We start from the raw sequence: 144179 nt of genomic DNA on the forward strand, positions 1-144179 counted from the left end.
CAACTAACTGTGATGTGCTGCATAAGCAGATCCTGCGCCTCATGTGGCACCCATCATGTTGCTCATGAATTGAATTAATGACATTCGCAAATATATGCAATCCATGCCGTCTGAACCAGTTCAAGAAATGATGAAGCTTCGGAAAAAACAACAACATCAATCTAGAGCCTTACATTTCCTCCCTTTTTGATATGTGCATGCGCTAATATAAAATAATGTTTACGGAGGACGTCTGCGTTTTTTTTCCCTGTCCGTTATGGTCTATACGCGTATATGTATCTGTACACCGGTTATTGGTTTAGAAAGCCCGATCCCGAGCCGTACAGATACCAGCCTCATTTTCATTCTTTTCTTCTGAAACACGCTCCAGCCATTGTTGTCAGAAAGAAACCCACCAAAGGCTGAAAGAAAACTCCACCATTATTCTAAGGTTGTTGCAAATATAATCAACGAATCTCTCATATAAAATTGAGAATGGAAATGGGGAATATATGCATATATAGCCCAGACCTGAGACGAGTTTGTGTATCTAAACTAATCAGACAGTAGTTTTCGGCTATGCTAATTTAACTGTTTTATCCATGAAAAATTATTTGTATATGCCGCATTCAATTTCAACCCATTTTTTGAGCTGATAAAACTCAATCAGGTTGTAAGAACTTGATGCAGATGTATCACAAATTACCAATTGTTTATTTTCTAGTGAAATTTTTCTGTTGGGTGAGTGCTACTTCAGTACATGTATCCTCGTGTATTGTATTTTCGACCTACTAACATATTTCTCCGAATTTCCCTTTTATATGTTTGAACATAGACATGCCTAATATTTTGAGAGTCACTAGTATACTTGTGCATAAAATAATTGTATCTGAAATATATTTCGATCTTAAATTATTTTTTTATTTGAGTTCATTAGATCGATGGCACGTTTGTTGACAAAAACTAGCGTCTTGTGTTTTCGACCTATCTAAAAAACTGGTCCAAAGTCGGAAATGACATGTCGTACAAATCCGGAATTGGTTAAAATTTGATGCCAATGTCTATATCAAATTATTTAAATTGTTAGGAGGCGATCAAACTTAGGACTTAATGAATTAAATGGTTACATATACAACTTTAAGATAAAAAATATTATTTTGATATCTTTATTTGACTAGTTGTACACATTTCACATGAGGCACTTTGGAAGCAAGTTTGATCTTGTATACAGTCATTTTTTTGTTCAATACTTTAGTGAAGGCATTGCAGAGTGAGTATTGTCTGTAATTTCCACTGACAGACTGTTGTTTCTGTAAATTAGAATTAATCTATATTTTATTTTTTTAGTGAAAAGCTGTAAGGATCATGCAGATTTCCGTATTAAACAGTCAGGGGTACTACTTAAACAAGTGATTTCAGAATCACTTCCTCGAGTGATTTTGGCTGTGAAATATTAAAAATTTTCACACAGACTTTTTAAAATCACTGAAACAAGTAATTTTAGAAGTTAAAATGTAATCACTTTAATAAGTGTTTATAACATGTTCTTGATATTTTTCCCACAAGCTTGATTTTTTTATTGGTAAAAAGACAACAATTCCATTGAAAAAACAACTATGTACATGCAGAAATTGTCTTTTGCTTGATAAGCCTGACACTTTTACAGTTTTTTTAAGATATGCAAAAACTGGAATAATTTGTAGATCAGGTCATAACCTTGAAGTAGATCATTCTAACTCTAAAGAAAACCAATCAGGTTACCTAATATTGTTGATCTTTGTCTGATAGTAAGAGGAGTTAATGAATTTTTGATTACAGAAAAATTCACAAGGGTACTTTTAAAAGCTTTAGCGCACTAACTTACTGCCCAAGCGCACTGGTGAAATTAATATACAAAGAAAAAGGGATAATTGATTTATGTAGGAAAATTTTAGAAAAGATAGTGAAAATATGGAAAATCAATGAAATTAGCATTTGAAGATCAAAGAAAACACTAAAATCACTTAAATAGGTGATAACTGAATTTATCAAATCACTGAAATAAGTGATGATGAAATCACTTGTTTAAGTAGCACCCCTGACTGTTAAAAATAACTTTTAGTATTACAACTAACCACCTGACAGTCATGTGACTTAATGACCTGGATGCAAACTTCACGTGCAAAAGGTCCCCTGCCATATTTCTAGAATATTTGTTTATTTTTTTTTATAGATTCTTTTTGAAGGTTAAAATAGTATTAGTAAAAGGGTACATAAATGTGATATCAATTAATAAAACGTAAATACTTAATTACATTAACTTTACTTGGAACATCTTAACCACCACGTGGTATTATTTGATATTATTACTAATTATAGCAGCCAAATATGACGTCACACGGACATGCGCAGCATACGGGAAGTGAATGTAGAATTAGGTTGAAAACGTAAGACGGTCGAAAACACAATACGAGACGATATAATTTCCAAATAATTATGACGTCTTGAAAGGCTATTTTAATTTTTTTTAGTGTGATGCCTTCCTACCTGGTACTAACACTGAAGCCATTTTTTTCATCTAACTTTGAGAGAGAATTTTCGGCAGTACTTTGACTAGAAATTTTGCACATACAATGTATACAAAATCTTACCTTTTCAAAAGGCTTTTGTGTGCTTGTTGGTGTAAAATATTATCCTTGTATTATGAGTTAGTGCTATTTAGAATGCATTGTGACATCACAATTTCCATTGAAAAAGCATGCATAGTACAAATTCATATGATGTACGAAAACATGATCTGTCGATAACAGAAATAATCAAATATCCAAAAGTAACGATAAAATTAGTTACAACTTCATTTGAGATGTGCAATCATTTCAGATTCTTCACTTTTGGAGAGTATAAAATACCCAAACTCCATAATTGTTGGCGGACTGGAATTTCTGGATAATATAAATTGAAAGTTCTGGAAATTTGGGTCCATCAAATTTTTCGGAGTTTGGTATTTTATACTCGACACAAAAACGAAGTAGATCATTGCACATCTCAAATGAATGGATGTGTATATATGCCAGTCCTATTCACCTTTGAAGCAGAAACCTTCAAATTTTGATCTTGATTATTAGCTATCAAATTTGACTGCTATTTTTTTTTTTAGTTTTTATATGCAGAAAGCCGCCATGTCATCTCAACAAATGCTAGATTATGATACCTTGGGAATTAAGTGACTTTCTAACTGTTTTTACTTTTGTTGCAGATGTCATCAGAAGATTATGATGGTTGTGTAGTGAGATTACGTGGTCTTCCATGGTCTGCTACAGCTGAAGAAGTCCTCAAATTTTTAGGTATGCACAATTTTAGTGACTTAATTTTTTTTTTCAATTTTGATTTGCGAGCACCATTTTTCTTAAACATAAGTGTTAAGTAGCCTTATTCTCAAAACGAGATGGTGTGTAACGTAATTATTCTAATTTTCTTCACATTTGACCAATAACTGATTTTAAAATTTCAGGCCATAATCTTGCCGGCGAAATGACGATTTAAGTCGCCAAAGAATTTTGAAAATCGCTAAATCTCGCCGGCCGACTGACTTCATAGCGAAGTCAAATCGCTATCAAAATCGGTAAAAGGGAGACAACTTGTGATTCACAAGTCTCACAGGTAAAAAAAATGGCGGCTGACAAGGAAAATCGAGATTTTCGAAACGACCCAGGACTAATACTGTCAACGATCAAATTAAATAAATACAACGGCGACTTTGAACATCCTCGGATATAACTTTTAAAACTGTTCAAACGGAAAACTGACCGTCTGTTTAAGTTATCATTTTACGATAATTTTCATCTGAGGATGTTGCGTAATCACTCAGCTGATTTGTTTTATTTTTACAACTTACACGAGTCGATCAATTTTACTATTCGGTAGGTAAAAGGTTGGAATTAACGGTAGATTTATTATATTGATTGAATAAAAATTGAAATATAAAAGGTAGAAAGACTGCTGATGGATAATGTGATGGCAAACGTACGACATTCGACCAGGTTGTGATCAGCAGTGGATTGTTTCTCACGACCATTTCTTTGATATGGATGATATTTTTAAAAAATGATAGAAATTAGCTCTTTGTCGAATAATTAATATGAGATTGAAAAATATTTTCATTTATAGACTTACAATCTTTAACGATAATCTCAATTTACAACTAACATAATGCCCTGGACATTCAATTATGTTTTACAAAATAATGACAAGTGGTGATATAAGTGAAATTCAACAGGAAAACTGGGAGTTATATTTTTTCTGGACTTTTAAAAATAAATTGAGGCAGATGCACATGAATTTAATGCATCATAATCATGATAATATTACAAGGCTACTCCCTCATGTCCCAATCAACAAATTTTATTTAGAACACAATGGTATCAATAAATAAATAACAACTATATATTGTCTAAACCTTTTTATTAAGAACTTTCTATATATGCATTGTGTACAATAACATATGAAAAAACTGCAAGTATATCTTTTATTGAATATAAAACAATTTCCCTAGTGATAAGCATGAAAACATGATGCAACCGAAACGGTAATGGAATCTCACTTCTCCAAGAAATTGACCACTTCTCCCTTCTCTCTCTTGGAAGGAGAAGTCACTTCTCCTTCTTCAAAATCCTAGATTAGGCCCTGAATTTGTCTTAATTTTTCCTCATTAATGAAATGCGAATATCAGAATGAAAAAGGTATGCTATTTTTGTCACTTTTAGGTAGAAACTATTTAATGTACAAAGTGAGTAGGCAGTTTGTATACATATATATCAAGAAATGTATTGATGGATAATTATAGACTTGTGTTTATTTATATTATCTCCTTGTTTTGAGAGATTTGACTAAGTAAATTCCAACAAAATTACTTTTTGTCCTACATTTGCATTTGTGTTAGTTTCACTTCCTTGGTTTAAATTAAAAAACATGATTAATAGTTCCCACTAGTATTGTTCTTGCCTCTAGTTCACCTACATGTAAGTGTTACATTGCAGACAGTTTTGTGAATGATTTGTCGTGTTTATATAATTGCAGATGATATAGCTGTTGTTGGTGGAGAGAATGGTGTCCATTTCACTTACTCCAGAGAAGGCAGACCAAGTGGGGAATGTTTTATAGAACTAGTTGACGAGTCCAATTTACAGAAGGCTTTACAGAAAAATAATGAACACATGGGAAATAGATATATTGAAGGTACTTTCCATCACTGGGCGATATGAAAAAGAAAAAAGAGGGACAAACACATTTGATCAGGGTTAAATATTACTACTTCTATTAAATTGTAATAAATAAAAAACAAGGGATAATTTGTTTAATAGTGATTTATACCAGGAAGAGAGACCTGTGGATTCCTGTTAAAACAACCTAAGGTTTTACCCTTAAAAGCACAAGGATAATTATTGTTATATTTGTCATTCTAGTATTTAGGTCAAAGAAAAGTGAAATGGAATGGGTAATAAAAAGAGCAGGACCAGGACAAATGCAGGGAACACAGGATGCTGTGGTTAGATTACGTGGTTTACCGTTTGGTTGTTCAAAAGAAGAAATAGCACAGTTCTTTACAGGTCTGTATAATCAGAGAAAGTTGAATGACACCTTTCAAAAAGTAGATCAATATACAGATACATATATAAAGTAATACTCCAGTTTTGTCATCAAATTGAATGATACAGTTTATTCATTTGTCAATAACAAAGTTCTACCTTTGTGGAGTAAAAATTCTTGGTACCTCTTGAATTCTAAAAGTTAAAAAGAAATCATGTTAGCTTCCAACTTCATTGCACACCGTGCATTAACCATTATCAGGTAAGTCAATAAGAAAAGTCTGAATGAGAAAAAAAAAACAAAAAAAAACAAAAAAACATTTGAAAATATAAAACAGTCCCAGGTCAGCTTTGTCTCAGGGATTTGCAAACTTTGGTTTAAGAACAATAACATGAAATTGACTGTCAAAATGTATCTATCATAAATCATGCAAGTACCAAAGCACTGTAGGCTTTTGGATTAGCTACTGGGTAAATTTTGCATGGTTGTCAAGTTGAAATTGTATGACATAGTTTGTTTATTTTTTGTCTTGCCTGTGATGATGTCACAGAATGTGGGACATACTAATGTCAAATGAAAAATGATTTGATGAATAGTTAATAGTGTTTAAAGGTATCTGTAGCATTAAGAAAAATAATAATTTGAAATAATTTCAATTGTCGATATTTAATCAAATGCAAATATTTTTTTTTCATTAGCAAGAAGTTGAAAATGTGTGTTTAAATTGGAAACAAGTTTTGTTTAAGTGTAAAAGTATGCTGTATTCCTCAACATAGCACAAATATAACTGCTTTTAATGTAACTCATTGAGATTGAGAAAAGGCCATCTGTCTTATTTAAATGCCAAAATTAAAATGTCAACTGGATAAGTCTTTACTTGATACTGTGTAAGGCAGATTGAACTGAGATCCTCTGAATGATACCAAAAAAGAAAAGAAATCATGTACTGAATTCTTTTAAGTTTGAAATTTCATAGTAATATTTTTTTCATTTAACAGCAAAATAGTAGTGATAGCAAAAGTAGTTAAATTAATTTTGAAACTGAGAAAAACTTGGTTGCAGTCTACTTTTTAGTTTAAATATTTATCACAGCAAAGCACACACAACATATTTGAACCAGCAGTTTCTGTCATTTCTTGCTTGAAGAACTATTAAATGTCACTTATTGTAATTGAATAAAAGTGGGTACAATACAAAATGTTTTGCAATATTTGAAAGGAGATATGATAAGTGCCACTATTTGGCCCCTGAAATTACAAAATAAAAAAGAAATATTCAATCCTGCAAAATTTAAGCAATATTGTTGTTAGATATATATAGAATGATTTAGCCTTGTCATCACCGTGCAGAGATGTCATTTGAGATGTAATAAACTTGTCATAATTGAAACAATGACTGTAAATTGAAATTTCACAAGTAGTTTTTGGTTAAATAAAAACCAAATGATAGCCAGAACCAAAAGACATTTCACTTGCATGTGTATGTTTTGAACTCATTGGGCCAAATAAGAATTGGCCTTATCATATCTTTGATAAGGGGATAATCTATGAAAAGTGTTATATCAAGAAAATATTGCAAGGAAAAAAAGGTTTTAATATTCTCATTGTTAATGGATATTTTAAAAATTGAAATGTAATTGTATGTGATGACATGCTGATTTTATGTTTTTGTTGGGTTGGGTGTACAGGGTTGGAGATTGTACCTAATGGGATTATGCTACCGGAGGATCGTCAGGGGAGAAGCACGGGGGACGCCTATGTACAGTTTGCATCACCAGATTTATGTGAAAAAGCGTTGTTGAAACACAAAGAAAGGATTGGGCACAGGTGGGAGGCTAGGGCCTTACGGGCTTTTTCTACTTTTGTGAGCAGTGTCTGAAAGGGCTGGTACGGTAAAGGGAGGATGATGGGTCCACACTGTTGAAGTGGGCCGGTACGGTAAGGGTGGATGTTGGAGTGGGCCGGTGTGGTAAGGGTGGAAGAAGGGTCCACAATGGATAACTGGACAGAAAGGTAATAATGGGCCTGAAAAGGGTAAATATATGTGTATAGCAGTAGATGAGAGGGCACATACATATATACAGGTCCATGGTACCATTGTTGAGTGGGCATATATCTAGATGGGTCATTGGGACCACAGTATGGGAGGTTGGTATGCTGAGGGTAGATGAGAAAAGGGTCCATGGGACCCATGTGAGGGAGGACATGAAAGTCAGTTTAACCATTTAGATGTTATTATAATATTAAGTTAAATTTTGAAATACTATGTGGAGAACATAAAAATTTATTAATTAAATGTAAAGTGAAAAAAGTTTTCAAGTTCATGCAGCTTAAAAGTTTTAATAATTACTTTTATAATCAAGTAACAGCTGTAAAATTATTTTATAGTAAGTCACACATTCATAGATGATTTAAAGTAATGAATTGACTCGTTAAATTAATATTTATGATCCTGTTTGCATGTTTATATGACAGACAATGTTCTTTTCCTGTAGGTACATTGAAATTTTCAAAAGCAGTTTAAATGAAGCCTATGGACAAATAAATCCCTCCCGGTCCATGATACGACCATTAATGTCTGGCAGTGGTATGGGAGGAGGAGGAGGTATGAATAGACCAGGACCTTATGACAGAACTGGACGATTTGGAATGGGTTCCGGAATGGGTATGGGTGGTGGAGGAGGAAGTATGGGATACGGAATGGGACGAGGAGGACGTAATGTTAAAGGTATGACATTTTTACAAAGTTAATGAAATTTAGACTACTTTCATTCATTATATTTTACTTTACAAATAAACATATATATTGTGGATATTCATAAAGTATGCTATTATCATCTCCTGGTATCCTATTTTGAGTGACTGGTAAGCATGGTAAGACTTAAATTTATACTATATATGTTATAGTTCATTTTAATGTCTTCTCTGTGATTGTTAAATTAAAGTAGATTTTAATGACAAATACAGCCAAAGGCTAGGACTTGGTACAACTTTCATATAGCTTGTATTATATTTTCAGATGAAGAACTTGTATTATATTGTATATTTCTATTTATCTCTCTAGTCACTTCATTACACATCTGGTCCACTTCACTGAAACTAACAGCATTTTATGAAATATAAATAGTGAATGCATGTTGATAGATTGCTGTCCATATCCTGTTAATACACTTTTAATTTGCTGATTTTTGTGTATAAAAATGTTGAGATATGTTTTACATTTATGTGTACATTATATTTAAAATGTTGTATAATAGGATTTTTTGAAGAAGATTTTGATGACTTTGGAAGTGGTTATGGTAGTGGAATGGGAGGATTCAGTTCACGAGGACGACGTGGAGGAATGGGCAGTATGGGTGGATCGATGAGACCATCAAGGGGTGGGGGACTAGGATTGGGATCCCTTGGAGCTATGAGACAAAGAGGTGCCACACCTGGTAGTCATTATGTCAGTAAAACTGGTCATTCTGTTCATATGAGAGGGTTACCTTTCCAGGCATTAGATACAGATATAGCTGAGGTAAGTTAACAACTCACCTGACTTTATCACCTTCATTATTTACCTGGTCGTTTGTCAGAAAATTGCTTTGGTGAATTGAGTTTTGTTTTGCTTATATATTGAATGTTGGAAAATAAAAGGAATTTCAAAAAATTGATATTTTGCTGTCAGTCAAGTCAGTTGGAGTTTTACATGAGCCACCAGTCTTACTTCAAGTGCCTTGAAACTCTTACTGACATATGGAAAATTGAATTGGTGACTACCCTATAAAAGCCTCTAAAGTAATCATCTTTCTTCCATTCCTTTTGCTAATGATTTGTATAATTTTTCAGTTTTTTTCACCCTTGGGTATAAAGCCAGTTAGTGTGGAAATTGAATATGGTCCAAATGGACGACCAACAGGTGAAGCTAATGTAGATTTTGCTGGTCATCAAGAAGCTGTAGAAGCCATGAAAAATCATAAGAAAAATATGCGTAAGTGTAATTCATTCTTATGATTGTAATAGAAAAGAAAGGATATGGGGTACCCATCCATGACACAAAATCAATACATGCACAGCAAAAAACAATAAGCAAAGGAATCGAGGTTTTAATTCTGTTCTTCATCTCAAAATCACAGTGAGGCCTTCAACACGGAGCAAAAACTCCCACTTCACTGCAAGTTTAAGAAGACCCCTAGAAAGGGTTTCTTTGCAAACTGACGATCACAACTGTGTTACTTGGATAATATATAACTTGGTAAAAACAGGAATCTCAGAAGATATCAATTAAACAAATCAAAACAGAGTTAATTTCTTATGTCACCACTCCAGGGTTTAAGATGGGGCAGGATTCTGAAGTAAAGGCATATAATTACACCATAAGAGATTAAATTACTAAGAAAGTATAAAACACCATTTTAATCATATACACAATCACTTTTCACATGTTTTCCCTTTATTGAAAATAATGTTTTAAAGTGCAGTGGACTCACTCAATTTTTAATTTAAAATACTAGCATATAGTTCTTATGGAAATCAAAATTTATAAACTATTGGTCATTATGATTTCAAGTTTAAAGATAAAATATTATTTCTAAACATTTTACCTCAGGGATTATATCTAAGGGATTGAAGTTTTGAAAGCTTGAGATTATGCCACAGACATGAAGGATTGATAGTGTTGATGTAAGCAAATTATATTTATGTTTATTTTTCAGAACATAGATATATAGAATTATTTCTGAATTCCACGCAAACAGGAAAGACAAATTATGGAAGTGGTGGAGGTTTTGGTGGATCAAATTCATCCGGTGGTGGATTTGGTGATGGGGGTTTCAATAATGGAGGTGGATTTGGAGGTAAGATTAGGAGTTTTAGCTTAAGAAATTTTAGGATGAGGATTGGGGAAATAGAAAGGGACTTATTTTGAAAAAAAATCTTGAATTTATTTATTTTCCAGAAAATGAGTAAGACATGGTGTATATATTCATTATTATTTGAATGTATTATATTGTCCTACAGGTGTTTGGCTGCTGTCTCATTTATGTCTACCCAACAGTTTGTTTTATTCATGTATATTCTATTCATTAAACTAATACATTGCAACATCCAACCAATTGACATTTGTAATGTATAAGAAACAAGGGACAATATAAATAAGAAGATGTGGTATGAGTGCCAATGAGACAACTCTCCATCCAAGTCACAATATATAAAAAGTTAACAATTATAGGTCTTAATTATACACTGCATTTATTATGGTTTTTGGTCTTTATGTAAAATAAAGAAGTTTGACTAGTTGCATTGCAAAAATGGAATAAAATACTAAGACTACAACTCTCCATCCAAGTCACAATATATAAAAAGTTAACAATTATAGGTCTTAATTATACACTGCATTTATTATGGTTTTTGTCTTTATGTAAAATAAAGAAGTTTCACTAGTTGCATAGCAAAAATGGAATAAAATACTAAGACTGTTTTCTGTCCGATTCAGTTAAAAAATCACATAAATACTTTACATGAATAGTACTTGAAAATTATGAGTCTTCAAGGTGCAGTTGTTATGTAAACCTCAGGGTTTTATTTTACTAAATAATTTTGCATGTTCTGCTGAGCAGTTTAACTCTTGAAATCTGTTAAAAGTTCAGAGTTAACAACAATATAGCTCCAATACATTAATTTATTTATTTTTCAGATGGATATGATGGTGGTTACGGAGATAACATGAGCGGTGGTGGTGGTGGTGGCATGATGGGCGGAAGCAGCATGGGTGGGGGTGGTATGGGATCTGGGATGGGTAGTGGCTATGGAGGTGGCTCAATGGGAGGAGGAATGGGGGGAATGGGTGGAGGAAATCCAAACTATACTGCATTCTAAACAGAACATCCATGACTATAATTTCATCTCATTTTACATTGTAATCAATTGTCCACCTTGATCATTACAGAATACATGTTTGTCTCAAATGCCATAAACACATTGTTCATTATATTGATTGTAACATCAGATTTGATTTTGTATCTTTATTGTGATCTACATGTACCATGAAAACATGTTCAGAAAATTTTGTTCATAAACTATGGTATTAAGTCATTAAAGTAAATTTGCTCATCTATGTCTGTTTTTGTCCCATCTTGAAGAAAATTTGTGTGAACAATGATCTGAAAGTGTTGTTAATTATGTGATCTTTAGTTAATGATTTATCTTTCGTTGAAGACTTATGTTGTCATTTTCATATCATTTAACCATCATGTCATCATTAAATCTTTTATATACAACATTATAGTTTCTTTTATGTGATATGCCTATTTGTTTTTTTATTAAATGCTACTCAAAACAACCACAAGTCTTTACTGTGATGCTTTAGCCAGCTGTCCACGATATTGGTATTGACGAGAAAGTGAATAATTACAATGAATAAGAAAAGACCAGTTAAGACCAAAGTTTTTAACATGTTGCATGATATAAGGAACTTAAATGAACAGGAAGAGACCAACTTCATTTCGGGGCCTTTTATAGTTTGCTGTGCAGTATGGATTTTGCTCATTGTTGAAGGCTGTACTATAGTTGTTAATTTTTTGTCATGTCTGGTGAAGAGTTGTCTCATTGGCAATCGTACATCTTCTATTTATACCCCACGAAACTTGTTTCCGTAGGGTATGATGTTTTTGACTTGTCTGTCAGTCCTGTTCTTGTCATCGCAACTCCTCTGAAACCATAACAGAATTTCATGAAACTTTATAGATAATAAGGACATGATATGTAGATGTGCATATCCACAAAAAATTATTATAAGATGACTTTCCTAGGAGTTATTTTGATGTGTTATGCTGTCCTGTAAATCACCAAAATGAAAATTTGTATGATGCTGTTATTTATATTGTTTGAAAAAAATACAACTATAAAGTAAGGTTTGGAACCTCTCCGACTTCATATTATTTTGCCATGCTCATTTTAGTTAAAATAAATGGGAGCACAAATGTTGTACTAATATAAATTTTGAGGAAGCAGACCAATTACAAAATAAACTCCATGTGAAAATATCTTAAAAGCTGTGTGTCAAACAGTTTAACTCACCAACATAAGCAATAATTCATTACAAAAGTGTAAAAAAATCACTTTTCCTTAGCCATTCCACTAGATATGGAACTGAAATTGGTGAACTGCCATTTGACATTAATACATATGGGACATAAAACTTGAGAGTTCAAATTGATTAAAGTTTTTATAGAAAAAAAAGAAGGGAAGCCAATCAGTCCAATAGAAAAAGTAATGAAAGACAAACAACAGTCCAAACAAAATTTAGGATTGACTAAAACAAACCCCACAAACAAAACTGGGTTAACTCCAGTGTTGCTGAAGGGTAAGCAATTTCTACTCCCAATGGCACCCATTTTTTTTCTTTGAATAATATCAGTTTCAGTGTCAAAAATTTTTCTGGGAATCCAGCAGGCCTTGCAAGAATATGGTAAACATTGAAGATGTGCAGCTTCACTTTTGTTTTCCCATTTGGATAGTTTTTGACAATGTACCAGATAATTAAACTTTACGTAGCAACATTCTTTATAAAGGGTACAACTTTTGTTAAATATAGTGAAAATGAAACAGACTGAAACGACTAGGGTTGCACTACCTATGGTTTGCAATTTGAAGTGACATTTTAAATGGTAGTTTCACTAGTATTTGAACGGCTGTAGAGAGCACCTATTTGAATGATAGAAAGATTTCTATTATGGAAATGGTTTCCCAGGAGAGATAAAATAGTCCCAAAAAAATTTGTAAGGGGTTCCAAGGAACCCTCTGTCTCGCCTGCGATTGCTGCTGTCAGTGTAAAAGTAATGTTGACATAAAAAGTGAGTCCATGTATTCGTAAAATACAGAATTTAAAAAAAAAATAACTTTTTCTTTAGATGCTTTTTCTTGGTCATGAAAATGAGCTTCTGTCCAAGTTTAATAACAATCCATGAAGGTTTATAAATTTATCATGTCAAAAAAATTTAATCCCAGATTGTCTGTAATGTAAACTGTAAAAAACAAAGTCCATCTATCAGAAAAATATTAAAATTAAAAAATATTTTCAAAGGTTTACTTCAGACATCCCTTAATCATTAAAAGGCTTCTGCCAAAGTTTCATAAAACTCTGTAGGTTTGACAAAGTAATTGATATGTAACAAACTTTGACCCCAGACTGGATCTACTTGTTAACTGTAAAAAACTAAGTGCATTTATCAGTAAATAGTGGAAAATAAAAATAAATATTTTCAAAAATTTGCTCTAGATACTGTCTTTTGGTCATAAACGAGCTTCTGTCCAAATTTCATTTAATTCAATGTAGGTTTGACAAAGTTATCTATGTAAAAAAAAACTTAAACCTCAGACTATATCTGAATCTTAACAGTAAGGAAGCTACCATTTGATTTTTATGGGGGGCTAGGATGAAATTTGAAAAAAAAGGCAGGACAGGAGTTTTGAATAAAAAAAAAGGCTAGATGAGCAACTTTGAAAAAAAAAAGGCAGTATGACAATTTATGTAAAAAAAGGCAGGGCCGAATAGAGTGAAAAATATGTTCAGTGGACTGAAATTGGGGTCAAAACTCTTATAGATCTGGCATTAAAATTAGAAAGTTTATAGCATAGGGAACATGTGTACTAAGTTTCAAGTTGATTGGACTTCAACTTCATCAAAAACTACCTTGACCAAAAACTTCAACCTGAAGCGGGACAGTATCATTTTCTATGTTCAGTGGACTGTAAAATTGGACTTCAACTTCATCAAAAACTTTAACCTGAAGCGGGACAGACGGACAAACGGAGGGATGCACAGACCGAAAAACAAATTACCCCTAGATGGGGCATAAAAAACTTAAGTCCATTTATCAGAAAAATACAGAAAAATAAAAATAAATATTTTCAAAATTTCGCTCTGGATGCTGTATTTTGGTCATAAAAAAGCTTCTGTCCAACACAAAATTCTATGAAGGTTTGACAAAGTTATTGATGACTGAAAAACTTTTAACCTCGGACTAAATCTGAATGTTAACTGTAAATAAAAAAATAAACCCGCTTCTCTCAAAATTTCATAAAATTCCATGTAGGTTTAACCACAGACTGAACCTAAATGTTGACAACGCTGACGGAATCTAGGATTGCTATGTCTTGCTTTCACGAAATAAATTTTGCAAGCTCGACAATAATGGGTACCCTAGAATGAAAATGCTACTGAAATCTACTTAAGTTGAACCCTCTAGAAAATCTTTAAAAACTATTAACATGGTTTACAAAAACTGGCTTCAAATAGTTTTTCCCTCATTAATAACCACTGATATATCAAATTCTGGTAATTATGAGATCACCTTGTAAACAAACTAACTGCAAATCTGAACCAAACTTGACCGCAATCATCCTTCATGCATCTTATTTAGAAAAAATGTGGCTTGTATACATACCATGCAAAAAATAACACTGTATTTGTGGCTATAAGTATGAGAACGGGGTAAAATCATGTTAAATTTTGAAAATTATCAGAGAAAAAAGTTCAGCACATCATGATCTACCATTCTTTCTTCTTGTCAGAAATATAGTCATTTGACTCTTTATTCGAATAAATTTCCTTGCATGACTGTTTTACCCTACTTTTGGGGTATTGAAACGGTATAAACAACAAAATGATAGCAAGAGAAGATCTACAATTAACTCTACACAACTGAAATCATCAATGGACTCCTAAAAGAGGTATTGCCCTTAAATGATTATACTGGTATATTAATAAAGGAGATGTATTATGATTGCCAATGAGACAACTATCTACTCAAGTCCAGATGCTGTGGTTGCAAGACGCTACAAGTCCTCAAGGCCTTCAACAATTAGCAAAGATTATACCATTTAGTCAGCTATAAAAGGCCTTTAAAAAATGAAACAAGAAAACTAACAGCCTGATTTATTATAAAACAACAAAAAACAATCGACAGACTGCAACCAACAACCACTGATTTACAGGTTTCACACATTTTTTAATGCTCAACCCTCCACCTAATTTATACCAATTTTTGGGGTTTTGGCTATTGGTATCATCTTGAAAACTATAATAGAGAGAAATTGCACATGCAAACAAAAATGATCAACAAGCCAAGATATACAAATAATTAAGATGAACAAAATTTTCGATGGACTCCTTATAAGAATCATTGCCTGTAAATGACAATTTTTCCCATTTTTGAGTGTAGTTCAGATTGAGAAGGGTAATTATTGAATTATAGAGACACAAAATCATACTTTGTGTGTGTATGATTGCTGCCACTGTTGCTAAAGATTTAAATGATGCATATTTCTGCCAGATGAGCAATTCAGGAACCAGGAAGCCTCCAGTTTTTGTTATAGTCTCTCACAAAATGACAAATTTATGATTTACACATTCAATTGTCAAATACCTCCAGCATGGAAACTGGTTCTAGCATTCATGTGGAGATGAATATTAAAATAACAACTTGGGCTAATCATAATGTCTACGTGTGATGTAACATTTTCTACAGCAAGTTCACTAAAACTATAATTAAAATTGTCAGATACTTCAACTTCTTCAATAAAATGGTAAAAACAACTAACAGAATTATTCTTTAATATTTTAATATTATCAAATAATAAATTACATTTATAATAGTACAAAGAAAATAATTATGGACAAACCATACATAAATAATATCTAAAACATTCCTAACGAGCAACAGTAAAAAAAAAAGTAAACTAAAAACAAGAAGATAAGTTAATTGGTCACCATGTCTCATTCCCATTATAAAAAATACTTTGGATTTTTTGTTTAATATTTTTGAAAATACTTTTTCTCATTTCTTTGTTTGGTGAAGTGCAAAATTCCTGTTTTAACCCTAATTTAGCATATGTCCTGGTTTATTAAACAGTTCGCTTCATAATGGACATGTGTACTAAGTTTCAAGTTGATGTGACCATAAACAATCGTAAAACAAAATTTAAACCTGATACAGAACGGATGGACAGACATAAAGATCAGAAAACAATTTTTGTTGCTTGCGTAAGATAGTAGTCATTATAATTTTAACTATTACAAAAGAGTTGATTACAATTCAATTGAAGGAATTACAAAAAGTAGCCCATCAAAATTAGTCTTATATTGAGTGTATGAAAAAAATAATTCTAACTATTCTAAAAAGATTTAACATGTACAAAATGAAAAGGACAATATACTTTATTCACATTAAATATTAACAGACATTATACATAAACATAGTAAGCAAAACACTTCTATTATTAAACGAGTGTGTAAATGGCAACCAGTTTAAATTCATAGGTTATAGGTCAGATTACCCACTTGTATAGTATCAGTCATCCAAATATACATATTTCTGAATCATAATCTGGAAGCCATACTACTAATTTTTCATTCCTTTGTCTTTAAATGTTTTGAAAACCACCACTAAGGAACAGTTACTGGTAAGTCAAACAGGAATCTTATCAAAATTATGACTGCATTTGGACATCTAAACATATACCGGTACATGCTTCCAAAATGAAATGAAAAATTAAGTTATAAACTTTATTCCAACAAAATCAACTAACATTATAACCATATAAAACATTATCTCCAAACGAAGAAAGTTTTAGGAGGAAGGATGTAATAAGCTTGACAAGTCAGGGAAAACAAATAATTTACAGACCCATACTAATTAATACAAATTCTATCGTTAAAAAATATCTATTTATGCTGCTTATTTGTCTCTTCTCCAGGAGCATCGAAATAGGAGAAGTGTCCTATGTTCCAATAACAGTTCATTACTATACATCATGCCACTTCTACATTGCAGAAAATCTATGGAAACAGTATGCTGTATGGATAATAATTTTCTTTATTTAATGACCGGTATGTCTCTCCTCATGAAAAAGATGTTTCAAATCATACCTATTTTCAAAGAATTTCACAACTTGTCCTCCTACATATAGATATAATCCAGTCTATGACATTCTAAGAAAGTTTTAAAAAAAGAATTGCTATATTGTAAATACAAATGAGATTATTCTAAGAATGCTGAAGTTTGAGATTTGGCACATTTCCATGCTGCAGATATAAGTTTAGTAAATCCCGTATCTTTAGGTTTTTCTAGTCCTCGCATCACTCTTTGTTTCATCACAGATATAAATTCTTTATTACTCAGCTGGCCATCATCTAAAAATTAATAAACAAAGTTTAATATTCCAATATCTGTAAATTAAAAACAAAGCTTATGGTGTTCTTGCAAATGATCTTTCCCAGGTACATTTGTAACTTGGTTAAAGAGATAATAGTTTGTGAAATTCCTATTTTTAAAATTGTTTGTATAAACTTTGAATGGATGGTTTTTATACTTCATTGTTGAAAGTGTAAATAAAGATATAAAAAGAGCAAAGCCATTTATACAAAATTGTGTATTTTTTAAGATATTTCTAAGTCTATGTGTAATGTTACGGCGTTATAAGGTCCTTCTCAAGAACAAATTCTTTTACTTTTTAAAGACATAACTTTGGAATGGTATATATGGCAGTATTTCAAACTTGAACCGCATATAATAATATATAGCAATGTCTTGAAAATATAAGGTCTTAATGTAGAAACTGCTTATTTCAAAAGGATATACAGATTGACTGATAGACTAACATGGCAGCAGTTATAAGCCCCTCCAAAAAAAATGTGTGGAGCAAAATAGTTATTGCATCAATAGGTTGGTGGGTATCTTTAATTTTGAGGAAATAATCCATTTTGAGTTTGTTCAAATAATGTGTTGGATATAAGGCAAAAATGGTAAAAATCATCATTTAAGGGCAATAACTCCAATAAGGAGTCGTCTGACAATTTGGACATGTTGACTGATTTGTAGATCTTGTCTTGCTGATCATTTGTCAAAATTAAAGTTTATCTATATCTATAATAGTTTTAGTAGGCTAAAATGAAAAACAAGAGCAAACACACTGAAATATCTCGCCTGCTTTACTATCATTCATTTTATGTCGATAGCCCTAAATAAAAAGTTTTACTACAAGTATCACATTAAATTAACATGATCCGAGAAAATGAGGTCAAGGTCAGATAAACCAAGCCAGAAATACATGTTCACCTTACAATCATTCCATACATTGAATATAGTTGGACCTATTGCTTATAGTATAAAAGAAACAGACCAAACCATGAAAACTTTATACTGACCAATGAACCATGAATATGAGGTCAAGGTCAGATGAACCCTGCCAGACAGACATGTACACTTCACAATCATTCCATGGATCAAATATAGTTGACGTATTAAATATAGTATCTAAGAAACAAACTTAACCATGAAAACTTAACCTTGTTTACTGATCTATGAAATGAGGTCTAGGTCAAGTGAAAACTGTCTGACAGGCATGAGGACGATGCAAGGTACACGCATACCAAATATAGTTATCCTATTACTCATAGTAAGAGAGAAATTAACATTACAAAAAATCTCAACTTTTTTTTTTCAAGTAGTCACTGAACCATGAAAATGAGGTAAAGGACAAAGGTCATATGACAGAGGGAAACTTCATAACATAAGGCATCTGTATACAAAGTATGAAGCAAAAAGGTCTTCTGCCTTCTGAAATATTAAGCTTTAAGAAGTTAGTTAACGCCGCTGTTGCTGCCGCCGCCGGATCACTATCCCTATGCCGAGCTTTCTGCAACAGAAGTCGCCTATTCATAGTGGTTTTCAAAATAATAGTCAAAACTTGCATTTTACTCCTATGTTCTATTTTTAGCCATATCAGCCATTTTGGTTGGCAGGCGGGGTCATTGGACACGTTTTAAACTAGATACCCCAATAATGATTGTCGCCAAGTTTGGTTAAATTTGGTCCAGTATTTTCAGATGGGAAGGTTTTTGTAAAAGTTAACGACAACAACAAATGATGGACGCCAAGTGATGAGAAAAGCTCACTTGGCCTTTCGGCCAGGTGAGCTAAAAAGTTAAAAGGCCAAATAAAGTACAAAGTTGAAAAGCATTGAGGACCAAAAATTCCAAAGGGTTTACAAAATAATGTAATTTATCCTATAACCAAAGTTTTAAGTTGCAACAGTATCAGGTGGTAAATCAAAAGGTTTGGATTTGAAAAAAATACATGAGTAAGCAGCAAAGCATTCCAGCCATATGCAAAATTTATGCAATGTAAACCTCTTTCCCATACATGCCAACCCTTTCAATTTACAGAGTAAACTAGAATTTTTTATACAACCTATGGCCTACCAATTACAAATACAATTTATATTTACCAATTTCTTACATTGATTGCAAAAAATAAATAAATTTAATTATTTTTCATAAAGTCATTATCAATATTCATATGTTGTACTGTTTTTTAAAGGGGAACATAATGAAAAGAATGGAACAAAACATTACCAAATTACTAGATGGAAAAGTTGACTGTTGTTGAAAGATGCTTATAATATATATATATATTTATGTTCTCATGTACGGAACCAGGATTTTGAAAGGGGGGATAGGGGGCTCTCTGGCAAGCCAATGTTTGGAGTGATACTTGTAAAAAGTCTATGCATTTCTCATATATGAAGCTCCATTAGGGGGGCGGGCCCCTTAGGCCCCATAAATCAGCCTCTGATTCTCTTGTTGAGTTTATAGTTTATTTGTAAGGTCCATTTATAGCTAAAATAACCCTCTCATTTCACATCCAAATGTGCCCAGAATTCTTCATTCTGTCCCCCTTCCCCCCCCATTTTGAGTCATAAATGTTACATTTTTATTTAGTGGCATCACAAATTGAAGTACTTTTTTCACTTTTATAGAAATAAAAATACTTACTATTTTCATCAAATAATGTGAATACAAGGTCTACTAAATGTTCTGACAAGTCAACATGGGCTACTGTTTTAGCTACATGTACCAAGGTTTCTAAAATAAAATGATATTTTTATTACAGACTACTTCATTTTAAGACATAACTACATGTTTGAAGTGTTCAATGCTTGAATGTGTATAAAATGGATCTTGTTCATGATTAACTTTTAAACTGGTACTATTTTTGAAAAATTTCTGCTATTGCCCAGTGCCTACTTAATCTGGTCTTCTATGTAGATGTAGATGATTTTGTAATACTTGAAATATTCTGGCTAAATAAGAATCTTAGCACACCTCCTCCTTCAATGGTGAATCTACTGCATATAGTTTACATAAATACATTAGCCAGGTGAATACATTTAAAAGTGGAATCTGCAAAAAATACCTTTCTTAACCATATGATTTAAATCTAATTTTACCTTGATCTATTGATACACCTGCCAGATGATAAAAACTTAAAGCTGTATCAACATCATTTACACTCTTAAGGAACTTCCAAAAACTCACATACTCTTCAAATGTAACTCCCTATAAAATAAGAAAAAATATAACAAAATATTATATCAATGAAAGCTACAAGAGGAACATATGTTAATACAAGAAGGACTATTTTTTAATGAAAAGAAAAAAACAGAAACAAATATTGAAAGTAAATAACAAGCGAGTATTTTACATTTTAAGTTATATTACAATTTCCTCTGATAAATATCATAAACATATAAAACATATATATTTTTATACCTTTCCATCATCCTTGAACTTCTTTTTAACCCTTTTAACCATCCTGGATTTTTTGCTGTCTGGATATCCTGCGTAGGTTAGAAGTATGGAGGCAAAATCTTTCTCTGATATAGAACCATCTTTCTCATATCTCGGATCATATCTTGCAAACTGAAATTTAGAAAATTGATTTTATCCTGAAATTCACTTTTTCACTATAAAATTAAAATTAAACTTGTATAAAATACCAATATCATCTCCTGGTAGTCCTATAAAATAAGCCTTCATAGGTGCATATCGTTTGCTTTCCACGTTTTTTATCAGATATTTTTTTTTTACTATCAATGAAGAACCACATCCTTTCGACAGTTTTTATCAGATATTTTTTTACTATCAATGCCGAACCACGTGGTTTGGCATTGATAGTAAAAAAAAATATCCGATAAATCATCAAAGGAAGCGATATGAACCTACGAAGGCTTATGTTATAGGACTAAATCTCCTGGTATCCTACTTTCATTATTAGCAACAAGTAATATTCAAATATTAGTGTTTACATAACAGTTCGTTTCATATCCTCTCTGCATCAAAGCAATGTCAATTTGTATAAAAAGAAAAAGGCATTACTAGGAGCTATAAGACTACAAATTTTACTACAAATATTTAAAAAATTTCAGGATAGAAATAATATACATATAATGTCTTCAAGTCTAACTTATTTGTTTGTTTGTAACACTTTACATATTTTCTGACAATATACATTTATTGTATATATGATAATTACATTACATGTATGTTTTATGTGAATTGATAATTTTGATTGGCTGACAACAATCGCGAGAGACTACAATGTCATATTTTATTTTCTTATCAAAATACAACAGCTATGACTGCAAGTGCTAACCGTGACAATGTTAAAACAATACATTGAAAAACAAACAAAAAGCTTTATATAACTTTAATTTCATGGTTGTAGCATAAAAATGTAATTACAAGAACTGAATGCTTCTTTTTATAATTTTATATGGTTGTAAAAGCATTGATTATGCACAGATTTTTGATATGAAGCTCTACCACACTTCATACAAAAAGTGCTTTGGTCAACACTTTTACATCCTAATAAAATTATAAAAAGAAGCAATCAGTGCTATCTGGCAGTCTTCAATGTGATGATACACCTGTGTTCATTCTTTCAAAGTGAGTGAGCATGCAGAACTTTGATATTCTGTCAGTGACCTTAATTCACATACTACTTTCTTCTAAAGACTAAGTTCAAGTTCGAGGACTTTGTTACAACTAACCTAAATTTTTCTTCCGTTGACTTAACGAAATTTAAAACAAATGGGGAATGTTTCCCCTGCTTGCATTTAATGTTATAAAGGGGCATAACTAAAGAACTGTACAAGTGATGCTACCAAAATTCAAACTTGATCTGAGTTTTGTGGCAATAAGCATTGTGTATAAGTTTCATAACATTTGGTTGAGGCGAACTTAAGTTAGAGAACAGAAACGAAAAATTCAGCAATTTTTCCATTTGTAAAGGGGCATAACTCTAGAAAGGTAAAAGTGATGCCACCTTAATTCAAACTTGATCTGTGTTTTGTGGTAATAAGCATTGTATATAAGTTTCATAACATTTAGTTGAGGCAAACTAAAGTTAGAGAACAGAAACTAATTTTGGGACTTTCGGACAGACGGACGGAAAAGGGTAAAACTTAATATCCCCTCCGCTACGGCAGGGGCATAAAAACATGAGTGCACATGCTGAAATATCTTGCCTGGTATACTGATCATGATTGATTTTATTTTAAAAGTCTTTAAGATAGGAAAACTGACAATCCTAGTCAATTAAGGTTGGAGTCGAACACACTCTAACTTATTATATATAAAGCTTTATACAAGTATTTTGTGCCACAGCCATTGGATTAGTATCATTATGTCTTACAGTAAAATGTTTTATTTCCTGCAATGGTGGACTAACTTGAAATTGATCATCAGTACATTAACAGTTTTTATCATTGTTTTGTATGTAGACATGTCCTTATTTCACTGGTTATAACGTGTAAAACTTCAAGAAAGTCATTGCCATTGGAGGAGACACATAACTCATTCTTATGACATATATCATATATCCTCACAGGCAAGATGATGATGAAGCTATAAAGTTCCAGTGCCAAATATCACACAAGTTTCAGGATGAGAAATGTTATGTTATATGAATATGAACCCTTTTTTTTCTTTGTACTAGACTGAAACGCTGATGGTTTCTTTCTTCCAGGACACATTATTCTGACTCCAAGCTTACCAGTCTTTGCGCGATTTCCTAAATGTTGCATGCTTAGCAAAGAAAATTCACTGGCAAAACAAGACTACTATGATTTGTTTATACTCACCTCAATCCTTGGAGGGATGAGTGTGGACCTGACACTACTATGATTTGTTTATACTCACCTCAATCCTTAGAGGGATGGGTGTGGACCTCACAACACTATGATTTGTTTATACTCACCACAATCCTTTGAGGGATGAGTGTGGACCTGACAACACTATGATTTGTTTATACTCACCTCCTCAATCCTTTAAGTTATGAGTGTGGACCTGAGAACACTATGATTTGTTTATACTCACCACAATCCTTTGAGGGATGAGTGTGGACCTGAGAACACTATGATTTGTTTATACTCACCTCCTCAATCCTTTGAGGGCTGAGTGTGGACCTGAGAACACTATGATTTGTTTATACTCACCACAATCCTTGGAGGGATGAGTGTGGACCTGACAACACTATGATTTGTTTATACTCACCCCAATCCTTGGAGGGATGAGTGTGGACCTGAGAACACTATGATTTGTTTATACTCACCACAATCCTTGGAGGGATGAGTGTGGACCTGACAACACTATAATTTGTTTATACTCACCTCAATCCTTAAAACTTCTTTGGAAACTTCTGCTTGAAAATCTAAGAACTCTTTGACTGTTAATTTTTTATCTCCGTTTTGTCCAAAGAAGTAAGTCATTAATGCTGAGCTGTAATCCTTCATTACACTGCCTGTAACAGCATGATCTCTGTGTCGACTTCCCATGGTTGTTTGTGCTCTAACTATCTCTTGCACCTATATATATGTACAAACATCAATGTCATATCTGTTAAACAATTACTTCACAAAAAATTTTGTGCCCTATAGCGTGGATTGATTGTTTAAATAAAGACTTGTTTGAATAGAATACATTGGCCTGCTAGTAAAATTTCTTGCATGCCAACTGGAAACTTTAAAAGCCTGGTTTGCTAGGCCTTTGGGTTAAAGTAGTAGTCTACATTTATTCTAATGCATGAACATAGATTAATCACACTTCCACACTGCATTACACATAAGACTTACTTGTATTTACTTTGAAGTATAAAACAAATCTTTTCAATTTATTCTGTCTTGCTTTTGATGCTAGTCAGGTGTCTTGTGTGTCCAAGAGTTGAGAAAACCTTTTATTGATTTTTTAGCATGTCTTCCTCGACTTTTCCTGCTATCTCCTTTTGAAATTATACAAACTACTGAAGTGTATTGTTTGGAATTTGTTCCAATCCACTATTCTGTATTTTGTCAAACTCATATCAATATTTACCTTGTCAAATTCCCCTCTATCAACATCACCATCTCCATTCAAATCAAACATCTTAAAAGCAATCTGGAAATTTCTTGGGGGAGCTGTGACAAAGAATATATAATATGTTTTTAGCCACTTTATGTTCTTTAATATTGGTAGCAAATATGTGTTTTTTACATTCATTGTATTCTTTATTGGTAGTAATATTCCTTAAAGTCATTGTATCCTGTATATAGGTAGTATGTATCCTGTATATAGGTAGTATGTTTTCTAATATAGTGTTCTTGATTGGTAGTCCAGAAATGTATTCTCACATGATGTTCTCAATTTGTGTTCTTCTTTCTGACATATTGTTCTCTATTTATGTTCTTCATTCTGACATAGTGTTCTCTGTTTATGTTCTTCATTCTGACATAGTGTTCTCTGTTTATGTTCTTCATTCTGACATAGTGTTCTTTGTCCGTGTTCTTCATTCTGACAAAGTGTTATCTATTGATAGTACATTGTATTATTTTGCCTAAGTGTTCATTATTGGATCACAATTTCAGAATTTAAATTTAAAGTGTCTGTAGGAAATTATTTTTTGTGTATATATTAGAAAATCCTGCTTATATTGAAATTAGTTCACAAGTCAACAATTGATTTTTCAGAATCCAAAGGTACTGTTACACAATTATAATATCCTCTTTTCTTGTATATTATGTAACAGGGGTCATCTTAAAAATAATATTTGAATCAAGTGAATAAACTGACTACTAAAAGGGCAACATTTTCACTGTTTAACCAGCAGTGACTGTTGACAGGGTAGAATTTTTAGTGTTTAACCAGCAGTGTTTACATTTGATAGGCTATTAACATCACAGATGATCTGATAACCTACTGTTTTATAAGTTTCAACTCATGGCTAAATGCTTTTCGAAAGCCTGCAATCATTTCAGTGAATCTATCTTTGGCATGTAACTTACTTGACAAAACTGTTAGAAGGAAAATGTAGTCAGAAAAAGAAATCAGTCCACTTTCTCCCAACCTGTGAAAAATGCTATCTTCTCCCAACTCTGTATCCACATGCTTTCCACGCTAGAGAATAATATAAACATACACAAAACCATGAATATATTAATGTCTTACCCTGACATGTATCAAAACAAAAAAAAAACTTACCTAGTTTATGCTTCTAAAAAGTCATCTGATCAGAAATAGAAACATAGAATGATAAATTTCTTTGAATTAAGTAGATCATGAATAAGGATTGATTACTCAAAATCTTCATATTATTCTTCATTAAAATTTGTTCAAAGTTTCTGTTTCAAGTAACATATATCTGATGATGATTGTGATTAACAACCATAGTTTCCAACAGATCATAAAATATAGAACTTTAATACCCAATGTTTGTTCAAATAATTGGCCAAGTATATTATTTTTCAGATTTTTTTTAATTGATATGAAAATTTTCTCTTTTTTACACTGGTGGTAGCCATGTTTGGTGGTGACTTAGGGTAGAATTCTTTAAAAGGATAGTAAGAGCATTTTAAGCCAAAGTTTGGAATCAATTGGCTCTTTACAGGAGTTTTCAGATTTTTATCTCTCACTTTCTTATCATATTTTCTATTCTAAGAAAAAATGGCATCCATGTTTGTTGACAGATGTGGTCTTTATCCACAGATCTCAGAAAAGATCAATAATGTGTTATTTGACAGCTTTATGGTCTACGTAAGATTATACCATTAAACTCTTATTGTCAAGTTTCATTCCATTCTTATGAAATCCTGAATACCCCCTGCTGTCCTACATGTCCTAGTGTTATTTAGTAGAAAATAAGAATTACTGCTACTTACAGTGCATTTTTTTTTATTACGTGCATTCAGAAAATATTTCCAGCATTCATGGATCAACACAATTAATTTCAGCAAATAATTAAAAAACAATGTTTTAATGTCCCTTGCAAATGCACATAATTTATCTGCCAAAGGGCAATAATTATTTTGGGGTTCTTTTTAACTTATCATAAATATCCTAGGCACGAGATTGCTAACATGTACTTTCCATATAATTTCTATTTCCAAAGGGTAAATTCCTGACAAAAAGTGGGTCAGCACTCTTCCAAGACCTTGCTGATATAAACCTTCAATATAAAATTCATTAAAATCTGGCAAGAATTGTAAACTTGTTAGCGTTCTCATGAAATTTCCCATAGAATTTACATTTTCCAAGGGACATAACTCATGAAAATAAAATGCTTCGCTGGGGCGCAGCTTGATACGACCGCAGAGGTCGAACCCTGAACAGTTGGGGCAAGTATGGACACAACATTCAAGCTTGATACAGCTCTGAATTTGGATTGTTATTAAATATTTAACACAGCATAGGTTTCTGACACAGAAAGAATGTAGTCTAAGAACTTGAATTTTTTTAATTTACCTATTATGGTCCAATGTCCAAAATCAAAATACATGGTTAGATTCAGCATATCAAAGAACCGCATATATTCAATTTTTGTTAAAATCAAACAAAGTTTAATTTTGGACCCCAACTTGGACAAACTTGAAAACTGGGCCCATAATCAAAAATCTGAACACATGTTTAGATTCAGCATATCAAAGAACCCCAAGAATTCAATTTTTGCTAAAATCAAACTAAGTTTAATTTTGGACCCTTTGGACCTTAATGTAGACCAATTTAAAAAACGGGACTTAAAATTAAAAATCTAAATACACGGTTAGATTTGGAATATCAAAGAACTCCAATAATTCAATTTTTGATGAAATCAAACAAAGTTTAATTTTGGACCCTTTTGACCTCAATATGAACCAATTTGATAGCGGGCCCACAAATAAAAAATCTAAATTCATGGTTAGATTCAGCATATCAAAGAACCCCATATTGCATATATTCAATTTTTGTTGAAATCAAAAAAAGTTTAATTTTGGACCCCAACTTGGACAAACTTGAAAACTGGGCCCATAATCAAAAATCTAAACACATGTTTAGATTTAGCATATCAAAGAACCCCAAGAATTCAATTTTTGCTAAAATCAAACTAAGTTTAATTTTGGACCCTTTGGACCTCAATGAAGACCAATTTAAAAAACGGGACCCAAATTAAAAATCTAAAAACACGGTTAGATTTGGCATATCAAAGAACCCCAATAATTCAATTTTTGATGAAATCAAACAAAGTTTAATTTTGGACCCTTTTGACCTCAATATGAACCAATTTGATAGCGGGGCCCACAAATAAAAAATCTAAATACATGGTTAGATTCAGCATATCAAAGAACCTCATATATTCAATTTTTGTTGAAATCAAACAAAGTTAATTTTGGACCCCAATTTGGACCAATTTGAAAACTGGGCCCATAATCAAAAATCTAAATACATGTTTAGATTCAGCATATCAAAGAACCTCATCTATTCAATTTTCTTTGAAATCAAACAAAGTTTAAATACTGGACCCTATCTTGGACCAACTTGAAAACTGGGCCCATAATCAAAAATCTAAACACATGTTTAGATTCAGCATATCAAAGAACCCCAAGAATTCAATTTTTGTTAAAATCAAACTAAGTTTAATTTTGGACCCTTTGGATCTTAATGAAGACCAATTTAAAAAACAGGACCCAAAATTAAAAATCTAAATACACTGTTAGATTTGGAATATCAAAGAACCCCAATAATTCAATTTTAGATGAAATCAAACAAAGTTTAATTTTGGACCCTTTTGACCTCAATATGAACCAATTTGATAACGGGGTCTACAAATAAAAAATCTAAATACATGGTTAGATTCAGCATATCAAAGAACCCCATATATTCAATTTTTGTTGAAATCAAACAAAGTTTAATTTTGGACCCCAATTTGGACCAACTTGAAAACTGGGCCAAAAATCAAAAATCTAAATACATGTTTAGATTCAGCATATCAAAGAACCTCATATATTCAATTTTTGCTAAAATCAAACAAAGTTTAATTTTGGACCCTTTGGACCTTAATGTAGACCAATTTGAAAACTGGACCCAAAATTAAAAATCTAAATACACTGTTAGATTCGGCATAACAAATAAATAAATGTGATCAAAGATTTTACAAATCTAATGTGCCATACTGTGCAATTAAAGATTACTTCTTGAAATTTTTCAATATTTGAAATTTGAAAAAAAAATAATATTTGAAGAATAATTCTTTTTAATTTCTGAAATCTGAAATGAGAAAAAATTGACCCCCCACAATTTCTTTTTATCTCCCCCCCCCTTTTTTTCCCCAAAAAATTCTTTCCCTCAAGATATGGTCATAATCTCAATTCAAATTTCCAATGGAGTTGGCAACCATAATTACCCATTTAAATTTACCATAGTGCTAACTTAATCTATTTTATAATAGAATTAAAAATATAGTGTCAAATCTTTCATATGGATTTTTTTGTAAAAAAAAAGATGCAACATTTGTGTTTTAAATTATCTTTATTGTTCATTAACCATTACTTTATACATAATTTAAAAGCAGTGTAAGGGAGATAATTTCAATGATGTATTTGATTTATCTCCCTTACACTGCTTTAAATTATGTTTTGTATTAAAGTATTTGTCCATTAACCAGGACAACCTTGTTTTTCCCCCTTTTTTGCCCCTAATTCCTAAACGGTTTGAGCCATATCCCCCCAAAGCAAATCCTAACCTTCCCTTTGTGGTATGGAAACTTGTAGTATAATTTCAGAGAGATCCATACACCGTTCCACAGTTATTGTCTGGAAACTAGAAAATGCTTATTTTTGGCCCCTTGTTGGCCCCTAATTCCTTAACTGTTGGTACCATAACCCCCAAAATCAATCCCAACCTTCCTTTTGTGGTATTTAACCTTATGGTCAAATTTCAAAAAGATCCATTCACTTAAACTAAAGTTAGAGTGCGAAAACCAATGTGTCTTCGGACGACGCCGGACGACACCAGACGACGACGACAACGACAACGCCAACGTCATACCAATATACGACCACAAAATTTTTTTGCGGTCGTATAAAAATAATTGATCACCCCAGATTTTTTAACTCGTCCCAGACATTGCTGATACAAATTTTATTGCAATCTCATGAAATGTAGGTTTGAGAGTACTACCAATGCAATTTTCCATATAATTCAAACTTAAAAGGGCCATAACTCCTTTAAAAATAGTTTGGCACAGATTTTCTAACTTGTCTAAGAGATTTCTGAAATAAACTCTTAATTTAAATTTCATAAAAGACCAAATGGATAGACATACGTCTGTATTTCTATGTACCCATGCACTGGGTTTAGTTGAGGACAAAGATATAAAACATTTATCTACTTTTACCAAAATATGAGGTTAATCCATGAATGTGAGATTTTCCAAGCTAGAATTAGGCAGAGAAATTGAGCAAATACTACAAGATTTGGATAATTCTTCATCCTACTTAACATGCATGAAACATTTACCAATGGATGTTACTACTACAGTTAAGCATACAACAATCAATCAATCAAAATAGGAGACTGAAACATGGAAAGGAAAAAATATTAAAATAAAGGGATATTTATTCTCTATTTACTTCCCCACAAGTTATAGTTTCATTAACATATTCTATAAAATATTTATATACTCTTTATAGTTTCTAATCAGCTGTTGTTGATTATTTGGTCGAATATAGCTCCCTGTCCTTGTCATTTTCAGGAATAGGTCAAAGACAATATATATGTAAATTCTCATAAAAACCTCATAAAAAAAAACAGAGAAACATGTCTCCTGTTGAAAGGGCTAGGCAATTACACACTTCTACATTAACTATAATCACAGTCACAAATTCTAGTAATCATTATGTAAGACAGCTGTTTTACATTATTAACTTAAACTGTAAAGAAAATCCAAGTTAACTTTGTAATAAGGTAGGTCCTAATTTCAACATCAATGAGGAAAAAACATGTAACGAAAAATTTTTATTTTAAGATTCTTCAATTTCAATGCATTTTACTGCTGTTATGGTTGGCTGAAATAAAACATGCAACAATTCATGCATGTTTTAGTATAGATAGGACAATGCACAATCCTTTCATTTTTTTTTTAATTTAAACATGCCACATTACAGAAACAAGATATAAATATGATCAAATCACAGTCACTGAAAGGGATATATATATATATATACATATTTCTGAAAATAAGTTTTTGCTCAAAATAGTGAAAATTTATCATCAGTTAATAACAAATATTTTAGCAAAGTAACAAAGCAAAAAGCAGTAAACTGAATTAGAAAATGAGGGTTTCAATAATCCATGCTAAAAAAAATGCCTATTTAAGTATTTTCTACCTAGAAAAATTGGACTAAAAAAATTTTACAATACCAAAAGGTTTTATCAAAGAAGAATAACTATACTATATAATTTACTACATAAGACTTACAATACTAAAAAAAAATCTACTACAATTTACCTTTTTCATTTTGCTCATCTACAAAAAAACTTCCAACTTAAAACACCTCACAACATCTAATATATATATATATATAATTTTCAAAGATATTTTTAATGAACAAAAACAAAAGGAAAAGCACATTTTTTTCTAAATGTTTAACATTAGAAATTCAAAGATACAATTATAAAATTTGTTCTAAAATTTAAAAGATAAAAAATATATAAAAATGGATTATCAAAAATCCTCAAGAAATGTTAGTATAATAGAATGCCACTCACCAACGTTCTGAAATCATCCTTCTATTGATGTTAAACAAAGCACATTATTCAACATTCTTTTTTTATTCATATAGCAACAAACATCTAGTCAAGTCAGCCAAACAAATTCAACCTTATCTTTTTATTGCTAGCCAAGGTTTATAATCATTTATGGAGGGGAGATAACCTCTTACTAATGAATAACAAATATGGCCTATGACTAAGAATGATGCATTAAGGATGTTCGCTTGTCATGTTTTGGAATTTTTGTCAGATTTTCGGAATCCTCTGGTTTTATCCATTTGAATGCCTTACAAAATTTTGCCCACAAACCCCCATTTTTCTTTTTATAAATCTTTTACATGTATAAATATAAGGCATCTGTTAAAGTCTTATAAAATCTTTGTTATTTTTTGATAGTTTTTGAGAACTTAAACTTGTCAATGATAAAGCTATGAAAAAACAAGAGAGAACATTTTCCCGCCAAAATTTCAATGACTTATATCTAAAAAACAAGCACACGGACCTATATTTTTTTTTCGCTCTTTTGGTTCCTTTATTAGACCCCTATCAATATATTCTAGCGTTATGAAAAGCTTTTTATTTTGAAACTGAGTAGCGAACTTCCTTAAGCCTAATACTTTACATCTACATTAGACTAAAAAGCATATAACCAGTTAAGTCAGAGTCAGCCCACACAGAATTATTTAGCAAGTTCTGCTTGAACTGTTCATGTCACACGACGAAAGCTCAACTGTACATACTACTATGAGTTCCTGTAAGATTACAGAGTATACAAATAAATATATATACAGACTAACTATCAAAATATGCACAAGCTGACTGATTGATTAAATGGCTTTTCACAAAGTTTTAAATTTCATTTAGTTCTATGGTTGTTGGTTGCAGTACTATTGGAAGAAAACTAAAGTACATTGAATAGTTCTCCCTTTTGACAAGAAACTGACAGACTTTACTGCATATTAATGTACTTTGACCTTATTGTTAATGATATTAGTAATGATGAGCTGTACAGACAAACACAAACCATCTTACAATGCTACAAGCAGACATCAACATACATTTCAATAGGAACAATGTGATATTTTGTCAGAAATCAAGTTTTTATGATTAAATCAGTGTTTATATTGAACAGATTGAAAATACAATATTGATATTAAATAAATACAACATCACATGAAGTTTGTGAGTTGAAACATGTATTTTCAACTATTTAGAAGATAATTTTTTTAATCAGGTTAATCAATCAAAGAGTGATGGATTTCTCTTAAAAAAAATTAAAGGTCCCTGTGAATAAACTACATAGAGAACAATAGCTATTGTATTTATTCAATGGGACAATAGAACTGACAAAAGTTAAAATAGATTGACCAATAGGAAACGACTCTGTGGAAAAAAGTTTCATTTGGTTTGCAATAAGAAAATCAGAGACAAGAACAAGAAGTGAAAATAATACCTTGTGGACAGGTTCTGTATTACAAATCTAGAAATTCAAACTTAGCAAAAATAAAGCCTTTTATGGTACTTAAAATCAGCCAAATAAGTAATCTGTAAGAATATTTATATAACTACCAATCTACCTGTTTTACCAGAAATGTTATTTCATAGCTTTATAGAAGAGACAGAGACAGTTGGTTTGTCAGCTTTATCACTTTAAACTTTTGTAGAGATATCAAAGGACAATTGTTACAAAGTTTGAGTTCAGCTAACATAGAAATAATAGCCAAAGAGCCAAAGGTTTTTGTGAAGTTAGGACAGGTTACTAAAGACAACAGGGGATGACAATAGCTCAACCTGGCCTACTAAGGTGACCTAAAATGATGTAATAGTCCTTAAAATTCTGTATAACAATATCTTATGTCAAGCAAAATAATACAAATGAGAAAAAGGAATTAAAGCTGTGTATTTACCTAATTTTGTAAATAAATAACAAGGCATCTGCACCAAGGCTGCCTGATATACCCATTATCAATGTCAATGTGTAATACCACCATTGTTTTTCCCCTATTAGTCTTTGTTAAATTTGCACTTTTCAAAAAATTGTGCAGAATTTATCTTTGTTTCAAATAAAGAAATACTTGGCATGAGTAAAGTTTTATTCTGTCCAGTACTACAGACAAATTTTCACATACCATTTCATTGCATGTAAGAAAATAACCATCACTGGAAGTTAACAAATCAAATTTCCACCCCTTTCTTTCCTGTTTACAAGCTTTAGTAACCATGTAACCTCAAGTTTCTAAATATATAGAAACACCAAATAAAAAAAGAATGGTGCTTTGAAACACCCAAGATATATGTTTATGACTCAGATTTTTTTTACTGCAATGAAATGTAGGATTAATTTCCTACAACTGTCAAATTGGTGGTATTACACCTCAAAGAAAAACAAAAACTACTGCATTAACTTGTGCGCATAAATGATCAGAAATTATAAAATTTCAAAATAAAAGGCTTACAATCTCTAGAGTGTGAAACTTATGTACTAACACTAAGTGTTTTTTGTTTTCACAAATATTATAAAAAATATTAATTGGGTCTGATCTATTTATCAGACAGAAAACATAAAATGAAACTTCATTGACTTTTGTACCTGACAAAAGCCAACTGGAGCCATTGTAAGCTAACTAAAAAAATCATGATCCTCTTATAAACTCTCTTCTGTTTTTTTCTCATAATTTCAACTTTTCTTTAATATTGTATAACCCCCTCTTTTAGTCACTATCAGGGGCGGATCCAGGATTTTGGAAAGGGGGGGTGTAGTAATAAAGTTGGCAGAGCGGAGCGAGGCGAAAAAAATTTTTGGACCTTTTTTTGGCTAAAAAACATAAAATAAGTGTAAATGCATTTTATAGTTAAAGTGTAGGGGTTGGACATTTTTGGTGCCGTATTCTCTCCACCAATTGTCTATTATGAAATGATTGGATGGATCCAAAGCTATGTACTAATTAATATATTTGATGTGGGATTTGTCAGTAAAAAATGGACATGGAAAATTATCGTTTGTTGTATGGTTAGTTAGCATAACCTCAAAGATTTCTTGTTGTAAACAAGATATACGGCTATTCAATGAAATTTACAATACGACCGACACGAAGAAAGACAAACAAGCAATTTTCATCCAAATGTTTGGTTGAAATATTTTACCCAACAAGGGAAGTGAGGGGTTCCAAATCAACCAAAGGCTATGAATTAGTCGGAAATGACAATGAAGTTGTGAATGACGGTCAGCATATGGAGACATATAGGCCACACCCAGCAGGCAGGTTGCAGTCGGGCCTTGAAAAAGTATTCAGTATATCAGTTCGGCGAAACAGACATTCCGGTCAGATATGGGATTCACATGCAACCCCCCCCCAAAAAAAAATTACGCCCACTTTTTATTCATCATGTTCATTTAATGCTATATAATTCTGTTGAAAATATTTTTTTCTAATAGCAAAAAAGTGGACAAGATTATTGTTTTCAATCCAGATACGGCCAGAATTTTTGTTTAAGGCAAAAATCAGGGTCAGAATTTTTTCTCTTAAAAATCTCAGACTGCCCCCTCAGATCAAATGGTCCGTACCTTAGACTTTAAATCAATATCTATAGCTTACTGACTGGGGATCAGTATTCAGCAATGTTATTAATGGGCTGGGGCGTGTGGGGTTAAACATGTTTTCGTAGGTAAATATTATTGCTGTGGAACTTTTTTTTTCATGAGAGTGTAATAGAGTATTACTTTCTGTTGGGTGGAATTGTGAAATAGAATTCAATACGTTCTTGCTCAATACTTTGTCACTTTGAAGGCGTCGTGCTTGTCATCCTCAGCCTAAGCAATGTGTTACTGTGATTTGAATTTCAAAATGACTGAGTGACGTTTTTTTCGAAGAACTGGTCAGCTCCACCGTAGAGAATCACATGACTTTGACATAATCAATAATATATTACACTAAATACGAGCGAAAAATATCTTTATAAGTAAAGAATTGTCGCATAAAAATTAAATACACGGGAAATGGCAAAGTTCACGATGTCTAGTCTGATTAATCATTTTACAAAAAAAAAAAAAAAAAAAGTTCAAGCAAAGGGGGGGCGTACGCCCTCTACGCCCCCCTCTGGATCCGCCACTGACTATACAGTCTCTTTTACTATTTTTCTTAAAAGAAAAAGCATCAAAATTATTTACATCTAGTTACCACTATGTAATAATTGTAATTTAAACAATTACCTGTGGGTCATACTTCATAAACTGATCTAAGCCTAAACCTAAAATAAAATAAAAACAATGTTTTCTTTACCATGTTTACAGCATGGAGACAATATATATTTACAACCTTTATTAGTCATGGAGACAATGCTTTAAGTTAATCATTATGTTGTTATTAACCTGAGACTCCAATATGAAGCTCAAGAAAAAATGCTTTTGAAAGTGTCTGATCTTTATTGGTTGTTCGTTGATGTAACTATTGTTATTCTAAAAACTGAGATTGAAATGGGAAGGAAGAGATGTAATAAAAAATTTTACCCTGCCACATGTTCATGTAAAAATAAAATATATGATTGCCAATGAGAAATCTATCTATAAAGACCAAAGGACAAAGATGTGCACAAGTACAGGTCACCAATATGCCTGTCAGAATTCAGTTTTGCATTAAAGGCAGATCTTGTCTTTTCTATGTTTATTTTATTTACAACTTTTATTAGTCATGATGTCAAGTAGTTTTGCAATTTGTTTATTGCTGAAAACTGTCTATTATCCCCTAGATATCTTTTTTTGTCTATTATCCCCTAGAGATCTTTTTTGTCTATTATCCCCTAGATGTCTTTTTTGTCTATTATTCCCATGATGTCTTTTGGTATATTATCCCCTGGAAGTCTTTTTTGTCTATTATCCCCTTGATGTCTTTTGGTCTATTATTCCCTAGATGTCTTTTTTGTCTATTATCCCCTAGATGTCTTTTGGTCTATTATCCCTTAGATGTTTTTTTGTCTATTATCCCTTAGAAGTCTTTTGGTCTTTCATCCCCTAGTTGTCTTTTTTGTCTATTATCCCCTGGATGTCTTTTTTGTCTATTATCCCCTAGATGTCTTTTTTGTCTATTATCCCCTAGATGTCTTTTAGTCTATTGTCCCCTAGATGTATGTCTTTTTTGTCTATTTTCCCCTAGATGTCTTTTGGTCTATTATCCCCTAGATGTCTTTTTGTCTATTATCCCCTAGATGTCTTTTTTTGTCTATTATCCCCTGGATGTCTTTTTTGTCTTTTATCCCCTAGATGTCTTTTGGTCTATTATCCCCTAGATGTCTGTCTTTTTTGTCTATTATCCCCTAGATGTCTTTTGGTCTATTATCCCCTAGATGTCTTTTTTGTCTATTATCCCCTAAATGTCTTTTTTTGTCTATTATCCCCTGGATGTCTTTTTTGTCTTTTATCCCCTAGATGTCTTTTGGTCTATTATCCCCTAGATGTCTGTCTTTTTTGTCTATTATCCCCTAGATGTCTTTTGGTCTATTATCCCCTAGATGTCTTTTTTGTCTATTATCCCCTAGATGTCTTTTTTTTGTCTATTATCCCAAGATGTCTTTTTTGTCTATTATCCCCTAGATGTCTTTTGGTCTATTATCCCCTATATTTCTTTTTTGTCTATTATCCCCTAGATGTCTTTTTTTGTCTATTATTCCCTGGATGTCTTTTTTGTCTATTATCCCCTTGATGTCTTTTGGTCTATTATCCCCTGGATGTCTTTTTTGTCTATTATCCCCTAGATGTCTTTTGGTCTATTATCCCTTAGATGTCTTCTTTGTCTATTATCCCTTAGATGTCTTTTGGTCATTCATCCCCTAGATGTCTTTTTTGTCTATTATCCCCTGGATGTCTTTTTTGTCTATTATCCCCTAGATGTCTTTTGGTCTATTATCCCCTAGATGTATGTCTTTTTTGTCTATTATCCCCTAGATGTCTTTTGGTCTATTATCCCCTAGATGTCTTTTTTGTCTATTATCCCCTAGATGTCTTTTTTTGTCTACTATCCCCTGGGTGTCTTTTTTTTCTTGTATCCCCTAGATGTCTTTTTGTCTATTATCCCCTAGATGTCTGTCTTTTTTGTCTATTATCCCCTAGATGTCTTTTGGTCTATTATCCCCTATATTTCTTTTTTGTCTATTATCCCCTAGATGTCTTTTGGTCTATTATCCCCTAGATGTCTTTTTTTGTCTATTATCCCCTGGATGTCTTTTTTGGTCTATTATCCCCTGGATGTCTTTTTTGTCTATTATCCCCTAGATGTCTTTTTTGTCTATTATCCCCTAGATGTCTTTTTTGTCTATTATATCCTAGATGTCTTTTTTGTCTATTATGATGTCTTTTTTGCCTATTATCCCCTGGATATCTTTTTTGTCTATTATCCCCTAGATGACTTTTTTGTGTATCATTGGGCTGCTGTCTAATTGATGTATACCCCACGTTTGATTGATACTGACCAGCTGGTTCTTATAAGATTGCAGTCATGTCAAAATAGAATTAATTCAGAAATTTTAGCTTTGTTCATATTATTGCAAAAATTATGACAAGATAGGTTTTGCTAAAAATAACTCACATTTTAAATTTTGACAGCATTATTTGTATGCATCATTTCCTGAAATCTCAATAATTAATCTTTCTTTTTTGTCTATTTTTCAATAATTAATCTCACAGTTTTGTCTATTTTTCAACAATTGCAATAATAAATGCACATAAAAAATTTCTAAATTTTCAGTAATCAACAGATTAAGTCAATATATATGATTTTTTACTTTAAAATGAATGTATACCTTCTGGTTGTTTCATTCCTGGAGTAATAGACCTTACAAAGTCTTCTGGTGTCATATATACATCTGACGCTCCATTATGATGTACCTTCAGTGTAGCAAAGTAACGGAAAATTTTGTCTGGAGTAGAGTATGCTCTAATACGATTTTCATATTCAATAACCTACAATAAAATTACAGAAAATTTTATCTGCAAACTCAACAGGGGAAGGCAAGGCACATACTATTAATGATCTCCAAATGGACATAGCAAAAGAAAATCAGAGAGCTTAAAGAAAGTTAAAAAATATAATGCAGATTTTAGTTTGGGATAAATGATCATGATCTTTTATGAATATTTGTAAAAAAAAACATATTAGATTTTCTTTGTCTAATTCTTTTATTTTAAGAGAGATAGGGGAAACTGGAAGAAACTTTGTACAGATATATACAATCAAAGTATTCAAGAAAATTCTCCTTCATTCCACTTCCAGATTGGCATCCCTTTATACAAATAGTTAACATTGTCTCCGCTGCCAGATTAGCATCCCTTTATACAAATAGTTAACATTGTCTCCGCTGCCAGATTAGCATCCCTTTATACAAATTGTTAACATTGTCTCCACTGCCAGATTAGCATCCCTTTATACAAATAGTTAACATTGTCTCCACTGCCAGATTAGCATTCCTTTATACAAATAGTTAACATTGTCTCCACTGCCAGATTAGCATCCCTTTATACAAATATCTTACATTGTCTCCACTGCCAGATTAGCATCCCTTTATACAAATAGTTAACATTGTGTCCTCTGCCAGATTAGCATCCCTTTATACAAATATCTTACATTGTCTCCACTGCCAGATTAGCATCCCTTTATACAAATAGCTAACATTATCTCTGCTGCCAGATTAGCATCCCTATGTCTTGCATTTTTCTATCTGACCTTTAAGTTATTTATGTATCGGCAATAGATATGAAATCAGTTATAAACTGGATGCAGTATATACTTGAATCTTAATATTGGGAAAAAACAATACGTGTCAAAACTACAGCTTTAATGAGGATGAGAAAGTGGTCAGTTTACCCTTCTATCTCTAAAACCAACTTTCTGTGCCTTCTTCCGTTTGCCTTCCTCTACCTCATCAGAATCTCCTTTGTCAACTTCTTTTGATGAGGCATCCACTTTTCCAATCATTTCTTCCAAAACAGTTGGTCTAAAAAAACTTACATTTTTATACATGAAGCAATAGAATGTTTAATCTTAGATCAAAGATACTGTCTGACTATTCACTAAAACAACACGATGTAAATGTACTGGACATTTGTTTGTCTTCTCTTTATACAGATCTAATACCAATGATATAATTCAAACATATGATTTTATTATAAAATTTACTTAAAATATCATTCATTTTTTATAATGGTTTAAATGTATATGAGAGTTTTCTTTTTAAAAATTCAAGGAACAAGTAGTGAAACCAGCATGGATACAGGTAATTTTTATCCTTAGTACTGTAAATTCAGAAATTATTGCAAAGTTTTTAATCATGCTAATATTGCCACTTGTTGAGTATCGCAATAATAATAGCCCACATTATGATATCTGATACATCTTTCTGTATTTATCTTTTCTTAAAATCACAATAATAAAACACTCAGTTTTTTTCATTCTTCAAAAATTGCAATAATTTCTGACTTTTACAGTATCATTAAATTTTGACTAGAAATCTTAAAGAGTTTTCTATTGAATAACAAGCTGAATTACTTACCCTCCAAAGAGAACAAAAAACATTGATCCTGCACAAAATATATGGGTGAACCACTTTAATTTGGACCATGATCTTGTTTTTTTATGACCAAAGTTAGAATATCCCGCTGGTTTTTCTGCTTTCTCCGGTCTTAGAGCCTCAGAGTGAACATAGCAGGAAGGATGGATCCTCCACAACAAATGATTATTATTATTTCTATAAGGATAAATAAATCTAAAGGAGGCAGTATTTGTATTAAATACAACACCGATAGTTTTTCTTTGGGAAAAATTCACCAAGCCTTTCACGGTTATTCCTGTGGATCTGTACATCTGAAATAGCAAAAAGTATAAAAAGTGAATAGTGCATAACTAAACTGAAACTTTCAGTGAAAGACAATAAATTAGATTAGGGTTGGAAAATATGAGGCGTGGTTTTAGCAAAATTATTATTTTAAAGGAGCTCCTGAAATATTTCAGTACCTTCATAACTTGAATTTGGGATATTCATAAATCATTGAGGACCTGAAAACAAATTATGGAGGTGCTGAAATATTTCAGGAGCTCCTCATATACAATAATTTTGACTAAATCTGCACCTCATAGGAAAACACTCAATTTGTTGTGAGAAAAGAGTGCAGTCATTAACTGTCAACCCAATCCCTTTTTTATATTTTCTTATGGTTCAGTGGCTGTTGTGTGGCAAAAACATCTCGAAAGCTATTGGCCAATACTACTCCATCAGAAATCTATACGACTTGTACCGATTTTGATGGCTACATGGCAGCTCAGACAATTCAAGCCTCCACAAGTAGGTTTAGACCAGTCATATCGCCATACCCCTGACCCAGATGTGCCTGCTAAGACTAGGATACCACGTGCTCTTTCCCGTCTTCAGTTACATAATAAAGTTGGGGAAAACTATTGACACCACGCAGACCCAGTCGCCGCAACACAACAGAACAGAACATTGCTGAATCAGAAACTGATCTTTGAATTATATTTGGACATTGATAAGTGATTCTAGAGACTTTTTATTGGAAAAATTGTGATAGGACGTCATGCATTTAATTTTGTCCGTGTCCAGAAGACTAACAGAACATTCATTAAGATTTATTTTTCTTAAAGACTTGTCTTCGTTTTAAGTTTTCTATGTATCCTAAAAAACGTGTTCCTGGGGAGGAGATAACTAATCATTTATTAATGTACTGTGTATATATACATTTCAGGTATCAGTCATCCTTATAATTGAAGATATAAACCTAGGAAGATGTTGACTCTCATTTAATTAACAATATAAATCTGTTAAGACAGGACAAGTTAGAAAAGGATGGACATTCTTTGGTAATATAGTCTAGAATAAATTTTCTCTGCTGATCAAAAAAAGAACGTTGTAAAAGAAAATGAATTTCATCCTCAACATCATCAGAGAAACATCTGTCACATATTCGTTCTTCAAAAGGCACACTTGGTTTAGTGTAAAGCCCAGTTCCAACCTTTAACTTATGGTTTCTTATTCTGAACTTTGTGTAGTTTTTCTTTTTTTTAAGTCTTGAATAAAATCTAGATATTTCTTGCGTTCAAATAAACATCTAAATTTTAAATATGTGCGTAGTTTACCATTTTCCATGATCAACTTATGTCTTGTATCTGCACATTTATCTTATCTGTTATGAGGTTCGTATTGGGGGTTACCTTCATGATGAATAACGGTAAAAAAAATTGCCAAATGACATTAAAGGTAATTTTTGGTGCATGAAGATAAAATGTACATCTTCTTAATGACGATAAAAAAATCAACTGATTTTGACTAATCACATGAAATTCTTTCCAAAATAAACGGATAATTATTTAAGACCTCTGATGAATCACGATAGGGATATTTTGACAAATCACGATAAAATTTTAACAAATTTGACGCCAACTGTAGCGGAAAATGACTGTTTGATGCCTGACAGTAAAGGGCTTTCCTACCTCTGGCTCTGTTATAAACGTATTACGAATGCTAGTCGTTTCGTACCTGGTCGAATTGTAACTACGTTGATTTGTAACTGAGACGTTTCGTACCTGGTGTGATTATATATGATAATAAAGTGCGTCTCTATTAGTTTGAATTAATTATTTTAAATCAAACAGTTAAAGAAAATATATATTTATATATAAATTAATTAACTAGTTTTGTCTCTAGAAGTGTATATATATCTCTTAGAATTGTCTATATATGATTATTGAAGCCAAAATAAATTGCTCGTCTTTTGTTCTTGTTATTATTTAAAAATGATCAAAGTGTGCATCTAATAATAACTTTGTAAAATTATATAAGTCTTGACGAATTTGCGCTTTGGTGTTCCTTCTGTAGTGATATAGGCTCCAACATCGACAGACTAAAACAAGAAACATGAAAGAAACAACTTATGATAGAAAAAAAAAGAAGATTAATAAAGAACTAATCAAAATAGAGATGAGTGGTGTAAAGTATTGGAGACATCAATGCACTTGGCAGAAGACTAAATAATACTTTGATAAAGACGGGGTACATCTAAATGATGATAGACATTTTAAATTCTTCTGTTCTATTCGTATGTGTGCAAAACTGTACTTGTAAAGTGTAAAATTATGTGCAATCAATTATTTAATAAATAAATATAGATATGTATACATCAAGGATTTGTTTAGTCTTACTATACAAATCCTTGAATAAGTAGATTTAAGAAGATGTGGTATGAGTGACAATAAGTCTTTTTATTATTTTTAATCGAAACATTTTTTCCATAACCTACAACTCGTATCATGATATATTGTTATAAGGTTACGAAACGTCTCAGTTACAAAACGAACTAGTTAGTTACGAATCGACTAGGTACAAAACGACCAGGTTACGAAACGACCTGCACCCATATAACACTTTTGGTATTTAGCAGAATTTTGTTCCGAATGACCCTTGTCTAGATCTGTCTCTGAATAACCGTCACACAACAATCACTTTTTAACTATGTCGTCAAATTTTTTAAATTGAGATGTCAAATTTTACGGGAACTTGATGGGGCCAAATTTGCATACAACCTACAAGTGTAAATGTAAGTTTTTGAAGGATAATTATAGATATGAACAGAAATTCAGGTAGCTTGCTAGCACCTGCCCCGTATAATTTAATCTGTGATTTCTTTGCAAAATTTGAAAGATAGTTTTAAAACACAAGATATTTGCATGCAGATACTGCAGCCTTACTTTCAGTCACCAGCTCCTTCAAAAATTAGCAGGCATTCTCAAATTTCGTTCCCCTTTGCCTAGGGCAATGTTTTGATTAATCTGAGTTCTTTGACAACTACTGAGTGATTTGGATTACTGCCTCTTCAAAAGCGTTCCGAAGATCTAAATTTTGCAATTCTCGCGATATCCGACGATCCAATTAAATCAACGCAAATCAAGTTCCCGCCATTTGCTATTTTAGCGCGAGTAACTCAATAATGCTTTGGAATCTGTTGTGAAAGGAGGCGAAGTTCAAGTAGCCGAGTAGTTTCAGGAACAAAGAAACAGGGATTTCTGTACACAATTATTTATTCTTTGTGATAACATTGTAGTTATTTGTTGACAATTTGTTTTTTTCTTTGTTTTTAATTATTTCCAAAATGTTTGAAGCAAGATTAGTACAAGGTTCTTTGTTGAAGAAGGTTTTGGAAGCCGTGAAAGACTTGCTTAGTGAAGCCATTTTTGACTGTAGTAGTACGGGAATAGCATTACAAGCCATGGACAGTTCTCATGTCAGTTTAGTATCTTTGAATATCAGAAGTGATGGATTTGAAACTTACAGATGCGACAGAAATTTGTCAATGGGAATGAATCTTGCAACGTAAGTATATTCTAAAATTATAGTTTAGTTCTCTTACTGGCAATGATAAATTCAACCTTTTTCTCTTTGAAATGTTGTGGTAGAAGACGCTGTGGTTTCACCTTAAAAATTACCCCGATTACAGACTAGAATCTGGGTCTGTTCCCACCTTTTTTAAAGGTTTTGTATTGAATAATTTTTAATGGTGTTTTAGTTAGTGTTACTGTGTATTGCTATAAAATAAAGATAATAAGTTTTTTATATTGTTTTAAAACTAGAACTTGTACATGTATATTATGAGTAAAAGTCCCAGTTTAAAATAAAATGACATTCTAAAAACAGCTTTCCATTTTTGTTTTGTGATATTTTTTTGAAGAAATGAATAATAACCAAAAAAGAGCTCTAGAATATTTAAGGTAAGTACACCAAAGGTAGTTGTAACAACAATCATGATTTTAAAAAACATAATACCAAATTACAAATGTAACTTTGTTAATACGAATTAACAGTAACCATAAATAATTAACATTTAATAATCATCTAATCGCTAAAACAAATATTTCATTTAAAAATTCACACAAGTTTTTATTCATGAAAATAGAAATATTTTTGATATATACATCTAAAAAGCATCTAATAATGTAAACTGTATTTGAAAAAAATAGGGTGTGAACGGACCCGATGCCGAACAGACTAACCTTTGCAGTTGGAAAAGTTTTTAGACCTAGCAACCACCAGATATATGAAGTCTAAAGTCATTTAGTGTTTCAGAAGAAAACAAATCTTTTTTTGATTTTGATGGGCATTTTTTTTATCACTGTAGAAGGATGTAAAATAATCTAAACACCAGAATTGCATTTGATACTGTCCCCTCAGTATCACTGTTTAAATCACCTTATTGTTGTAAACAACTGTAGGACTATATTGTTCATTAAAGCTGTTACTCGAGCTCCAAGTGCAATGCATGAAATCATAAAGTTTGATCGTTATACGACTGCAAAATTTTTGCATATATTGGTATGACGTTGTCGTCATCCGAAGACACATTGGTTTTCGCACTCTAACTTTAGTTTAAGTGAATGGATCTCTATGAAATTTTACCACAAAAGGAAGGTTGGGATTGAATTTGGGGGTTATGGTAGGAACAGTTAAGGAATTAGGGGCCAAAAATAAGCATTTTTGTAACTTCCAGACATAACTTGTGTGTTAGTGTATGGATCTCTCTGACATTGTACCACAAGGTTCCATATCACAACAGAAATGCAGGCCTCTACAATAACTTTTTTTCAACTTGTCCAGTAGGACAAGTACATACCAAAACTTACTTGTCCTAATGAAATTGTAACTTGTCCAAAAAAAATCTTATTAATAACCGTATTTGCATTTTAAGTTGATTCAAGGAATAAAATGAATTAAAACAATAGAACAGAATTTGGTTTATATCTTTTGAAATACTTTTCAAAAATATGAGTCGAGAACAACTGAATCTAGTCATGTCACAGGACTTAGGTTCTAGCTTTCTTCAGTGCCAAAGTCTCATCAGACTCTGCACTTGAGGCACCGTCTGTTAGGCCTGTCAATGTACACTCGTTGGATTTGTATCTTGGTTTTTAAGTTGAAAAAAGTTTTTTCAATGGCAATCAATAAAAAAAGAAGTTGAGGTATGATTGCCAATGAGAAATCTCTGCAAGAGACCAAATGACGCAGAAATTAACAACTATAGGTCACCGTATTGCAAGTATTGTTTTTTTCTTCATGTGATCAAATATGATTTTGTGAATTTTATGTTAAATAATTTCTTCATTTTTATTTAAAAAATATATTTTGTTAAAAAAAATTACAGGTGTATTTATTATAAAGCAACAGAATAAGGTCGGAAAACGAGGTACTGATTTGTCTTAGTCCCAAATGAAATGTCTCCTGTGTTGCCAAACTGTCTATTAATCATGTCTATTAAATATGTCTCCTACGGTGCCAAACTGTCTATTAAATTTGGAGCGGAATGATTCTGATCAGTAAGACTGGTTTCCCAGAAAAGTATGCCTTTTACCTCTTAAACAGTACCTGACAAAGAACCAGTTTTAAAGTATCGATAACAAGTAAACATGTCAAATTAATACTTTTTATCTTTTCTTGTTTTTTGTTTATAATAACTTTGTTCATCAAAGTTGGATTACATTTATTTTCTGCAGAATAATTTTACTTGTCCGACCTTTTTTTTCCTCTGGTATCGGACGAGCGTTATTGTCGAGGCCTGGGGGGGGGGGGGGGGGGGGGGGGGGATTTTTTTCTTTAAAATTTTCCATTTTAAATTGGTTATTTCTGATTTATATATAAAAGCAAATAATGATATAGGTAAATTAAAAAAATTTAAGTTCTAATACCACATTCATTCTGTGTCAGAAACCTATGCTGTGTCAAATATTTAATCACAATCCAAATTCAGAGCTGTATCAAGCTTGAATGTTGTGTACATACTTGCCCCAACTGTTCAGGGTTCGACCTCTGCGGTCATAACAAGCTGCGCCCAGCGGAGCATTTTATTATAGTTAAAATGCTAAACATATGGAAATTTTATATGAAATCTGCTGCCCTTCCCGTTGTTCTATATTTGACTATTCAGTGCTTAATAGACGGGATTATTGCATGCAATGCTGACAATGATTTCCCTAAAACAAGTATAAAATGGACTTGTTCGAGCACACCTTCTAGGGTGCGCTCGACTTTAGTGAATCGGCATGAGGTTTTTGGCATGTACAATGAAATTGTTGTTTTGGACTTTTTGTAGACATTAAACGCTAGCATATCATAGACAAACAAGTGAGTAATGCAGGTTTAAAATTTTACAACAAAAATCTCTGTAATAAAGTCTGGGTTTTTGTGCTAAAATCTTGGCTTTTATAAAATTTGCAACCAAATCCCTGTTTCCCATTACTGTGCTTATTTGGTAGGCTTTTGCCTATTACTATACCAATTGCTTAAATAGTTTATCAAATTGCTGTTGAGTTCATCTCCACTTACTGATCAACTGGTAAAATATTTCAAGTAATTGCTTCAGTGATAGGTTGTTGGTGTGAAGTGAGTGCAGTGGAAAAAAGTTACTTACCATCAAACTTCAGTTAATTATTGTCTTAAGTCATGAAATTCAAATAAAATAATGACTTAGTATAATACGAGGCACTGGTTTACAAAGGTCCAACTTTGACATGAAAACCTCCATCCTGAATAAATTTTATAAATAACTAGGTCTAAACATTTTGTTGATCAAAAATTTATATATTTGTTTGCTAACAGGAAGTTGTTGCGTAATTGTTATTTGGATTTTTTTAAAAACGCAATTACTAATCTGCTAATAAGAAAGGGAAATAATTTACATTATAATCAGCAAAATTTTGTTCTGTCATCAACTATCAGCTTCCTTCATATTGACATTTTATAAGGAATTTGTTCTAAACATTAATTCCATGATTATTAAACTATTAATCTTTTTTTAAGATGATTAAAACATATTGATCACATTCAAAGTTGTATAAATCATAGATTCCTCTGTAAATTAAAGAGGATATCACCAGCCCAGTAGTCAGTAAAACTGTGTTGACATGAATTATCATTCATATGGTCAAAATTATAAATTAACTGTTTTTGCAGAAATTTGAATTGTTCAAAATACTAAGGATTTTCTACTGAGGATAAGATTACTTTTAAGCTAGAGGAAGGACAACAGCCCATGTGCTGTGTGCAGTGTGTCGTCCCTCCTCTGCCGAAAAGCAGTATTTAGCGAAACCTTTCAGAATATAGTTTCCTCAATGCTCTTCAACTTCAAACTTAATTTGGCATTTTAATTTTTTTCCCTTTAATGCCAGCAGATCAGTAATTGTTATAGAAAAAATTATCCAACTTATAATTACACAATAACTTCCTGTTAAAAAACAAAGCAAAAAATTATTGACAAATCGAACAATTGAAAGAACTATTTATTAATAAAATGTTATTAAGATAGACATTTTCATGTCAGAGTCAGACCTTTTTAAACCAGTGCCTTATATTATAGTAGGTGATTATTTTATTTTAATAGCATTACACAGACATTTATAAATAACAAGTTGGATGGTAAGCATTATTTTTATTTCACTGCACTCACTTCATATAAACTAACAACCTTTCACTGAAGCAATTTGTGAAAATATTTTACCAGTTGATCTGTATGTTGAGATGAATTCAAACTGCAATTTGGTCAACTATTTGAGCAATTGGTATTGTGATGGACAAAAGCCTTCAGGATAAGCACAGTAAAATTTCCTCTGGTATATATACAAAATGACAGGTCACTTTTATTCAGTACTCTTACTGTTTTGATATTGTACTGTAGTACTTTGAAAATTTTGTAATACACAGGCCTTCAAACATTGACAGAAGGAGTCGTTAACCTTAAAAAAACCAACCCTAGTATGTGCACTGGGGTATATTTTTACCTGAAACTGCTCTCACTCACCTTTAAGCTGTAGCATAAATAGCTGCATTGTTAAATACATGCATGTCTTTTAAACTGTTGAAGAGAACGTGGGTTACATGTATTCCAAATTACACATCGGAAAAAATTAAACTGTATTAATCTATTTCAGCATGTCAAAAATACTGAAATGTGCAGGAAATGATGATGTGATTACTATGAAGGCCAGTGACAATGCAGACACGGTCACTTTTATGTTCGAGTCTCAAAGTAAGTAAATCATTTTTGTTTTGTTTTGTTTTTTTCCCCTTTTGAATCTGGAAAATAACTTGGACCAAAGATATAGATTTTAATAATATTTGACTTTTTGTGCCATTTACTTTATTTGCACGTCTCATACAGTATTTATGAATAACTTATATTTTATGACACTATTGAAACTCTAGCAAGTTGCATGAATATGGAGTACACGATACTTAATTTTGCACCCAAATGAAGTGGTTTGCCTATTGTATTGATGTGTATCCCACTACTTTGAAGTTGTTGTCCTCCCCTACCCACCTTGTCATGTTATGTAGATATCTCTCTACTTTGCAATGACCATGTGGTGACTGTTGTGCTGGTGGTGGTGTTGGTTTTTTTTAAATTAAGGCTGCTGATTATGATATTTTTGTTTACTGTTTGGGGTTGAGAACAAAATCAAATTGTCGTTAACAACAGTCTTCACGATCAACCACAGGCCCACCAGCCCAGGCTTGTAAAAATGCTAACGGGCCTTTAAAAATCATCTCTACAGGCCATAAGAATCAACTAAAATTTTCATAAAATTCAGCTTGGGGCCTGTAGATTCAAAAGTTCATTGTGAAGACTGTAACAATAGCAATATTTTACAGACCCCATCTCCTCCTTTGGGAGTTCAAAGAGCAGTGAAGTGAACATTCATTAGTTTATATCCATGTCAGGCAATTTATGAATATTTGATCACATATGACAACTTATCAAACGATGTGTATAATCATACTTCTCATGAAAACTATATATATCATTTTGAAAGCATTGTGCAATAGCTTCAAATAAACAACTGTAGTTATGGAAAAAGAAAGATAACTCCAATCCAAAACGTGCCTAAATGGGTAACATTGGTCAATACAATACAATCAACCCTTCAGTGCACAAAAACACTTCATTTATGTATTATTAAGTACTGACCTTGTCAAAAATTTTGGTCACCTTTAATGAAACATGAGGAGTGTTAATGATTTTGGATCTTGTACCTACAGAAAAATGATGTCAACTAACATGAGGAGTAAACAAAATGTATTACACTTGTAATTACAGCATCCCTAATGGTTTAACTGTTCTAATTTTAGATAATGAAAAGGTGTCTGATTATGAAATGAAACTGTTGGACATTGATGCTGAACAGTTAGGAATTCCAGTGAGTATTTTTAAGTGACATGGGGAAATTAAAGAAGCATTTAAACACTTTTGCAAGAAAGTAAATGTAGGCAAACAAAACTTAAGAAACACAACAATGTATTGGTTTATACCTACATTTGTGTACATACAGTATGTGCAGTTGTCTTAATCAATCGGTAGATCTTCTTGTTGGTCACCATGTTGTTATATGTGATTTGTTTTTGTGACTATCTTAAATGTAACAGGCAAAATTAACAACTTAAAAAGTAAATTATTGTTTACCAATACAAGGTCTTCAATTTAGGAGTGTATGTTGGTTTGTAAGGCATGGTATTAAACTAAAGGTGTTTATTTTACAAATCCACCTTCAGTAACAAGCTAAGTACAATACCAGATCTGGACTGGTTGAAGATTTAACAAATCTATTGAAAGTCTTGTCTGACCTCGTGAACCTCCTCAACCCAAGTAATTTCAATCTTCATATTATACTTCTTTTATTGATATGTGTTTCTACAGTTTAATAAATCACCCCAATTATGATACGAAGATAGGTATTACATCATTGTAATGCAGAATGTTTTTTTAATGTCAAGGATTTTCAACTTTTAGGACACAGAATACAGCAGTGTAGTCAAACTGCCATCAGGAGAATTCCAGAGAATATGTAGAGATTTGAGTCAGTTTGGAGACTCAGTTGTGATATGTTGTACTAAAGAGGGTGTTAAATTTTCAACAAGTGGTGACACTGGATCAGGTACTGTAGAATTCAGTTATGTTCCATTAAGAGAACACTGTTTCAGAAGTTTCAAGTTCAGAAATCAATTTCAATGACTTTAGGAAAATAGAATATTAATTGCATGTAAAAGAATTTTGTTCAAATAAGATCAGACGGTTTTGAAACATGGCAAAATTGGTATAAAGAATGCTGATCCAATTAAAAAAACAGTATGCACTAATAAGTATGTCACAACTTAATACAAAAATGTTTCAATATAATTAATTAAAGGGAGCATATCTGTCTAATCCATGCTGGACCTGATGTCTGGCATAATCCATCATGCCTATAATTATTTTTAAAATTTATATATTTTAGGGAACATAAAATTGGCACAGAACTCCAGCTCAGACAAAGAAGAGGAAGCTGTCATCATTGAAATGAATCAAGCAGTCTCTCTAACTTTTGCATTGCGTTATTTGAATTATTTTGCCAAGGCAACCCCATTATCTCCACAAGTTTGTCTGTCAATGTCCCAGGATGTTCCATTAGGTACGTGCAAACCATGTTAAAAATTAAAATATATTTATCTGTATTTAAAAGGGGGAGGGGGGGATTTTGTTAACTTTTAACAGTTTTTATGGACAAAATAGTTGATCTTGATTTCACTAGAATACACTAAAAAAGCAGTAATTTCTTTTAGAATAGTTTGTTTATGGAGGGGTAATTTAGAAAATCCGATAAATAATATTTATCAAAACAGCATTTTTAATCGGATTTTCAAAGGAAAAATCGGTTATTGATTTGGAGATGTACAACGGGCAGCTGCCAAACAGTGTCCTTTCATTTACATGAAAATGCTTTGATGAAATTTTTTCAAATTTTGATATGTTGTTTCCTGTGACTAAATGAAGGTCAAGTTCAATCTTCACAACTTTAGCTTTTCTCGTTCTTGAATTTTGGACCCTTTTAGAAACCAGAAATTTACTTATGTGATTGAGTTATTTCCCTTTGAACAGAAATTAATTAGTTTATGTACCATAGCTGAGATGTATAGATAGTCTATCAATGATTGTATCTGTTCAATTGATTAGTCAGGAGTTGTCAAAAATTTCTTTATAACTATTTTTATGCCCCTGTCGTAGCGGTGGGGGCATTAAATTTTACCATGCCGTATGTATGTATGTCCCAAAGTTGATTTCTCTATCTTTAGTTTGCCTCCAGCAAATGTTATGAAACTTATACAAAATGCTTATTACTTTAAAACACAAATCAAGTTATAATTTTGGTGGTGTCACTTTAACCGTTCTAGAGTTATGCTCTTTACAAATGGAAAAATTGCTGAAACACAAATCAAGTTGTAATTTTGGTGGCGTCACTTTAACCGTTCTAGAGTTATGCCCTTTACAGTTTCCGTTCTCGTACTTTAGTTTGCCTCAACCAATTGTTATGAAACTTATACACAATCAGACTACACGAATGAATTTTATTTTTACAGGACATTCGGTCTGGTAAACAACCTAGTTTTACCAGACCGAATGAAATTTTACCTGACCAATTTTTTTTACATCTAATTGTATATTATCCGACAAAATACAACAATCTTATGACTTATTGTGCCCTACTCCTCTCCAAAATGCATAAAAACAAAATCATGTGACAAAGAGTGTATACATGTATTTTGATGAAAGTTGTGCACAATTGCTTGAATGCATTTTAGTGATAAAGAAAAGTAATGTCACATTTTATTGGATTTTGACATGAAAATTATTTGTGAACTAAAAATTTTGAGTTTCTGTATAAAATATTTCCTGTATCTTCTTTCATTTTCATATATCTTTTGGTTTTCAATTCTAGTGTTTATATTTCATAGCTGTATTTTGTGAACCTGCTTGGATTTTTTTTATGTTTCTATTGTATTTGATCGGCAAACCCGGAAATTGTCCTTATCCGTTCCCGGAATCTGATCCGGTATTGTTTATATTTCCGGTTGATGGCAGCCATTGTTGTTTTTTCAGTCAGGAGATATGTTTTTACTCGGATTTACACATTACTTGTATGCGATTTTCGGCATAAAGCTAGCGGTTGAACAAAATAAACATCGCTGTCATGAATAATAAAGATGAGAATGAATTTTGAGATCGTTTGGGAATTTTGCCCCCAAAATTGGGAAAAATGTAGGGTTTTTAAAAAAATCCACGAAAAATATAACACCGGACATTCGGACCGGAATTCAACAAAATTTTACCAGACCGATCCATTATTCACCGGATTTGTCCGACGGTCCGACGTATTTCGTGTAGTCTGCACAATGCTTATTACCACAAAACACAGATCAAGTTTGAATTTTGGTGGGGTCACTTTAACCTTTCTAGAGTCATGCCCCTTTACAAGGAAAAATTCGTCATTTTTTGTTTCCGTTCTCTAACTTAAGTTAGCCTCAACCAAATTATGAAACTTATACACAATAGTTATTACCACAAAACTCAGATCAAGTACAAATTTGGGTAGCGTCACTTTTACCATTCTTCAGTTATGTCCCTTTATAAATTTATATGATATGCAAGCGGGGGCATCATCGGTGTCCCATGGACACATTCCCCATTTTAATTAAAGTGTGTTTTGAAGGTAGATTTCACAGTTGTTATGTGGTATTTTATTTTTGTTGTGTGTATTCATGTTAAAATTTTTACTTGATCCTGTTTGGGTGTCCAGATTTGCAAATATCATTTTCATTAAATTAGATAATAATCTATTTTTATTAAAGGATATATTTCATTACATTACATTGTGTAGATAAAGTTGTTGACATTGATAGATAAGTTGCAGATACGATATTAGTTTGTGACAAATGAAAGAACTATTAATTATATTTGATTATATTTTGAAAACATCATATCTAATTTTAGAGAAAAATTTTTTAGTGGTGAAATCATATCTTATTTTAGATTTGCATTACTGGTTAATGGAAACAAGTTTGAGTTATTTCCCTTTGAACAGAAATTGTTTTAATTAATAAGTATTTCATCAAAAATTGAATTATTGGGGTTCTTTGATAAGCTGATTCTAACAATGTAACTTAGATTTTGGATATTGGACCCTAATAGGTAAATGTCCAATTTCAAATTTTTCAGTTCTTTGACCACATTTATTTTGTGTCACAAACCTATGCTGTATCAAATATTCAATAACAATCCAAATTCAGATCTGTTTTAAGATTAAATGTTGTGTCCATACTTGCTCAACTGTTCAGGGTTCGACCTCTGCAGGAAAATCCGGTTTGCTGTCACTCTTGACAGCCTCTTGTTATTAATTTTATAACTGATTTTAAAGCATAAAATGCATAATTTCATTCATCTTCATGAAATACTTATTATATCATATTGTATTTTATATTTCAGTTGTCGAGTACAAGATAGCAGACATGGGCTTTCTTAAATATTACCTGGCACCTAAAATTGAAGAACAGGATGAAAATTAGAAAACAATTACACACATATATGAATGAAATTTTGCATAAATTATTATATAAATGTACAGATCAAAAGGCTTGTTTTCAATTATATTTGAAACCCATATTCATTGTATATATGATGTTGGTGTGTGGATATGTTGGCTCCTAAAGGGGTATTGGTTCGCTCAAACTTTTTAAAAATTTAATTTATAACATACTAAAATATTAACTTAACTGGTAAAAATACAGATCCTGTTTCTTAGCTTACAAGGATCTGTAAATACTCCGTTCTACTTCCTGTTTTAAAGACAATTCAGGATCCTCTGGTTTTGTCAGATGAATACACACCTAGAAAAAATTGAAGGCTGAAATTTCATTGGCCATTAAAATAATTACCAGAACAGTAAGTCAGTCTTCACGCTGAGTGGCAGCCCAGGCTTGTAACATTGCTCTCGGGCCTGTAAAAATCATATCTACAAGCCAACAGAATCTAACTTAAAATTTTCAAAAATTGAGCTCCGGGCCTGTAGATTTAGCAGTTCATCGTGAAGACTGGTAAGTAAAACAGTGTTTTCAGATCCTTGTAAGCAAAGCTTGGACTAAGGATCTATTTTAATCAGATTGAAATATTAACCAAAATTCCCTATGAAACAACAATGCATGATATAATAAAGAATCATTTTGTGCATACTTAAGTTTGGACAACATCTAGTTGACCATTAAGATGACCTCCGAAGACTGCTGGTCAAATTGTCGAGTATTGATAGTGCATCAATCAAACCAAGTGCTTTGTATCCAGTACAATCGGTCAGTCAAACCAGCTGTGATGTATCCAGTACAGTCGGTCGGTCAGTCAAACCAGCTGTGATGTATCCAGTACAGTCGGTCAGTCAAACCAGCTATGATGTATCCAGAACAGTCCAAGAGAAGTTATGGTTGAAGAGTTCATCAAACTGGTTATGATGTGTTGTGTTTTATCATATCACAGCCAGCTTTGATGAGCTTATCTACCTTCAAATCAGCAGAATTGATTTTATGGAATGCAGTTTTTACAGCCTCCTTTTCAAACAGTTTGATTTGTTAAAATTTTACAGATGCTCTTACTGGAAAACCTGTTTATTTGCCTGTCCTAGATGGGATGAATTATCATTCACCATTGTTTGTCTGTCCATGTGACATACAAAATCTAAAGAGCAAGTTAAATGTCTGGAATATATAAATCCTGGATGAAAGATCTCCTTTTAGTTGAGCTTAAGCAATCACTTGGCTTCTTTCTTCCTCTTGTAAAAAAAATATTTCCGTTCAGGAGTTGTGGTTCTTGAAAGATTGAAAAATGGTCTTTCCAGTCGTGTCTGTGCTTTAACTCGTGAACCATTCAACCAAAGCTTTTCAAATTTTAATATGTTGTTAATGATGACAAAATGGATGTCAAGTTCAATATTGATGATTGTCACTGTTACCGTTCAGGAGTGATGGTCCTTGAGATATTGAAAAATGCCAGGACACCAATAAATGTTAAAAAATCCGGTTTGCTGTCGCTCTGACAGCCTCTTGATTAATGCTCTTACAATAAAGAAAAAAAAATGATTTGGTATGATTGTCAATGAGAACTCTCCATCAGACCAAATGACAAAGGTCATCGTATAACCTTCAATCCTGAGCAAAACCCAGTCTACGGCCCTGAAATTACGAATGTAGAATAATTCAAACAAGAAAACAAACTTTCTGATTTATGTACAATACAATAAATGATATACAACATTAAGTATCGCACTAAGTAACATTTATGATCCAAAAAAATGAGGTCAAGGTCAGATAAATCCAGCCAGAAATACTTGTACACCTTTAATACAATCATTCCATACACAAAATATAGATGACCTATTGCTTATATAATTATAGTATAGAAGAAACAGACCAAACCATGAAAATGAAGTCAAGGTCAGGTGAACCCTGCCAGACACATGCTCACCTTAAAATCATTCCATGCATTAAAATGCATTAAATATAGTTGACCTATTGCTTATAGTATCTAAGAAACAAAGTTAACCAGAAAAACTGAACATTGACCAATGAACCATGAAAATGAGGTGAAGATCAGATGATACCTGCCAGACACTATCTTCATGATAAAACTTTTGAATCCAAAAGCCCGAAGCTCAATTTTACGAAAATTTTAGTTGGATTCTGTTGACTTGTAGAGAAGAATTTTACAAGCCTGGGCTGGTGGTCTTGTGGTTAAACGTGAAGACTGCAGACAGACATACAACTTATAATCATTCAATACACCAAATATAGTCAGTATTAGAAAAACAGACCAAAACACAAAAACTTAATATCATTGAGTAATGAACCGTGAAAATGAGGTCAAGGGCAAATAAAACCTGCCAGACTGACATGTATATCGTAAAATATTTCCATACACCAAATAAAGTTGACCTATTGCATACAGTATCAGAAAAAAACGATCACAACCCAAAAAATAAACTTACCACTGAACCATGAAAATGATGTCAAGGTCAGATGACACCTGCCAGTTGGACATGTACACCTTACAATCATTACATACACCAAATATAGTAGACCTATTGCTTGTAGTATCTGAGATATGACTACCACGAACATTTAACCTTGTTCACTGATCCATGAAATAGGTCGAGGTCAAGTGAAAACTCTGAAAGGCATGAGAACCTTGCAAGGTATGTACATACCAAATATAGTTATCCTATTACTCATAATAAGAGAGAAAGTAACATTACAAAAAATCTTTTTAACTTTTTTTATCAAGTAGTCGCTAAACTATGAAAACGATGTCAAGGATATACGACGGACGGAAACCAAAGTATGAAGCATCCAGGTCGTCTACCTTCTGAAATATTAAGCTTTTAAGAAGTTAGTTAATGCCGCCGCTGCCGGATCACTATCCCTATGTCGAGCTTTCTGTGACAAAAACCACCGAATAACAGGCTTCTGACTTGGAACAGGCACATACAAAATGTGGGTGCCTAACCTGGAACAGCTCAACATAGACGAATAATTTGCTCTGACCATGCGACTTTATTCAGTATTAATAGTAGATTTTTGTACAGCAAAATAAAGCTATGAACGATTGGTTTTTCAAGGGAAATTTAAATTTCCATTGAATTATTCAGAGAACAATATCTATTGTGTTTAACCAATGGGACAATACACTACAAAAACTCAAATGGTCAGATAAACTACTTACTCTGGGAAAATGTCTACTTCCTTGGCAATTTTTTTTTTGCTTAAAGCTTATTATATTAAACCTTGATGCCTAATATTTGTATACAGATGCCTATTGCCCTTTTGTTTCATGGTACTGGGAGTGCTTGAAAAAACTCGCTTTCTTGCATATAAATTTCTGCCTTGAGTGTTAAACAAAATTTGGTATATGGAATCCTTGGTCTTGCATGTTCTGTAAGCAGTCGCTACTTTTTTTAGCTCACCTGGCCAATAGGGCCAAGTGAGCTTTTCTCATCACTAGGCATCTGTCGTCGTCCGTTTACTTTTTACAAAAATCTTCTGAAACTTCTGGACCAAATTTAACCCAACTTGGCCACAATCATCGTTGGGGTATCTTGTTTAAAAATGTGCAATGCCCCCTCCCGCCAACAAAGATGGCCGACGGATAAAAATAGAACATAGGGGTAAATGCAAGTTTTGTCTATTATTTTGAATATCGTTATAGAGATAATCTGACAGAGCAAAAATGTCTAGAATGTTGAGCTCTACCAATTGTTCATTGACGTCAAAACTGTCAGGCGACTTCTTGTAGGAGTTATTGTCCTTAAATGGTAAATGTTTACCAATTTTTATCATTTTTGCCTTTTATCTTGAAAACTCTTATAGATAGAAACTTTACATTGCAAAAATGATCAGCAGTACAAGATCTACAAATAAGTATGCATTGTCGAAAACGTCAGTCGACTTCTAATTAAAGTTATTGCCCTTTGATGACAATTTTTATCAATTTTTTGCGTTTTTGCCTTGTATCTTAAAAAATTATAATAGATAAATGAAAACTTCAATAGGTAAAAATGATCAGCAAGACAAGATCTACATTTCAGACAACAGGGAGGAAATTCTCCTTATTGGAGTTACTGCCCTTGAATGACAAATAGAAACTTTAAATAACAAAAATGATCAGCAAGGCAAGATCCACAAACAAGTCAAATTTTGCCGATATAGTTTGTAGACTAAGTCTTCATAGGAGTAATTTCCCTTAAATGATTTGTTTACCCTCTTTTCTGTTTTGAGCAAAAACTAAAGAAGATGGAGAGAAACTAAACAGACAAAATGATCAGCAAAACAAGATCAACAATAAAGAAGTTTTTGTCATGAATTCTATTGTCTACAATGTTGGGGAGTGCATATAGACCTAGGTGAGCGACACATGCTCTTTAGAGCCTTTAGTTATCCTTCTTTGGAGATGTATGATGGTTGATGAATTGTAACCTCGGATACTATAATCAATTGGTTAACCATGTTTGATGTATGGAATGATTATAAGGTGTACCTGTCTAGCCGGTTCATCGGACCTTGACCTCATGATTCATTGGTCAAATGATAATGTAAAGTTTTCGTTGTTTGGTCTATTTCAGATACCATAAGAAACAGGTCAACTATATTTGGTGTATGCAATGATTGCTAGGTGTGGGTCCTACTAAAAAGCGCCCGGGTGAAGATAAAGCGCCCGGGGGGGAAAAGAAAAGGCGCCCGGGGAAAATATATAGATAGTGTATTGGCATGAGACAACTTTGTGTCGATGAAATAAGTTATGTATATTGATTTTTTTTTTAAATTTTAGACAAGTATTTTGCAAATTCAGATAATAGACATTTGTAATAAAGCACAAATACAAGTATGAATGTTTCAATTTTAACAAAATATATGAATACTATTTCGAAAGACGGATAATAATGGATTACAGTTAATGCTGAAGATTTATAAAATGTTAGACATCAAAAGACGTGTTTTTCAAAAACGATATCAAAATGAAAAATGCAGAAAACAACTTAAATTTCACAGATAAATATTAATTTTATAAAACACCGATAAGCATTACAAATCGCATGCCGCGATTTAAACAGCTTTGGTTTTATAATAAAAATTATAATAAATCAGCAAATAAAGCAGTACTTTACATGTACCGTAGTTAAAACAAGAGGGATAAACAGCAGGGGTTTGGTTTAAATTTAAAACTAAGCATTAAAACACTGATAAGCATAGCCATTAAAACAGTTTTAGTTTTATACAAAGATATAATAAATCTATATCAGCATCTGCATATAAAACATTTACTATTGTTAAAAAAGCACCCCTGATTACACTATCACATGGTCGGCGAATCACTTTGTGCCTTTGATAAGAAAACCTATGTACCAAACTTACCAAACTACTATAGATCTTGATAACACAGACCATGGAACACTCAGTTAGTATGAAGACATCGTCGCCTATAAGAGCACGTGCATATATGCATGATGAGTATATGGCAGAAAACACGAGCGATAAGTTTTCTGAAATATCCGTTTTAGACAATATTGAACAATCAAGCATTAAAGTTCCGAAAGGAAGGGAAAATAATGGCAAATTTTTAAGCACTGACGAACTCATGCTTGTCTTATTAAATGATGCTAAAAACAAGGAGCCGCATATTCCACGAGGAATTAAAAACAACATTGAATATATGGTTGACAATACAAATAACGAACAGAGGGAAAAGCAAGGGAAAAGTAGACAATATGTAGATGATTGTGGCGCATGGGGTCATGTCTCTTTGAAGACCCACAGATTTGTGTACCAAAATGGGCGTCTGCAGTATATTGATCTCCATAAAGGCGTTTTCGTAAAAACAGTAAAGGGTGCAAGAGTTCCACTAGAACCACAACCAAATCCAACAGAAGTGTTAGTGTTGAAGCGAGCATACACGAAACTACAGCGTTTTCCCGAATATCAAAGGAGAATATCATGGGTTGTAACCAGTCCCGAGAGCCCAGCAAGCGGTAATGGGGTAACGTTCGTGGAATATATTGGCATTTTACCAACAACAACAAGTTTGCATGGAAATAATAAAAATGGACATGGCGATTACATCCGAACAAATGCACAAATTGTTGATGATATCAAGGGAATGGTAAAGACACAGCATTGCAGGGAAATTTATACCGAGCTAGCGTTAGATGATTCAATGGAAGTCCCAAGAGACTTAAAACAGATACGAAATTTCAAGTACAACGAGAAGAAAAAGGAACGACCGTACCAGCAGGCTATTATAATGCCGACGACATACAAACATTAATGAGTATGCAACATGGTCACCCATTCATTAAAGAAATTGTCCAACTCTATGCGTTGGCTCCTTGTGCTAAAAAACTTCAAGTAACAGAAGTGGTATGGTCGTCGAAATGTGCAACAGAAAAGGACGCCATTTTCAGAAAGTTTATGAATCTAAGCAAACCGAGAGACAATTTTGTGGAATCATCTGACGGAAAATTAAAGATTCCTAAAACTCCAACCACCGCAAGGAAGCCAAACCAAAAGAATCGTATTCGTAGCAACAAGACCACTACCTTGAAATTTTCAACATAATTTTAGCTTTTTGGTCGTTTCCATGGTAACGGCGGCCATTTTGAAAATTTCAAAATCATATTTCAACTGTACACATGCCAGTTAACATTTTTGGTAAGTTTCAAGAAGTTTGGTGCATTTTGAAATTTTTATAGTTTCCATGGTAACGGTAGCCATTTTCAAAATTCCAAAGCCATATACCACTTTGACTCATTATATGTTACATACCCATAAAGTTTCTATGGGTTTAATATTATATAGCAGGTCCAAAAGGCTCAATAAGTACAAATGGACTATCTAGGGTTCTTTATAGTGGTTTTATTAACACTGACTGCATATTATTAAACCCTACAACATATATAACAATAATAAATACACATTACATAGACAACACATAACAACATAAAACAGACTTATAGACAAAGGGGAATAAGTCAAATATATTCCAATGCTATTACTTCTCTTATATTAAAATAAAATGCACAAATAACGTCTCATAATCATGTGCTCTAAAGTATTATAAATAAACATAAGCACTAGCAATCTCAATGTTAGTGTTCCGACAATTACATATAAACACTATAACACTATACAGTTACAAAATAGACAAGACAAGACAATCACAAACTAAAACATGTAACACATTCCTTACCATATATGTGGTATATGGGTCATGCGTGGAACCATCTACTTGATTTCTATCAAAACCAATTCAATATCATAATCTGAATAAAATAAATATAACATTCATAAGTCCACTGACCTGGACATTATTCTTACATTAATCAAAACACAATGTACTCAATAAAATGTCTATCTTAGTATCAGATCTCTGTACTCATGTACTTTTAAATGTATAGAAAACTATGAAGTTTATATACTGTTTTAAATGCTTTATTCTATTTGACATTTACCAAATATGCTTTACTAATAAAGGTTTATATTTTAATATGTGTGTTATTAATTTTAATCACTTCCTCTGCATATACTTTCATTCAACTCATTCATTCATCTTTTATTCAATATGTTAAAACATCAATATATTAGTTCTTGTTAGAAAATAGAATATAACTGACCTGTAGAAATGAATAATGAATTCCAACAGAAGTATGAAATATGTATATAATATCCAATATCAAATATTGTCAAAATGTCACCAAGGCTAATAAAACAGGTAAGTAACAATACTGTCACTAGAAAATTAAATGGAACAAAGGAATCAATAGAGAATACCTAAACAACTCACAAGTGACCAATAGAATGACCAGTACTTTCCCTCCAAAACTGAATGAGGTTCAGTACAGGAAAATGACTGAGGTCCAATAAAGGAAAGTGTGAAACTGAATACTAAAGAGTGAAAATCATAGCTGTATCAAATATAATAAGCAAAGTAACTAAATATATGACTAAAACTATATTAACTAATACTAATCATATTTGATTACCAATCAAATATGACTCTGGCACATACTCCCCCTCAATGTAAAATGACGTCCCTGTCATTTTAAAGGAGTAAATTCTGAAATAAACTAAAGTACAATCATTAAGTTAATGTAAAAAAAAAATAAAAATATCACAAAATACTATAAAACCATATCAATCCTTAGTGATCACTGACAATAAAGCCTCCCCTGCCTGTCTCTCCAATCCAATAAATACACCTCTCGCAATACAATCCCTAATATACTCAGCTTTCTGCTGCCAAGGCTGTACCACTGGAACAGCAGACTTAACAACAAAATCTCCTGATCGCATCCATGTAGGTTCCTTTCTAGCACGTGCCGAACGTCTAGGAACTTCATCTAAAGGCTCTGGTTCATCTGTTGGCTCAACTGTAGGTTGAGATACATGTCCATCCGCCTGCTCATCTGCTGAAGCGCTTCCTGTATTGCTCTCAGAATCTTCTCCATCAATACTCTGTTCTTTGGAGTGGGCGTCCCCTTCAGATTCTGATTCATCATGGTCAGACTGATCAACATCCTGAATTGTAGTTTCATCCGTGACAATGGGTACTGTGTCATATACAACAATTACTGAAGTATCCTCATCTGAACTATCATAAACGGATGACTCTGATGATTGCTGAGGTGTCTTGTGTCTAGTCCTGGTTCTAGTTCTAGGAACGTTAACTCTTGGTGCTGGAGTTGGTTTCCTTTCAGCTATGTATCCAACTGGCAGTAGAAGGTTCCTATGCAAAGTGCGTTTCCGGCCCTCGCCACTCTCCTTCTGCACAGTAAATACAGGTAGCTCTGCGTTTGGTTGATCTATGATGGTGTACACATCATCCTCCCATCTGTCGGCTATCTTGTGTTTACCATCATAGGCTACAATCTTGACAAGTACGCTGTCTCCTTTTTGCAATGTAGCACCTCTTGTCTTCACATCATAACCAGCCTTCTGCTTTATCCTGGCTCTGTCAGCTGCCTTGGATGCAAGTTCGTAGGCTTTGGCTAATCTTTGTCTCAGTTCCTGAACATACTTAGACTTGGGCTGATGTGTGGCCTCAGATGTAAGTCCAAAAGCAATATCAATAGGTAGGTTGGGTTCTCTGCCAAACATCAAAAAGTATGGAGACTGTCCAGTTCCCTCATGTCTTGTGCAATTATATGCATGGACTAGTGGTGCAACATGTGCCTTCCAGTTGGTCTTTTGATGTGGCTGTAATGTACCAAGCATTCCCAATAAAGTTCTGTTGAATCGCTCGGTCATTCCATTTCCCATAGGGTGATAGGGCGTTGTTCTGGATTTCTGTGTTCCCAGGATTTGACATAGCTCCTTTATCACCTTACTTTCAAAATTAGCACCTTGGTCTGAGTGTAGTCTACTTGGTATCCCATAATGTACCACAAAGCTGTTGACCAATGCTTCTGCTGTTGTTCTGGCTGTTTGGTTCCTTGTAGGCACTGCTTGTGCATAGCGAGTGAAATGGTCTGTTAACACCAGGATATTCTGTATTCCTCCTTTTGATGGTTCCAAGGTAAGAAAATCCAGGCATACTAGTTCCATAGGTTGCGACGAAGTGATGTTCTTCATAGGAGCTCTATGTGGTTCCTTCTTTCTTTTTAGACACCGGTCGCAATGTTGTATCCACTCGTCTATGTCTTTAAATATAGATGGCCAATAAAATCTGTCGCGCACTAAAGAGCTAGTGCGATCACGTCCAGGATGACCCATCTCATCATGAAGTGCTTCCAGGACCATAGGAACATGTGTTGCTGGTAAAACAAGTTGTCTGATCTTCCTGTCATCTATAACTATCTCTCTTTATAGAACATCATCTATAACTGTTAGCTGATCAAAGTGTCTTTTCAATGGACTAGGTGGTAGATGTCCTTTCTTTGGTTTCATACCAGACTTTACAAATTCAATCCATGGTTGCAGTTGAGAATCTGACTGTTGTAAGTGTGACCAATCAATGTTGTCCTCTATCTGCATGTGCATATCTATGTTGGCTGTATCCAAAACATCAGGTGTTACTGCTAATGTATCCACATAAGGTGTTGAAATGACTCCACAGATGGCCTTGATGGAATCTTTGGATATAACTGTTCCCTCATCTGGTTTAGGTAACCTTGATAATGCATCTGCATCTGCGTTGTTCTTTCCTGGACGATATGTAATGTCAAAATCATATGCAGCTAACGATGATAGCCATCTGTGTCCTGTTGAATCTAACTTTGCGGTGGTCAATACATATGTTAGGGGGTTGTTATCTGTAAGTACACGGAAAGGATGTCCATAGAGGTAATCGTGAAACTTGTCCGTGACTGCCCACTTCAAGGCTAGAAATTCCATCTTGTGAGCTGGATAATGTCTCTCGGCTTTAGTCAATCCTCGACTAGCATATGCAATGACCTGTTGATGACCTTCATGTTCCTGATATAACACTGCTCCTAATCCTAGACTACTAGCATCTGTATGCAACTCAAATGACTTCTGATGATCTGCATAGCCAAGTATTGGAGCTGATTCAAGTCTTTCCTTCAATTCCTTGAATGCCTTTTCTTCCTTTTCTCCCCAAGTCCAAGATTTTTGTTCTTTCTTACTCTTTTTTCCCTTCTTTGCTTTTGGTGTTGGCATCAAATCAGTAAGCGGTCTCGCAACCTGGCTGAAATGGTGGATAAACCTTCTATAATATCCTGCGAAACCAATAAATCTCCTTACTTCTTCCGGTGTTGTTGGAGTTGGCCAAGTACGTATACGATCTATCTTCGCTGGATCTGTCTCGACACCTTTCTCAGAAACTATATGGCCTACGTACTTCATTCGTGACTGGAAGAATGCACACTTTCCTGGAGATAACTTCAAATTACCTTCTCTGATTCTTTCGAAGACTTGATCCAAACGTTCTAGATGTTCTTCATATGTCTTGGAAAAAATGATGACAGCATCTATAAATATACAGCAGATGTTCATGTGTAAATCATGGAGACAGTCTTGCATCAACCGTTGGTAGGTTGCTGGAGAGTTGGTGAGACCGAATGGCATGCGGTTATACTCATATAATCCTAATGGACCAACTGTAAAGGCTGTCCTCTCCTTGTGTTCTTCTAATATATCTATCTGATGATATCCAGATTTCATGTCGATGACTGTAAAGTATCGGTTTCCTGCCAAACAATCTAATATATCTTCTATGCGAGGTAAAGCGTAGGCGTCTTTTTTCGTCTTAATGTTGAGGGAGCGAAAATCCACACATAGTCTCAGAGAGTTGTCTTTCTTGCGTACTAATACCAAGTTAGATGAATATGGACTAAATGACTTCCTGATAATACCAGCTCTAAGTAGTTGGTGGATGTGACCTTTAACCTCCTCATACATAGATGGTGGTATCCTTCTGTAGCGTTGTTTAAATGGTGTTGAATCATCAAGGTCTATTCGATGTTTAACCATGTGAGTGTGTCCAACATCAATGTCGCTCTTCGAGAAGATGTCACTGTAAGATGTAATGAAATCTTTTCCTCTCTGTAGTTCATCAGTTGACAGGTTATGCTCAGCAATCTTAACTTGATCTAACAATGGTGTTGTGAAGTCATCTATATCCTTTACTGGCTGATCTTGTATAGTTACAGGTTGTATTTCAGCAATGATGCATTTAGGTGGAATGGTGACGGTTCTAGTTACGTTACTGATATTGACATCTATACGGTTATAAATTCCATGATGATAATCTACTAAAGATGGAGTGATATCTAAATCTGATGGCATGACAGAATGTGAAGTTTGTTGTACTATGGCTGCTGATGTATGGTAAGGTAATCCTTTGTCGACGTAACCTGATATTCTTATGTTGCTGTTGGGTGGTATGGTAATAGTCTTTGTCTCAGCGCTTTTGATGACAGCTAATTTGTTATCATTCCTCTTTAATTCCTTTTCTCTTAATGTTATACATCTAAATGACGTGTACCATGGTGTTGTAAGCCTTGCTTGTTGAAGAAACTTGCATCCATGTTGTTCCTTACAAAGTTCAATGCTGTGACTAAAGGTATTAGTTCCTAACAAGAGTGGTATGTTGTTGTTGTAATCGCTGTCTGGTACGATAAGTAATATACATGGTATATCCTGATGTAATTCTGGTATATGCAACTCTGTCTCTATGTATCCAATGTATGGTAAAGCTTTCCCATCTGCACATTCAATCTTTAAAAGTTGGTTAAGTTCTTTCATGGGTAAGTGCGATAAATACTGCTGGTAAAAGTTGGTACTGATTGTAGATACAGTTGATCCAGTATCTAGGAGAGCTGTTGTTTCAATGCCTTCAATTCTTACTTTGGCTTCTGTTGGTGTTCCACAAAGTCCAGCAGGTATTTTAGTTGATGTTATGTTGTTGCATATGTCTTGATGTTCCAAAGGGCTACTGTCTTTCCTCTCGTCTACGACCCGCCCCTTGGTGTAGACTGGTTGGTGTTTAAAGCCTTGTATTGGTCTGGCATATTCACACATCCTCTAACCATGTGACCTTCCTGTCCACAACGTCTGCAATAAATAATTCTACTTGGCTCTTGTGTGTTTTGATTACCAGTATAGTTGTTTCCTTGATATCCTCCACGATCATTATATCCTCCACGGTTGTTATATCCTCCACGATAGTTTCCTCGGTTGTAGTTATTACCTCTGTAGCTGTTGTTACCTCGATATCCTCTACCTCTATAACTTCTATTTCCACCTTGAAAACTGTATTGGCTAGGTTGCTGTTGCTGATGTTGATTTCCTCCTGATTCCAATCTATCTAGTCTAGTAGTAATAGCCTTAAGCATTCCCTTCATCTCATCATCATCATTATCATCATTCTCATCCTTCTCTAACTTAGCAATAGCCTTCTTTGATGTACCCTTGGTATGTTTAGGTGGCTCATCCAACAAGTTGTCTTTCTCAATTTTCCTCAAAGCTATCCTCAATGTATCAAAAGTAGTGTATTTTTCCTTTTCATAATGGCTGATGGCTTTTAAATCATGTCGTAGACCTTTCCAGAGCATGTCGTGCAACATTCCATCTGCATCTTGTCTCTTGACTTGGTTTGTCTGTATGGTCTTTTCCAATATATCCTCAAGTCGAAAACTCCATGCGGTAATGTTCTCGTCCTCCTTCTGGGTAGCGTTGTAAAATTCCCTCATCACAGATTCCTTTTCCTCAACAACTCCAAACACGCTATCCATCTTCTCAATGACTTGAGTGAGGTTGGCTTCAGGTCCAAGACGCATGACGACTTTTCCTGCATGTCCTCTCAATGATCTCCTTACGGACTGCATAATAGATTCCTTGCTATGAGTCTTGTCGTTGATATAGCAAATCACTTCATATCTCCAAAGGTCATATGTACTCTCTCCATTAGCAGGAGTATCCTTTCCAGAAAATGTTGGTAATCTTGGTGAGTTGATGTATGTTGAAATATTCTTTGTATGCTGAACTTCCGGTTTAACATCAGCATGTGTCTCTTTTTTTCCTTTTGCTAATATGCTCCTCATCAATGCTCGCAATTGTAATGGTAACTCTTCTATCGGTTTATCTTCAACATCCTTTAACTTCTGAGTGAGTTCCTCATATTCAGCCATGTTGATGTTATATCCTGACTACTATTAAATAATAAATCTAAAAAAAAAAAATACTGAGTACTAAAGTACTACTATGCAAACACCAATAGGCGTAAATGACGAAGTAAATACTATGTACTGAGTAAACAAATACCTACAGGTGTAAATCACTAAAAAAAAAAATAAGTACTGAATGTACAAACACCTACAGGTGTAAATATAGAACCAACTAAATATCAATAAAAATAATAGTAAAGTACTGAAATACTAATAATATATCTAAAGTATACACAAAGCAAGAAATGTGCTAAAGAAATATAAAGTATCTACTGTGCAAAGAATATAACTAAATGTAATATATATATCAAATCAAAAAAAAATATATAAAGAAAGAAACTTATCTGAAATAAAGAAAATGAGATATTAATAGAAAATACCTAAACAACTCACAAGTGACCAATAGAATGACCAGTACTTTCCCTCCAAAACTGAATGAGGTTCAGTACAGGAAAATGACTGAGGTCCAATAAAGGAAAGTGTGAAACTGAATACTAAAGAGTGAAAATCATAGCTGTATCAAATATAATAAGCAAAGTAACTAAATATATGACTAAAACTATATTAACTAATACTAATCATATTCAAATATGACTCTGGCACAATTATATTCTTTAAGAAAAAGCAGCTTAAATGTTTTTCCCATAGGGCCAATGTTAAACTTTCGCCCTGTTTCCATGACAATGGCGGCCATTCTGGAATTTCTAAATATTGTAAGTACATCTAGGCATACCAAGTAACATTTCCATAAAGTTTCATCCAATTGGGTCTTATAATAAAAGATTTGGATTTTTTGATTTTTTTTTTACATTTTTACCGTTTCCATGGAAACGGTGGCCATCATGCAGATTCCAAAGTCTAGTGCAATTCTTCACATGGTGGTCTTTAATATAGTAGAGTTCCATCAACATTGGTCAACAACCGAGAAATAAGCTGGACAAAATGTGTGGAAAAAAAAAATAAAAACTAGATTTGCAATTGCAAGCAATAGCGGATGGCACCCTTCCCCCGTTGCCAGGTGAGTGGCAGCCATTTAGAAAATTCCAAAGTCAAAGAGTGCATCTACACATGCAAATTATCCTTTTTGTAAAGTTTCATTAAGTTTGAAGCATTTTGAAATTTTGGACATTTTTGCTCTTTCCATGGTTACGGCGGCCACTTTGAAAATTCCAACTACAAAATGCAACTCTGCCTATGCTAGTTACCATTTCTGTAAAGTTTCATCCAGTTTGCAGCATTTTGATTATTTTTGAAATTTTATGCTGCAGCCATGGTTATAGTGGATAATTCCAAAATTCTAAAAGCAGACATCTCATTGGCACATGTCATGTTATATATCAGTTCAGTTTCATTGACTTTGGTGAAATACTCTTTAAGAAAATGCTGATTTTATGCATTTTCCCATAGGGTCAATGTAAAACTTGCCCCCAGTTTCCATGACAACGGCGGCCATTTTGGACTATCTAAATATTGTCTTGACATCTTGGCATACTGGGTAACATTTTCATAAAGTTTCATCCAGTTGGGTCTTATATCGAAAGAGTTAGAATTTTTGATATTTTAGCTGTTTCCATGGTAACGGCAGCCATTTTGAAAATTCCAAAGTCAAACTGCAAATCAGCACATGCCAGTTACCAATCCTGTGGAGTTTCTTCCAGTTTGGGAACACTCTGATTTTTTTGGCATTTTTGCTGTTTCCATGGAAACGGCGGCCATTTTTTACCATTCCATAGCAAGGTGCACAACTTTACATGGGTGTCCTCATTGTAGTAGAGTTCCATCAACATTGGTCCATTGGATTCCAAGAACTCGCGCGGACAAAATTTGTGCAAGAAAAATAATAAGAAAAAAAAAGAAACGTAGAATAACAATATATGTCACCCCAACTCCGTTGAGGGTGCCATTGCAAGCAATAGCGGATGGCAACCTTCCCCCATTGCCAGGCGAGCGGCAGCCATTTAGAAAATTCCAAATTCAAAGAGGGCATCTACACATGCAAATTATCATTTGTGTAAATTTCATTAAGTTTGGAGCATTTTGAAATTTTGGACATTTTTGCTCTTTCCATGGTAACGGTGGCCATTTTGAAAATTCCAACTGCAAAATGCAACTCTGCCTATGCCAGTTACCATTTCTGTAAAGTTTCATCCAGTTTGCAGCATTTTGATTTTTTTTGAAATTTTTGACATTTTTGCTGTTTCCATGGTTACAGTGGATAATTCCAAAATTCTAGAAGCAGACATCTCATTGCCACATGTCAAGTTATATATCAATACAGTTTCACTGACTTTGGTGAAATACTCTAAGAAAATGCTGATTTTATGCATTTTCCCATAGGGTCAATGTAAAACTTGCCCCATGTTTCCATGACAACGACGGCCATTTTGGACTATCCAAATATTGTCTTGACATCTTAACATACTGGGTAACATTTTCATAAAGTTTCATCACGTTGGGTCTTATAAGGAAAGAGTTAGAATTTTTGATATTTTAGCTGTTTCCATGGTAACGGCAGCCATTTGGGAAAATTCCAAAGTCAAACTGCAAATCAGCACATGCCAGTTAACATTCCTGTGGAGTTTCTTCCAATTTGGAACACTTTGATTTTTTTCGCATTTTTGCTGTTTCCATGGAAACGGCGGCCATTTTTTACCATTCAATAGCAAGGTGCACAACTTTACATGGGGGTCCTCATTATAGTAGAGTTCCATCAACATTGGTCCATTGGATTCCAAGAACTCGCGCGGACAAAATGTGTGGAAGAAAAATAAGAAAAAAAGAAACGTAGAATAACACTATGTCACCCCAACTCCGTTGAGGGTGCCATAAAAAGAAACGTAGAATAACAGTATGTCACCCCAACTACGTTGAGGGTGCCATAATAACTTTAGATTTGTAATTACTAGCAATAACGGATGGCACCCTTCCCCCATTGGCAGGTGAGCGGCAGCTATTTTGAAAATTCCAAAGTCAAAGAGTGCATCTACAGATGTCTATTAACATTGTTGTAAAGTTTCATCAATTTTGGAGCATTTTGAAATTTTTGAAATTTTTGCTATTTCCATGGTAACGGGTACAATTCCCAAAATTCCAAAAACAGGTGCCACTTTGGGACATGCCATATTACATATCCATTAAGTTTTATAAGGTTTGATCTAATATTCTTCCAGAAAATGCAGCTTAAATGTTTTTTCCCATAGGGTCAATGTTAAACTTTCGTCCTGTTTCCATGACAATGGCGGTCATTTTGGAACTTCCTAATATTGCATGCACATGTAGGGATACCAGGCAACATTTCCATAAAGTTTCATCCAGATTTAGAATTTGCATTTTTTTTCACATTTTATCAGTTTCCATGGCAACGGCAGCCATCTTGGTGATGCCATACCCCGATTGCAAATCTGCACATGCTGGTTAACATTATGGTATAGTTCCATAACCATTGGTTCATACAGTTCCAAGATATAAGCTGGACAAAAAGCGTGGAAGAAAAATAAAAATAACAAGTAATCCTGTGTTAGGATGCTAACACAAAAGTCGCCAAAACGGCCCCCAACCATTGTTCTGCTGTTTCCATGGTAACGGCAGCCATTTTGAAATTTCAAAGTCGGATAGCACATCTACACATAATCGGTCACATTACTTACAAGTTTCATAAAAATTGGACCAATTTTCAAATTTAGGCATTCGTGTTTCCATGGTTACGGTGGCCATTTTGGAAATTCCAAAGTCATATGCCACATCTACAAAAGACAGTCAACATTTGTGTAAAGTTTCATTAAGTTTGAAGCATTTTGAATTTTTTGACATTTTTGCAGTTTCCATGGTAACGGCAGCCATTTTGAAAATTCCAAAGTCGGATGGCACTTCTACACATGACAGGTCACATTACTGTCAAGTTTCATAAAGATTGGACTAAATCTAGATTTTTCGCATTTTTGTTGTTTCCATGGCAACGGCAGCCATTTTTGAAATTCCAAAGTCAAATTCCAAATTCTACATACACTCGTTAACATCTCTGTAAAATTTCGTTAAATTTTAAGCATTTTAAAAAAATTTCACATTTTTGCAGTTTCCATGGTAACGGCGGCCATTTTAAAAATTCCAAAGTCGAATTACAGCTACCTGTAATAATCTATCATTATATAACATAAAAAGTACATAGGAATATTTCAACACTATCACATGACTATAATCACATGACTATTGTTCTAGAATGTTCCATGAAAATTGACCCCCTAAAATAATGCCAAGATGACCCCGGGCTGAAATAAAAAATGTGGAATGGACACCTGGACATCGGTCTCTTGTATTACACAAAACTTAAAGGTTCTACCAGTAGCGAATCCATATTCGAAAAATGACCCCACCCATGTTCCGGCCCCCAAATAGTGCCAAGTTGACCCCCATTTGAAATAAGAAATAGTGAATGCACCCCTAGGGATACTACCCCAACATCATACCAAATATAAAGTTTCCTTCATTTAAGGCTCGGAAGAAAATGGTCGGACAAATTAGGGTTAAGAATAATAATAATAATAATAATAATAATAATAATAATAATAAGAAGAAGAAGAAGAAGAAGAAGAAGAAGAAGAAGAAGAAGAAACGGGACAAAAACATAAAGTCCCCAAAACTCCGTTTTGGCGACTTAACTAGATTTGCCATTGCAAGCAATAGCGGATGGCACCCTTCCCACATTGCCACTAAACTGCAGCCATTTGGAAAATTGAAAACAGTCAAAGCACTTAAATACATTACAACAAATTTGTCTGTAAATTTTCAGAAAATTTTGAACATTTTTCAATTTTTGACATTTTTGCAGTTTCCATGGCAACGGCGGCCATTTTTGAAATTCCGAAGTCCAAAGTCTTATCTCCAATTGTCAATTACCATTTAGTATAAGTTTCATTTAGATTAGAGCATTTTGATTTTTTTTGACATTTTTGCTGTTTCCATGGTTACAGTGTCCAACAACAACAGCTGCAACAATGATTTATGCCATGTTGTATATTCATGATGTTTCATTGTGTTGGATCATATATTCCTTCAGAAAATGTGGCTTTAATGTTTTTTCCCATAGGGTCAATGTTAATCTTTTCTCGAGTCCAGTTTCAATGGCAATGGCAGCCATTTTGAAATTTCTAAGTACTTTTGGTACCTCAGGGCACCACTGTCAACATTTACATAAAGTTTCAATAGGTTGGCTCTTATAACGAAAGATTTAGAATTTTCTTTTTTTTTTATATTTTTGCCGTTACCATTCCAATCTCTCTTGCACAACTTCACATAGTGGTCCACATTATCGTATAGTTCCATCAACGGCAGACATTTTTGAACCTCCAACGCCAAATTCCACATCTACCAATGTTGCTCATCATTACTGTGAAGTTTCATTAAATTTTGAGCATTTTGATATTTTTGAAATGCTCCTGTGGAGTTTCTTCCAGTTTGGAACACTTTGATTTTTTTCGCATTTTGGCTGTTTCCATGGAAACGGCGGCCATTTTTTACCATTCCATAGCAAGGTGCACAACTTTACATGGGGGTCCTCATTATAGTAGAGTTCCATCAACATTGGTCCATTGGATTCCAAGAACTCGCGCGGACAAATGTGTGGAAGAAAAATAAGAAAAAAAAGAAACGTAGAATAACAGTATGTCACCCCAACTCCGTTGAGGGTGCCATAATAAAAAAAAGAAACAGAGGAAAAGCAATATGTCACCCGACATTGTCGATCGGGTGACATAATAATAATAATAAAAAAAAAGAAACGAACAATAACAATATGTCACCCCAACTCCGTTGAGGGTGCCATAATAATAAGAAAAAAAGAAACGTATAATAACAATATGTCACCCAAACACCGTTGAGGGTGCCATAATAAGAATAAAAAAGAAACGTAGAATAACAATACGTCACCCAAACTCCGTTGAGGGTGCCATAATAATAATAAAAAAAAAGAAACGTAGAATAACAATATGTCACCCCAACTCCGTTGAGGGTGGCATAATAAAAAAAATAAAAAGAAACGTAGAATAACAATATGTCACCCCAACTCCGTGCCATAATCAGCAAGATAAGATCTACAAATTAGTCAACCAAGCTGAAATTGTATCTACTTCTAATAAAATGAATGGTGATTGTTATCCAACCAATCTCGACAAAAAAAAAAAGAGAATGCACAAAGATTTAGGTGGGCGAACACGGCCCCTTAGAACCGCTAGTTATATCATAAGTTTGTGAAGTCAAATTTAAAAGACTTAAAAGACTTGAGCAGAGCGCATCAAAATCCGAACATTCGTCTAACGTGTCGACATATTCCAGGGGGAAATGTAAACTTATTTTAATGAACGTATGACTTATAAAAGGCTTAATTCAACTCTGCGCCAGATTCCATTTGATAAATTAGGTATCCGGTTGTTTCGTCCCCAAACCGATCCGGCCCCAAGTCGATCCGGCCCAAAGTCGATCCGTCCCAAAGTCGATCCGTCCCAAGTCGATCCGGCCCCATAATAAAATATGGAATAAACTATATTGACTTTGAACGATTTGGTGACAATTTTTAATCATTATAAATGGAATTTGTAAAAAGTATCGATGATGGATGACAACAGGTAAGTGAAGTATGAATATATTGGAGTACCAGTCAATGAATTATTTTAAGTCGATACGAAAATGAGTGTGATTGTGCTGAGACTACTATAACACATGTGTTATAGTAGTCTCAGGATTGTGTCAGTTTGTATAGTAGCTTCAACATATTAATATGAAGTTATTTTCCATGATAACTTTGAATGTCATGGCGATTTTTATTTTATTTAATTCACAAATAGAATAGCTAAATAAATATTTACAGTCCAATGGAACCTATAAAATTTAACTCGTCATAATGACTTGTTTAATCAAATCATTAGTCTATAATTGGTTTGTTTATTCAACAATTGTCTGATGATTGTGAAATAAGGTAATACCACTCGTAATCACTTAATTCAATCAAATCCTGATTTGTTCAAGGCCAACTTTTTTTTACCGTACACATTTTACATTATTATAAATTTCAAAAACATTTATGAATTACAATAAATATATATATCTTTATTTTTATTCCTTATAAATATATTTATTTTATTGGGGCCGGATCGACGTGGGGCTGGATCGATATGAAAGCGATAAATTATATGGTGAGTGAACATACCTCGAGGGGACCACTTCCTATATACAAGGTGATAGGACGTGCCGCTGGAATAGGTCACATTTTCAAGCTTGAAAATATGTGAATAGCTGGGGAAAACTATCTGAAATATATGATAAGGTCAATAAAGTTCCCATTACTTGTTATATGAAAAGCCCTGTAATTTTTCACAGCCGAAAGCCTCATCTTGGTGTTCCCGGCTGTGTTTTTATCCACAAATTTTCCCTCTTTTGACACTTTGGTAATCCTCTTTTCCAACACACTACACGAAACCCAACCAATATGTGAAAAGGTTACATTTTTTACTTGCTAAATATGTGAAAAGGTATACATTTTTTAAATCTAAATTATATGAAAAGGGTGGGGTAAAAGAACCACAGCGGCACCGCCTTTCAATTAAGTGGAACTTTTAAATATTTAATATTAAGTAGTGACATCTATTAATTTTAAATTGAAAACTTTTTCAACAAATGTCTTCCAGATGTTTGTGTCGTTGGTTTGCTGTATCCTTGTCGTATATCCATGCACATATTCTTATAAAATGTATATTTTTACAAGACGAGTGATGCCTCTAAGAAGACCGGAGGACAAAATGGTTCTAAAACGACTGCCTTAAAAACACATAATTTGGTAGACTGAATAGCAATATGACAGGCTACTGACAATTTTTTAAAGGATGTAATAGTCTGATAAGTAGTATACTTGATTAATAAGAAAGATATGAAAAGGGGGTTGCCTATTCAATGGTGTATGTACTCTTTAAGTTCAACACAACAAACCGTTCTAAATTAAATCTGAATCAGTTTCACCTCCAAATGATTTTTTAATTGACGAGTTGTATTTTATTTAATTTTATTGCAAAATTATTCTGTTGTTTTCTCTGTTACTTCAAGATGAATCTCTTCAAAATCTTTCTTGAATAATTTTCTGAATTTAATGTTCTGAACCGCAAATAAATTTCCGTCCCATTTTCTAAAATTGTCCAAATGGTTCCCATTAATGATATCCGGGACCTCTAATCCACTGCTCTCTAACATCTGCTGGTCCCGTTCGATACTTAACTGGATTGCTGATTTTCTAGCTGTATGTTGAAGTCCTTGGCGATTTCCTACAGATTTAATAATAGCAATCTGATCTAGTTCATCGTCAAAACGTCGCAAGTATTTCTTAGTATATTCGATTAAGTCCCTCTTCGTAAAATCTTTCCTCTCTTCGTCAACTTCTTGTTGAAACCAAATCAACTTTTGTGCAATAACATCGTTCTTTATCGTAGTGTTAGCATGGCTGAGATTTACACGTTGTTCACGAGCAGCTTGCTTCGATAACACTTGTGCTTTTCTACTCAATGGATGGACGGGCTTTTGCTTTTGGCTAACCTTACTTTTGTCGGCCTTCGGCATCTGGAATATAAATAATACGTTTTTATAAATACGGTAACTAACGAAATTCGACGAAGAATCACGGTTCAGAGAAATACTCGAATTATGCAATGTATGATTTATATCCCCTCTAGTCAAAGAACACATCTTATTTTATGCATTTCCATTCTCAATTTATAAATACAAGATACGTGTTGGTTATAGGTGGACTATAGTAACAAGATACGTGTTGGTTATAGGTGGACTAGTAACAAGATACGTGTTGGTTATAGGTAGACTAGTAACAAGATACGTGTTGGTTATAGGTGGACTAGTAACAAACACAAGTTTGCTATGTTTTTCTTCATCGTAAATAGTAAACCACTGCATGTCAAAGCAATCATTAGCAAAGATTCCGTACCATAACGACAGTTATCGCTATTTTACGAAATTTTCCTTTGATCTTGCTGACTGATAATTTCCTTTCTCAGCGGAGTCGAGTGATTTGAAAAATTATCGCTAGAAACTAAGGGGGCACGTGGCGTTGCTAATGAAATTGACATGAAATTGACAACGTCGTCATAGGTAAAATAGCGATAAACAGATTATTATTGGTCATCTCAACTCGATTGCTTTTCTCACTTTCGCCGTACTGGCTCAAGCGAGAAAATCAATCTCGTTGAGATGATCAACGATAATCTATAAGTATCTTCCTTACCCTTACTGCAGTCGGCAATAGATACGGCTCTCAGTCTTAATGCTAGAATTTTAGAAAAATGTTTATGATTCACGGTATGAAGCACAAATAATGTCTCCCAGAAAGGACGAATGGGAATCTCATGATTTTGTGAATTGCTGATATCTGGAAGTATAAAACGTCCGAGTCCGCATCATGCAAAATATGTTTTGTATTTTGTGTTACTGGGTGGCTGTCACATTGACCTATTACTGATCTCCATAAGCGTTTCTATATGCACATGTGCACATATTCAGTTAACTGCTGATGATGGGAGTCTCGAGGGAAAATGAAGGAACCACAACTTGTATTCCCCTGAATTTCACTAACGGTACAGATAACAATAATTGTCATAGGAATTATAATGGTAAATATGTATAAACATACTAATGAATGCTTTAATAGCATCAATTGAAGCATTTTGTAATTTTGTCTGTTTACATATAGGGCAAAAACGTAAGTCTCATTGATCTTATATTTTTAAACAAACAAAAATTTCCCAATCTGATTTAAATACAGATCCCGTGTCAAAGCCATGCTTTATAATCAGATTGAAAATCTCTAAGGTTGTAGTCTAGTAATTCAATGAGAAGCTTTACGTAATTTCTCATATGAATATGTTATTCACTTATCAAAACACGAGGGGGCCTCGGTGGCCGAGTGGTCTAAGTAGTTACTACTGTAATCACTAGCCAGTCAACACTGAGGTTATGAGTTCGAACCCCGCTTGTGCGGGTGCACTCGACTCCAATCTTAATTGACTAGGATTGATGTCAGTTTTCCTATCGAAGGTCGGTGGTTTTCTCCGGGCACTCCGGCTTCCTCCACCAATAAAAACTGGTCGCCACGAAATAGCCCAAAAGCGGTGCTTAAAAGTGGCGTTAAAACACCAAAAATCAAATCAAATATCAAAACACGATTTCTGTGTTCAAGCTTCAGTATTTTTCATAATAAATCGCAGTCTGGATATAAAAGATATATACTCAATTGACATATATGGATTAAAGGGTGAGCCATTTAGTTAGTATCTTCTTCGCCTATCTGAGAAGTTCGATACCCACCGGCCTTTCCATTTATTTTGAATAGCAAGAATACATTCCCTATCATATATTTTTTTAACAAAAAATATTGTCGTATGGCTTTGTTGGTATCAATATCATGATTACGCTATTTCCGGCATGGACTGAGATAAATAATTTTAATATCTAATGCATTCTGGCATTTGCATTTACGACTGTGGTTTTAATGGTATATATGAAAAAAAATCGACATGGGCATCTGATTTGTTTCAGATACTTAGATTGAATACTGGATTTCAATTTCTTGGCCTTATCATATACATTGTATTTATATCATAAAGCTTGAATAGTGACCTATTCCAGCGGCTCATCCCTGGGAACAGTATATCTAACATATATGTTCCTGCTCATCCCTATCACTCATAATTTGCATAGTAAGTGGCCCTTAATAATTTATTGCTCGTTCCAGTAATCTGAAGCGAAGCAAGGAATTGTATTTTTTTATACACAATTCCTTGTCTGAATCTGGGACTAATAGATATTCCCAGTCTGAAGTTATAAAACGTAAGAAGATACACATGTGTGATAACTCGGAGCAGAGACAATATATACAAAATATATACTGTAAGTATTAGATGTAAGCCTCTCATATGAAAGGATTACATCTGATTTACATAGAAGTAATAAATAAACATTTTATCTTTTCTCTTGAATTCTAAAAATAGCAATTAATTTTGATAAAACAGGAAAAGTGTCATTATCTAAATTTTTCCAGATGCAGTAACACTTTCTGAAGAAGTTTTGTAGTTGGAATGAAATCTTAATAGTGCGTCTATTTTTCTGTCATCAAATTGATACCATATATAATTATCACTGCTTTGGTATGGCAATATGAATTTCTGTACTTTCTTGTCTTTTTCTGGTTTAATTGCCAAAATCTGAATTTTTTTGGTGATAAATGATAACTCTTTTAAGTAAGTATTAGATACACCTTGAGGGCGTTAGCCCAACTATGTGTATCATATTTACACCAAGATATTATTGTCAATGCAGAATGATAGTTTACAATACTTAAGGAGAGGTCTTTCAGCGATTTGACCATATGTATTTGAAAAGCATGATAAATGCAGGGTATTCAATTTCAGTTAACGACATCTTGGTGTAAATGATCATATAGGTCTCTGTTCGGAGGTATACGAAGAAAGTGAAGACAACATGTCAAAAATAAAATAAAAAAGGACATACTTTTTAAATGTCAAATAATATACAACCAAATAATATAATGTACATAATCTAATATGTCTCTGGTACAACTCAACAAAAATGATTGAAATTGAGCAACATGCATGACGTTTAATTTTAGCAGAGACCGTCATAGTCTCTGATGTTAGTCATGTTAGATATATAAATCCATTAAAAAAATAATAAAAAAATATAACTTCAAGCATAAATATAACATGATATAATATCATACACACTGAGGCACCAGACTATTAAAAAGACTATTTAGTGTATAACCAATGTGTGTATACTGGCCTGAGACCGTACCAGAGACATATGTCTCTGACCGTACTAAGATCTACTAAGACTGAGACTACATAGCCAGGCCCACAGCTAGGTCCGTTCGCGCCCAATACACGTTCGCACCCCACACGTTCACCTCCTGGGTCCGTTCACACCCTACACGTTTGCACCCTGAACAGTTGGGGCAAAAATGGACGCAATATTCGCGCTTGATACAGGTCTGAATTTGGATTGTAATTAAATATTTGACAAATAAAAGGTTTCTGACACAAAATAACTGTAGTCAAAGAACTTAGAATTGGTTATATGATTTGAATTTACATGTGTATATTCAATTTTTTGCTTTTATGCAATACACTTTGCTGTTGCGAATTGACCCCCCCAACAAAAAAAACAAAAAAAAATTTACCCACCCTTTTTTTTTTTGCTTTTGTGCAATACACTATGCTGTTGCGTAACCCCCCCCCACACACACACACACACACAAACTTCTTATTTGCAAAAAAAAATAATATTTGAAGAATTTTTCTTTTTAATTTCTGAAATCTGAAATGAGAAAAAATTGACCCCCCACAATTTCTTTTTACCCCCCCCAAAAATTCTTTCCCTCAAGATATGGTCATAATCTCAATTCAAATTTCCGATGGAGTTTGCAACCATAATTACCCATTCAAATTTACCATAGTGCTAACTTAATCTATTTTATAATAGAATTTAAAATATGGTGTCAAATCTTTCATATGGATGTTTTTGTAAAAAAAAAAGATGCAACATTTGCAGATATTTTTACTGGTCTTCCTTTATAAATATGCATTTCTTTAAACATAATTTAAAAGCAGTGTAAGGGAGGTAATCAAAACATTGTATTTGGATTACCTCCCTTACACTGCTTTTAAATTGTCTTAATTGTTCATTAACCATTACTTTATACATAATTTAAAATTTAACCTGGTTAATGGACAAATACTTTAGTACAAAACATAATTTAAAGCAGTGTAAGGGAGGTAATTCAAATACATCATTTGAATTACCTCCCTTACACTGCTTTAAATTATGTTTTGTACTAAAGTATTTGTCCATTAACCAGGTCACCCTTGTTTTCCCCCTTTTTTGCCCCTAATTCCTAAACGGTTTGAGCCATAACCCATCAAAGCAAATCCTAACCATCCCTTTGTGGTATGGAAACTTGTGGTATAATTTCAGAGAGATCCATACACTGTTCCACAAGTTATTGTCTGGAAACGAAAAAATGCTTAATTTTTGGCCCCTTTTTGGCCCCTAATTCCTTAATTGTTGGTACCAAAACCCCCAAAATCAATCCCAACCTTCCTTATGTGGTATTGAACCTTATGGTAAAATTTCATAGAGATCCATTCACTTAAACTAAAGTTATTGTGGGAAAACCAATGTGTCTTCGGACGACGACGACGCCAACATCATACCAATATATGACCGCAAAAAATGTTTGCGGTCATATAAAAACCTGATGAACTATTAGAGTTTTTTGAGATGTTTATATATCAAAATATTTTTATTTTCATAAATAAAAATTCGATAAATTTTTAAATGAAATATTGTTTAAAATTGATTTGATGATTAATTATTATATGTTAATTATGTATGGTTACTGTTAATATGTAGTTTACACAGCTAAACTTGGTGTTATTGTTATGTGTTAGAAAATCGTTGTTGTTTTAACTAGCTTTGATGTAAATTCTGCATGTAGTTAGCATGTATTTAGCTTGGTATGAGTAAAAACAGTGAAGATTCAAAATGTTATTGTTGTTGATATTAATAGCGGTTTGGTATCTTAACATTAAAAAAAATATTCAACACTAAAACCCTTTTTAGAAAGTCACTTTATTTTGAAACAATGAATTTTTTTTTTATAGCAATATATAACCAAAACACGATTTAAAAAATATTCAACACAAAAAACATCACTTTATTTTGAAACAATGAAGGACCCCACTGGAAATAAGTTGTAATAACTTTTGTGGGTCATCCTAAGATATTAGGCTACAGTGAAAATCTAGTCAATTTAAATTTCACTCATTATTTAATCTAGTCTATTCATATTATCAAAATATCATGAAAATTTTCATGATTTTATTTTTTAAATTAAAATTTTTAGTAAACATGTATTTCATTTTAGTGTCTATAAACTATGTCTAGTGCTATATCTGTGTCTTTGTAATGTTTTGTATCTGTCAAATTCATGCCTTTTATCTTGAATAAATATATATTTAATATATAATGAAAAAAACCCTTATTTATAGCAATATGTACGTACAATAACCAAAACACGATAAAAAATCATTCAACACAAAAATCGTTTTTAGAAAGTCACTTCATTTTGAAACAATGAACAAAAAAATATTTATAGCAATAAACACTAACCAAAAAATGATTGAAAAATTATTTAACACAAAACCAATAAAAAGGGTGCGAACGTGTAGGGTGCGAACGTGTAGGGGGCGAACGGACCCGGTCCTATAACACATGCTCATAAAACTGTTTCTCCTATATATTTTTTTTTATTTTTTGACTAATGAACGACAAGTACACGAACATTCAAATGATAAAATGATAATACCGTAGTGTTGTACGACCATGATGGTCGACATAAAATTTACGACTAACCTCCAAGCACGTGTTGTGCAATGCTCTTCTTTGTGTAGAAACAGAAAACGTACTGATTTAACTGGTTGCCTGTTTAAGTCACACTATTTTTAGCACGAACTGACCTCAAGAAACCAGATTGCAACTTTGACTATGGCATCGAGAAGGCTAATTTTTCTATCCACAAAACTTTCCAGAAATATTCATAGGTATATATTAGATTTACTCGGTAACTAATTTCGAAGTAAAAAAAATAGTTTTGCAAAACAAAAAGCATTGTAATAACGCTTGAAGCAGCCTTCAAAACCGAGAAATAGCTCTCCGCGAGTTCAAGACGTTTTTGTTGAAAAAATGACAATTTTCAGACTATATAAAAGAGGAAATCTAACATACCTCGTCAAAGTTTCCCTTTTTTTTCTTTCACTGATCTAAAATGGTAAATAGAAAAATTCAGTCTCTTTTATAAGTTCCAAGTTCTTTATTTCTAATGAAGGGCCCCTGACGCCGTGACGGGACATAATGACAACAATACACAATACATTCTCATTCATAACACATAAATATATAAATGAAGATAAAATTAAAATTCACATAAAGTGGATGAGATTATCATGTCTATCATAGAATATATATAATCATATAAAAATTATATCACAACATAAAACAAGTTATATTTTTTTTATAAGTTAGTTTAGTTCTTTCAAAGTTTCATATCTTTGATTTTACTGCCATGCCAGAGTGCCAATACAAATAATATAATAATTTCATCATATAGTTTGCTAACAGAGGTCCACCTTGTCTCTTACCTAGAAAAGCAAGTTGAAGGAATAGATAATACAAGTCACTAGAATGGAAAAGAGACCAAGGGCAAATGCACTTGGACATGTTAGCAAGTGTGATTTTAGATACTGTCTTAACCTCCTCATGACTAGTGCACAAAAGTAAATTTTTCTATCACTTTAATGCAAAAATCACCAAGGGATGATACTAAAAGGTTTAGGCATCTGTTTGTCTAAGTATAATGATTACTTTTCTAAAAAGACATACTTTTTATAAAAGCATTCATGGAAGTAGTCACTACATTCAGCAGTGGCAGCAATCCACAAAATTTATCTTGAATATTTTTAGATATAATGCTAAAAACTTTTAACTGACCAAAATAAAATATTTATTAAGATCATAATATTAATGTATAGCTGTAAACAGTATATATAAATATACATATGCATATATATACATTTTCAACACTCTAGCATAGCAGTAGCAGGTGCAAGTGAAGTCCCAATGCTCCCTAATTAGGATTTTCATGTTTGGCTATAAGGCAACAAATTTTACATAAAATTTCATTATCTTCATTACTCGGCATCCAAATAAATTTTTCAGGATTTTGTAATTGGGTAAAATTAAGACATTGTAAACTAATAGCATTGATGAGATTACAACGCTCAACTTTATACTTTGTACAAGTCAGTAAAAAATGGTTCTCATCTTCTACCTCGCCAGATTAGCAATGAATACACAGATATCTATTTTGCCTGATAATCTTTGATATCTTCCTAATTCTATTTGAAGTCTATGAGCTGATATTCTGAATCTGGTGAAAATTCTCCTGTGCCCAAAATCTTTTATAATATTTAGATAATTTCAAATCCAAAGTTTTGTTTAAACTTGAAGTATGTATATAGTTTGCCATCTGATAATGATGTGTTTTGCTTTTGCCAAAGATTAATATATAATGAGTTTTCATTAATTTTTTACATATCTTCTTAAAACTATTTGTTTTCATTGACTTTAAGTCAATTTGGTTGTCAAAAATTACTTTTTTCTGTATATTCACAAAGCCATACTAAGAAGGTTGTTTGTTTTCCTATATATAACTCTATGGAAGTTAGATAGGCATCTTTTAAAATAGGAAATTGATAATCTAAATTTTCTAAGCGGTGCCAATATTTAAGCATTGCACTGACAACATTAAAATGTGTGGGTAATCTGCCAAGCTCTGACAAGTAGGCAAAGTTAGAATTCTTTTTCCACAACCCAAAACAAATTTACATAATTTCACATGCAAATCTTCACATTTAAGTCTTTTATAAATTTCCTCAAAGGACAAATCAGGGATTTTGTCAAGCCTGCGACTTCTGTCGCAAAAACCTCGATATAGGGATAGTGATCCGGCGGCGGCGGCGTTAGCTAACTTCTTAAAACTTTTATATCTTCCAAGGTGGAAAACCTGGATGCTTCATACTTTGTATATAGATGCCTTATGTTATGAAGTTTCCGTCTGTCATATGTCCATTGTCCTTGACCTCATTTTCATGGTTCAGTGACTACTTGAAAAAAAAGTTAAGTTTTTTGTAATGTTAGTTTCTCTCTTATTATGAGTAATAGGATAACTATAATTAATATGTGCGTACCATGCCGTCAGACAGTTTTCATCTGACCTCGACCTCATATCATGGATCAGTGACTAGTAAAAAAATCAAATTAAATTGGCAAGTGTACTTGAAATATATATGCTTACACACAGATTTGAATAAGTATATTTTTATACGACCGCTGCGGTCGTATATTGGTATGACGTTGTCGTCGTTCGAAGACACATTGGTTTTCGCACTCTAACTTTAGTTTAAGTGAATGGATCTCTATAAAATTTTACCATAATGTTCAATACCACAAAAGGAAGGTTGGGATTGATTTTGGGGGTTATGGTACCAACAGTTAAGGAATTGGGGGCCAAAAATAAGCATTTTTGTAACTTCCAGACATAACTTGTGTGTTAGTGTATGGATCTCTCTGACATTGTACCACATGGTTCCATATCACAAAGGGAATGCTGGGATTGATTTTGGGGGTAATTGCCTCAAAAGTTTAGGAATTAGGGGCAAAAAACAAGCATTTTTCTAGTTTCAGGACAATAACTTGTGTGTTCGTGTATGGATCTTTATGAAATTGTACTACAAGGTTCCATATCACAAAGGGAAAGCTTGGTTTGACTTTGGGGGTAATTGCCCTAAATGTTTAGGAATTTGGGGCCAAAAAGGGGCCAAAAAACAAGCATTTTTCTAGTTTCCAGACAATAACTTGTGTTCAAGTGTATTGATCTCTCTGAAATTGTACTGCAAGGTACCATACCACAAAGGGAAGGCTGGGATTGAGTTTGGGGGTGATGAATCATAAGGGGGTTCAAAAAATTGGGGTGGGGATTTTTTTTTCCTTTTTTTTTCTTTAAAATTTTCCATTTTAAATTGGTTATTTCTGATTTATATATAAAAGCAAATAATAATGATATGGTTTGAATAGGTAAATTAAAATTTTTTAAGTTCTTAGAGCACATTCATTCTGTCAGAAACTTATGCTGTGTCAAATATTTAATCACAATCCAAATTCAGTGCTGTATCAAGCTTGAATGTTGTGGAGCATTTTATTTCAACATGCCATAAAAAATGTAAAACAATGTAAAATTTTTAGAGAGAGTCTAAAGTTATATGTTTAACATCAATGATGATTTGATCAACTAGCTGAAACATAGGCAATACAATAAAGTCTCTTTATTTCACCATAATGAAAATTAAAACAGATGAATAATTGTCTGCAACATTTCAACACTTAGTAAGGAAATTACTATAAACAAATTAAAAGGAACTCAAACCTTCCATGCATTCACTTTTTCATCCATTGTTTAATATATTCTTGTAGAATAAGCAGACGTGACAGAGTGGTAACTTGTTCCTTATGTTCAGCTAGTCATGCCTATAGTACAAATCCCTTACCAGAACCAGCTATAGATGGACATGACAAGGTTTTCCCCCCTAAACTGCATACCATAGTAGATGATATTGGAAAACTCACCCTTACAGAAGTAGCTGATTTGAATGAATTGCTTAAGGTATAAAAGTGTCTTGGTTAGTTTTCTTAAATTTTAATAGGGAAATTTATAATGTACATGTCTCCACAATACATGTAAATTCATCAATTGTTTTTTTTTTTTATATGGCAGGCAGTTGTTATTTGTTGTATTCTTGTTCTTGCTTTTATCATATTTTTTTATTTTTGTAGTTTTCAGAAATGCTGTTTTGTTTAACAAACTTAACGTTAGCTCCATACTTACATATTTTCTTGCACACTGTTACATTTTTTACTCAGGAAATAAAAACTACTATATGTATATTCTTTTTGTAATTTTTCAGAAAACTTTAAGGATACAAGATGCACCTGTTATGGCCATGGGTATGCCAGGAATGGCTGCACCTAAGGTAAGCACAAAGAATTGGGTATGTTAATTTATTTTTTTTGGGACCTTTTGTTAAAATTGGCATTAGAGGACCTGAAAACTGTCATAAGATTGATGTGTTAAATTGATTCTGCATAACTTTCATCTTTTTACTTTTAATACATTTAAAATATTGTAGAATAATTATTCAATTTCAACTTCTATAAAGGTATAGTAATAAATAACTAGAGGCTCTAAAGAGCCTTTGTCGCTCACCTTGGTCTATGTGCATATTCAACAAAGGACATTCTCCAACATTGTAGACAAGAATAGAATTCATGACAAAAATCTGTTTTGTTGATCTTGTATTTCTGATCATTTAGTCTGTTTAGTTTCTCTCTATATTTTTTAATTTTTGCTCAAAACACAAAAGAGGGTAAAAAAAATCCTCATTTAAGTCTACTAACCATATCGGCAAAATTTGACTTGTGAGTAGATCTTGCCTTGCTGATAATTTTTGTGATTTAAAGTGTCTATTTATCTATTATAATTTTTATCATATAAGGCAAAACACAAAAACATGGTAAAAATCGTCATTAAAGGGCAATAACTACAATAGGTGTCGTTAGATGATTTCCTCCATATAAAATTTATTGTAGACCTTTACTTTCTGGTAAATTTTGCTTATCTATCTATCATAATTGTTAAGATATAAGGCAAAAACGCAAAAAATTGGTAAAAATCGTCATCAAAGGGGCGATAACTCTACTAAGAAGTTGACTGACGATTTCGACCATGAGACTTTTTTGTGGAACTTTTCTTGCTGATCACTTTTGCAATTTAAAGTCTCTCTCTATCTATAATAGTTTTCAAGGTAATAGGCAGAAATAAAAAAATAAAGGTAAAATTTGTCATTTATTGGAAATAACTATTAGAAGTCGTCTGACAGTTTTGTCATATATGGACAATTGGTAGAGAACATTCTGAACATTTTTGCTGCTGTCTGATTTTCTCTATTTATAACGGTTTTCAAAATAATAGACAAAACTTGCATTTTGCCCCTATGTTCTATTTTTAGCCATGTCTTGGTTGGCAGACGAGGCCATCGGACACATTTTTATACGACCGCAAAAAAATTTTGCGGTCGTATATTGGTATGACGTTGGCGTCGTCCGAAGACACATTGGTTTTCGCACTCTAACTTTAGTTTAAGTGAATGGATCTCTATGAAATTTTACCATAAGGTTCAATACCACAAAAGGAAGGTTGGGATTGATTTTGGGGGTTATGGTACCAACAGTTAAGGAATTAGGGGCCAAAAATAAGCATTTTTGTAACTTCCAGACATAACTTGTGTGTTAGTGTATGGATCTCTCTGACATTGTACCACAAGGTTCCATATCACAAAGGGAATGCTGGGATTGATTTTGGGGGTAATTGCCTCAAAATTTTAGGAATTAGGGGCCAAAAAAGGGGCAAAAACAAGCCTTTATCTAGTTTCATGATAATAACTTGTGTGTAAGTGTAAGGATCTTTCTGAAATTGTACTACAAGGTTCCATATCACAAAGGGAAAGCTGGAATTGAGTTTGGGGGTAATTGCCCAAAACGTTTAGGAATAAGGGACTAAAAAGGGGCCAAAAATAAGCATTTTTCTAGTTGGCCATCCCAATGATTGACATTAAAAAAAAAAACGATATTAAACTTAAATTTGTTTGATTCAAATTCGAAGTTCTGATGTAAACTGTTAAATTGGCAGTGCATCATTCGAAGTGTGCAACATCAGCGTACTTATATCTGCCTTAGACTCTTTATTTGTTCAAAATAACTTTGTCAAAAGCTTAACTTTCGTTTTTAAATCTAATACCGGATGTTATCTTGACAAAGGTAAAACATGGACCAGAGACGGATACGTAAATCCCGTGTACGTTTGCAAAGCATGAATGAGTGTTAGTAGCTCTTTCTACGTTATTTCTTCAAGAAAATATTCGAAATAAATGTGAGATAAAGGTATCAATGACAATTTAAGCATTTTTTGAAGAAATTAGGATGCATAATTAAATTTCACACCTGCGCACACGTGTACTAGTTCAAACAACGTGGTTATGACGATTTTTCATTTTCACCTTTTTAATTTTTTCATCAAATCATATTTGTAAATGTATTTCTGATAATTTAAATCTTTTTGACTTAATTAATTAGATGCAAACCGCTGAAATGTAAGAAAATAACTTTGAATAGACCGATCAATGTCCAGTTCAAAATAGTTTACCTGTCACCTGAACAGGTAAATTTCAGCTGTTCGACAACTAGTTAGCCTTGATTAAAATGAGAAGGTATTAAAGTAGGGGTTGTTTTGATAGTACTTAATGATCATGTCACTTTTATGACCTGAAATGTGTGGCTGTTAAAGGCAAAACATTGGGTCAAAAAGATCGTGAATTATGTTAAAATGACCGTCTCTTAAAGCCTTGAAAACTAAAAAGTAGATGACCGTTTCATGCTTTGCTCAGCCGGACTTTTACCGGACATTATACAAATGTCCGGAATATATGACCATTTTGGAAGCCTTGGTCCATACTTGCCCCAACTGTTCAGGGTTCAACCTCTGGGGTCGTATCAAGCTGCGCCCAGCGGAGCATTTTATTTAAACTAGAGACCCCAATGATGATTGTGGCCAAGTTTGATTTAATTTGGCCCAGTAGTTTCAGAGGAGAAGATTTTTGTAAAAGTAAACGACGACGGACGCCAAGTGATGATAAAAGCTCACTTGGCCTTTTAGGCCAGGTGAGCTAAAAATGAACTGAATTATACATGTGTTTTTATACGACCACAAAAAAAGTGGTCATATATTGGTATGATGTTGGCGTTGGCGTCGTCGTCGTCGTCCGGCATCGTCATCCGAAGACACATTAGTTTTCGCTATCTAACTTTAGTTTAAGTGAATGGATCTCAATGAAATTTTACTATAAGGTTCAATACCAAAAAAGGAAGGTTGGGATTGATTTTGGGGGTTATGGTACCAACAGTTAAGGAATTAGGGGCCAAAAATAAGCATTTTTGTAACTTCCAGACATAACTTGTGTGTAAGTGTATGGATCTCTCTGACATTGTACCACAAGGTTCCATATCACAAAGTGAATGCTGGGATTGATTTTGGGGGTAATTGCCTCCAAATTTTAGGAATTAGGGGCAAAAAACAAGCATTTTCTAGTTTCATGACAATAACTTGTGTGTTAGTGTATGGATCTCTTTGACATTGTATCACAAGGTTCCATATCACAAAAGGGAATGCTGGGATTGATTTTGGGGGTAATTGCCTCCAAATTTTAGGAATTAGGGGCCAAAAAGGCGCAAAAAACAAGCATTTTTTTAGTTTCATGACAATAACTTGTGTGTAAGAGTATGGATCTTTATGAAATTGTACTACAAGGTTCCATATCACAAAAGGAAAGCTGGAAATGAGTTTGGGGGTAATTGACCAAAAAGCTTAGGAAGAAGGGGCCAAAAATAAGCATTTTTCTAGTTTCCAGACAATATACATTTATTTCCCGTGACGGAGGGAGATATGAAGATTTGTTCAACCAAGAATATTCATATTTCACGAGGGCTCTCCCGAGGCAAAGGGAAATGAATGTTTTATTCCACTGCCTATATGCTTTGTTTACTATCAATAAATTAAATATTATTTTGCATACATTTTTTTTTTCTTATCCGCTTGTTTTTGTAAGTCAAACTAAACACGACATACCTACTGATAAACAGTAAGGATCAAAATTTAATTATAAGTCTGTTTGTTTTATCGTCTGAAATAAATTTGAACATGATGATTTTTGCTATCGCTATTTTAAGAAGAATAAGAAGTTCAAAACGTTATGTACATTAACCGCGCGTAACGTCGCACGAAGTAATCCCGACATTTCAGAGGGGAATATGATCCTCAGAATGGAATATGAAGATTTGTTCATTGACACGTGGGATAGTCTCAACCAATCAAATATTGATTAAACTATCAATATGTTTAAACAGTGGAATAATAACTTGTGTTCAAGTGTATGGATCTCTCTGAAATTGTACTGCAAGGTACCATACCACAAAGGGAAGGCTGGGATTGATTTTGGGGGTAATTCCTTCAAAATTTTAGGAATTAGGGGCCATAAAAGGGCAAAAAAACAAGCATTTTTCTAGGATCAAGACAATAACTTGTTTGTAATTGTATGGATCTTTATGAAATTGTACTGCAAGGTTCCATATCACAAAGGGAAAGCTGGGTTTGAGTTTGGGGGTAATTGCTCTAAATGTTAAGGAATTTGGGGCCAAAAGGGCCAAAAAACAAGCATTTTTTCTAGTTTCCAGACAATAACTTGTGTTCAAGTGTATGGATCTCTCTGAAATTGTACTGCAAGGTACCATACCACAAAGGGAAGGCTGGGATTGAGTTTGGGGGTGATGAATCATAAGGGGGTTCAAAAAATTTAGGGGGGGAATTTTTTTTTCCTTTTTTTTCTTTAGAATTTTCCATTTTAAATTGGTTATTTCTGATTTATATATAAAAGCAAATAATCATGATATGGTTTGAATAGGTAAATTAAAATTTTTTAAGTTCTTAGACCATTTTCATTCTGTGTCAGAAACCTATGCTGTGTCAAATATTTAATTACAATCCAAATTTAGTGCTGTATCAAGCTTGAATGTTGTGTCCATACTTGCCCCACTGTTCAGGGTTCGACCTCTGCGGTCGTATCAAGCTGCGCCCCAGCGGAGCATTTTATTTTAAATGTTAAAAAAAATTAATGTTGAATAATTTTTTATGACAGCATGTTTGGGTAATGTAGTGTTCCCTAGATTTTCTTGCAATAATTTGTTTGGTTTTGACCATGTTCATGCAACACAGACATAAAAATTCACTCATATGATTCTGACCTATTGATATTACAAAAGTAGTTCCTCCAAAGTTGAACCGATTTTCACCCCCCAAAAAAACTACAGTTTAATATCTCCTTAAATTTGTTTTCAGGAAATGAAATTGAAAACTAACTTCCAATCTTCCACAAATTCCAAAATATAAAAAATGTAAATAATTTTATTTCTACAGGAAGATGAGGAGGAAGAGGCTCCCAAAATTGTGAAAACTCTCTTCTCGCTCAAACTTTTAGAATTTGCAGCGGACAAGAAGATAACCCTGATCAAAGAAATAAAGAGCCTTGTGCCGGATATGAATTTAGTTCAGGTAAAACTATTAATTCATATACTAGCATATATCTCACCTTTCAAGATATATATTTTTAATGTCTATAGTAAAACTTCATTGTGGTATAGTAGTTTGTCAAGTTATGGTTGAGTTTTGACATCTTATCTCCAAAGTTTGTTGTGCATGCAAAAACTGTGAAAAGGGAGTAAGGGCCCTATTTGTCCCAAATATTAAGTCCATTGTTTCAAGATGAAAGAAGTAGATGCATATACTTGTGAGAAAAAGTAAAGCTTTGACATTCACAACCCTAATAGGTGTAAAAAAAAAAAAACAGATTTTGGTGAAAGTTGACAAAATCCTCTGTATTTTAACAGCATTTAAGCCTATGAACCACATGTTCTTGTTTGCTCTGAATTAAGACTTATTTATAACAAACATAATGTGAAAAGTAGTTTTTGTTGGTCAACCAATACACTAAATCTTTCTATGTCCTAAAACCAATTAAAATTGACATGTTTTGGTCAACCAATACACTAAATCTTTCTATGTCCTAAAACCAATTAAAATTGACATGTTTTGGTCAAGCAATACACTAAATCTTTCTATGTCCTAAAACCAATTGAAATTGACATGTTTTGGTCAACCAATACACTAAATCTTTCTATGTCCTAAAACCAATTAAAATTGACATGTTTTCATTGAGCTTGGCGGAAAAGTTAATTTTACACTAAATTATGATAACATAAACTCAATGCTGGTTCACAAATTTTCAAACATAAAAACCCTTTTCATATTTAGTCATAATTTAACATTGATGAATTGTGATAGTGGTCATTAAATCCAACTCTCCATCAGAGACCAACTAGCAAATGTGTCAGATTATGAATGACCATATCCAGATGGACAATATAATTTAGTGGTCATAGACAAAAGAACACATAACAAATTAACCAAGGATGTGATGTTACATACGGAACACTAAAGTATAATGTTACGTTACACGCAATTAAAGTCATTACAAGTATGGCCTTAAACAATGAAATGCCATAACGCATAGTAGTCTTTAAAAGGCCATGAAATGACAATTGTAAAACAATTCAAAGGATAAAACTAACAGCCTAATTTGTGTACAAAACAATAAACAAATAACAAATATGATTTACAGCAGCAAATGACAACTGCTGAATTACAGGCTCCTGACTTGGGACAGGCACATACAGAATGTGTCAAGTTAAAGATTATGTTTTTCATAGTAGAGATATGCCTTCGTTTGTACGAAGTTTTTAGTAATATGTGGATGTGCTTGGGAGGAATTAGGTGTTGACTTGTTTTTTATTTGTATTTCCTGAGTTATGTCCCTTGTTGAATTATATTATTATTTTCAGGCTAAGAAGTTTGTAGAATCTGCCCCACAAGTCATAAAGGCAGACATATCTAAAGAAGAAGCTGAAACTTTAAAGAAAGCTATAGAGGCAGCTGGTGGAAAATGTGATATTGATTAAAAGACAATATATATTCTGTTTATGAAACTTAAAAATAAATATTTACTTCTGTGTTACATTTTTTTTTAAAGGAGCATGTGAAACTACACAATGCAATACAAAGCTCTAGGTATAGACATAATGTAAGTTTGTGGTTCTGATGTACAATATAAAGCTCTAGGTATAGACATAATGTAAGTGTGTGGTTCTGATGTACAATATAAAGCTCTAGGTATAGACATAATGTAAGTGTGTGGTTCTGATGTACAATACAAAACTCTAGGTATAGACATAATGTAAGTGTGTGGTTCTGATGTACAATATAAAGCTCTAGGTATAGACATAATGTAAGTGTGTGGTTCTGATGTACAATATAAAACTCTAGGTATAGACATAATGTAAGTGTGTGGTTCTGATGTACAATATAAAACTCTAGGTATAGACATAATGTAAGTGTGTGGTTCTGATGTACAATATAAAGCTCTAGGTATAGACATAATGTAAGTGTGTGGTTCTGATGTACAATATAAAGCTCTAGGTATAGACATAATGTAAGTGTGTGGTTCTGATGTACAATATAAAGCTCTAGGTATAGACATAATGTAAGTTTGTGGTTCTGATGTACAATATAAAGCTCTAGGTATAGACATAATGTAAGTGTGTGGTTCTGATGTACAATATAAAGCTCTAGGTATAGACATAATGTAAGTGTGTGGTTCTGATGTACAATATAAAGCTCTAGGTATAGACATAATGTAAGTTTGTGGTTCTGATGTACAATATAAAGCTCTAGGTATAGACATAATGCAAGTGTGTGGTTCTGATGTACAATATAAAGCTCTAGGTATAGACATAATGTAAGTTTGTGGTTCTGATGTACAATATAAAGCTCTAGGTATAGACATAATGTAAGTGTGTGGTTCTGATGTACAATACAAAGCTCTAGGTATAGACATAATGTAAGATTGTGGTTCTGATGTACAATACAAAGCTCTAGGTATAGACATAATGTAAGTTTGTGGTTCTGATGTACAATATAAAGCTCTAGGTATAGACATAATGCAAGTGTGTGGTTCTGATGTACAATATAAAGCTCTAGGTATAGACATAATGTAAGTGTGTGGTTCTGATGTACAATATAAAGCTCTAGGTATAAACATAATGCAAGTGTGTGGTTCTGATGTACAATCTGCCACTAAGAGGTGACAAGATTTACATCTGGCTTTAGCTTTCATATTCTTGCGAGTTACAATAAAATTAACTGGTGGAAAATGAACCAAAACTTTGTCATTTAACAGAAAGAATAATGGAGATATGCAATGAGAACGCAAACGATCAAAAAATGTCTAAGTTAATTTCTTAGATACAGATTGACCTACAATCCTATATAAGGATGCATCTAGTGGTGTCCATTAGGTTTTTTTTATCAGATCATGATCACCTGATGATATACATTTCAGACTTCATTGAATGTTTATAATTGACCTCAGTATAGTTCTTTAATAGATACTTAGTGACCTTCTATCATTAACATGCATCTAGGGAAATATAGCAGCTAACAACAAAAGGTAGGTCAATTAGGGCCTACATTTCAAATGAAAGAACCTTTATACCCCACATTGTCATTGGGCAAACAATCTCACCAGATTCCTAAATTCAGTCTCATAACTCCTACAAAAGTCAGCTGATGAAAATTTCTTGCATACCGGTATGCACATCTACATATGTCCTCAATAACTGCAAAGTTTCATGAAATTTTGTTGTGAGGTTCCAGAGTTGTTGTGCGGATAAACTGATGCAGTAGTATATCCTGGCCAAAGTTCTATGTCTAAAGGGGCATAATTTTTAGAAAAAAAATTGAATCATAATTTACTGTCATATGCACATCTACATAGTATGTCTTTATTTAATGTTTATTAAATCAAACAAAACAAATTTTATAGCCTTAGGACAAAAATTTGGACCAATTAGAAAATGGGCCCAACAACCAAATACACAGTTAGATTCAGTATATGAATTTTTTTTTAATACTAATAGCATGAAAAATTGTAATACTTATAGCAAAAAGTCCCAACATAAAGAATCAAAGCTTTCTCAAAATCAAAATCCCAAAATATTGTTCTCTTCTATATTCTGTAAAATATCATGAATCAATCGAATGCTATCCCTTATATAATGCTTAATGGTCCAATATCTATTTCATAGAGATCTAAAGACCAATACGTAAGTAATTGTCCATTAACCAGGAAACCCTTGTTTCCCCCCCTTTTTTGCCCCTTATTCCTAAACGGTTTGAGCCATAACCCCCCAAAGCCAATCCTAACCATCCCTTTGTGGTATGGAAACTTGTGGTATAATTTCAGAGAGATCCATAACTGTTCCACAAGTTATTGTCTGGAAACTAGAAAAATGCTTATTTGGGCCCCTTTTTCCTAAACTGTTGGGACCATAACCCCCAAAATCAATCCCAACCTTCCTTTTGTGGTTTTAAACCTTGTGTTTAAATTTCATAGATTTCTATTTACTTACACTAAAGTTATTGTGCGGAAACCAAATGTCTTCGGACGATGCCGACGAAGTGATACCAATATACGACCGCAAAATGTTTTGCGGTCATATAAAAATATTCATGTGCCTTTCCTAAGTTCAGAACCTTGTCATTGGTTTTTATACGACCGCAAAAAAATTTTGCGTTCGTATATTGGTATGACATTGGCGTCGTCGTCCGAAGACACATTAGTTTTCGCACTCTAACTTTAGTTTAAGTGAATGGATCTATATGAAATTTTACCATAAGGTTCAATACCACAAAAGGAAGGTTGGGATTGATTTTTTTTGCTTTAAAATTTTCCATTTTAAATTGGTTATTTCTGATTTATATATAAAAGCAAATAATAATGATATGGTTTGAATAGGTAAATTAAAAAATTTTAAGTTCTTAGACCACATTCATTCTGTGTCAGAAACCTATGCTGTGTCAAATATTAAATTATAATCCAAATTCAGTGCTGTATCAAGCTTGAATGTTGTGTCCATACTTGCCCCAACTGTTCAGGGTTTGACCTGTGTGGTCGTATCAAGCTGCGCCCAGCAGAGCATTTTAACTATGTCATATTATAGTGTAACTCTTGAACAAGACAACCAAGTATAGTGCAGGCCAAATTTGGTTCAAATTGGTGTTTTCCACAGATAGGATTTTTAAAATGGTTTGACAGACTAGAGATTTTAAAAGCCTGCTCTTACCCTTCCGGCCACCTGAGCTAAAAAAAACTTGTCCAACCAATCAAAATATGAGTCTACTGTTAACAACCAATTATTGACAATAAATATCTATAGGCTCCTGGCATTGGTCACCAAACTTATATGCATACATCTAAAATTTGCAATGTTTCAATAATCACAATTAAATTTGGTCCAAATTATCTATATCGATACCAGTAACAACTTGATGCTTGCCCGTATACATTTGTAAGTGTAATTAATTCTTTCTAAACATTATAGCCAGTAGGGGACATTGTACTTTTTGTCAAGCTTTTGTTGGAACACCCCAGATGGGTCAAAACAGATTTTGGTAAAAGTTGACAATCTTTTAGATTTCATTAAAATTTGATTCGAGGAATCTAAGAGCACAGAATTAGACAAACTTGATATTTGTCAGAAATTTCTTTTGGTGTAACAAAAATAATGCAAGGCACCCAAGGAAAAGGGGGCTAGTTTCTTGCCCAAGGATTCTTAAGTCTAGCTTTTAAAAAGCATCAAGGAGAAATTTGTGTCGCCCTAGATTTTCAGTACAGTTGAAAGATTTAGATTTTTCAATTTTGTCTCCCCAACGTTAAGTCTAGTTCTTAGATACTATTAAGTAATAGGTCAACTTTATTTGGTGTACAAATAAAGTCTGGTTACTCTTGCATGTAACATCTGACCATGACCTTATTGGTCAATATGTTTTCCTTGTTGGTCTGTTTCTTGGATACTTTAAGCAATAGGTCAACTACCAGGTAACCGGTATATTTGGTGTATGGAATGATTATAAGGCATACATTTCTGCCTGGCAGGTTTAATCTGACCTTGACCACATAGTCATGGATCATTGATATCAGATCATGTTAAGTTTATGTGATACTTGTAGTAAAACCTTCATCTTTCAGACTTCCAACATAAAATCAAGCATGGTCAGTAAAGCAGACATGTGCACGAAAATTGTTAAAAAAATGTCTCAATCCAAATGCACACAATTCTGATATTCAATCAAATAAATATGTTACTTTATTCAACCGTGGTTACAATCGGTCCTAATATATGTTGGACACATTGACAAACATACTTTTTATACGACCGAAAAAAATTTTGCGGTCGTATATTGGTATGACGTTGGCGTCGTCGTTGTCGTCCGAAGACACATTGGTTTTCGCACTCTAACTTTAGTTTAAGTGAATGGATCTCTATGAAATTTTACCCTAAGGTTCAATACCACAAAAGGAAGGTTGGGATTGATTTTGGGGGTTATGGTACCAACAGTTAAGGAATTATGGGCCAAAAGTGGCCAAAAATAAGCATTTTTGTAACTTCCAGACATAACTTGTGTGTTAGTGTATGGATCTCTCTGACATTGTACCACAAGGTTTCATATCACGAAGGGAATGCTGGGATTGATTTTGGGGGTAATTGCCTCAAAATATTAGGAATTAGGGGCCAAAAAAGGGGAAAAAAACAAGCATTTTTCTAGTTTCATGACAATAACTTGTGTGAAAGTGTATGGATCTTTCTGAAATTGTACTACAAGGTTCCATATCACAAAGGGAAAGCTTGAATTGAGTTTGGGGGTAATTGCCAGAAACGTTTAGGAATAAGGGGCCAAAAATAAGCATTTTTCTAGTTTCCAGACAATAACTTGTGTTCAAGTGTATGGATCTCTCTGAAATTGTACCACAAGGTTCCATATCACACAGGGAATGCTGGGATTGATTTTGGGGGTAATTGCCTCAAAATTTTAGGAATTAGGGGCCAAAAAAGGGGCAAAAAACAAGCATTTTTCTAGTTTCATGACAATAACTTGTGTGTAAGTGTTTGGATATTTCTGAAATTGTACTACAAGGTTCCATATCACAAAGGGAAAGCTGGAATTGAGTTTGGGGGTAATTGCCCAAAACGTTAAGGAATTGGGGGCCAAAAAGGGGCCAAAAAACACATTTTTCTAGTTTCCAGACAATAACTTGTGTGAAAGTGTATGGATATTTCTGAAATTGTACTACAAGGTTCCATATCACGAAGGGAAAGCTGGAATTGAGTTTGGGGGTAACTGCCCGAAACATTTAGGAATTGGGGGCCAAAAAACACATTTTTCTAGTTTCCAGACAATAACTTGTGTTCAAGTGTATGGATCTCTCTGAAATTGTACTGCAAGGTACCATACCACAAAGGGAAAGCTGGAATTGAGTTTGGGGGTAACTGCCCGAAACGTTTAGGAATTGGGGGCCAAAAAACACATTTTTCTAGTTTCCAGACAATAACTTGTGTTCAAGTGTATGGATCTCTCTGAAATTGTACTGCAAGGTACCATACCACAAAGGGAAAGCTGGAATTGAGTTTGGGGGTAACTGCCCGAAACGTTTAGGAATTGGGGGCCAAAAAACACATTTTTCTAGTTTCCAGACAATAACTTGTGTTCAAGTGTATGGATCTCTCTGAAATTGTACTGCAAGGTACCATACCACAAAGGGAAGGCTGGGATTGAATTTGGGGGTGATGAATCATAAGGGGGTTCAAAAAATTGGGGGGGGGGGGGGGGGATTTTTTTCCTTTTTTTTTTCTTTTAAAATTTTCCATTTTAAGTTGGTTATTTCTGATTTATATTTAAAAGCAAATAATAATGATATGGTAGGAGATACACACCAAACAGGATGTGTAAATTATCATATAATAAGTATTGTGCAATAGCAAGAAATTTTCAATTGCACAATAGCAAGAAATCTTCAATTGCACAGTATTGCGCAATAGCAAGAAATCTTCAATTGCACAGTATTGCGAAATAGCAAGAAATATCCAATAGCACAATATTGCGCAATAGCAAGAAATTGTCAATTGTGCAGTATTGCGCAATAGCAAGAAATATTCAATTGCACAGTATTGTGCAAAAGAAGTTACTTCGTATAAATTGCTTATTTCTTGACCAATTTCAATGGGGTTTTATTTTTGAATTCTTGGGGTTCTTTAATATGCTGAATTTAACCGTGTATTAAGTTTTTGGATTTTAGGCCCCGTTTTTAAATTGGTCCACATTGAGGTCCAAAGGGTCCAAAATAAAACTTTGTTTAATTTCATCAAAAATTGAATTATTGGGGTTCTTTGATATGCTGAATCTAAACATGTATTTAGATTTTTGATTATGGGCCCAGTTTTCAAGTTGGTCCAAATCGGGGTCCAAAATTAAACTTTGTTTGATTTCAACAAAAATTGAATATATGGGGTTCTTTGATATGCTGAATCTAACCATGTATTTAGATTTTTGATTTTTGGGCCCGGTTATCAACTTTGTCCACATTGAGGTCAAAAGGGTCCAAAATAAAACTTTGTTTAATTTCATCAAAAATTGAATTCTTGGGGTTCTTTGATATGCTGAATCTAACCATGTATTTAGATTTTGGATATTGGACCATAATAGGTGAATGTCCAATTTAAAATTTTTAAGTTCTTAGACCACATTCATTCTGTGTCAGAAACCTATGCTGTGTCAAATATTTCATCACAATCCAAATTCAGAGCTGTATCAAGCTTGAATGTTGTGTCGATACTTGCCCCAACTGTTCAGGGTTCGACCTCTGCGGTCGTATCAAGCTGCGCCCTGCGGAGCATTTTATTTAAAAGGTGAATGGGATTCATGCAATATAATTAGCAGAACTAACAAAATCAGCTTAATATACACAATTAGTTATTAACTTTCCACACATCCACTATCATCCTTCTGTACTCAACAGACAAATAGAAATTAAAATAACTAAATCTTGATTTGAATCTTGTTTTTATTTGGTTGTTTCTGAGTGATACAAAAATGTTCATCACAAAATGAAGATAAAGCAAAAAAAAAAAGAAGCAGTAAACAGATTTAATATGCGGAATTTACAAATGTTTCATACATAATAAATAAAAAGAATTTCTAAGCATGATTCATTTACATAAGATAAGACTCTTTAGTTCATAATTTAATTTAAAGATCTTTTTAACGGAAGAAAAAAGATAAGCTTTACAATTACTGAAAGCCCCTGTACAATGGCTACATAAAAAGTTATTATAGAGGAAGTCTAAGAATTTTCTTGAAGAAATCAACCATAACAAAAAACAAGCATTCTGAGAGTATTGCTCCCCTACCAGGTAAAAATTCATTATACTGGAACAAAAAGCTAACTTGTTCTATAACTTGTCATGGTGTAAACAAAAAGAAAATATCAAGTCAATATCTTCAAGCATGACTAAAACAGTGTGGAAAACTGATTAAATGAGTGAATTTTTCAAGTCCAAGGACCATAAAACTCTGCACAAAATTATCAGACTGAAACAAAATTTCGAACTTGATCTGTATAACTTGTCATGATAAAACTATATACCAATTATCAATCAATATCTTCAAGCATGATGAAAAAAAGTGTGGAAAACACTTTAACATTAGATATGATTAATAGTTCTCTAAAATTAGATATGATGTAATACAGTGTATATCTATTTCCAAATTATAATCAATTATTACATTGGTAGCATTGAATTACATTGATTTCCCAGTCAAATAAAAACCGATAATTTCACATGTGAAATAAACGTGGTTATTTCACTCTCTGACGTCATACAACAATAGGCGTTGTCAAGACGTCGATAACGTCGGATCAAAACAAATTGTGAATGCGTAGAAAAAAGATATAGTTCCTTACATTTTCTACATTAATTTCATTAAAAGAAGCCATTTGCCAATGTAATAAAAAGAATAACTAATCAAAGAATTCAAATATCGAAAAATATTCAACTCGTGACCGAACAACACTGATAATTAACTCATGCGCTACGCGCATTCGTGAATTAATGTGTTGTTCGGTCACTCGTTGAATATTTTTCTCTATTTGAATTCTTCGATTAGTTATTCTATAAATATAATTAATAGTTCCAAATATTTTTTCTTTTACTTGTCACAAACTAATACAGATTTGTAACTTTTGTAACTTATCTATAAAATGTCAACAATTACAGGGCTGTTCCAAGTATCTGAAACTTTTTCTTTACCTTAATAAATCAAAATACTATTTTTTTTGGTTGAATAGTGGTGTCAGGGTTGATGTCAATAACCTAACATTCATACTTAAGTTTAGGAATGTTCTGTCTAATACTAAAAAAATGTACTCAGTTTGTGTTCTAGACGTGGTTTTTATAAGACTCCATTAATAATAGAATAAACATGATTATGAACAGTAAGAACATAACAGAAAACTAACAAATGTAACCCAACTGGGAAACACATCATCAACAACACATTGATAATTTATATTTTATTTGAAGTAAAAAAAAAAATAATCACTTTGCATAAGCATTTATGGGTACTTCAACATAGAAAAAAAAGGGTCATGGATCATCTAGGGAATATAAAACTGGCCCAAATCTACCAATAAGACATATAAAGTGTATAGGAACCATCCTAGCAATTTTTTGGTTACTGGTCAAATGTCCTATTATTCAAAATCTTAAAATGACCATTTTAGCTATTTCTTATTGAATATTCTATGGACATAGTATTTTCAGATAACTAATGGTCATTTGGTCCCATATTCTAAATAACTGAGGAGCACATCCTCACAAGTTTTTGTCAAACAAAAACACAACAATAACGTATCAATAATCTCATAGTCTTTTCACCATGTAAAAATAAAACACCAACATAAATTAAACATAAACAAGAAAGTGTCCATAGTACACGGATGCCCCACTCGCACTATCATTTTCTATGTTCAATGGATCGTGAAATTGGAGTCAACTCTAATTTGGCATTAAAATTAGAAAGATCATATCATAGGGAACATGTGTACTAAGCTTCAAGTTGATTGGACTTCAACTTCATCAAAAACTACCTTGACCAAAAACTTTAACCTGAAGCGGGACAGACAGACGAACGGACGCACAGACTGAAAAACATAATGCCCCTCTACTATCGTAGGTGGGGCATAAAAAACGCATGGTTTCATACATAATAAGGGCCTAGCTCTGGTTATGCACAAAATTGGCATGGTACCTTTTAGTTTTATTGATAAGAGATCATCATTTATGGTCTAAAGGGTGTGTGGTATTATACTGACAAACTTACTTCCTCCAAACAAAAATGTATAACATGGAAGTTTACAGCTGCAAATAAAGTGGTGCTAAACTCCATCAATTAAACAAACAAACAAAACAAATACAACTAGTAGCTGTGTATATTTAAATATTGTACCCTGGGAACACACATAGAACCTATAAAAATCAACAACCAGAACAACTTTTCCTTGTCTAATATAACAGGTTAACTCAGAAAAGAATTCATTAACAATAACCAGTGAAAATATTTCAATATTACAATTAGTCATGTCTAAGTTCTTTCTAGTTACATCAAGAATATGTGTTGTTCTTTACACACTAATAAATTCTAAATCATTCTCTGCATACATTGTTTATACAGTACAAGTGTCAAGTCCAGTAAAATTTACGAAATACAATTGTTAACATCAATGATAACTTTCAAATATTCAAATTAGTTCACCATGTCATTTTTACTCCCAACATCATTCTTAAATTAATATTTATATTATGTATTTATTAACCCACAAATTATACCATTAAAACATAGCAGATACTACAATACGCCAGTTACAACTATCACCCTCTTATCATTAAAATAAATCCTTCACCAATCATCAAGTCCTGGCATTGGAAACTGTATAGCAAACTTCTCAACATCTGCCTTCAGTGATGAAATTTTCTGTTTAATCTTTTCGTCTGTTTGTATCTTAGCCTTAAAATCTTTCAACAATGGTCCACAACCTTCCATAGCTTCTTTTGTTATCACTAACCCTGAAATAAAATAGTTAAATATTAATATATGATTGATTGATGTTTAATGCCACTTTCAGCACTCTTGGCTATATTGTGGCGGTCAGGTTTTATTGGTGGAGAAAGCCGGAGTGCCAGAAAGAACTGCTGACCGTAGGCAGGAAAACTGACAATCCTAGTAGATTAATATTGTAGTTTTAATGCACCCGACACGTACAGAGTTTGAACTCATAACCTCAGTGTTGACCAGTTAGTGATACTGTAGATGAACTACTTAAGATACCTAGGTTTCTATGACATTGTTATTAAATATGTACAAAATTTGCCGGAATAGGTTTCATAGATCAAACACTGTTTAAACGGTGACCTATATGAAATGTTCTATCGTGTTATTGGTGTACCGTTTACATAGTGTGAAAAGGTTGTTTGAACTTATATAAAGCTCAATACCAAATGTTTAACTGCTGTAATATGGATTTACTAGATAAAAATGATTAATTTTTAAATTCAGGTTTCTGTATTTTATGTATAAAATAGATCGCAACGAGTACAAAATGTACCCGACATTTAAAAAGCTCAGCGTCAATTATAAAAAGCTGTATGGTAATGCATGCATATAATAATGATAGGTTCTATGTGGTAAAAATACTCTTTAGGTATTAGATGATGTTAAACAATTAAATTTACCTTGATGTATAAATTCTGATACTTGTTCAAAATCTTTTTCCTTCATGTTTCTGGATGTAAGAGCAGGAGATCCTATTCTGAGACCACTTGGTTTAAGTGCACTCTTGTCACCTGGACAGGTGTTTTTGTTTAGAGCTATACTAACATCTTCCAGAACTTTCTCAGCCCGAGCACCATCTATTCCATTTGGTCTCAAGTCAACTAAGATTAAATGATTGTCAGTACCACCTAGAATACATCATAGAAATAATTATATACACGTTCAGATGTGAGCTGTATACAGTCAAGACAACTAAAATTAAATGATTGTCAGTAACACCTAGAATACATCATAGGAATAATTATATACACGTTCAGACAAGAGCTGTATACAGTCAAGACAATAGTGATGGGAATAAACATATGCACATGTCTGGATTTTTCTTATAAAAGAGGCGCACAATGAATCCATATTTTTTCCAACCTGTAATATTTAACCTAACAATAATAAGAAATTTTTGTAAAGTTCTCCAAAAAAGATGTGACCTTTTAAGCTTGCAGTTTAAATCTGCAACAATACCTTATAAAAATATCTGCTGTACAAATTTGCTTCTTTTTATAGAACTAGATTAATTCATAAATATATCAGCTTTGTTTATTGCAAAGATATGCTGTGTATAAATTTCAAAATGATCATCAGTCAACTATAGCTGAAAGTTATTATAAAAAAAACATATGGTCTACAGATAGAAAATAAATCATCCATAGATTGTAATCTGATTGTTAAAGTTAGTGATTGTATCTAAATTCTCACCTGTAACCACTTTATATCCCTTTGCTTGTAATACTTTACTCATTACACGGGCATTAGCTATTACTTGTTCCTGATAAACTTTGAATTCTGGTCTGCATGCCTGGTTCAAGGCTACTGCAACAGCTAAAACACAAATATTACAAAACGTTATAATGCATCCTAAATGAAAAAAAAAATAATAAAAAATATCAAACACACTACTCTGCAAATGACTGTACATGTACAGAAAAAATAATAAATTGCTTCGCCGAGCACAGCTGGATACGACCGCAGAGGTCCAACCCTGAACAGTTGGGGCAAAAATGGACGCAATATTCGCGCTTGATACAGGTCTGAATTTGGATTGTAATTTAATATTTGACACATAAAAGGTTTCTGACACAGAATAACTGTAGTCAAAGAACTTAAAATTGGTTATATGATTTGAATTTATATTCAATTTTTTGCTTTTCAGCAATACACTTTGCTGTTGCGAATTGACCCCCCTCCCCCCACAAAAAAAAAAAAAAAAAAAAAATTACCCCCCCTTTTTTTGCTTTTGTGCAATACACTATGCTGTTGCGTATTAACACCCCCCCACACACACATACTTTTTTTTGCAAAAAAAATAATATTTGAAGAATTTTCTTTTTAATTTCTGAAATCTGAAATGAGAAAAAATTGACCCCCCCCCCCCCTTTTTCCCCCCCAAAAAATTCTTTCCTCAAGATATGGTCATAATCTCAATTCAAATTTCCAATGGAGTTTGCAACCATAATTACCCATTTAAATTTACCATAGTGCTAACTTGATCTATTTTATAATAGAATTTAAAATATGGTGTCAAATCTTTCATATGGATTTTTTTGTAAAAAAAAAAAGATGCAACATTTGCAGATATTTTAACTGGTCTTCCTTTATAAATATACATTTCTTTAAACATAATTTAAAAGCAGTGTAAGGGAGGTAATCAAAGTCCTGGTTAATGGACAAATACTTTAGTACAAAACATAATTTAAAGCAGTGTAAGGGCTCCCTTACACTGCTTTTAAATTATGTATAAAGTAATGGTTAATGAACAATTAAGACAATTTAAAAGCAGTGTAAGGGAGGTTATCCAAATACATCATTTGAATTACCTCCCTTACACTGCTTAAAATTATGTTTTGTACTAAAGTATTTGTCCATTAACCAGGACACCCTTGTTTTTGCCCCTAATTCCTAAACGGTTTGAGCCATAACCCCCCAAAGCAAATCCTAACCATCCCTTTGTGGTATGGAAACTTGTGGTATAATTTCAGAGAGATCCATACACCGTTCCACAAGTTATTGTCTTGAAACTAGAAAAATGCTTATTTTGGGCCCCTTTTTCCTTAACTGTTGGTACCATAACCCCCAAAATCAATCCCAACCTTCCTTTTGTGGTATTGAACCTTATGGTAAAATTTCATAGAGATCCATTCAGTTAAACTAAAGTAATTGTGCGAAAACCAATGTGTCTTCGGACAACGACAACGCCAATGTCATACCAAAATAAGACCTTTTTTGCGGTCGTATAAAAATATGTGTTTCTACCTATGGCTTTTATTTCTTATGTTTGAAAATCAAATTGACATTTTTTTTATTGAGATACTCAATACTGTTGTGTGTAAATTGAAATGCCATTCATGTGCAACTTCCAAACTCTGCCACCAAACTAAGATTTTTTTGTTGACTTCATTTTTGTTAAGCCATTGTAAAAGTGATAGCATTAACACTTTCTTGATAAAGCTTCATTATTTCAAAATACTGAAACCGGAATTACACCACGTTTGTTTGCTTTAAACAATTCGTTTTCAGATTTATAATATCATTACTCTTCAAAAGGCTTAAAATAGACCACCTGTTTTAGTAATCACTATAAAACATCTGTTGAACAAGAAATTTAAAATTTAAACATGAGTGCAATCACTGAAATGTCTCACTGGCTTTAATGACCACGATTAAATTTATGTTGTAGATAATGGTTTTACTACAGGTATCACATAAAACATCCTTATCAACGATCAATGACAATGAGATCAAGGTTAGATCAAACCCTGCTTCAATGATGCTACAAATGTTTATGACAAATGTAGGTAACCCCTTACTCATTAATAAATGAGAATATCCCACGATGAATTTAGATGCCAAAAAAGCTTATTTTTTTACTGCACATTGAGACACAAGGGGGAAGGGGATTGAGTGCAATTTTATTTAGTTTTTCAATGTTGTATGTATAATGAAACTACTCACCTGCAATTTGATGATTATGTGGTCCACCTTGTAAGCCTGGAAAAACAGCTTCATTTATCTTTTTCTCTAAATCATACATTTCTTCTTTACCATCTTTGGTTACTTTTCGTACACCTAAAGAGAATGACATTTAACATCAAATGTAATCAATGCAAAACACAAATAATTCTATTTTGAGACATTTGACAATTATCTGAAATGTATGTCATTAATCATGCATAACACAGACTCAAACTTAGTACAAGAAATGTAAATTATCGCTATTTTACATTTTTTCCTTTGATCTTACTGACTCATAATTTCCTTTCTCAGCACAGTAGAGTGATATGAAAAATTATCGCTAGAAACTAAGGGTGCACGTGCTGTTGTCAATGAAATTAACAACGTCATAGGTAAAATAGCGATTAACAGATTATCATTGGTCATCTCAACTCGATTGCTTTTCTCACTTTCGCCATACTGGCTCAAGCAAGAAAATCAATCTCGTTGAGATGACAGATGATAATCTATAATTATGTTCAAAATGAATATAATAATAAAACCAGACCCACTTGTTTCAGGGGACTATTTTTAAATGAATTGCTCCTAAATAGGTATTTTAATCCTTTTTTTAAAAATGATAGTAACAGACATGTTTGATGGTTGAAAGTTAATTTAATAGAAGGTCATAAACATGATAAAGGTAACAATTACCGGGCCTATAATATTTTTTGGCCAAATGTTTAATGTTATTTTCATACCTTTTCTGTAGAAGATCATTCCTGATCTGGGTCCTCTGAGTGATTTATGGGTTGTTGTAGTTACAACGTCACAATGTTCAAATGGGTTCGCTACTAATCCTGCTGCTACCAATCCACTAACATGAGCCATGTCTGCCAACACATAAGCACCATTCTCATCAGCAACTTTTCTGAACCTGGCATAATCAAGATTTCTGGAATAACAACTAATACCTGAAAGCAAATGTAATACAAGAAATTATTTTAATGCATCTACATATACAATATTCAATTTTTCTTTTTCTTCTTCAGAGAACTAAAAACAGATAGAATTAAGCAACTAAATGAGTAATACATTCTCCCCCTTTTATTGGGACAGTTAGATTTAGACAATATATATGCACATTATAGAACATATCTTTTTCAGCTTTCAGCAAAAATGGTAATATTGTGTGAAGTCACAAAAAATTAATGAAAATAATTTTGACCTAATTCTTAGCTAGAAACAGGATTTAATCTAATTGATTGTACAATACATTTTAAGGAATAAGGAAAAGTATAATAAAAGTCAAAATGTAGAATATAAATCTATTCAGCATGCTGTTTGCAGATTTTTAAAATGTATTTCATTATTTGAAACATTCAACTTGAAAATGAGTTTGGATAAATTCTACCCTTACTTTACCTGCTACGATCATTTTTGGTAGAAACAGTTTTGCATTTCTGTGAAGTTCTTCATAATCAATTAGCCCTGTTTCTGGATTTACTTTATATGGCATTGATTCAAAGTACACTGATGTTGCAGAGATCTTCTTAGTTGGTGTCATAAAACCATGACTTAAATGTCCTCCATCTGGTAAATCAAGACCCATAATTCTACCATGTGGTCCTACTAGTGCTGTATATACTGCAAAGTTTGCTGGACTTCCAGACAATGGTTGAACATTTACTCCCCACTTGGCAGGATCAAGCTTATAAGCTTCTAAGGCTCTCTTCTGGCATAGTCTTTCCATATCATCAATAAATTCATTTCCACCATAGTATCTGTGGGTTTATATATTACACCTTATACATTTAATCACAGGTCATCAAATAAAGACAGATCAAGAAAAGTTTGCTTTAGTCTAGATCTCTCATAACAAATTTTAATCATGAAACACAAGTTCAAAATAATACATAGGTTAATTTTTTCTTCTTCTTAACCTTTAATATATAGTCAATTAAGCTATTATGGAAAATACATTCTGATGTTAAAATTGCATAATATAGAACATAAAACATATAACACTTTCAAGTCAAATGAGCAATATTTGGCCATTGATCTTTATACTCTACTTTTAAAACCTGTTGCATAGATAACATACAAAGTCAAACTTTTTTTACACACCTTTGACCAGGTTGCCCCTCTGAATATTTATTAGTCAAACAGGAACCCAGTGCTTGTATTACTGCCTTGCTAGTGAAATTTTCTGATGCGATCAGTTCTAGGCCTTTCATTTGCCTATTTTTTTCATTTCTAATAATTGCAGTTATTTCTGGATCATCTTCTTTGATGTCCTTCTGAAGGTAATAACTATCTCCTGATCCATTCATCATTTTCCTTCTTTATTTCTGTAAAATAAAATAAATACATACCGGTACATGTATGCATACAAAAGTTTTATTCAACTATTGGTTTATATTAGACATCTTTTTGTATTTGATCCTTGTTACGATTTGTATTCTTTAACATTATTGTTTAGGATTCATTATGGAAAAACCACTAAGTTCTTTGAAAACATGATTTTGTGATTACTTCAGAGCGTGCACTTAATAGCAGATCAGAGTGAAAATCAGCGCAAGTTTCAGAGAAGACCAGTAGTTTTTCTGGATGTTAAAGATAATAGTCTTTCATAAAAATACTGTTGGTCCAACTGATTTTTTGAAGATCCGATAAATTATTGCATTATGACCAAATAACGGACAGTCCTCCAAAGAATTTTGGAAAAACTGCTGCAGGTCAGGAAATAAAATTTGCTCTCTAAAGACTGTTTCCAGAAATTTTTTAAATTCTTACACATGTTAAAGTTGTGAGTTTCTCCCTTATTTTTTAAATGACTATGTAGGCACATCTATATGTCACTTGTATATGTGAAGCCCACATCAAAATATGCAAGTTAAAAATTTCATTGTCCTTGCAGGAATTCTGAAAGTTAAGAAATATAGTGTCTAATTACAATTTGTACATCTTTTCATGATATTATGATAATGATGTGCAATAATTCATGTTGTGCTAAGTTAGGTACAAGCATTTGGGAAAACATTTTGCAATGAAATTTCTCCATTTCTCTTCCATTTTTTAACAGCTTATATAACTTCTTGCTTGTTTAACATTACATAACCTCAAAATTTCTTACATTACATAACTTAAACAATTCCATTACACTTCTAAACCTCATAAATGTATCACAAGTTTGTTTCTCAAGGAACTAATTAATAAGAAATAAGTTAATAAATACATTGAATTTATCACAACAGCAAAATAAAAGCATACACTGACAAACATCATATTTACTCTCAACAGTTGTCAAATTTGTGGATCCCTTAATCTTCATGTATCCTCAAGTAAATGTACAAATCAGGATGCACTTAATGTTTCACTTACATAAATTCTTTAAAGACGTCTGAACTACAGATTGTATACTATCTCACTACTCATAAGCCCAGATCAGATGTTAAAAATTGAATTAAATAAATATTTATTTAATATGTAATATATCACATGTAAACTCTTAACAACCCATTTCTTGCACTATAGTTATAGTAAGAGCTAAAATAAAAACAATTATATTATACTAGATTGTCATTCTTCTGAATCATTGTAATCAGTAAGATATATACTTTTTCTTTCATAAGATCATCTTTGTTTTTATAAATACTTATTATAAATAAGTTTAATAATACCTAACAAGTTTCCCGCCACCTTTTGTCTCCTAACTATGGTAGTAGTAAACAGGAAGCACACGTGAAAAGGCCAGTTTATATAAAACGCGATAACCAATGAAAATCAACGTTTTATCATCCAATCAGAATAGGTAAAAGAAACAGAAATATAATTACCCGCTCGTGTACATGCAAAACGTACCATCTTTTGAAGAAAGTTAGAACAATTTTTTAACTATGTATATTTTTACTTGAATTTGCAATCGTTAACTTATTTTTTAGGATTCCATATTTGAAAACAGGGGCAAAAATTAATCTACAAAAAGAAAAAAAAAGTGTAATTGTTTTTTAAGTTCTTTAACTTGAACATGTTTTTTTTTCTAATTTGGTGATGTCTTAGGGAGATACCATATGATTTTTATGGTGGGGCTAGGATGAAATTTGAAAAAACAGGATAAACTAATGAAAAAAAGGCAGGACCGATAAAAAGGCAGGACAGAGATTACAACTAAAAAAAAAATGCAGGACAAAATTTTTCATCCTAGCCCCCCCCTAAAAATCAAATGGTAGCTCCCTTAATCAGGGTTCGATAAAAGTCAATTACCAATCCGATATTTTGTGATTCTTCATCGCTTGATATAACTTATTAGCATACTTCACAGGAGTGACACGACGGGTTTTGTATGTGGAGCAGGATCTGATTACCCTCCGGAGCACCTGGGATCCCTCGGATTTTGGTGGGGTTCGTGTTGTTCAGTTTTTTGGTTTTCTATGTTATGTTTTGTGTACTGTTTTTGCCATGGCATTTGTACTGAGAAAAGAAATGATATGGGGTATCAATCCATGACACAAAATCCCTATGTGCACAGCAAAAAACATAAAAAGCAAAGGAACAGCGCTATTATTGCTGTTCCTCATCTCATTGTTACCTTGTTTTCGATTATTTAATTTGAATATCCCTTTGGTATTTTTCGCCTCTCTTTTACATTTAGCAATGAATCCGGTATATCCCAAATGTATTTATGCTATTACTCACAATAACGGATAAAGTTATGTGTTTGATAAAATAACCGTAGTTTTAAATTTTAAATTGTCATTACTGACATATACTCACACAACACTTACTTAATAGGAAATCCTCATATATAGGCCCGATTTTTGTACATTTTGAATTTCAACCGAAGATGAAGAACTGGATCTTCCTTCATTTTAGTGGATGCCCATGTTACATAATTGCTTGAATAGACAAATACTCCACGAAACCTCTTTCCGAATCATTGCCATCAATTTAATCTGCAATCAAAATCGGACTGAAGTCCTTCAAGAGTTACTATGGAACTATTCAATGATTGTTTTTTTTTATCTATTTACAACATATTAGCTATTTTTGGAGGATATCTTTATCAACAGACGATCGGCATTCATGTGGGAACCAATTATCATGCCCTCTCTTCTTACTGACTTGTTACTAGGAAGACTTCACACCAGTGTTTGATAAGGATCGTGTTGCTGTATCTATAGTTTTTCTATGTAGTGTTTTGTTGACTTTCGTCGTTTCTCCTTTCGGTAATGATATATCTGTTTTCTGATTACCTACTGGTATCTTGTTCCAACTTTCTTATTTAACCTTTTAAATAAGGTTACGGACAACAGGCATATGCCATGGGGGGGGGGGGGGGGGGGGGGGGGAAACCTTATGTGTAAACTAGATACTTGTATGGACAATTTAGCTCGTGAAATTTCTGAAAAATCAAACATTAGTACAGTGAGTACATTTAAGTTCTGCCGCATTGGACTTTTCGATGGTATTCATTGGGTAATTTGTACATTATTTTCTATTGGCTCTGTCTTGCTATTTCACTTACGGTTTTCATTGTGAGGTTTATATTATTTGGAACTTTCTTTGAAGTTAGATGTTATTTGTACCTGACTATTATTCTGGACCTTTTTGGACTTTTTTGACAGTAAGTTTTATACATTTTGTAAAGTAATGCTCTTTCCGATAATATATTTTGAACTATGTTTTGGTTAGAATAATTCTCACATTTTTGTAACTGAGTGTTTTAGAGTACATCTCATAATTTACAAGCTTAGAATTATTACGATTTCATCTATTGTAAATATAGCTATTCTTGTGTATCTTTTGAAATCGTTGAATTTAATTTATTGTCTTGTCAAGATGACATATCACTTAATTTATATATTTTTAATTGGCCTGAAATTGAATAGACTTTGTCACAGTATTTTGAATGTCCATTTTGAACATGGGTATTTATAATCGTATATTATTTTCAGAACATACCATATAGTGTCCTGGAATAATTGTATTAGCGTTTATGGCAGTGGATATTGATAACTCAATCCCACATATTGGTAAGGATTAATTCCTTATTCTTTATAGATTGTTCATTTTGTAATAGTTGCTTTCACAGCCAAATTGGCAATGAAATTGTATTTTATTCTATTTCTCTTTCGGCACATTTTAATAATTCTACATTGAAACTGTAAAGCGTATTGACGCTTTCTAAAATGAAGCACGGTTGTGTAGATTGCAATGCAATCCGAAACTTTGATATGTATTTTAAATTAGCTATTTGTAATTGTGACACAAGTTAATCATGATTGTGTTTAATATTACTTCTGTTTAGTAATGCTATGTAACATTTGTAAAATTGCTTATGATATTTGCTATTGTTTTGCAGAGTTACATTATCCTGGTATATAATAAAGTATTTGAACCAGTTGGAGTCTATAATTAAAAGCCCTTATATGACCCTATCACATTACTGCGTCTGCTGTTAATACAATTCCACCCGTTGTATGTTTATATTCCACACTAAGATTTCTTTTAGTCGCTTCAAGCTTTTTGTATAATGCTTTTATGATATTCAGTGTATAGTTTTTCACATGGGTCTTTTCATTGATCTCGGTTCTAGATCTCGCACGGGATTTATTTGTTGGTACTAGGGAGGACATGGTTATAAATGTTAGGTTCACTTCTGTCTGTTGATAATGTTCAGATAGATTTAGTGTTTGAACAGCGTGGCTTGGTCATCCCATGCCTTCTGATTCACACCAATTTTTTTCTGGTTGTTTAGTGCCAACAGTCTGCACGGATTTGAGTTAATAGTTCTGCTAGCCAAGCTTTGGCCAAGGTTGGTTTAGGGTGTATATCGTCTAAGCAGAGCTGGTAGTTGATATACTGTTTGCGTGGTTTGTTCTTTCCGCTTTTTACTTGTTTGCTTGCTTTAAGATGCTGGCTGAGCAAGGGAGATCGTTCATGAAGAGAAGAGTTTAATTCCTGTATTTGTGAATTTAAATTGACAATTTGTTGGTGAAGCTCTTGGTCCTGGTTGATTCGGTCTTCGGATGTTGACTTCTTAATTGTTACGATTGTTCCATTTAGTTATAGAATAGTGAGGAATTTCGATAAAAGTTATTTTAGAATTAGGAAATGCCTGAAGCAGTAGTTTCAATTTCTTTAACTTTTCAAATACATTTTTTGAAGTATCTGGGTGTTGACTGGCTAAGGATATTGTGCGGTCTTTATTCTTGGTTGTAAGGTCACAGGTTCCAAGCCATATATAGAGATGAATGCTTCCTAATTCGTTTATTTTGCTTTTGATGTTTTTCTCCAGCCAGTATAGGGAATCCTCTTTTGTTCCACCAGATAATTTGACAGTCCTCTAGATGATGGACTTGGTCTTTTAGGTGTACCTCTTTGCTGTCGGATAGTATGACAGGTCTCAAGTACTGTAAATTCAGAAATTATTGCGAGATTTTTATTATTGCGAAAAATGCGACAGAGTTGTAAACGCAATAATTTAAACTCGCATTTTGAAATATTTTATATGAATTAAACATGATTTTTCTCAAAATCGTAAAAATTAAAATCGCAATTAAGTCTAAAATGACAAAATCGCAATAATAAATGCACGCAATAATTTCTGAATTTACAGGATCTTGCATGGGGTTTGCAAGTAATCTCGGATTTTCTTTTCATACATGTACACAATAGTTGTTAATTACGTTGGGGCTGGGGTTGGGGGATGACGATAAATATGTTCTTTATAAATTTTAAAGATTTACTATATGTTGCCGGTTGAATTAATATTGTTCCGGTAAAAAAAAATTTTACTTGGATTTGCCTTTTTCCAAGATGGCGGCGGACCGCCTCGGTGGTCAATCTGTTGACAATAGCTGAATACACTAATTAGAGTTTTGTGTGGGGGTAATTTTTGCAAATACAACAAAGACAGTGTTCTAGTGCTTTTAACCACTACTTATTGGACGATAAAGTCCCCTTTCACCACTAAAAACTTTGACTATTTTACAGAGCTCCAAAACCAACTTCCACCATTGAATACGAAACTGCAGGAAGCCAATGCTAATTACAAACTGTAATCCAAAATATTTCACTCAGAACGAAATGAGGAAAGAATATTAATTGGTACCTTTTTTCTGCCTTGTTGAATCTGAGATGGCGTAGATGACAATTTTATTCACCACGAATTCTAATGGAATAAATGTTATGATCTTTTCTGCCATGTGTGTCATCGGATAAACACATCAACATTCCTTTGAAGTTAGAAGTTTGAAATAATTTGGCATACTTGTAACAGTTTTAAGAATGAAAATTTATTTAAACAAAGGGCCAAGCATTAAAAGAGACTGTGTCTAGTTAATATGTTGCTTAATCAGAGACATACGAAACGTATTTCAGTGTCGGTGTCTGGTCCTCAATCAAAGGGAAATTATGGCTTTATATAGAAAATACAGTGTTGTTCATTTTGCATTAAAATGAGTTGCCTCTTTTTTTGTATTCAGGGGCGTAGCTACCCAGAGGCATGACAGCACGTGCATCCACGTCGTTTTCACAAAAAAAAAGCAGAGTGAGAGGGAGAGGGGACAAAGTTAACTTATAGGAATTAGTCTTTCTATGTACGCATTTTAAAAACTACACAAAGAATACGAGCAACGAGGAATACACATGCAGCAAAATTCTTAATCCTGTAGGACATATATGTGTACGATAAATACATACAACTGGTGTAAACGTTGCGGAACTTTTTATATTGCGGACATTGTTTAGAAAAAAAAAACAGCTACATAGTTGTCGGTACCACCACCATAACGTATACTCGCCTTGAGTGCAAACAAACAACATAATCCCTTTAGGGTTAACAAAAAAACTTGAAAATTATTATTTTCCGCTTCTCCCCAAAGCTCACATCTCACTAGAACAAAGACTTTTCAACTCGTATCGATCCGAGAATAATGACTGTTACGTTGTGAACTAGTTCAAAATTGACCAAGTATATGTAGGTCTTGACAACACGAATACTTCATTTTCACAACACGTAAACGTATTCCCATCCTGGTGTGCATGTAATATTTGCTACTGGACATTAATAACCATTCGATCAATCAATAGTTTCCGTAAACTAATAGATGAGAAGTTGAAACTGCTGTTATTATAAAGAAATTACACATTTTCCAGTACATGTATTACATTTTTATTTATTTTATAAAAAACATCTTGTATATAGATTCGATAATTAGAGGTTGTTTCTATATGGACCGGCTATACGAATAGTTGATTGTAAAAGCATTTAAATAAATTGTTAATTCTAACTCGTTTACTGAACTATTTGGTCATTCAATTTTATTATGAATTTTCTGTCCGAGTCGAACACTAAACTGCTGATTCTTGTTCGAAAGAAACACTAAACTTTTAATACACGTATCTTCACTGTTATCATCTTGCCATACAACTTGTTGAATGCAATAATGCTGGATAATTAACAAACGCACTGATCATGAAAATATCGTGATCAAAGTACCATTCCCTATAAAAAAAAGTTCATTATGTTCAACTTCGAGAATTCCTAACTGCGTAAAATTCAAATTTCTATCTCTCTCTTGTAGAGTTTACCCACATAATTTTTAAATATCTAAATCCATATGTTCAGCAAAATATTGGAGAATATGTCCACCAAATATTTGATATCCAAAGATGTTTATTCTAACAGAAACTCCACATATAGTATTGCGTTTTGTTCAGTGTTTGTTCTTTTATTTATCTACTTTGCTCAATACAAATACTAGCATATGGAACAAATCTCCATGATTTTAAAAGCTCTCACGGCGTACAAAAAAACGTAAACGGCAATGCTTAGTCTTCATTCGACTCGAAGTCAAACAAATAGTTGACCAAAAAAACACAACAAAAATGTACAAGTTTTATTACGGTTGTGATTGTTTTGAAACGCTATAATGCGGATATTCCGGGGGGCTTCGCCCCCCCCCCCTGACCCCCTATCAGGGCTTTGCCCTGGACCTACTACCAGAGCCCTCGCCCTTTAGTTTGTGATTCCACTTCATTATGAAGGTAGCTACGCCCCTGGTATTGTCACCTTTGCACTATGTTGCCGACGGTGGCGTAAGTTCCGTGTATAACCAATAGTACATGAAAACGTCATACCTGCACTGCAGTACTAACAGTATGGGGTTCAATACAGGATAATCATATGCTTCAATAGTCAATTATTCATTACACCATAGCGGGGACTAAATTTGAAAAACGGAAAGCTATAGCGTAATGAGTTCAGAAAATTTCTTCAAATATTTTAACAACTTTAGATCAAATTAAATATTTTTTATAGTTTATTGAAATAATTCGCTGAAATGGAAAATTGGTTAAGTTATAAAAATACAAAATAAAACATAAAAAGGATACTATAAATCGCTGCTACATTCTCCCCCGCATTGGAGAATGCATCCTCGCAGTCTCAACAGTAAAAAAACATCGCCGCGTCCTCCCCTCTATGAAAGGGTGACGTCTCTGTCAGTAAAGCATCGTACGTTACTACAGGTCTGTAACAATCTTCAAGATGGCATTGGTTACAACTTGCTCAATTCCTTGAAAAAGACCTGACGATACAGCTTGAGACAGGAAGTTGGCTCTTTCTAACCAATCTGATGGCTTGGAATTGGTTGACTGTTGCATCATAAAACCATCGTATTTCTTTGGAAGTTTCCCTCTAGTTGTCCTTGCTGGCAGTGAACGTCTACCAGGTCTTGGCGTTGGTTCATCACTGCTATCTGATTCCTCGTCGATATTTTGGTTTACCGGATTTTCATCTGAAGTATCATCTTAAGGTTCTACTGCATTTGCATCATCATCAAGACGAACATGATCATCTATATCTTCATCTACAGACGGAGAAGCGTCCTCCTCAGTTCCTGTGCCTTGTAATCCCTCAACTGGTTGTCGATCGTCATCGGTCCGGCCGGGGATTAAACTGTCATCTACAGGCTGGTCCACAGTGAGATCAACAGGTGCTAAATTGTTGCTATCTGTGACTTCTGTAGGTATGAAATACTCATAATCATCATCATGGTCGTCGCTTTCCATATGGTCAATAACTGTTGGGTTATTTCCTAGTTCAGAACGCTCATGTTTTGTTGGTGTATCTTGAGTAGATCTGTGTCGTTCATTTCCTAAATGTTTATCCAAAAATCCAATTGGCAGTAGTAAATTCCGGTGTAAAGTTCTTGTTCGGCCTTGTCCACTTTCTTTTTGTACTACAAATAGTGGTGTTTCTGTGTTGGGTTGATCTTTAACGATGTATGGTTCTGTTTCCCACTTATCTGAGATCTTATGCTTACCATCAAATGCTACGATGCGAACAAGTACACGGTCTCCTACTTCAAGAACTGCTCCTCTTGTCTTTTGATCATAGCTGTCTTTTTGTCTACCTTGTGCTGTTTCAACTGATTTCCTTGCTTGCTCATATGCAATTTTTAGCCGTTCTTTCAGTGTTTTTGCATATTTCGTTGTTGGTTCTTTGCATGTATTTGTCTCCAGTCCAAATGCGACATCTATCGGTAGCCGTGGGTTTCTGCCGAACATTAAGTAATACGACGCAAATCCTGTACTAGCTTGTCTGGTGCAGTTATACGCATGTACTAATCCGGTGATAAGGGATTTCCAGTCATGTTTTTTATTCGGATCCAATGTTCCTAGCATGTTTAGTAGTGTACGCTTGAATCTTTCTGTTAAACCGTTGCCCATTGGATGATAGCTAGTAGTTCGTGATTTCTCCATTCCTGTAATTGTGCATAATTCCTTGATGATTTTACTTTCGAAATTTGGCCCTTGATCTGCATGAATTCGTTTTGGTAGACCATAAGATGAAATGATTCAGGAATGCTTCAGCTGTTGTTCGAGCAGTTTGATTTTTCGTTGGTACGGCTACAGCATAACGAGTGAAATGATCAGTGATAACAAGGATGTTTTCAAAACCACCTTTCGATTTTTCCAGGGTTAAGAAGTCCATACATACAAGTTCCATCGGTTGCTTGGTTTCGATGCTGATGAGTGGTGCACGGTGGTTAAGTGGCTGTTTTCGTCTGATGCATCTCCCGCAGTTGCTTACCCAGTCTTCAACATCTTTACTCATCCCTTGCCATATAAAACAATCTTTGACTAACGATAAAGTTCTGTCTCTGCCTTGATGTCCAAAATCGTTGTGTAATTGGGTAAGTACGGTTTCGACACAGGATTTAGGTAGTACAAGTTGTGTCAACGGTTTACCATCGCTAATTATCTCTCTGTATAAAATTCCTTGTATGAATTTTAGTTTGTCGAAATTTTTGAAGATGAATAGATGTTGAGTTGATTTTACTACTTCGGCTCTTCTTGGACGTTGTCTTTGTTGTATGCTGGTAAACCAAGATTTCAATACTGGGTCGCTGCGTTGTTCTTTTCGTATGTCAATATTACAGTAAGAGTTCAGTTCTGTGGCTTCTGGTTCTTTCTCAGGTGTTCCTGATAAGCAGTTGATGTATGGTGCAGGTTGAATAGCATCGCAAATGCCTTTAATTGATTCGCTTTTTATTGACATCTTTTGTTGTTGTGTTGATTCTGGTAGTCGTGAAAGTGCATCTGCATCAGTGTTTTGTTTACCACTTCTGTAAATTATGTCGAAATCAAATGTAGCTAGAGCTGCAACCCATCTATGCCCTGTAGCGTCTAGTTTTGCGGTTGATAGTACATAAGTTAGTGGGTTATTATCGGTGACGATTGTAAAACGGCTTCTATACAAGTAATCCTTAAACTTTTCAGTAACTGCCCATTTGAGTGCCAAAAATTCAAGTTTGTGTGCTGGATAATTTCGCTCAGATTTTGATAGTCCTCTGCTGGCATATGCTTTAACGTGTTTCTTTCCATTCTGTTCTTGGTAAAGTATGGCTCCTAGTCCTGTGCCACAAGCGTCGGTATGTATTTCAAACGATTTTGAATAATCAGGATATCCTAGAACTGGTGGTGTAGATAGTCGTTGTTTCAATTCTTGGAAAGCATGTTCCTCTTTGTCACCCCAGTACCATGATGGTGGTGCTCCTTGACGCTTAGTTTTCCTTTTTGACATTTGTGGTGCTGGCATAATGTCCGTTAACGGTCTTGCAATCTTGGAAAAACCTGTATGAATTTGCGATAGTACCCGGCAAAACCAAGGAATTTGCGAACGTCTTCCGGTGTTGTGGGGCGTGGCCAATTTTCTATCTTTTCAATCTTGTCAGGATCGGGTTCTATACCGTCTTCAGAAACAATGTGTCCGACATATTTGACTCTGGTTCGGAAAAGTTGACATTTCTTCGGAGAAAATTTCAATCCTGATTCCCGTAGTCTTTGAAAAATAAGTTCTAATCTTTCTAAATGTTCCTCATACGACTTTGCAAAGATAATAAGATCATCCAGATATATGAAACATATTTTCAGATGCAAATCTCCTAGTATTTCTTTCATTAAGCGCTGGTATGTTGCAGGACTATTAGCTAGTCCAAAAGGCATTCTGATGTATTCATAAAATCCCAATGGGCCAACGGTAAATGCAGTCCTCTCTTTGTGTGATTCCTCAATCTCGATTTGGTGATACCCTGACTTCATATCTAAACATGTATAATACTTATTTCCGCCAAGTGCGTCTAAGATTTCCTCTTTTCTCGGAAGTGCGTATGCGTCTTTAATTGTCTTTTCATTTAAAGTACGATAGTCCACGCACATGCGCAGTGAGCCTTCTTTCTTCCGGACTAGAACAACGTTTGATGAAAATGGAGAGTGGGACTTTCGAATAACTCCAGCTGCAAGTAACTGTTAGATGGTCTTTCACTTCATCGAACATAGATGGTGGTATGCGGCGGTGACGCTGTTTAAAAGATGTATCATCGACTAAATCAATGCGATGTCGTACTATCGATGTGTAGCCTATATCGGTATCGCCCTTTGAAAAAATATCTTCGTATGCAGTAATAATTACTTTGTATAAAAGTGACACCTAACATCCACGTATTCCAACATCAATCCTAATTCCGACAGCAAAAAATCTTATTCGGAAGACTCCGTATACATACTATTAGTATTTTACTGTAATTATATTAGAAAATATTGATCACATGATGCTAGTATTACTAGACTTGCAATTGCTTTACATCAATCCGACACTAATTTAGTGTTTCGGCGGTTTTTGTATTATATGCTAATGATAAATGTATAACATTTATGAATAGGTTTAAGCATTGAAGGCATCATCAGGGATTTACCTATCAATTTATTTTAATTTTGTCGTTGTCAATAGATCTGCTATATTTTTATGCTTTTTATAAACTATTATTGGTTTGCTTGAAAATATTTCGTTGCAAACCGCATCCTGTTTTAGTAGATCCCAATGTTTACTAATGCATTGTTTTAATTTATGAATGCATGGATTGAATTTCGTTGCAAATACTAAAGGAATTTCCTTTGTGTGTTTTTTTGGCTTTTTTTCTGATTAAATCAGATCTATTACATGATAATGCCTCATTTATGTACTTTTCGATTTCAATCTCCTTGTATCCTCTATTTATTAAGTTCAATCTGAACTGTTACAAAATATATTGTAAATCAACATCATTATTTGTTGTTCTAATGTATCTGATAACTTCGCCCTTAATAAACCCTGCAAACACGTGTTGACTGTGACAGCTTTTACGATCTAGATAAAGGAAGGCATTTGTCGGTTTAAAGTGTGTTTTCACATCCAAGATATTTTCATTAGAAAACCTAGTTCCTTTGAAAATATTAACATCAAGAAAAATTATTTCTTTAGATGAAAATTCTAGTGTGAATTTCAGGAACGAATGATGATTATTTGCTAACTCTAACAAATCCTTTATTTCCTTCCAATCGCCGTGATATATTAATATAATATCATCACGATACCTTCCATAGAAAAAGATATTTTTTCTATGTTCAAACTTAGAAAGAATTTCTTAATTTCATAATTTTATACATGAGTATATCACAGATTTCCGGGCTTGGCACTGCTCCTATCGCGGCGCCTATTTTTATACGACCGCAAAAATTAAAAATTTTTTGGTCGTATATTGGTATGACGTTGGCGGCGTCGTCGTCGTCGTCGTCGTCTGGCGTCGTCTGGCGTCGTCCGAAGACACATTGGTTTTCGCACTCTAACTTTAGTTTAAGTGAATGGATCTCCATGAAATTTAATCATAAGGTTCAATACCACGAAAGGAAGGTTGGGATTGATTTTGGGGGTTATGGTACCAACAGTTAAGGAATTAGGGGCCAAAAAGGGGCCAAAAATAAGCATTTTTGTAACTTCCAGACAATAACTTGTGTGTAAGTGTATGGATCTCTCTGACATTGTACCACAAGGTTCCATATCACAAAGGGAAGGCTGTAATTGATTTTGGGGATAAATGCCTCAAAATTGTAGGAATTAGGGGCCAAAAAAGGGGCAAAAAAACAAGCAGTTTTCTAGTTTCATGACAATTACTTGTGTGTAAGTGTTTGGATATTTCTGAAATTGTACTACAAGGTTCCATATCTCAAAGGGAAAGCTGGAATTGAGTTTGGGGGTAATTGCCCGAAACGTTTAGGAATTGGGGGCCAAAAAGGGGCCAAAAATAAGCATTTTTCTAGTTTCCAGACAATAACTTGTGTTCAAGTGTATAGATCTCTCTGAAATTGTACTGCAAGGTACCATACCACAAAGGGAAGGCTGGGATTGAGTTTGGGGGTGATGAATCATAAGGAGGTTCAAAAAATTTGGGGGGGGGGATTTTTTTTTTCTTTTTTTTTCTTTTTTTCCTTTTTTTTTTTCTTTTAAAATTTCCATTTTAAGTTAGTTATTTCTGATTTATATTTAAAAGCAAATAATAATGATATGGTAGGAGATACACACCAAACAGGATGTGTAAATTATTATATTATAAGTATTGTGCAATAGCAAGAAATTTTCAATTGCACAGTATTGCACAATAGCAAGAAATCTTCAATTGCACAGTATTGCGCAATAGCAAGAAATCTTCAATTGCACAGTATTGCGCAATAGCAAGAAATATCCAATAGCACAATATTGCGCAATAGCAAGAAATTGTCAATTGTACAGTATTGCGCAATAGCAAGAAATATTCAATTGCACAGTATTGTGCAACAGAAGATACTTCGTATAAATTGCTTATTTCTTGATCAATTTCAATGGGGTTTTATTCTTGAATTCTTGGGGTTCTTTAATATGCTGAATCTAACCGTGTATTAAGTTTTTGGATTTTGGGCCCCGTTTTTAAATTGGTCCACATTGAGGTCCAAAGGGTCCAAAATTTAACTTTGTTTGATTTCATCAAAAATTGAATTATTGGGGTTCTTTGATATGCCGAATCTAACCATGTATTTAGATTCTTCATTTTTGGTTCCGTTTTCAAATTGGTCTACATTAAGGTCCAAAGGGTCCAAAATTAAACTTAGTTTGATTTTAACAAAAATTGATTTTTTAGGGTTCTTTGATATGCTGAATCTAAACATGTATTTAGATTTTTGATTATGGGCCCAGTTTTCAAGTTGGTCCAAATCGGGGTCCAAAATTAAACTTTGTTTGATTTCAACAAAAATTGAATATATGGGGTTCTTTGATATGCTGAATCTAACCATGTATTTAGATTTTTGATTTTTGGGCCCCGTTATCAAATTTGTCCACATTGAGGTCAAAAGGGTCCAAAATTAAACTTTGTTTGATTTCATCAAAAATTGAATTCTTGGGGTTCTTTGATATGCTGAATCTAACCATGTATTTAGATTTTGGATATTGGACCATAATAGGTGAATGTCCAATTTAAAATTTTTAAGTTCTTTGACCACATTCATTCTGTGTCAGAAAACTATGCTGTGTCAAATATTTAATCACAATCCAAATTCAGAGCTGTATCAAGCTTGAATGTTGTGTCCATACTTGTCCCAACTGTTCAGGGTTTGACCTCTGCGGTCGTATCAAGCTGCGCCCTGCGGAGCATTTTATTTGCTTATAAAGCTGTCCATTAAAATCAAAAATGTTGTTCTCTAAAATTGATCTGAGGAGATAGATTAAATCATCCGTAGGTGGGCATTTGATTTTGTAATCTGATTTATCAAACTGATCATACGAAATTCTAACTGCCGATAATAATTCATTAATCGGGCAATTAGTGTACATTGATACTACATCAAAGCTACACAGCCAGCAATCTGCATTAGGCTTAATCCTTTCCAACTTGTATATTAGATCAGACGTATCCTTTCTATAAGTGTGTTGTTTTTGTACCATAGGTACTAAAAAAAAATCGATATAGCGTCCAATAAATCCTGTGACAGTACCAATCTGAGATATGATTGGCCGCCATGGCGGCATTATGTTATCAATGTTAAACCCATATTTATTGATTTTTACTAATTCCGATTCATTTAATCGGTGTATTTTAGGCAAGATATGCATATACCCAGGCCCATAATCAATTTGATTACCATTATTAAGGTAATTAAATGTGGAGTAATCTATAATTGGTGTACATGCCTTTGACATATGTATTGATATTACATCTAAGTGGTTTTAGGTCAAAGTTTTCCAATTTGGTGTAATGTTGTGTATTTAATTGGCGATCGCCTTCAAGAAGGTAATTGACCTTATCTAAAATAACAACATTATTACTTTTATCGGCTTTCTTAATGATTAATGATTCATCATTTAACAGAAAAGAAATGCTGGACCTCTATGAAGCACTTAGATTGTTTCGAAATTTTCGAATTTGCATTGAAGATAGTTCGTGCTTTGTATTAAACAGGTAATTTTCAAGGGTGTTGCAGGTTAAAGGTGGCGTGTGTCCAGATTTAACTCTGAAGGGATGAATTTCATCCAAGTTACCATGATATAAGTAACGACATCTCATTTTTCTGGCTAATTCATCGAAATCATGTAATAAATCCTGCTTTGTCCTTTTAACTGACGGTGAAGGAATGAATTTCAAACCTCTGGATAATACCAAATACTCGTCATCAGTTAATTTTCTATGCGAAAGATTAACAACCTGTTTTCTAGCTTGTGATAGAATAAATTTTAGCTTACTTTGCTGCATTGCAGCTTTATTTTTCAGCCTTCGTTTATGTTTATTTCCTTTAGCATATTTCTTATAATGTCTAGCCATATCTGTGATCCCAGAGACTAGTATCTGAAAGACTATTATCAATGCAATATTAACAAAACGAAATGGTAGGAGGCGTGGTGTATTTGCCTAAACTGATTTTTATTGGCTCAGTTACTTCTGTAATTATGTTAAGAGTAATAAGTACTTCAATACATACCACTTTAATGGAAAATATAAATTCCAAAATTACATTATAAATAAAAACAATAACTATTATTGTATTTCTTCACTAGGTATCAAGTGCCAAGCACTAGTTATTTCAAATAAACCAATAAAATATTTATTGTTTATTCCTAATTCTGATCACGAGAAAATGCCAAAATATCTTTCGATTTATATGTCCTAATCATCAAATGTTTCGTTGGAAAAAGCTTCCTGTGTGCTTTAGATTTCCAAAGGTTTCACATGAGGAATATCCTCAGTGTTTCTCTTTAAACGTGATAATATATGCATTTTCTTCAGAATCTGTTTTCAACAACAATATGTTTGAAATACTAATGTTACAGTAACGCCAATTATGTGAATCAGACAGGATTAACCAAAGGTGCCGTACTTCCTTTCCCGAAACAATAAACATTTTCCCTCTTTCTTGCCACTTTAAGTCCTGTTACCAAGGAAACGGTAAACATATGGGGCTAAATGTAATAATATTTTTTGTTAAGCTCATGTGGCTCTATTGAACTAATAAAGTTTAAAACAAATATTTTTAAGTGCGTGCCGAAATATTTTGGTGATTACAGAGAATTGCTCTTAATGTTTGACAAGCTTTTCCGTCGTAATGGCATCGCCAAAACTATTTATAGGAACAAGGTTAATTGGTATCGAATTCCAGAAAGATTAAGAACACGGATCACCAACTAAATGATGATACAAGGGAAGGTGCCAGTGGGACACAGTCCCAAATGCAAACTTTGTATAAAAGTGACTAGTGTCAAGCTATCCAGCAATTCTCATCCTGCAATTCTCTTTATAAAAAGGTATCCTGCAATTCGTCATCCTGCAATTGCGTTTGGAAAACGACTTGGGCGACAATTTTATTTTTCTTTAAAATCATAGTTTTTGACTTTTTTGTTCGATAACAAGATTTATATAGAAAATCAAAGATTTTTATATCCCATAAAAAAATTCTAACTTTAGTTTGAAGATTTCTAACTCATATTTACGGTTTTGTAATTACCATTTACAATAAAAATAAATCACGATGACGATTCAAACAAAGTATTATCTCTTAAGTCCAGGATGTGGTTCGTATTTACGCATGTTTTACCCACATTTGCAATTTTCAAAAACTCATATTAACGACTAAAATTGTAGAATTCGATATAAAATATATTTTTTCATGGTAAACCGACAATACAACTTCTATTTGAAACTTCATAACTCACGTTTCCGACCCATTGCCTCGACAGTTCTGTGGCTAGGGATTATAGAGACTGCCCTAAAAATAGCTATTGAATAGTACTACAGCGGGAGGGTAAAGAATTTCTGGGGTAAGCATTCTTAAAGGACGAAAATGTCGTCCGAAACATGGAAATAAAGCCAAATTCGATAAAATACATATTGGGGAAACCCACTTTCCGACCCATTGTCTCTGTAGTTCTTTATAGCTATGGATTATAAACGCTGCCCTAACGTATAGCTATTGGATAGTACTACAACGTGAGGGTAAAGAATTTCTGGGGTAAGCATTCTTAAAGACCGAAAATTTCGTCCGTAACACGAAAAATAAAGTCAAATTTGATAAAATACGCATTGGGGGTCATCCACTTTCCAACTCATTGCCCTGGCAGTTCTTTATGGCTAAGGATTATAAACGCTGCCCTAACGTATAGCTATTGGATAGTACTACAACGTGAGGGTAAAGAATTTCTGGGGTAAGCATTCTTAAAGACCGAAATTTTCGTCCGTAACATGAAAAAAAAGGTCAAATTTGATAAAATACGCATTGGGGGCCTTCCACTTTCCAACTCGTTGCCTTGGTAGTTCTGTATGGCTAGAGATTATAGATTCTCCTCTAATAAATAGCTATTTAATAGTACTACAGCGGGAGGGTAAAGAATTTCTGGAGTAAGCATTCTAAAGGCCAAAAATGTCGTCCGAAACATGGAAATAAAGCCAAATTCGATAAAATACGCATTTGGGAAACCCACTTTCCGACCCATTGTCTCTGTAGTTTTTTATGGCTAGGGATTATAAACGCTGCCCTAACGTATAGCTATTGCATAGTACTACAACGTGAGGGTAAAGAATTTCTCGGGTAAGCATTCTTAAAGACCGAAAAAATCGTCCGTAACACGAAAAAAAAAGTCAAATTTGATAAAATACGCATTGGGGGCCATCCACTTTCCAACTCATTGCCTTGGCAGTTCTCTATGGCTAGGGATTATAGATTCTGCTATAATAAATAGCTATTTGATAGTACTACAGCGGGAGGGTGAAGAATATCTGGGGTAAGCATTTTTAAAGGCCAAAAATGTCGTCCGAAACATGGAAATAAAGCCAAATTCGATAAAATACGCATTGGGGAAACCCACTTTCCGACCCATTGTCTCTGTAGTTCTTTATGACTAGGGATTATAAACGCTGCCCTAATGTATAGCTATTGGATAGTACTACAACGTGAGGGTAAAGAATTTCTGGGGTAAGCATTCTTAAAGACCTAAAATTTCGTCCGTAACACGAAAAAATAAGGTCAAATTTGATAAAAAACGCATTTGGGTCATCCACGTTCCAACTCATTGCATTGACAGTTCTGTATGGCTAGGGATTATAGATTCTGCTCTAATGAATAGCTATTAGATAGTACTACAGCGGGAGGGTAAAAAAATTCTAGGGTAAGCATTCTTAAAGGACGAAAATGTCGTCCGAAATATGGAAATAAAGCCAAATTCGATAAAATACGCATTGCGGAATTCCACTTTCCGACCCATTGTCTTTGTAGTTCTTTATGGCTAGGGATTAATAACGCTACCCTAACGTATAGCTATAGGATAGAACTACACCGTGAGGGTAAAGAATTTCTGGGGTAAGCATTCTTAAAGACCGAAAATTTCGTCCGTAACACGAAAAAAAAAGTCAAATTTGATAAAAAACGTATTGGGGTCATTCACGTTCAAACTCATTGGATTGACAGTTCTGTATGGCTAGGGATTATAGATTCTGCTCTACTTAATAGCTATTTAGTAGTACTACAGCGGGAGGGTAAAGAATTTTTGGGGTAAGCATTCTTAAAGACCGAAAATTTCGTCCGTAACACGAAAAAAAAGTCAAACTTAATAAAATACGAATTGGGGGTCATCCACTTTCCAACTCATTGCCTTGGCAGTTCTTTATGGCTAGGGATTATAAACGCTGCCCTAACGTATAACTATTGGATAGTACTACAACATGAGGGTAAAGAATTTCTGGGGTAAGCATTCTTAAAGGCCGAAAATGTCATCCGAAACATGGAAATAAAGCCAAATTCGATAAAATACGCATTGGGGAAACCCACTTTCCGACCGATTGTCTCTGTAGTTCTTTACGGCTAGGGATTATAAACGCTGCCCTTACGTATAGCTATAGGGTAGTACTACAACGTGAGGGTAATGAATTTCTGGGATAAGCATTCTTAAAGACCGAAAAAATCGTCCATAACACGAAAAAAAAAGTCAAATTTGATAAAATACACATTGGGTGTCATCCACTTTCGAACTCATTGCCTTGGCAGTTCTGCATGGCTAGGGATTATTGATTCTCTTCTAATAAATAGCTTTTTGATAGTAGTACAGCGGGAGGGTAAAGAATTTCTTGGGTAAGCATTCTTAAAGGCCGAAAATGTCGTCCGAAACATGGAAATAAAGCCAAATTCGATAAAATACGCATTGGGGAAACCCACTTTCCGACCGATTGACTCTGTAGTTTTTTATGGCTATGGATTATAAACGCTGCCCTAACGTATAGCTATTGGATAGTACTACAACGTGAGGGCAAAGAATGTCCGGGGTAAGCATTCTTAAAGACCGAAAATTTCGTCCGTAACACGAAAAAAAAGTAAAATTTGATAAAATACGAATTGGGGGTCTACCACTTACCAACTCATTGCCTTGGTAGTTCTGTATGGCTAGGGACTATAGATTCTGCTCTAATAAATAGCTTTTTGATAGTACTACAGCCGGAGGGTAAACAATTTCTGGGGTAAGCATTCTTAAAGGCCGAAAATGTCGTCCGAAACATGGAAATAAAGCCAAATTCGATAAAATACACATTGGGGAAACCCACTTTCCCACCCATTGTCTCTGTAGTTCTTTATGGCTAGGGATTATAAACGCTGCCCTAATTAGTGACCATAATTTACTCATAGAAAAGGGTAGATATCTGAAAATACTTCGAGACCAAAGAACATATCTAACTTGTAAAACCTTAGAGGACGAAAACCAATTTCTCCTCTACTGTCAAATTAATAATTTATTACGTATAAAACCTTTTCAGGATATCGCAATAAATAATCCTATATTTCCGAATCTGTCTGATACTGAAAAAAACTAGTAGTCCTGTTAAATCCTTCGAATACAAACCAAGTGAAAAAACAGGTTCCTTTATAAAACAGTCTTTAGGTCTGAGGACAAGGGACTCTTAGTTATTTTTGCGTGTTATATATATATGTGTGTGTGTTCAACTCAGTTATTTTTTGTTGTTGTTATTTTTTGTTTTATGTCACAAGTATCATTTTACTTATATGACAATAAAAAATTATCATATTTATATTTCAAAGAATCGAATGCTCGCATCTTAGGAATGTTTACGCTATTACTAGTACTAGTATATCTAAATGTAGTGTTATCTAATAACTTTTTCACGATATTCATTTTGGCAGTCATACTGTGAAATTGCCGTCCATACTAAAGTAGTTCCTAACAAATAACAATATGTCTATGTTAAATGAGTTACTGATATTATCTGTATTATAGCAGATGTCTTGTGAAACAAAACTAAAAGAGTGTGCTACGCATTTTTCGTGCAAGTGGCCTGTGCTTGAATATAATAAGATGGTGGGTTTATTTTTTGTAATCAATGTATGGCAAGCAAACAAAACATAAAATTAATTTAAACTATGGCGTACTATCACGTTGTAGTTGAACCCAATGCGTCTTTTATCCCTAGCCATAAAGAACTACCGCGACAATGGGTTGTAAAGTGGGTGCGTATTTTATCGAATTTGGCTTTATTTCCATGTTTCGTACGAAATTTTCGGCCTTTAGGAATGCTTATCCCAGAAATTCTTTGCCCTCTCGGCGTAGAACTATCCAATAGCTATTTATTAAAGCAGAGTCTATAATCCCTAGCCATAGAGAACTGCCGAGGCAATGGGTTTGAACAAGTGGGTGACCCCAATGCGGATTTTATCAAATTTGACTTTTTTTCCGTGATACGGACGAAATTTTCTACCTTTAAGAATGCTTACCCCAGAAATTCTTTACCCTCACGTTGTAGTACTATCCAATAGCTATTCATTAGGGCAGCGTCTATAATCCCTAGCCATAAAGAACTACCGAGACAATTGGTCGTACGGTGGGTACCCCCAATGCTTATTTTATCGAATTTGGCTTTATTTCCATGTTTCGTACGAAATTTTCGGCCTTTAGGAATGCTTACCCCAGAAATTCTTTGCCCTCTCGGCGTAGAACTATCCAATAGCTATTTATTAAAGCAGAGTCTATAATCCCTAGCCATAGAGAACTGCCGAGGCAATGGGTTTGAACAAGTGGGTGACCCCAATGCGGATTTGATCAAATTTGACTTTTTTCCGTGATACGGACGAAATTTTCTACCTTTAAGAATGCTTACCCCAGAAATTCTTTACCCTCACGTTGTAGTACTATCCAATAGCTATTCATTAGGGCAGCGTCTATAATCCCTAGCCATAAAGAACTACCGAGACAATTGGTCGTACGGTGGGTACCCCCAATGCTTATTTTATCGAATTTGGCTTTATTTCCATGTTTCGTACGAAATTTTCGGCCTTTAGGAATGCTTACCCCAGAAATTCTTTGCCCTCTCGGCGTAGAACTATCCAATAGCTATTTATTAAAGCAGAGTCTATAATCCCTAGCCATAGAGAACTGCCGAGGCAATGGGTTTGAACAAGTGGGTGACCCCAATGCGGATTTGATCAAATTTGACTTTTTTCCGTGATACGGACGAAATTTTCTACCTTTAAGAATGCTTACCCCAGAAATTCTTTACCCTCACGTTGTAGTACTATCCAATAGCTATTCATTAGGGCAGCGTCTATAATCCCTAGCCATAAAGAACTACCGAGACAATTGGTCGTACGGTGGGTACCCCCAATGCTTATTTTATCGAATTTGGCTTTATTTCCATGTTTCGTACGAAATTTTCGGCCTTTAGGAATGCTTACCCCAGAAATTCTTTGCCCTCTCGGCGTAGAACTATCCAATAGCTATTTATTAAAGCAGAGTCTATAATCCCTAGCCATAGAGAACTGCCGAGGCAATGGGTTTGAACAAGTGGGTGACCCCAATGCGGATTTTATCAAATTTGACTTTTTTTCCGTGATACGGACGAAATTTTCGACCTTTAAGAATGCTTACCCTAGAAATTCTTTACCCTCACTTGTAGTACTATCCAATAGCTATTCATTAGGGCAGCGTCTATAATCCCTAGCTATAAAGAACTGCCGAGACAATGGGTTTGAAAGTGAGTGACTCAGTTTCAAATAGAAGTTGTATTGTCGGGTATACCATGAAAAAAATTGTTTTACATCAAAATTCTATATTTTTAGTCTTTAATATTAGTTTTGAAAATCGCAAATGTGGGTTAAACATGCGTTAATACGAATCACATCCTGGACTAAATAGATAATACTTTGTTTAAATCGTCATCATCATTTTTTTATTGTAAATGCTAATTACAAAACCGTAAATATGAGTTAGAAATCTGCAAACTAAATTTAGAATTTTGTTAATTGGATATAAAAATCTTTGATTTTAGTGTATAAATCTTGTTTTCGAACAAAAAAGTCAAAAACTATGATTTTAAAGAAAAATAAAATTGTCGCTCAAGTAGTTTTCCAAACGCAATTACAGGATGACGAATTGCAGGATAGCTTTTTATAAAGAGAATTGCAGGATGAGAATTGCTGGATAGCTTGACACTAGTATAAAAGTGACACCTAACATCCACGTATTCCAACATCAATCCGAATTCCGACAGCAACAAATCTTATTCGGAAGACTCCGTATACATACTATTAGTATTTTACTGTAATTATATTACAAAATATTGATCACATGATGCTAGTATTACTAGACTTGCAATTGCTTTACATCAATCCAATACATATGTCAAAGGCATGTACACCAAAGGTGTTATAGATTACTCCACATTTAATTACCTTAATAATGGTAATCAAATTGATTATGGGCCTGGGTATATGCATATCTTGCCTAAAATACACCGATTTAATGAATCGGAATATGAAAAAATCAAAAAAAAATATGGGTTTAACATTGATAACATAATGCCGCCATGTCGGCCAATCATATCTCAGATTGGTACTGTCACAGAATTTATTGGACGCTATATCGATTTTTTTAGTACCTATGGTACAAAAACAACACACTTAACTGACTGTAAATACAAATAAAACAAAAATTATGATTTTACATTCTAGAAATTCTTTTGAGTCAAAATTTTTTTATAAACAAAATCAGTTAACTGAAGTTAAAGAGTATAATTTTCTTGGGAACATTATTGATAATAAAGGAAAATTTAAGAGATCTACACATGAACTATCCAAGAAAGCGCTTAAAGCGTTATTTTCATTTAAAAAATATATGTCTAATTTTCATCATGTTCCTGTTGATTTATCATGTAAATTATTTGATTCACTAATTAAACCCATAATTTTATATAATAGCGAGATCTGGTTTATGGAAGATTATTACTCAATTTTTAGAGCCATAAATAGAGCCACTTTCTATGGAATTGCGAAAATAGGGTCCACATTGGTCAATTATATATATATATATATATAAATAACTTTAAATAACTTTATTGCAAAACATGAAACCCTGGCGGGTTAAAATGCAAACATAGTACATTGTATACACAAGTGACAAGAAACATAATACATGATAAATGTTTAAAACAAGTCAAGTTGATATTAATAATAATATATATATATGTATATATATATAATAATTGACCAATGTGGACCCTATTTTCGCAATTCCATAGATTGCTTTATATAGTCTACAACACTAGACCAAATATCTTTATTGGGATCTAGAATAGTTTTAAGTTTATAGTTTGAGTCAAGCTGGTTAAAATTAGGATAATGGGTTTTAATTGCATTTATAAGGGAATGTCTTACATTACTGTTAATTTGGCAATGAAGGAAAAAGTGTTCCTCATCATCTAAAATTTTACAAACTTTGCACAGCCTGTGTTCTCTTTGAATTTTTTTATAACGTCCTAATTCAATTTCCAAATTATGATCACTTACACGTAATTTTGTTAAAAGTTGACGACTATTAAAATTGTTTAGATTGTGCAAGTAGTCCTCCAATTTAATTTCATTTTTAAGTTTACTATAAAGATAAAGTTTTGAACTGTTATCAATATTTGAAAGTTTTTGAAGAGTGATGTTATTATACTTTTCCTTCACAATATGTTTAAAAGTTTTTTTGAGTGAATTTTTTATAAGTTTAAAAGGTTTATCAAAATCAACATATTCTTCTTCATCAATATTAAATTATTTAAAAAATATGCTTGGCAAAAGTATACCAAGTATATATTCCATCTTCAGACATAGACTTATTTACTGCAAAAGCTTCTCTAACAAGAGGGTTTATTTCATGGCAGTTTATTCTACAAAAATATAATAAAACTTGAGTTTTAATAAAGGAGTCAAGCGGAAATCGTCCTAACTCAGACTTTGCAGCTATATTACATGCATGAGGTTTTTTTAATTCCAAGAACAGTTTTACAAAATTTATGATGCAATATATATATATATTATTAATATCAACTTGACTTGTTTAAAACATTTATCATGTATTATGTTTCTTGTCACTTGTGTATACAATGTACTATGTTTGCATTTTAACCCGCCAGGGTTTCATGTTTTGCAATAAAGTTTATATATAAAGGATACGTCTGATCTAATATACAAGTTGGAAAGGATTAAGCCTAATGCAGATTGCTGGCTGTGTAGATTTGATGTAGTATCAATGTACACTAATTGCCCGATTAATGAATTATTATCGGCAGTTAGAATTTCGTATGATCAGTTTGATAAATCAGATTACAAAATCAAATGCCCACCTACGGATGATTTAATCTATCTCCTCAGATCAATTTTAGAGAACAACATTTTTGATTTTAATGGACAGCTTTATAAGCAAAAAATAGGCGCCGCGTTAGGAGCAGTGCCAAGCCCGGAAATCTGTGATATACTCATGTATAAAATTATGGAAGAAATTCTTTCTAAGTTTGAACATAGAAAAAATATCTTTTTCTATGGAAGGTATCGTGATGCTATTATATTAATATATCACGGCGATTGGAAGGAAATAAAGGATTTGTTAGAGTTAGCAAATAATCATCATTCGTTCCTGAAATTCACACTAGAATTTTCATCTAAAGAAATAATATTTCTTGATGTTAATATTTTCAAATGAACTAGGTTTTCTAATGAAAATATCTTGGATGTGAAAACACACTTTAACCGACAAATGCCTTCCTTTATCTAGATCGTAAAAGCTGTCACAGTCAACACGTGTTTGCAGGGTTTATCAAGGGCGAAGTTATCAGATACATTTTGAACAACAAATAATGATGTTGATTTACAATATATTTTGTAACAGTTCAGATTGAACTTAATAAATAGAGGATACAAGGAGATTGAAATCGAAAAGTACATAAATGAGGCATTATCATGTAATAGATCTGATTTAATCAGTAAAAAGGCCAAAAAAACACACAAAGGAAATTCCTTTAGTATTGGCAACGAAATTCAATCCATGCATTCATAAATTAAAACAATGCATTAGTAAACATTGGGATCTACTAAAACAGGATGCGGTTTGCAACGAAATATTTTCAAGCAAACCAATAATAGCTTATAAAAAGCATAAAAATATAGCAGATCTATTGACAACGACAAAATTAAAATAAATTGATAGGTAAATCCCTGATGATGCCTTCAATGCTTAAACCTATTCATAAATGTTATACATTTATCATTAGCATATAATACAAAAACCGCCGAAACACTGAATTAGTGTCGGACTGATGTAAAGCAATTGCAAGTCTAGTAATACTAGCATCATGTGATCAATATTTTGTAATATAATTACAGTAAAATACTAATAGTATGTATACGGAGTCTTCCGAATAAGATTTTTTTGCTGTCGGAATTCGGATTGATGTTGGAATACGTGGATGTTAGGTGTCACTTTTATACAAAATAAAATTTGTTAATTGGGACATGAGGGAGTAGCCTGCTAGTAATATTATCATGATTATGATGCATTAAATTCATGTGCATCTGCCTCAATTTATTTTTAAAAGTCCAGAAAAAATATAACTCCCAGTTTACCTGATGAATTTCACATGACTGGGAATTTAATTTATATCACCACTTGTCATTATTTTGTAAAACATTATTGAATGTCCAGGACATTATGTTAGTTGTAAATTGAGATTATCGTTTAAGATTGTAAGTCTATAAATGAAAATATCTTTCAATCGCAATCCGACAAAGAGCTAATTTCTATCATTTTTTAAAAATATCATCCATATCAACGAAATGGTCGCGAGAAACAATCCACTGCTGATCAAAACCTGGTCGAGTGTCATACGTTTGCAATCACATCATCCATCAGCAGTCTTTCTACCTTTTTATTTCAATATTTATTCAATCAATATAATAAATCTACCATTAATTCCCACCTTTTACCTACCGAATAGTAAAATTGATCGACTCGTGTAAGTTATAATAAAATACGACCGCAGAGGTCGAACCCTGAACAGTTGGGGCAAGTATGGACACAACATTCAAGTTTGATACAGCTCTGAATTTGGATTGTGATTAAATATTTGACACAGCATAGGTTTCTGACACAGAATGAATGTGGTCTAAGAACTTAATTTTTTTTTAATTTACCTATTATGGTCCAATATTCAAAATCGAAATACATGGTTAGATTCAGCATATCAAAGAATCCAAAGAATTCAATTTTTGATGAAATCAAACAAAGTTTAATTTTGGACCCTTTTGACCTCAATGTGGACCAATTTGATAAGTGGGCCCAAAAATCAAAATACATGGTTAGATTCAGCATATCAAAGTACCCCATATATTCAATTTTTGTTGAAATCAAACAAAGTTTAATTTTGGACCCCAACTTGGACCAACTTGAAAACTGGGCCCATAATCAAAAATCTAAACACATGTTTAGACTCAGCATATCATAGAACCCCAAGAATTCATTTTTTGTTAAAATCAAACTAAATTTAATTTTGGACCCTTTGGACCTTAATGTAGACCAATTTAAAAAACGGGACCCAAAATTAAAAATCTAAATACACGGTTAGATTTGGTATATCAAAGAACCCCAATAATTCAATTTTTGATGAAATAAAACAAAGTTTAATTTTGGACCCTTTGAACTCAATATGAACCAATTTGATAGCGGGGCCCACACTTAAAAAATCTAAATACATGGTTAGATTCAGCATATCAAAGAACCCCATATATTCAATTTTTGTTGAAATCAAACAAAGTTTAATTTTGGACCCCAATTTGGACCAACTTAAAAACTGGGCCCGAAATCAAAAATCTAAATACATGTTTAGATTCAGCATATCAAAGAACCCCATATATTCAATTTTTGTTAAAATCAAACTAAGTTTAATTTTGGACCCTTTGGACCTTAATGTAGACCAATTTGAAAACTGGATCTAAAATTAAAAATCTAAATACACGGTTAGATTTGGCATATCAAAGAACCCCAATAATTCAATTTTTGATGAAATAAAACAAAGTTTAATTTTGGACCCTTTTGACCTCAATATGAACCAATTTGATAGCGGGGCCCACAAATAAAAAATCTAAATACATGGTTAGATTCAGCATATCAAAGAACCCCATATGTTCAATTTTTGTTGAAATCAAACAAAGTTTAATTTTGGACCCCAATTTGGACCAACTTGAAAACTGGACCCGAAATCAAAAATCTAAATACATGTTTAGATTCAGCATATCAAAGAACCCCATATATTCAATTTTTGTTAAAATCAAACTAAGTTTAATTTTGGACCCTTTGGACCTTAATGTAGACCAATTTGAAAACTGGACCCAAAATTAAAAATCTAAATACACGGTCAGATTTGGCATAACAAATAAATAAATGTGGTCAAAGATTTTACAAATCTAATGCGCCATACTGTGCAATTAAAGATTACTTCTTGAAATTTTTCAATATTTGAAATTTGAAAAAAAAATAATATTTGAAGAATAATTCTTTTTAATTTCTGAAATCTGAAATGAGAAAAAATTGACCCCCACAATTTCTTTTTACCCCCCCCCCCCCCCCTTTTTCCCCCAAAAAATTCTTTCCCTCAAGATATGGTCATAATCTCAATCTCAATTCAAAATAAAAAAAAAAAGATGCAACATTTGCAGATATTTTTACTGGTCTTCCTTTGTAAATATCCATTTCTTTAAACATAATTTAAAAGCAGTGTAAGGGAAGTAATCAAAACGTTGTATGTGGATTACCTCCCTTACACTGTTTTAAATTGTCTTAATTGTTCATTAACCATTACTTTATACATGATTTGAAAGCAGTGTAAGGGAGGTAATTCAAATGATGTATTTGATTTATCTCCCTTACACTGCTTTAAATTATGTTTTGTACTAAAGTATTTGTCCATATAAAAATGCTTGTTTTTTGTCCCTTTTTTGGGCCGTAATTCCTAAAATTTTGAGGCAATTACCCCCAAAATCAATCCCAGCATTCCCTTTGTGATATGGAACCTTGTGGTACAATGTCAGAGAGATCCATACACTAACACACAAGTTATGTCTGGAAGTTACAAAAATGCTTATTTTTTGCCCCTTTTTGGCCCCTAATTCCTTAACTGTTGGTACCATAACCCCCAAAATCAATCCCATCCTTCCTTTTGTGGTATTGAACCTTATGGTAAAATTTCATAGAGATCCATTCACTTAAACTAAAGTTAGAGTGCGAAAACCAATGTGTCTTCGGACGACGACGACGCCAAACGACGACGACGCCGGACGACGACGACGACGACGACGACGACGACGTCATACCAATATACGATCGCAAAATTTTTTTGCGGTCGTATAAAAATAAAACAAATCAGCTGAGTGATTACGCAACATCCTCAGATGAAAATCATCGTAAAATGATAACTTAAGCACGGTCAGTTTTCCGTTAGAACAGTTTTTGTCGAGCCTGCGACTTTTGTCGCAGAAAGCTCGACATAGGGATAGTGATCCGGCGGCGGAGGCGGAGGCGGCGGCGGCGGCGGCGGCGGCGTTAGCTAACTTCTTAAAAGCTTTATATTTTAGAAGGTGGAAGACCTGGATGCTTCATACTTTGTATATGGATGCTTCATGTTACGAAGTTTCCGTCAGTCACATGTCCAATGTCCTTGACCTCATTTTCATGGTTCAGTGACTACTTGAAAAAAAAGTTCAGATTTTTTGTAATGTTAAATTCTCTCTTATTATAAGTAATAGGATAACTATATTTAGTATGTGCGTACCTTGCAAGGTCCTCATACCTGTCAGACAGTTTTCACTTGACCTCGACCTCATTTCATGGATCTGTGAACAAGGTTAAGTTTTGGTGGTCAAGTCCATATCTCAGATACTATAAGCAATAGGTCTAGTATATTCGGTGTATGGAAGGACTGTAAGGTGTACATGTCGAACTGGCAGGTGTCATCTGACCTTGACCTCATTTTCATGGTTCAGTGGTTATAGTTAAGTTTTTGTGTTTTGGTCTGTTTTTCTTATACTGTATGCAGTAGGTCTACTATATTTGGTGTATGGAATGATTGTAAGGTGTACATGTTTAGCTGGCAGGTGTCATCTGACCTTGACCTCATTTTCATGGTTCAGTGGTTATAGTTAAGTTTTTGTGTTTTTGGTCCGTTTTTCTTATACTTTATGCAATAGGTCTACTATATTTGGTGTATGGAATGATTGTAAGGTGTACATGTCCAACTGGCAGGTGTCATCTGACTTTGACCTCATTTTCATGGTTCAGTGGTCAAAGTTAAGTTTTTGAGTTTTGGTCTTTTTTCTTATACTATATGCAATAAGTCAACTATATTTGGTGTATAGAAATATTCTATGATGTACATGTCAGTCTCGCAGGTTTTATTTGACCTTGACCTCATTTTCACGGTTCATTGCTAAGTGTTAAGTTTATGTGTTTCAGTCTGTTTTTCTTAAACTATAAGCAATAGGTCAGCTATATTTGTTGTATGGAAGGATTGTAAGCTGTTCATGTCTGCCTGGCATGGTTCATCTGACTTTGACCTCATTTTCACGATTCATTGGTCAATGTTTAGTTTTCTTGGTTAAGTCTGTTTCTTAGAAACTATAAGCAATAGGTCAACTATATTTAGTGTATTGAATGATTGTAAGGTGTACATGTATTTCTCGTTGGGTTTATATGACCTTGACTTCATTTTCTTGGATCATGTTAAGTTTATGTAATAGTTGTAGTAAAGCTTTCATTTAGGACTATCAACATAATATCAATGGTTAGTAAAGAAGGCGAGACATTTCAGCGTGTCCACTCTTGTGAAAGTTATATCCAAGGATGTTCAAAGTCGCCGTTGTATTTATTTAATTTCATCGTTGACAGTATAAGTCTTGGGTTGTTTCGAAAATCTCGATTTTCCTTGTCAGCCGCCATTTTTTATACGACCGCAAAAATTTAAAAAATTTTTGTCGTATATTGGTATGACGTTGGCGTCGTCGTCGTCGTCGTTGTCGTCGTCTGGCGTCGTCTGGCGTCGTCCGGCGTCGTCCGAAGACACATTGGTTTTCGCACTTTAACTTTAGTTTAAGTGAATGGATCTCCGTGAAATTTTACCATAAGGTTTAATACCACAAAAGGAAGGTTGGGGCTGATTTTGGGGGTTATGGTACCAACAGTTAAGGAATTAGGGGCCAAAAAGTGGCCAAAAATAAGCATTTTTGTAACTTCCAGACATAACTTGTGTGTTAGTGTATGGATCTCTCTGACATTGTACCACAAGGTTCCATATCACAAAGGGAATGCTGGGATTGATTTTGGGGGTAATTGCCTCAAAATTTAAGGAATTAGGGGCAAAAAAAGGGGCAAAAAATAAGCATTTTTCTAGTTTCATTATAATAACTTGTGTGTAAGTGTATGGATCTTTCTAAAAATTGAACTACAAGGTTCCATATCACAAAGGGAAAGCTGGAATTGAGTTTGGTGGTAATTGCCCAAAACGTTTAGGAATAAGGGGCCAAAAAGGGGCCAAAAATAGCATTTTTCTAGTTTCCAGACAATAACTTGTGTTCAAGTGAATGGATCTCTCTGAAATTGTACTGCAAGGTACCATACCACAAATGGAAGGCTGGGATTGATTTTGGGGGTAATTGCCTCAAAATTTTAGGAATTAGGGGCCAAAAAGGGGAAAAAAAACAAGCATTTTTCTAGTTTCAGGACAATAACTTGTGTTCAAGTGTATGGATCTCTCTGAAATTGTACTGCAAGGTACCATACCACAAAGGGAAGGCTGGGATTGAGTTTGGGGGTGATGAATCATAAGGGGTTTCAAAAATTTTTTGGGGGTGGGGGGGTTTTCCTTTATTTTTCTTTTAAAATTTTCCATTTTAAGTTGGTTATTTCTGATTTATATTTAAAAGCAAATAATAATGATATGGTAAGAGATACATACCAAACAGGATGTGTAAATTATTATATAATAAGTATTTTGCAATAGCAAGAAATTTTCAATTGCACAGTATTGCACAATAGCAAGAAATCTTCCATTGCACAGTATTGCGCAATAGCAAGAAATCTTCAATTGCACAGTATTGCGCAATAGCAAGAAATATCCAATAGCACAATATTGCGCAATAGCAAGAAATTGTCAATTGTACAGTATTGCGCAATAGCAAGAAATATTCAATTGCACAGTATTGTGCAAAAGAAGATACTTCGTATAAATTGCTTATTTCTTGACCAATTTCAATGGGGTTTTATTCTTGAATTCTTGGGGTTCTTTAATATGCTGAATCTAACCGTGTATTAAGTTTTTGGATTTTGGGCCCCGTTTTTAAATTGGTCCACATTGAGGTCCAAAGGGTCCAAAATTGAACTTTGTTTGATTTCATCAAAAATTGAATTATTGGGGTTCTTTGATATGCCGAATCTAAACATGTATTTAGATTTTTGATTATGGGCTCAGTTTTCAAGTTGTTTCAAATCGGGGTCCAAAATTAAACTTTGTTTGATTTCAACAAAAAATGAATATATGGGGTTCTTTGATATGCTGAATCTAACATTGTATTTAGATTTTTGATTTTTGGGCCCCGTTATCAACTTTGTCCACATTGAGGTCAAAAGGGTCCTAAATTAAACTTTGTTTGATTTCATCAAAAATTGAATTCTTGGGGTTCTTTGATATGCGGAATCTAACCATGTATTTAGATTTTGGATATTGGACCATAATAGGTGAATGTCCAATTTAAAATTTTGAAGTTCTTAGACCACATTCATTCTGTGTCAGTAACCTATGCTGTGTCAAATATTTAATCACAATCCAAATTCAGAGCTGTATCAAGCTTGAATGTTGTGTCCATACTTGCCCCAACTGTTCAGGGTTCGACCTCTGCGGTCGTATCAAGCTGAGCCCTGCGGAGCATTTTATTTTACCTGTGAGACTTGTCATTCACAAGTTGTCTCCCTTTTACCGATTTTGATAGCGATTTGACTTCGCTATGAAGTCAGTCGGCCGGCGAAATTTAGCGATTTTCAAAATTCTTTGGCGACTTAAATCGTCATTTCGCCGGCAATATTATAATACTTTTCTAGTGTTTTGACTTCACAATGCATTTTATTCAAACCATCTTATTTCTAAAAAAAAAATTTTGTCTTCACTTTATTTTTTAGATTAGACAGATTTTTATAGTCAACATGTTAAAGTTACATTTATTTTAAATTGAAATTCTGCTGCATTTTTTTCAAATTATATTGAGGTTGGTAAAGGGTTATTTTTGTGCAGCATAATTTGCCATTTTTATTTCAAGTGTTTCCATTCATGAAGCTCCTTAGCTTATGTGATTTGTGAAATGGGTAGAAACAGAAATTTTTATTTGTTTTTCCCCCCATAAAATGGTCATTTTATTTTGCGCTCTTTCATGCACATAATCCCCTTTGCGACCCTCTATAATGGTTAAGTACAAATGATTACAGTTGTATATATTCTACACCGTAAGACCAAACAATGATAGTAGAAGTTAGTTAATATAAATGAAAAATTAATTAATATAAACTGATGCAAAAAAAACAACATGTATTTTGGTGTTGATGAATAAGTCTCAAAATGTGTTAGTTACATAATTAGATTGAATTGTAATTTACTCACATAAATTATTATGCCTGGCCTACGATAGTAGAAGGGATTTATGTTTAACCATCTATGCATTCGTTTGTTCATCCTTTCATCTGTTTCACTTCAGGTTAAAGTTTAGGTTAAAGTTTTTGGTCAAGATAGTTTTTAATGAAGTCCAATCAACTTAAAACTTAATACACATGTGCCTTATGTTATGATCTAAAATTTAATGCCAAATTAAGAGTTTTGACCCTAATTTCATGGTCCACTGAAAATAGAAAATCATAATGGGAGCAGAGTATAAAAGTACTATAAACCCATTTCTTGTTTTCTAATGCAGCTCAATTTCATGCATAGTCACAGGGATAATCACACCTTTTAGTTATTCTTTTAATATTAATTATTCCACAGGATATTTTTGGGTCATTCATTAGAATATATTTTAACATATGATTTTGATAAGTTAGAATTACTGCATGCAGAAAATTTTGCTTTTGTCTCATAGATATCACTAGTCAAGTTAAATCACAAATTAAACAATTTTTTATTACAGAAGCTTCAAAATAGAGTTAAGGCCCTTCAAGCCAAGAAACTGCCAGTGTCGGAAGAGGACAAATTAATGAAGGCCATGAAAATCGATTTCATGTCTAGTGAGGACAGCGATTCCGAAGATGAAACTCGCCTAATCACAAGACCTCTGACTTGGCTGTCTAAAGATTTTAAATCTTACATGGATAAACTAGACAGTAAATACCAGAGACAGCTCAATGCACAGGGCAAAAAGCTGAGGTCTAAGAGAGTTGTTGGCAGGCCATCAGAGAGGCCTTGTCCCAAGAAATCTCCAGACCTTGCATGGGTTTTTGCTTAAGGGCATTTGACAAAAAAATAATCTTTAAATTTTGAATAGGGCCAATTCAAATGTACACTTTTGGAATTTGCAAAGAAAAAAATACCTTCATGATTTACTTTTGAATTATAGGTTACATGTTTTATATAAAGATTACCGGTAGATCAGTCAGTCAAGGGGAACCTCTGAAAATAAGTCAAACGGAATATTATGGTTTATTGAATTTGACTTTGATTATTTTTTTAAGTATACAAGATAAATTATTGCTATTTAATTTCAACATTTGCATTTTACTATCAAAATTATTTACAGGTACAACAAATCTGTGTCATCAGATTATGTTATTGTGTTTGGTTAACCTACATATTTTTTTTTCAAATTAACTTTCTTTTACCTTTTCTAATTAATTAAATGCTGAATAATAATTTGGGTTTGGCTCATTTGAGTGTCTCTAGTATTTGCTGTCTAGATTTTCCATGTAAGATTTCACCACATTATTTATATCTCTTGGTCAATGGGAGATAACTTTATATTTTTAACAGTTTACCAAATGTTATTTCTATTTAAGAATTAATGAACATTTCATATTAATAAACTTATTATTTTCGTTCAATTGTCCTAGTACATTTAATATTTGATAATTTTGTGCTTGAAATCATATAATTTTGTCGATAAAAGTTTATTTGTGTGCTATTTTATTCAATTGAACATATTTGAAAAATTTACTTAATGTTTAATTATTTTTGACTTGCATACAGCATTTGGGATGAGATCCCATAAAATTTTAATTAATGCCTGAGCAGCCTGATTGCTTTTGAAATTAGCAATTATGTTTATGTTTGTTGTTTTTTGCTTTTTGATGTATTTGGTTTTTTTTTAGATTGACAAATAATGCTAGCAAGGGAGATTATTCATAA

The 144179-nt window shown here is 33.3% G+C and overlaps 6 protein-coding genes across 11 annotated transcripts; 3 read left to right on the forward strand and 3 right to left on the reverse strand.

Moving 5' to 3' along the window:
* The first annotated feature begins 321 nt into the window (after window positions 1-321).
* LOC127708573 (heterogeneous nuclear ribonucleoprotein H2-like) lies at window positions 322-11803 on the forward strand. Its single transcript, XM_052213551.1, has 10 exons — window positions 322-430; window positions 3215-3302; window positions 5035-5193; window positions 5421-5564; window positions 7232-7370; window positions 8039-8271; window positions 8801-9063; window positions 9375-9516; window positions 10241-10381; window positions 11221-11803. The coding sequence occupies exons 2-10, from the start codon at window positions 3215-3217 to the stop codon at window positions 11400-11402; spliced, it is 1491 nt and encodes a 496-aa protein (XP_052069511.1). The 5' UTR covers window positions 322-430; the 3' UTR covers window positions 11403-11803.
* Window positions 11804-16131: 4328 nt separating this feature from the next.
* LOC127708572 (calcium uptake protein 1, mitochondrial-like) lies at window positions 16132-43276 on the reverse strand. 5 transcript variants are annotated; one of them, XM_052213545.1, is made up of 14 exons: window positions 43170-43276; window positions 39964-40274; window positions 39279-39408; window positions 38218-38377; window positions 35636-35673; window positions 31423-31443; window positions 31163-31180; window positions 25686-25797; window positions 24739-24821; window positions 24039-24233; window positions 21139-21288; window positions 20817-20925; window positions 20362-20451; window positions 16132-17718 (listed from the first exon to the last, which is right to left on the reverse strand). In XM_052213545.1, exons 2-14 carry the CDS (start codon window positions 40272-40274, stop codon window positions 17567-17569), a joined length of 1569 nt encoding a protein of 522 aa, XP_052069505.1. In that variant the 5' UTR covers window positions 43170-43276; the 3' UTR covers window positions 16132-17566. The 5 variants fall into 5 exon arrangements, with proteins under 5 accessions (XP_052069505.1, XP_052069507.1, XP_052069506.1 ...); XM_052213547.1 differs by lacking the exon at window positions 31423-31443; XM_052213546.1 differs by lacking the exon at window positions 31163-31180.
* Window positions 43277-43371: 95 nt separating this feature from the next.
* Window positions 43372-53901, forward strand: LOC127708579 (proliferating cell nuclear antigen-like). The gene is made up of 6 exons (XM_052213567.1): window positions 43372-43791; window positions 48393-48490; window positions 49591-49658; window positions 50249-50393; window positions 50733-50906; window positions 53756-53901. The coding sequence occupies exons 1-6, from the start codon at window positions 43571-43573 to the stop codon at window positions 53833-53835; spliced, it is 786 nt and encodes a 261-aa protein (XP_052069527.1). The 5' UTR covers window positions 43372-43570; the 3' UTR covers window positions 53836-53901.
* Window positions 53902-75517: 21616 nt separating this feature from the next.
* On the reverse strand, window positions 75518-82019 carry LOC127708583 (translation machinery-associated protein 16-like). 2 transcript variants are annotated; one of them, XM_052213572.1, is made up of 2 exons: window positions 81963-82019; window positions 75518-76082 (listed from the first exon to the last, which is right to left on the reverse strand). In XM_052213572.1, exon 2 carries the CDS (start codon window positions 76080-76082, stop codon window positions 75546-75548), a length of 537 nt encoding a protein of 178 aa, XP_052069532.1. In that variant the 5' UTR covers window positions 81963-82019; the 3' UTR covers window positions 75518-75545. The 2 variants fall into 2 exon arrangements, with proteins under 2 accessions (XP_052069532.1, XP_052069533.1); XM_052213573.1 differs by having other exon boundaries at window positions 81916-81997.
* LOC127708582 (39S ribosomal protein L12, mitochondrial-like) lies at window positions 82015-92892 on the forward strand. Its single transcript, XM_052213571.1, has 5 exons — window positions 82015-82150; window positions 85638-85827; window positions 86129-86194; window positions 91246-91380; window positions 92727-92892. Exons 1-5 carry the CDS (start codon window positions 82095-82097, stop codon window positions 92841-92843), a joined length of 564 nt encoding a protein of 187 aa, XP_052069531.1. The 5' UTR covers window positions 82015-82094; the 3' UTR covers window positions 92844-92892.
* Window positions 92893-99823: 6931 nt separating this feature from the next.
* Window positions 99824-110365, reverse strand: LOC127708574 (serine hydroxymethyltransferase, cytosolic-like). The gene is made up of 8 exons (XM_052213552.1): window positions 110277-110365; window positions 108721-108944; window positions 108019-108377; window positions 107355-107567; window positions 106615-106728; window positions 104362-104484; window positions 103569-103796; window positions 99824-102902 (listed from the first exon to the last, which is right to left on the reverse strand). Exons 2-8 carry the CDS (start codon window positions 108927-108929, stop codon window positions 102736-102738), a joined length of 1413 nt encoding a protein of 470 aa, XP_052069512.1. The 5' UTR covers window positions 108930-108944; window positions 110277-110365; the 3' UTR covers window positions 99824-102735.
* Between the last annotated feature and the right edge of the window lie 33814 nt (window positions 110366-144179).

Source organism: Mytilus californianus, unplaced genomic scaffold, assembly GCF_021869535.1.
Source record: "Mytilus californianus isolate M0D057914Y unplaced genomic scaffold, xbMytCali1.0.p SCAF_7, whole genome shotgun sequence".
Lineage (NCBI taxonomy): Eukaryota > Metazoa > Mollusca > Bivalvia > Mytilida > Mytilidae > Mytilus > Mytilus californianus.

Bases quoted from the DNA above. Each gene is read 5' to 3' on its own strand.
- LOC127708582 (XM_052213571.1), top strand. From the start codon at position 82,095: ATGGCATCGAGAAGGCTAATTTTTCTATCCACAAAACTTTCCAGAAAT. The intron at 86,195-91,245 runs GTAAGCACAAAG...TTATTTCTACAG, and splicing joins CAGGAATGGCTGCACCTAAG to GAAGATGAGGAGGAAGAGGC. The intron at 91,381-92,726 runs GTAAAACTATTA...TATTATTTTCAG, and splicing joins CGGATATGAATTTAGTTCAG to GCTAAGAAGTTTGTAGAATC.
- LOC127708579 (XM_052213567.1), top strand. From the start codon at position 43,571: ATGTTTGAAGCAAGATTAGTACAAGGTTCTTTGTTGAAGAAGGTTTTG. The intron at 49,659-50,248 runs GTGAGTATTTTT...TTCAACTTTTAG, and splicing joins CTGAACAGTTAGGAATTCCA to GACACAGAATACAGCAGTGT. The intron at 50,394-50,732 runs GTACTGTAGAAT...TATATATTTTAG, and splicing joins AAGTGGTGACACTGGATCAG to GGAACATAAAATTGGCACAG.
- LOC127708573 (XM_052213551.1), top strand. From the start codon at position 3,215: ATGTCATCAGAAGATTATGATGGTTGTGTAGTGAGATTACGTGGTCTT. The intron at 5,565-7,231 runs GTCTGTATAATC...TTGGGTGTACAG, and splicing joins AATAGCACAGTTCTTTACAG to GGTTGGAGATTGTACCTAAT. The intron at 8,272-8,800 runs GTATGACATTTT...GTTGTATAATAG, and splicing joins AGGAGGACGTAATGTTAAAG to GATTTTTTGAAGAAGATTTT.
- LOC127708574 (XM_052213552.1), bottom strand. From the start codon at position 108,929: ATGATGAATGGATCAGGAGATAGTTATTACCTTCAGAAGGACATCAAA. The intron at 108,378-108,720 runs GTGTGTAAAAAA...ATAAACCCACAG, and splicing joins GAGGGGCAACCTGGTCAAAG to ATACTATGGTGGAAATGAAT. The intron at 104,485-106,614 runs GTGAGTAGTTTC...TTTGTGTTTTAG, and splicing joins ACATAATCATCAAATTGCAG to CTGTTGCAGTAGCCTTGAAC.
- LOC127708583 (XM_052213572.1), bottom strand. From the start codon at position 76,082: ATGCCGAAGGCCGACAAAAGTAAGGTTAGCCAAAAGCAAAAGCCCGTC.
- LOC127708572 (XM_052213545.1), bottom strand. From the start codon at position 40,274: ATGTACAGATCCACAGGAATAACCGTGAAAGGCTTGGTGAATTTTTCC. The intron at 35,674-38,217 runs GTATACATTCAT...ATTTTATTTTAG, and splicing joins AGGAATGAAACAACCAGAAG to GTTTAGGCTTAGATCAGTTT. The intron at 21,289-24,038 runs GTGAGTATAAAC...TCTAAATTTCAG, and splicing joins AAGAAGTTTTAAGGATTGAG to TTTGCAAGATATGATCCGAG.